Source organism: Rhinatrema bivittatum, chromosome 1 (assembly GCF_901001135.1).
Source record: "Rhinatrema bivittatum chromosome 1, aRhiBiv1.1, whole genome shotgun sequence".
Taxonomy (NCBI): domain Eukaryota; kingdom Metazoa; phylum Chordata; class Amphibia; order Gymnophiona; family Rhinatrematidae; genus Rhinatrema; species Rhinatrema bivittatum.
The window spans coordinates 101,431,293-101,575,471 of NC_042615.1; the positions used below are offsets into that span (position 1 = coordinate 101,431,293).

General features: G+C 43.1%; 1 long non-coding RNA gene across 1 annotated transcript; it reads right to left on the minus strand.

The window, feature by feature from the left end:
- Positions 1–21,320: 21,320 nt before the first annotated feature.
- LOC115080028 lies at positions 21,321–100,727 on the minus strand. Its single transcript, XR_003853491.1, has 3 exons — positions 100,624–100,727; positions 70,500–70,580; positions 21,321–21,614 (listed from the first exon to the last, which is right to left on the minus strand). It is a non-coding gene; the product is annotated as an uncharacterized LOC115080028 (long non-coding RNA).
- Between the last annotated feature and the right edge of the window lie 43,452 nt (positions 100,728–144,179).

Genomic DNA, 144,179 nt, shown 5'->3' on the forward strand with positions numbered 1-144,179 from the left:
GCAGGCTGCCGATTTTGCACAGTCTTGCGCACGCTGACCCTGAATTTTAAAAGATATGCACAGCTACGCACGTATCTATTAAAATCTGGCGTACTTTTGTTTGCGCCAGTCGCGCAAACAAAAGTACGCCAGATCTGATACTAAGATCTGCAATAGAGCTGACATGTCTGAAGGAGGAGAGAGAATGAAAAGAGATTTAAGAAAGCTGGGAGAGTGGTTGAAGATTTGACAGCTGGGATTCAATGCCAAGAAGTGCAGAATCATGCATCTGGAATGTGGTAATCCAAAAGAGCTCTATGTGATTGGGGGGGGTGGGGGGTGAAAGACTCATGTGCACAGACCAAGAGAGGATCTTGGAGTAATAGTGTCTGGAGATCTGAAGATGGTGCAGCAATGTGACAAGATGATAGCTAAAGCCAGAAGAATTCTGAGCTGCATAGAGAAGGGAATAACCAGTAAGAAATAGGAGGTGATAATGCCCTTGTACAGGTCCTTGATGAGACCTCACTTGGAGTACTGTGTTCAGTTCTGGAGTCCATACCTCAAAAGTGACAAAGACAAGATGGAAGCGGTCCAGAAAAGAGAGACCAAAATAGTGTGGGGTCTGTATGAGAAGACCTATGAGGAGAGGCTGCAGGATCTGAATATGTATACCCTGGAAGAGAGGAGGTGCAAGGGAGATATGATACAGACCTTCAGATACCTGAAAGGTTTTAATGATGCACATTCAACAAACCTTTTCCTTTGGAAAGAAATCAGTAGAACTAGGGGTCCCAAAATGAAACTCCAGGAAGGACAACTTAGAACCAACATAAGGACATATTTCTTCACGGAGAAGGTGGTGGATGCCTGGAATGCCCTTCTGGAGGAGATGTTGAAGACTAAAATAGTGAAAGAATTCAAAGGGTCATGGGATAAACACTGAGGATCCCTAAAGGTTAGAGGATGGACATGAAGAAAAGAATACATGGGGATAACTTGCTGTGTGGCTGTTATTATCCTTAACCAATAAGCTTTCATACTGTTGATGCAACTTCATCATAGCTCTCTGCTTCAACGGCAGGGGAGAAAGGGGAATTGGATTTGAACAGTAACCAATGAGGGCCCTGACTTTTACAGTCTGGGGAAACAGAAAAGCATGTGGGTAACTTGCTGATGCAGTGGTTACTACCCTTAAGCCTGATACTTTGATGGAACTCCAACATTGCTCTCTGCTTCAGCGCAGGGAATAATGGGAAACTGAATTCAAACAGCTACCATTGAGAGCCCTGACTTTTATGGTCTGGGAATCTGATAAGCATGGGGGTAATCCTCATGGTGCAGCAGATACTATCATAAGCTTGCTGGGAAGGCTGGATGGACTATTTGATCCTTTTCTGCCATTATTTCTCTGTTTCTATGTGTGTATGGACTTACTCACACCTACCTCACCAGGTGATTTACATATCTAAAAGGGGTCTGTGTCTGGTCTTCCATTTCTCTGCCTATCTGATGGCAAAACAACATAAGAACATAAAAAGTGTCATGTTGTAACAGACCAAAGCTCTGTCGAGCCCAGCATCTGTTCTTCAGCAGTGGTCAGTCTGGGTCACTACGAAGATCCCGGCAGATCCCAAAGAGTAGATCCATTTCTTTCTGCTCACTCCCATGATATGCAATGTCTTTCCCAAGTAGCTAATAATTGTTTATGGACTTTTCCTCTAGGAACTTATCCAAAGCCCTTTTAAACCCAGTTATACCTTGCCCATCCTCTGGCAATAAATTCCACAGCTTGATTGTACAATTAAGTGAAAAAAGCTTTTTCTGATTTGTTTTAAATCTGTTACTCGTTAGCCTTACGGAGTGTCCTCTCTTCTTAGTGCTATTTGAAAGGGTAAATAACAGTTCCCTATTTACCTGTTCTACTCTACTCATAATTTTATAAATCTCTATCATATCCCCATCTTGGTCATCTCTTCTCCAAGCTAAAGAGCCCTAACCTGTTTAGATTTTTTTTCATAAAGGAGCCCTTTTGTCCACTTTATCATTTTTGTTGCCCCTTTCTGTATTTTTTCTAGTTCCGCTACGACATTTTTTGAGATGGGGAAAAGAATTGCACTCAATGCTCAAGGTGCAGTTGCACCATGGATAGATACAGAGGCACTATAATATTGTCCATTCCTTTATGAATAATTTCTAACATTCTTTTTGCTTTCTTTGACCACCACCACACACCACTTTATATTTTCTTGTAATATATTTTGCTTATGCAAATTCTGACATGAAGAAAACAGTTCTAGCTCTTGAAAGCTAATCAAGAAATGTATTGTTAGTTAAATAAAAAGTTATCACCTGCTGCATATTTTTTTGTTTTTATTTGTTAACCTATATTTCTTTGTATTTATCCACATTAAATTTCATCTGCCTCTTAGATGCTCAGTTCCTTAGTTTGGCAAGGTCCTTCTGCAATTCCTAACATTTTAATAAATGTGAACAATTCACTTGTAGCTTCCTTTTCCAGATTATTTATGTATATGTTAAACACCAGTTCCAGTACAAACCCCTAGGGCACTCCACTATTCTCTCCCCATTGGGAAAATCGATCATGTAGTCCAACTCTTTGTACGTAAGAATTGCCATATTGGATCAGACCGAGGGTCCATCAAGCCCAGTATCCTGTTTCCAATCCAGGTCATAAGTATCTAGCAAGATCCCAAACAGTAGAAAGCTCCCATACTGCTAATGCCCAAGGATATGTAGTGGCTTTCCCCAAGTATATCTGGTTAATAATAGTTTATGGTCTTCTCCTCTAGGAACATGTTCAAACCTAATTTAACCCTAGGTATTCTAACTGCTCTTACCATATCCTTCAGAAATGTATTCTAGAGCTTAACTGTACTTGAGAGAAAAATAATTTTCTCTGATTTTTTTTTAAATATGCTACTTACTAACTTCATGCAGTGATCACTAGTCTTTGTATTTTTTTAAAAGAGTAAGTAACCAATTCATTACCCATTCTCAGCCACTCATGATTTTATAGACCTCTGCATATCCCCCCTTCTCCAAGCTGATCAGCCTTAATATCGTTAGCTTTTCTTCATAAGGGAGCCATTCCATCCTTTTTATTATTTTGGTTGCTCTTCTCTGTACCTTTTCCAGTTCAACTATATCTTTTTCTGATGTGAGGTGACCAGAATTGTACACAGTATTCAAGGTGCAGTCTCACCATGGAGCGATACAGATGCATTATGACATTTTCCGGTTTATTCACCATTCCCTTTCTAATAATTCCCAACATTCTGTTTGCTATTTTGACTGCTGTCACACACTGAGTTGAGGATTTCAAAGTATTGTCCATGATGCATAATCTTACCCAGCAGCCATGGAATTCCAGAGGTCACCATGAGCAATCCAGCTTCCAGAGGCCTCACACCCATTGCAACAGAAGAGGACTAGAAGTTCCTAACTAAAACTTTACTACAGATTTTAAAGAGAAGGAAATTAATTCAAAACAAGAATCAATAAGATGGGTAACTAGGTAGATATAACTAGATTAACTGTAGTGTTTTAAGGGTCATTGTCAGACAAATCTAAAATATACCAATAGATTAAAATTACTTTAGATTATCTTTATATCCCTACTCTCTCAGAAATTTAAAGTTGATAACAAATCAGCAAATTTAGAATGCAGAAGTTTGCCTGTTTAGAATGCAGATTTGCAAATTTAGAATGCAGAAATTAATATCCCTGCTGGTGAGAGGTTGTATGTGTGCACTAGCAGGCTGATGCAGTATGGATGCACTTAAAACAGGGTCCAAACTGGGTGCCTATCCACCTCTCCTGGGCATGCAATGTGATATACAAATGAACAGCCACATTAAAAAGGACGCACCAGGGGAAATTGTGCATCCCTATTGCGTCTGTGGCATTGGGCACCCAAGAGTCGTGGCTGTGTGCACAGCCACAGGTTAGAAAAATGGATGTTCAATTAACAAGCATCCAGTTTCTGAACCCACACACAGTCATGGATTAGGAAAATAGACACTGGTAAATTGAACATCCATTTTCCTAACCTGACCACCATCAAGACTTTTTTTGGTGATGCAGGAAGCAATCCTGTGGCTAAGAACTGCCCTCAAGATGATGCAGTGTTCTCTCGCACTGAGGATAGGTCCCCAGGAGGGACATGTTGAGATGGCTGTTGCAGTTGGTGATTTGATTATTAAGAAGGTTGATAGCTTGGTGGCTGGTGGATATGAGGATCACTTGGTAATTTGCCTGCCTGGTGCGAAGACCTTACGCATAACATAGATAGGATTTTAGATCCAGCGGACTTGGTACATGTGGGTATCAAAGATATAGGAAAGTGCAGGAGTGAGGTTCTGGAAACAAAATTTAGGGTTTTAGGAGAAAGTTGAAGTACAGAACCTCCAGATTAGTATTCTCAGAAGTACTCCCTGTTCCATGTGGAGGATCCAGAGGCAGGCAGAGCTCCAGAGACTCAATGCATGGATAAGGCAATGTGCAGTGATGAGGGTCTTAGGTTTGTTAGGAATTGGGCATCATGTGGGGGGAAGTGGGGGAAGGGGAGCTCTAGCTTAACCAGAGTGATACCAAGCTGCTGTCACTAACCTTTAAAAAGGAGATAGCACAGCTTTTAAACTAGATGATGAGGAAAAGTGAAAGTCGCTTACCATGCATAGTTCAAAATGATGTATCTTTGAAGGAAACAGGAAAATTAAGATATCCTAGTAGAGAGTATGCAATAAATTGTAAAGTGGACCAGGTGCCTTTAAGTAAAGAGCAGACAGAGCAGAAAGATTCCAAATTACTCCTGTTAAATGATATGCAGGCAGTTAATACAAACAGAAACCCCATACTTTGAAATGTTTGTATACAAATAATAGAAGTCTAAAAAACAAGATAGGAGAATTAAAGTGTATAACACTGGATGAAGAGGTGGATATAATTGGTATCTCAGAGAGTTGGTAGAAGACGGATAACCAATGGGGCACTGTGATACCAGGGTAAAAATTATATCAAAATGATAGGATGGTTCAAATTGGTGGAGGGGTGGCACTGTATGTTAAAGAGAGCATTGAGCCAAACAGGATAAAAGTTCTACAGGAAATAAAATGCGATATTGAATCTTCTCACCTGGAAATTCCATCTTTGGATAGAAATTCCAGGTGAAAAGGGGACTAAAATAGCCATGTAGTTGTATTCCTGTCCACCTGGCCAGAAAGAACAAACAGACAATGAAATGTTAAAAAGTTAGGGAAGATAAAAAGAATCAGCAGCACAGTAATAATGGGTGATTTCAATTACCCCAGTACTGACTGGGCGACTGCCTCATCAGGACATGCTAGAGAGGTAAAGTTCCTAGATGAAATCAGTGACTGTTTCATAGAGCAACTAGTAGAAGAATTAAGACAAAAAAACTATTTTAGACCTAGTCCTTAGTGGTACACAGGATTTGGTGTGAGAGATAACAGTGCTGGAGCCACTTGTCAATAGTGTTCAAAATATGATCAAATTTGACTTAATGACTAGAGGGAGGACTCTAAAGAAATCTACTGCAACAGCATTTAACTTTCAAAAAGGTGACTGATAAAATGAGGAACATGGTTAGGAAAAAACTGAAAGGAGCAGCTGCAAAGGTTAACAGGCGAATTTAAAAATGCTGTGTGCACCAAGTAACGCACATACATGTGTAAAATAGCTAATGCACAAGCACATGCTATTTTAAGACCTACTACTTACACGCATAAATGCATAAACATGATCAACTGAAAAAGGGATGGAGTTGGGGCAGGTCAGGGGCATTATGGGGCAGGGTTAACAGTTATGGACATAAATCACGATTTTAAAACTGGCGAATGCAGTGCGGGCTGATCCCTGCACATATATAATTCTGCTCTTTTTCAGGTGTAATTCAGAATAAAACTCATTATAGCCAAAAACTGATTGGGTGAGGGGTCTGGGTAAACTGGGTAGGGATGTGCAGAGGGACGCCATACGTTGCATTCGGGATTCAGATTCGTCGGGGGGCAGATACGTTGCATTTGGCCGTATGGCGCCCTGATATGTTGATAAGTTGAGTCCTATTCGTTTCCCTGCTAAAATTAAATTAACTACAACTCCCCACCCTCCTGACCCCCCCCCCCCAAGACTTACCAAAACTCCCTGGTCCAGCGAGGGGTCCGGGAGCCATCTCCTGCACTCACAGCCTCGGTACCAGTTTCAAAATGGTACTGATAGCCTTTGACCTACTATGTCACAGGTGCTACCAGTGCCATTGGTCAGCCCCTGTCACATGGTAGGAGCACAAGATGGCACCGATGGCCATGTGACAGGGCTGACCAATGGCACCTGTAGCCCCTGTGACATAGTAGGTCAAAGGCTATCGGCACCATTTTGAAACCGGCAGCCGAGGGTGTGAGTGCAGGGGATGGCTTCCAGACCCCCCGCTGGACCACCAGGGAGTTTTGGTAAGTCTTGGGGGGGTCAGGAGGGTGGGGGGTTTGTTTAAATTGGGTCTTTAGGCGGCCAAATTATTTGTCGAGATTCGTTGTATTCGTGGGGAATCACGATACGTTTCGCTTCCCCATGAATACAACAAATAAGGCCCTATATGTTGCGGATTCCCAATTCGTAGGGAACGAATGCACACCCCTAAAACTGGGTGTATTGCAAGCTGAAGAACCAGAGAGGTGTTGATGACCTAGAGATAGACTGGGCAAACTTGTGGACTAAGTGATGAAACAAGTTATTTCCTTCACGTGCACATGTTTTAAAATGTGCTCACATATGCCTGTAGAAGCCGACAATTCCTAAGGAAAGATATGTGAATAACATTTCTTTACAAAACTGCTTAAAATTAGGAGCACACTTACATGTGCTAAGCACATTTTAAATAATACATGCATAGTTGTGCACAAGATTTAAAATTCCAGTGCATCTTTTCGCACGCGCACATACATTCATATATGGGCAAACATGCACTCATTTTAAAATCTACCTTTAAGAGTTTAGATCAAGCATGAATGCTGTTTAAAAATACCATCTTGGAAGCCCAAACCAGATGTATTCCATGCAATAAAAAAGGTGGAAGGAAGGCTAAATGACTACCAGCATGGTTAAAAGGTGAGTTGAGAGAGGCTATAATAGCTAAAAGAATGCCTTTCAAGAAATGGAAAGGGTATCTGAATGAAGAAAACAGGAATCAGATAAGCACTGGCAAGTCAAATGCAAAGCATTGATAAGGAAGGCAAAGAGAGAATTTGAAAAGAAGCTTGCTGTTGCGTTCCCCGGCCTCAGCAGGTCTGTGGCCAGTTCCACTCACCCCCGATGCCCAGGTCCCGAACCTAGCCCTTTCTCCTTGGCAGCTGTAGGCAGTCGCCTACAAGTTCACGCTTCTGCTGCGCTCCCAGGCCCCTCCGGCAGCTCCACGGCCTCCTCCGGTCCCGGTCAGGTCTCCCCACGTGATTGAAGACAAGGTTAGGTTCAAGCCCTGACTTCAGCTTGAACCTGAGCTTGTCTTCAGCCGCCTGCCCTGACTTCAGCTTGTATCTGTTCTCGTCTCCAGCCAATTGCCTTGCCTTAGGACTTGGCCGTCTTTTAGGCTCTTGCCTACTCACAAGCCCGGACTTAACTTTGTTCCTAATTGCTTGCCTGCTTCAGTCTGTCCGGGCTTCTGGAACCTGGCCTTGTCTTTGACTTTGCTCCTTTGGACCCTGCATCTCCACTGCTCTCTGGCACCCTGCCTTGGATACTCTCTCCGGGATCAACCACGTGGTGGCCCACCTAAGACCAGCCAGCTCCGGTTCCCAAGGGCTCAAGCTGCGGGGAACGAGGGCTGGTATTGGCAAAGCTCCTGTCGGCCTCCGCTTCCCGTTCGGCCCCGCCTCCTGAAGTGGGGACCCGTGGGGGTTTCCCCTTCGGTGGCGCCAACACCACCTCGGGTCAAGGGTCCACCTCCGCAACACTTGCTATAGAAGCAAAAACTCATAATAAAGACTTTTACAGATACATTCAAAGTAAAAAACCTGTGAGGGAATCAGTTAGAACATTATATAATCAAGGGGTAAAAAGGGCATTTAGGTATGACAAAGCCATAGCAGAGAGACTAAATGAATTCTTTGCTTCAGTCTTCACTGAGGAATATTCAGCTTCACATTCTATAGTATTGACTAGGTTTGTGGAAATAGGGATGGGGGGATAGTTGGGAAGTAGTTTCATCTTATTTAAACATTGATTGTATTAGGTTCGAATGGGAGATTATGCTTCCGAGTGGACAGTTTTAAAGGGCGGGGTGCTTTAGAGATCTTATTGTTTAATATCCTTCTGCTTTCATTGGGTAAATTGTTAGATGGAATAAATGTTGCTTTCTATCTTTATGCAGATAATCTGCAATTATTGCAATGACTAATAGTGTATAGGACACAACTGCATATGTGAATTAGAGTATAGAAGAGATACTTTTTTGGATGAGGCAGTATGGTGTATTGGCAAATGTTAAGAAAACTGAAATTTTACCAATTACCCAAAAGACTGAGCTAGCTCCTTTAATCCATTGTCACGTTAGTGGGGTTGAGGTTCCTGCTCTTGTGGGGAGAGGTTATTTTTTAAGTTACAGAAGTTGCGGAGATTGAGGTTGATTTTGGATCACGATGATTTTAGGATGGTTATGCAGGCATTTGTTTTAACATGTCTGAATTATTGCAATGCCCTGTACATAGGCCTACCTAAGTGCTATGTGGGGACATTGCAAATATTGATGAAAGCCGTTGCCCAGGTTGTCATGGGCTGTCTGTTATCTGCTCATATTTCACCTATTTAACATGATTTATATTGGCTTCCTGTTGAGTTTTGGATAAGATTTAAGGTTTTAGCTTTAGTTCATTGGGTTGTTTATGGTACAAGCCCCAATTATTTGAAGCAGTTGCTATACATACATCATCCTCAAAGGTCTCTGCATTCTGAATCTCAACAGTTGTTGGTGATTCTGAATATTAAAGATACACGGTTGCAGGAAACTTCTAAATGAACCTTTTCTCATATAGCATGAAATTTATGGAATAGTATTCCTTTGGATATATGTTTGCTGAGTGATTATGAAAGTGCTAAAAACGTATTTGTTCAAGGAAGGTTTAAATTTTTTTTTTTTCCTGGATTGTCCAATTTTATGCTTTTTATTTTGCACTAGCTGCACCCGGCCACGCGTTGCTGTGGCTCAGTCTGGTTAAATGGAAAAGAAAGAAAAGAGAAAGCGCACGTTTCTAATATGTTTAATTTCACAATGCACATTTGCTCTGCTCCGGCCGTCCCAACTCCCTCCCCCCCTTCCCCGGCGGTGGACGGACTGGCTCGGCAACTCTTCTACCCTTTCCTCCTCCTGTGTGTAACTGTCCGGCAGTCCCTACTCCCTCCCCCCTTTCCCAGCGTTGGAGGAACGGGCTGAGCCATTTCTCGGAGCGGCGACTCGTCTGCCCTTTCCTCCTCCCCTCTGTGACACCCAGCACGTAGCGCAGAGCTCTATGGTCCGCACATGCATGGTAGAGCTGCTCTCTATTGCGCATTTGCGGTCCATCGGTCAGAGCCCATTTATATTGTAGATAGCGTGTGTTGCTTTTACGTCCAACAGATGGTGCTGTTTTTCCAAAAAAGCATGTTTTTACCATTCACAGGTGTGACATCTATATAATTATAGATATATAAAACATGCGCGTATTCGAATGCAACATTGTGTCAAAATTTCAAAGCAATCGGTGAAGAACTTTCGGAGATTTAAGATTTTGAACAAACAAACATTTACATTTTTATTTATATAGATTGTTTTGATTTCAATATGTGATTTGTTTGAAGTTTAGAATGTTCTAAACTATGGGCTGGATTTTAAGAATTACGCACGGGCATAGATTTGTGCGCGCAACCCGGTGCGCACAAATCTATGCCCGATTTTATAACATGCGCTCGCAGCCGCGCACATGTTATAAAATCCAGGGTCGGCGTGCGCAAGAGGATGCACACTTGTGCACCTTGTGCGTGCTGAGCCCTAGGGGAGCCCTGATGGCTTTTCCCATTCCCTCCCAGGCCGCTCCAAAATTGGAGCGGCCTCAGAGGGAACTTTCCTTCCACCCTCCCACCTTCCCCTCCCTTTCCCTATCTAATCTGCCCCCCAGCCCTACCTACATCCCTTTGTTTTTTTATTTATGCCTGCATCTGGGCAGGTGTAGACCACCTCGTCCCTGGACCACCCCTTTTTTCAAGCCCCGGGACATACGCACGTCCCGGGCTTGCGTGCGTCGCCGGGCCTATGCAAATTAGTTGTATTATTAATGTTGTATTTTTAAGGTTCATGAACTTGGCAATGCCTTCCACATTTCATTGTTGAAACCCTTGGTATTGTCCGACTTCTCTAAAAAACCGCCAGCCCCTCAACCACTGTCATCGGAGGCCAACATGATATACCAAGGTCAAGACGTCCTTGATGTGAGGAAACATGGAAAAGTTGGGAGTACCTCTTGTCTTGGGAGGGTTCCGGACCGGAAGAGAACAGCTGGGAACCTGCCACCAATATCCTTGATAAGGATCTCATCAGGCAGTTCCATGCCACACATCCTCAAAAGCCCAAATCCCCAGGGGGGGGATGGGTCTGGGGGCCGGGTACTGTTATGACTGCTGGCCGCAGCCGCCCATGGCTGATCCAACTCACGAATCCCAACAAAGAAGTTTCTCTGATTTGTCTTAAATGTGCTACTTGCTAACTTCATGGAGTGCCCCCTAATCCTTCTCTTATCTGAAAGAGTAAATATCTGATTCACATCCATCCATCTCACATCTCACATCAATTTTATCTCAAAGAGTAAATATCTAATTCATATCTATCCATCTATCTCATTATTTTAAAGACCTCTATTATATCCCCACTCAGCCGCCTTGTCTCCAAGCTGAACAGCCCTAACCTCTTTAGCCTTTCCTCATAGGGGAGCTGTTCCATCCCCTTTAACAGTTTGGTCGCCGTTCTCTGTATCTTCTCTAGTGCAACTACATCTTTTTTGAGATGCGGTGACCAGAATTGTACACAGTATTCAAGGTGTGGTCTCACCATGCTGCAATACAGAGGCATTATGATATTATCCATTTTATTCATCATTCTGTTCCTAATAATTCCTAACATTCCTCTTGCTTTTTTGACTGCAGCAGCACACTGATCTGACAGTTTCAATGTATTATCCACTATGATGCTTAGATCATTTTCCTGGGTGGTAACTCCTAATATGGAACCTAACATTGTGTAACTATAGCAAGGGTTATTTTTCCCTATATGCAACACCTTGCACTTGTCCACATTAAATTTCATCTGTAATTTGGATGCCCAATCTTCCAGACTTGCAAGGTCCTGCAATTTGTCACAATCCTCTTGTGATTTAACTACTCTGAATAATTTTGCATCATCTGCAAATTTGATTACCTCACTCATCATATTCCTTTCCAGATCATTTATAAATATATTGAAAAACACTGGTCCAAGTACAGATCCCTGAGGCACTCCACTGTTTACCCATTTCCATTGAGAACATTGATCATTTAATCCTACTCTGTTTCCTGTCTTTTAACCAGTTTGTAATCCACAAAAGGAAATCATCTCCTATCCCAGGACTTTTTAGTTTTCTTAGAAGCCTCTCATGAGGGACTTTGTCAAAACACATTCTGAAAATCCAAATACACTACATCTACCAGTTCACCTTTATCCATATGTTTATTAACCCCTTTAAAAAAAATGAAGCAGATTTGTTAGGCAAGACTTCCTTTGGGTAAATCCATGTTGACTGTGTTCCATTAAACCATGTCTTTATATTTGCTCCACAATTTTGCTCTTGAGAATAGTTTCCACTATTTTTCCTGGCACTGAAGTCAGGCTCCCTGGTCTATAGTTACCCGGATCGCCCCTGGAGCCTTTTTAAATATTAGGGTTACATTGGCCATCCTCAAGTCTTCAGGTACAATGAATGATTCTAATGATAGGTTATCCTTACTACCTGACCTGTTAAAAGTGGGCCAAATTGCCATAGAGCCAGTCAAATAGCCCCTTTCTCCAGAAGATTGACGGACTACTTGTTTTCCTCCTCTGACCACTAGCCCTGAGTGACTCATCTCAGGCAATGAGCTCCCCAGGTTGGCATCCATTGTCACCATCTTCCAGGCTGGGAGTTCAAGATCTACTCCCACCACCAAATGTTTTGATTCAGCCACCACCATAAACTTATCCTGACCTTCTCAGCATTGGCAGTCATAAGAAGTAATCCTGAGGCAGTGAGTCCCATCTGGAAAGCAATATTCTCTTTAGAGGCCTAAAGTTGACCAGATCGCCCCTGGAGCCCTTTTTAAATTATGGAGTTACAATGGCCACCCTCCAGTCTTCAGGTAAACATAGAAACATAGATATGACGGCAGAAAAAGACCAATCGGCCCATCCAGTCTGCCCAGAAAGCTTCCACACTTGTTTTCCCATACTTATCTGTATCATCAGCCACCAAGTTCAGGGCCCTTGTTAGTAACTGTTTGACTCAAATTTCCTGCCATCCCTTGTCATTGATGCAGAGAGCAATGTTGGCATTGCATCAAAGGTGAGCATAAGGCTTAATGGTTAAGGATAGCAACTGCCACATCAAGCAAGTTATTCTGATGCTTGCTTACCCAGACTGCACAGATCAATTCCTTGTTGGATGTTGTCTGAATGTAAATCCTATTTTCCACATTTCCCCCTGCTGTTGAAGCATAGAGCAATGTTGTATATGCATTCAAAGTGATGTATCAGGTTTAATTGGTTTAGGGTAGTAACCGCCGTAATAAGCAAGCTACCCCCTCGCTTGTTTACCCAGATTGTGAAGTTCTGTCCTTGTTGGTTGTTGTCTGAATCCAAATCTTCTTTTCCACATTTCTGCCTGCCGTTGAAGCAGAGAGCAATACTGAATATGCATTCAAAGTGATGTATCAGGCTTAATTGGTTTAAGGTAGTAACCGCCGTAATAAGCAAGCTATCCCTACGCTAATTTGTTTACCCAGATTGTGAAGTTCAGTCCTTGTTGGTTGTTATCTGAATGCAAATCCTCTTTTCCACATTCCCCCTTGATGTTTTTAATGATAGGTTACCAATTTTAATTAATAGATCTGAAATTTCATTTTTGAGTTCCTTCAGATCCCTGGGATGCATACCATCTGGTCCAGGTGATTTGCTACTCTAGTTTGTCCATCTGGCCTACTATATCTTCCAGGTTCACAGTGATTTGGGTCAGTTCATATGACTCATCACCCTTAAAAACCATCTCTGGAACTGGTTTCTCCCCAACATCCTCATCAGTAAACACAGAAGCAAAGAATTCATTTAGTCTTTCTGCAATGGCCTTATCTTCCCTAAGAGCCCCTTTATCCCCTCGGTCATCTAATGATCCAACTGACTCCCTCACAGGTTTCTTGCTTCAGATATATTTTTAAAAGTTTTTATTATGAGTTTTTGCCTCTATGGCAACTTCATTTCAAATTCTCTCTTAGCTTGCCTTATCAATGTTTTAAACTTGATAATGCTTATGGTTTTTCCTATTTTTCCCAGTTTGCTACTGTCAACATTAGTTGTAGATGCCTGTTTGTAGGTTTATTGGTGATTTTCTTAAATAGTTAATACAGGCAGTATTAATTATTTTAAAAAGTCCATGAAAACATATTAGATTATTAGAAATATTATTCAGTGCTGCATACAATGTAAGTTGAATCATTTCATTGTAGTAATGCAGTACTTCATTAAACTGAAGGGTACTAAAACATGAATAATTAGAAATTGAATGAGAAATTGAATGAACCCTCAATTAACTTAAAAAAATTATTTAAGGAATATAAAAAAGATCACAATTTGATACTGAGGGCTTTATAAAGCAGAAATTTGATTTTGGTTTAAATTAGGTGTTCCACAAGGTTACAAGTCAAAAGCAATTGGTACTATTATATGTGTTAGCTTCTTAGAGCATAACATTACTTGTGAATGGTGGGCTGTAAGTTAAAATAAATAAGTAAATAAAATAAATAAACAAAGAATATATATAATATAAGTAAAAGTACAATATAAAATATTTATTTTAGATACTTATTTTTCATTTATTTTTATAATTAATACTTCTTTTATTTTACATGCCATTACAATTTTATTATATAATAGGAATGTGCCTTTGACAATATTGCAAATTACAATACAAAGAAAAGGAAACTTACTCTGGATAATGCTATTGATATAAAATTTTCAAGTCTCTACTGTGAGCTTTCTTGACTAGGAAAGTTAAAATGTTACTTTGCTCGCTCTAATGATTTTTATGTATAAAGAAAAGAGCACAAGTCTGTTTCTGTAGTGTGTGTTGTTAAAATGTCAGAGTGACAATATGAAAATATTAGAGAAAGTCTGGTGAAAGAACATGGGAGTCAGTGCACTAACATTTCAGAAAAGTGATCATGACCAGTGTCTAGAATGCACCTATCTCTAATAGTTCTGAATGGTTGGCAAACTACTTCAGGATTTTAATGTCATGTGGTTTGCTCTCATAACATCTTTTTTTTATTATTTATAAATTTCACTTACAAATACAAATCTAGAATTGAGTGAAGGCAATTATATCAAGATAAATCAATTGGAAAATTAAATTTAATCAATTCTATTCTAGTCCTCAAATAAAAGGGGATTCAATACTACAACCCAAGGAAAATAAATGAAAAAAGGAAATTTAACAGCTGTTACCAGTGGCTTTACATGTTCAAATTAGAACAGTTATAGAAGAACCAGATTAACTCTAAAATGGAGCCAGTAATGTAAAGAAGGCTATGCAGATTTATCACTAAGAAACTGAATTACATGCCCAGGCTCAGAGAAAATATATGAAGTATCTATATTTTTCACAAAACGTTTGCAAGGAAAATTTAAGAAAAAAGAGCCACCTAATTGCATAATTCTAAATCACATAAAAATAAATTATTTCCGCTTTTTCTGAGTTTGGCAACATCAGGAAACACTTTAAGTTGCAAGAAGGATTCAGAAGGATGCCTAAAGAAGAGTTTCAAAAGCCAATCTCGATCAAGTTCCAGTGCTAAGGTCACAATTAAAGTAGCTGGGGTAACCAACTCAGTATCTGAAGTTTCAAGAAATGTGGACATATCCAGATTAATCAGTCTATTTAAAATTGGAGATAATTCCTGAAATCCAGTTTCTGTTGCCTCAACTCTTCTCCTAGAAGGAAGAACATAGCAAACCTTGGTTATAGGAAGAATAGATTGTTCCAGAATCTGTAGAACCTCAAGCAAATATCTCTTGAACATCTATCAAGGAAATACAAGTGGCAACTTAGGGAAGTTTACAAAATGAAGATTTCTGTTCCTAATTAAATTTTCAATATGTTCCATTTATGCTGACAGAATGCAATTTTTGTTTATAATAGTTTTTTTAACTGACCAAGTTCAGTTATAACAATACAAACTTGCTTTCTCATCTTAGAAGGAATATTCTCAAGGTATTGGATCCTTTTATCAAGTTCCACAGATTTCCCAACCAAAGGAATCAGCTGAAACATTATAGAATTCCTCAAGCCCTCAATAGCATCCCATGCTGAACCCACTCATAGCAGCCAGTGGAGATGAAACAGCAGGTCGTGAAGCAAGAGGAATCTCTGAAGTGGTCCTATCTTCTGTAGTTTCAGTTCGCCATTCCCCCTGATATCTGGTATTGTTCAGGCAGCTTGTTGCTGCAAGGCTATTCTCCCCCACATTTTCTGCTGTCTGGGGAGTCACTCCAGCATCATCAGCCTGCAAATTCCCACATCACACCGAGGAGGTTCATACTGCTGCAGGGTCCGGAGTTGCAGTTCTGCCCGCTGGGCTTAAAGATGCCAAGGAGCCTTGGGGGAGACGGGAGCACATCTTTCCCTCCCAAACTCTCCAGCTGCTCAGTCAGCGGTGGCGGGAATCCACGCACGCATGGTCATCCGTCGGACCAGATTGAGGAGGCATTGGCATGGCTGCAGGGTGAGACCAATGCTTGGCCTTCCTCTTCCACCCCATAGCGAAAAGAAGGAACAAATGTAAAGGAAAAAATGTTAAATTCTGTGACAGAGCTCACCATGCTGTGAACATCCTAGTGGCCATCCTGAATCCCCTCCTTGATTAACCTCACAACATTCTTATATAAAAAATCTTTTGACCCTACCATATAAAGTAGATGAAAAACATGCTGGATTTTAGGGATGTGCAGAGCAAAAGTTTAAGTTCATATGTCCATATGTCCAAAGGGGGTCCCATTTGCGGTCAATATGGACATAAACAGAATTCAATGAGTTGAGTATATGTCCATATGTGCAAATAAAAATTTAAACCCCTCACCCTCCTTAATCCCCCCCCCCCCAAGACTTACCACAACTCCCTGGTGGTCCAGCGGGGTCAGGACGCCATTTCTGACCAACTTTGCAAGGAGCACGTGACGTCGGCGTCACGTGATTCCCCGCGGGTTCGCGCCGGAACGCTTGTTCGGCCCAAAAGGAACTTTTGGCCAGCTTGGGGGGGCCTCCTGACACCCCCAAGCTGGCCAAAAGTTCCTTTTGGGCCAAACGAGGGTTGCCGGAGGGAACTCGCGGGGAATCACGTGACGCCGCGTCACTGCGACGTGGCGCCGACGTCACGTGATTCCCCGCGGGGTCGCTTCCGGGATCCTCGTTCGGCCCAAAAGGAACTTTTGGCCAGCTTGACACCCCCAAGCTGGCCAAAAGTTCCTTTTGGGCCGAACGAGGATCCCGGAAGCGACCCCGCGGGGAATCACGTGACATCGGCGTGACGCAGCGTCACGTGATTCCCCGCGAGTTCCCTCCGGCACCCTCGTTCGGCCCAAAAGGAACTTTTGGCCAGCTTGGGGGGGCCTCCTGACCCCCCCAAGCTGGCCAAAAGTTCCTTTTGGGCCGAACGAGCATTCCGGCGCGAACCCGCAGGGAATCACGTGACGCCGCGTCACTCCGACGTGGTGCCGACGTCACGTGCTCCTCGGAAAGGCTTTCAGAAATGGCGTCCTCACTCCTCGCTGGATCACCAGGGAGTTGTGGTAAGTCTTTGGGGGGGGATTAAGGAAGGTGAGGGGTTTAAATTTTTATTTTGGATCAACAATCGCGATTTCCAACTTATTCAACATAGCTATGTTGAATAAGTTGGAAATCCGATCGTTTATGTCTTATCACTTTTTTAAGTTAAAAAAAAAAAAAAAGTAGCGTTTTACATTTATGTTCAATACGAATGCACACCCCTACTGGATTTCCTAAGTGTGATATCTGAGAATCTAAAAACAATCATATCAAATTAAGAACAGTTATTTAATCTGTAAGTATTGGAGTTCCTACTTTTAATGAGAATCTATATGGCAGAGTATTTTTTCCCATCCTAATCTGTTATTGATATTTCACAGAACTTCCACATGATGGCACCAGAGGAACACTCCAATAATGGAATTTTTTCAAAGCATAAATTTGCAAGTATTTTCTTCTGAAATATGGACTCTGTGAAACAGTTCTTATAAAAATATTGAAGAAATGGGAAATTTTGAGCTGTTTAAACATATCATTTAAAGGTAGAATATAAGCTGCTGTTTATGAGGGGTGCTTCATATTGCCTTGAAGATTAATGATAAACAGACATAAGTGAAATACTTTTGCCAGATATTACTGGCAGAGGTCAGTCAAGTTCATGCTATTCATATTTAGCACTATGTTCCTCTTATAAATGTAAAACTGCATATGTAATTTTCAACATAGTATATAATTTATACTTAAATGACATTTTTTCTTTACTATGATTCTAAGATTACATAGAAAGAAAATTTTATATACAAAATCCCTGTTTTATTAAAATGATTGTAGTTCATAACATGTTTTTCACATAAAAATATAGTCAGCTTATATTTCTTTCATTCATTATAATTGCCTGAATGGTAAAAATCAGGGATGCATTTTGTAACTTACTTACAGTTTATATGTGCCAGTCATAACAAGCACGTGCAGGCATGATTAATCCAAATTTATGGCTTAGATACATTTCTTGGAAAGGGGATGCCCACGCAGCGTGATTAGAAGGGTTTATAAGAGAGCACGTTTTTGTGATCGTGACTGGTTACTAAATAGAAACCTGTGGTTTCTACAGACAGGGTAGATTGTGTTTTACCACACACTCCGATGAGGCATAATGTGGTGAGAATTATTAAATCTCATTGGTTCCTGTTGAGAGAATTCAGTGTGTTTGAGAAACCTCCGCTCTTTGCTTATAAATGGGAGGAAAATTTGAGGGATGAACTGGTTTCTTCTTTTCTATTTAATTTGGATGATATAAATGACGGAGGAAGTGGTTGACATAACCTATGTGGGGAGTGCAATGTGTGCACTCTTTCATTGTCTTTGTCCAAGTATGAACAACCGAAAACATTTTAGAAGTTTAGATTATGGTCATCTACCACATGTTTATTTAGTAATGACATTTATATTATTATATGTCCACGTGGCTTGATTTATATTGAGAAGACCAGTCACTTATTAAAAGCATGAGGTATTGAACATCGCAGTAATTTGAGGAATAATTGTGTTGAGGATCCTTTAGTACAACATTGAGTCTGGACATGATTACTCAGAGTTATATTTCTGTACTATACAGCACAGCAAGTGTAACTGCATCCACAGAGGTGTCATCTAACAAAGACTGAACTAAGATGGATTTTTCATCTGAATTCGGTGACTCCGAATGATTTAAATCAGATGATAGAATGGGAAGTATTCTTGTAATAGTAGGTGGGTTTATATGATTGTGTTTCTATTTTTAAAGTTTATGGATTTAGAGTCAGGATTGTGTTAGTGTTATTGGTATTTCCCTAAGAAAGGGAGAGAAAGCACTGATTGGTAGTTTCATAATGAGCTTCTGTGATTTTGATTTGTTCATTCAAATTATGACACACATTTTATATATGGATGAGAGGAGGGTAGTTTAAAAACCAATGTTGTGGACAGACTTATGATGGGCTGATAAGAAGTATTTGGAAGGTAATGGAGAGTGTTTTTTTTAGGTAAGGAAGTGTGTTTGGTTTGTATTGTTTTCAGATTGGGGGTTTGTATAAGTTTTTTATGAGCAGTGGCTATGTTTATTTTTCAGTCTGGTTGTTTTAGATTGTGCTGGTATGAGATAAGTGAATGATTTTTGGTAAATATTGGAGAGTTTCTCTTTCAGGTAAGAGTTTTCATACTAAATTATTTTGACATTGGGGGGTATGAGCTTTTCATGTGTAGTGCTTGTACTTTTCAACATGGCACTGTGTCACTTTGATTGTGCCTGTGCAGGCAGTAAAGGAAGGTGGTTCCAGATTCAGAATAAAAGTATGGTAAATTTGAATCCAGAATAAGGTTCTTGGTTATTAGATATCATTCCTTGACTTTGTTCTTGTATTTTGTTGATAGTTCCCCTGAAACAGCCTCTTGTCTGAAGTGAGACACAGGCCTTTGTTGGGAGTATATTCGAGGGACATTGGGAGAATACTTGAGGGACTGTGTAAAGTTAGAAGTCTGCTCTGAAGAAGTAAACCTACTTGGGTTGGAAGTCAGCTGGAAGACAACAAATATATGATTCATGAAGTTCTTGTTTGAATTATATTTTTCAATTGTATTAAGAATGTTAGGTTTTCAATGGCGATGTGTGTGGGGTTTATGTGGTTATATGTTTTATATATAGAGAAGTGCCTCAAGTATGAGTATATGATTGAGATCTATGAGTGTATGTGTAACCCTTAGTGGGGTGTTTTAAGTCCCAAAGGCACATAATCTAATTTATATCTTCTGGGGCTGCTCCAGCTAAACATTCACTCCCATGCTGACTCTTAATCATTGGGGAAAATCCTTTTCATGGGGGGAAGCTCTCACTTATGGCCCAGATGATGAAAGAACGTTACTAGTGTGGGTGCTGAAATTTAGTTGCTTCCCATGAGGTGAGAGACTATAAGAATTAGACAGGACCAAGTCTGGGTGTTAAAATAAAGTTTATTCAAAATATTAAGTAAAGTCCATTTGTTCAAAATGGTGAGTGTACATCTATAGTTACAGGGTTTTCTTTCTGCCTAGAAAGGTGTACTTATTACAGACCTCTGGTTAGAGCCCATGGTAATTTTAAATGCGCATAACTCTCCCAGTGGCTGTGTGGGAATCCTAGTGGAAGGATTCCTTTTGCTTTCCAAAAACCCTACCTTTAGATATCTTCTTTCCCTCAGACACCCAGCCTGTCTTGGTCTCTTGGCATGTGAAGATCCGGTTGGAGTTTCCTTTCTTTTGTTCGTCCTTCCTTTGGTTAAACTGTTTCTTTGTCCTTAGCTGTTAGTTCAGGTGATTTCTCTTGCAGAAAAATCTGTGGGATCAGGCTATTACTCCTGCACTGGAATCCCAGCGACAAAAGGGGATCCAAAAAACCTCCCCACTAACTCAGTCCAAAATTACTTCATGCATCTTCCTAAACTGGTGTTCATGCTCTCTCAAGTTCTTGCCACATTCAGGGTGTGAATGGGCTCACTGGTCTTCAGCTCCTGTCCCTTGAGTACAGCCAGCGAGGATGACTTTCCCCAAAGAAGCGGAGTGAACTCAGTTCCTTTCTCTGTGCAACTTAAAGTAAGAAGGATCCTCAGGCAGGGAGTGCATGGTGATATGACTGATGAATTTCTATCATTTGAATCAATGAAAGGTACCAAACAAGCTAGCTAGAGACTGCATTGTATAAATCATCTCCTCTTGTTGGTACCTTTCATTGATTCAAATGATAGAAATTTATCAGTCATATCAAATTTGCAGGTAATTCTCCCCAAACCCATCATACCCCCAAACCCACCCTGAGTTGAAAATGTCCCTTTTACAGTGATATATATATAGTTTAAACAACACCAGACAGTTCACATGTACTTACATAACAACCCTCCTGTCTAACATCAATAATGTTATGTTTATTTGCTTTATTTATGTGTTCTAAGTTGATCGTAGTTTGTATTCTACTTTATAATAGATTAACTGTTCGATATGTTCCATGTAAACCGCCATCCCGGCGATAGTTATCTCTGTTACCTGTGAACCGGAGTGATATGTATTTTATACAGGAACTTCCGGTATATAAAAACCAAAAATAAATAAATAAATAAATAAATAAAATCCTCCCAAGCATTAATATAAAAATCTAAATATGAGGATAATTAACCACAATTCTTTTTCATCCTACAAACATTTATTTTCCAGTTTTTACTTCATATCCACATTAGTAAAACCACATCACAATATTTTCCCACTAGAATATTTTCACATTCCAACCATCTTATAATTTAATCAGTGCAACATGCACTAATAGAATCCCCTTGATATTTTCTCATATCCCGATTTCTTTCACATTATCCAATATTTCTCAATCTTCAAGGCTCAAACCTTCCTGTTGCAAACAGTCCATGCTCTCACAGCTGTAACTGAAATCTTCATAGGCTAGCACACCCCAACACGGAGGCCTCAATGTTTCACCATTCACTTGGCTTCATCAGGGGGAATCTGGACTTATTCAATCTTAAAAATAAAAGCACATTATAACCTAAGTACTTTTATACATACCAACCCATAATCCCTATATCCACCCTTCAAAATAATCAAAGTATTTAAACTCACATCATCTTAAATTTTTGCAGGTACATGTTACTCACTATCACCTTTCCAAAAGTCCGTTTATACTTCTCCTCAAATCTTTACTCAGTAGTTCTCTACCTCAAATTGAAAAACATATTAAAGAAACTTCTAAAACCATTTTACATTACCTATTTAAAAGAGAAAGAAAACCCATTGTACACAGCTTACCAAAAAAGTGCTGTTTTACACCATCGCCTTCACCCTTAACACGGTGCTTTCCTGGCTGCTTCAAAACCTTCAGCTCAAGGTATAAAACGCCGCGGCTGCGCCATGGACTTTAGCCACCCCTAATCTCATCCGGGTCCTAAATCCATCAGTCATCCACATAGCCATGCCTCTCCCCATCAGGGAACTTCAAAACCCCTAAAACCTTCACTTGCTGTGAACTCTAAACCAAAATCTTTTTAAATACATCAGATTATCTCATGCTTGTCATGTATGTTTGTCTTGACTAGTCTGTAAGTTCCATGGAGTATGGACAGTCTCTTATTTGTACCTGTACAGCACTCCATATGTCTAGTTGCACTTTATAAATGATAAATAGTAGTAGTATTAGTACTAGTACTATTATCAAACTATTATTTGTATTAGTATTAGTACTATTATCAAAATAGTGCAAGGCTGCTAAAGTTGTTATACTGTTATCTGATATAGTAAAAAAAAAAGGATTTTTATATTTAGCTTTGCTGTTTTTCCATAAGAAATGTTTAAAACATGTAAAATCACTTTCTTGAGGAATAATCTACTAGTTTGTAGGCTCCATTAAGCAGGGACTGTCTCTTATGTGTCTGTATAGTATACATATATCTAATAGTGCTCTAAAAATGTTTGATAATAGTACTAATACTTCTACTGTTTATCATTTATAAAGTTTTACTAGACATATGCAGTGCTGTACAGGTACACATAAGAGACTATCCATACTCCATGGAACTTACAGACTAGTCAAGACAAACATACATGACAAGCATGAGATAATAGGAGAAATATTTATTGCATAGTATTAATTATTCTATAATAGTAATAGTAGTATTGGAAGCTGAATGACTATGATAGGAGTCTGGCTTGGATTTATGCCAGTCTCAAACAGGGATAAATTTGTTTGGGATTGAGGGTACCAGAGGCTAATAAAAAGTGTGTGTATTTGAATGATGGGTATTTGTAGGCATGTCTTCAGATAGTGCAGAAGGTATTAGCTGAGTGTCTGTGGAATTTCTGTATGCTCTCAATATCTTTTCAGGTCATAATGAATATCTTCTATTTTCCAAATATCTGTTTTTAATGGCAGTTGTTTTTTGCGATTTTTCTTCTATTCAGCCTGCAGAAGTCCAAATGCATCTGGGTGAACCATCCAGTAGATGATTATTAGATATATATTTGCCAGACAAAAATTGAATTCAATGCTAGAATTTACAATAATGTTTATTTTAGGTTTAGCTCAATAGAATAGCAGTTTGTTGCAGATAGGTTTTCGGTTAACAATCTAAAACATTGATAATTTTTATAAGAAACACATGTAGAAGCAAAATGCAACTCTGAGGTAAGGTTATTTGATATAATATTTAAATAAGAAATTCTAAGAAATAGACTGTCTTGATCTGTCTGGGTTCCTATAATGTTCAGTGTTAAAGTTCTTTTGTTTAACATTACTATTAAACAATTATTAATTTTAAATCATATAATCTACATATTTTCAAGTATTTGAGTAGCAAGTTTCAGACCTCAGTTGCTTAACAGAAAACAAAAGAAAATGCTTTTAAATCTAATTAAGAGAAACATGTTGACCTGCCTGCTCAGTATATTTATATCAATGCCAAACTTGCTTGAAGCAGTCTCGGAGTGTTGAGCTTATTTTTGCAGAAGATATTTTTTGCTTTCAATCAAATTTTCTGTTTTATTCTCTTCTCTCAGTTATTTGTATAAAAATTGCTTTTTCAATTTGAAAATTATAATAGAAGAAATTCTGTGACTCCATTACTACAAAGCAATGGGGGTCTTGATAGTAGATGTGGCAGGACCATATATTGTCTCACAAAATGGACTATGCTTGTAGGTTCTCAACATTTATAAAAACGTACAATACTAGCAAAGACATAGAGGCCGGTATTCAGTGCTACTTATCCTGATAGGTGGTGGCCATTGAGCTGTTACCACTTAGCCGAATAAGTCACTTTTCTGACAAAGTAGTTAGCTGGATAAGTCAGTGGTGGGCAATGGGCAAAATGGGGCAGCGCTACTTATTTGGTTAACTTAGCTGGATAAGTGCAGTTATTCAGAATTATCCAGCTAAACTAAGCGGATAAGTTAGACCTGCCATAGCGCTGGTGAGGTGAGGAAGTTGGGAGGTATTGTTAGCTGAGATTTTTAGTATGGATGCCCATATTTCTATGGTAGTCCAAAGGGTCTGTTTTAGACAGACAGTTGAGGAGGTTATGTTTGTTATTAGATATTTCAGCTGTTAGATTGGTGGTTCAGGCATTGATCTGCCCTTTGATTATTGCAACATTGGTGGGTCTTTCCAAGAAAAGTGTACAGCACCTGCGAGTGGTATAAAATATGGCAGCCCACTTAATCTTTGGCCTCCTAAGAAGGACGAGTGTCATTCTATTTTTAGATTGCTTTCACTGGCTGCCAGTTGAAAAGTGGGCACAATTCAAGCTAATGGTGATAATGTATAAGGCACTAGCTATTTGAAAGATAAAATCAGGAGCTATGTGCCTACCTAAAACTTACGATTAGTAACAGCAGCCTTGGCACTGGTTCTTACTAGGCAGGAAGATCATAAGGTGGTAAATAGGAAAAGAATGTTTTCCATAGATGAGGGGAGCAGAGGATAATTTTTATTCTTTATGGTTATACATGATTGTTACATTGATTGTAATTTTTATAACAGTATTTTGTATTTGTAAATCACTCTGGCCAGATCCCGAATCTGTTGTGTAGTATACAAGAAACAGAAAAATAAATAAATAAAGTACGTATCTGTCTGACTGGCAATTTATTCCTGGATAATTCATCAGCATAGCCGCCCTGCTGATGTATCCTTTAGAATAGAGCAAGAATATATGTAGATACGTTTTCAGCTTAGTGACACCATAAGTTACAGGATGCTGACTGAAGTGAACCACGGGATGCAGTTACCTCATCACGGCTAGGTTGTCACCAGGTAGTCAGGTGTCTGAGTTCGGCAGCAGAATTCATTGGGCTAGTAGCACTAGAAACGATGCGCAGAGGACTATTACGCAGATACATAAGAGCTAAAGATAAATTGTCTACCCAAGACATACGGTTATCAGCAAACAATTGGTGCAATTTATGTTTGAGGATACCATTGCAACGTTCCACCAATCCATTACTACTTGGTCTATATTCACTGACTCTGCGATGAGGGATAGTCAAAGCTAATGTAAGTGCTTTCAGAAGGTTGTTACGAAAGTGTGAACTATTATCTGTGACAATATGCTAGTAGTGACTTTTCTAGTAGATTCGGGTGCGTCTAAGTCAGTGTTGACCTCCCTTCCATGGGAACGATGAATAGATTGGCATGGGTGAACAGTTAAATTCTGTGATATCCGTTCCATATACTCCCATAAGGAAACACAATCTGATTCCTTATCGTTTCCGCTATCTTAACTTTGTATGCATGCATGAAATATACAATCCTGCCAGCTCTTATAGATCTCTAGGCTACTAAATAAATTTTATGTTTTGAAACTGAAAAGCAGTCCCATCTTTGGCTTTGTGCCCTGCCTGGGGAAGGGTCCAGACAGGGGTGTGTTTCAACATTCACAAGACTTGCCTTGGGTAAAGCCATGCTGACTTTGTTCCATTAAACCATGTCTTTCTATATGATCTGTGATTTTGATATTTAGAACACTTTCCACTATTTTTCCTGGCACTGAAGTCAGGCTAACTGGTCTGTAGGTTCCCGGATCGCCCCTGGAGCCCTTTTTAAATATTGGGGTTACATTAGCCACCCTCCAGTCTTCATGTACAATGGACTGGAGGGTGGCTTTATTTGCAAAAGGCACACCACAATTCTGAAATGAGGATATTTCCAGTCCAGTACTCAGAACAGGATCTAGTAGCACAGAAGACTTGTAAGTAACAGCAGAACTTAAAAAGACATACATTAGAAGAGTCCACCTGCAGACTTCCTGAGCTCTCAAACATGTGTCTGGCACCTGTTATATAAGATGAATCAGGTGAAACTACTGGACACCTAGCAGCTGAGCAGCTCTCACCAGCTCGCTGAACCAGAATTTTCTCTCCACTGTCTTTTTTTTTTTTTTATTTATCAAAAATGTTTAATTATGTCATTACAAGAATACATCTTGTTTAAGAAAAGTATCTAATACATAAGGAATAATTTGTATTAACAATATAACTACTTGTATCGATATACTCTAGTCCATAATCATAAGGAATCAGTAAAATATATTCCATACATATTTTCAGTCTACTGTTATAATTCTCAACGTACAATTATTCTTTGATTGGGCTCACTGTCTCAATGGTATCTAGTTGAAGTCTTTCACCAAGACTGGCCACATTTGTTTTATCACTCAAAAACTTTTCCAATTGAGAAGGGATATAAAAAATATAAGAATTACCTTTATATCCAACGCAACACTTGCATGGGTATTTAAGAAAAAAGGTACCTCCTATCTGGAGAACCTTCATTTTTAACGAAAGAAATTCTCTTCTCTTTTTTTGGGTACTTTTGGAATAGTCTGGATATACCCTTATATGTAGAGTCAAAAATTTCTCTAATCGATGCTTGAAAAAAAGTCGGAATACCCAGTCTCTGTCTGTCTCAAAAACAAATGTGACCAACATTGTATTGGGTTGCACCACTTCACTATCAGATGTTTCCAACAGTTTAGATACGTCTGAAATACCTTCTAATACATCCATTACCTGTACTTCATCTTGATTTAAATTCTGTTCTTTCTTTTTATACATTGGAATGTAGTAACTTTTAGCTACTGGTGGTATTGCATTCTCTGGTATTTTAAAAATTTCCAATAGATATCTTTTAAACATATCCTTAGATAAAACGTGAGGTACCATTGGAACGTTGACAAATCTCAAATTCCTTTTCCTATTCACATTTTCTAAATTTTCCAGTTTTATCTGTAATATTTGATTTTCTTTAATTACAGAATTTTGAACCACTTTAGAACTCTCCAAATCATTCTTAATCTTTTCTAACTCTTCTAATTCCTTAACCTTACACACTTCCAATTCAAATACTTTCTCTTGTATAATATTTACTTTATCTATAATAGGATTAACTTGAGCTAACATAGAATTTTGCAAGGACACTATTGCGTCCATTATTACTTCCAATGTAACCACATCTGGTCTATTTATTTGAGGTACAGATAATTTCTGTAAAAAATCAGAATCAGTCAATTTTGTTTTGGTTTGAGACTTCCCTTGTACCATTTCCAGTGAGGTGGTCTGTCCATCTAGGACTTCCATCTGGCTTATTCTCTCAGACAATTCCAGGGAATTGGGGCCTGCTTGGGATTCCTCTGAAACTGCAACTTTGGCAGACAGGTCATCCCCCTCCAATCCCTGGGCTCTGGATAGCCGGATTCACAGGTGGTTCCCTTTGGATCGGGGATAATGATAGTGAAAGGTCCACTGGGGAAACCCCTGGGATTACCCCTTGGGCTTTCTCCCCTTGCGCCTCATCCGATCTCATGGTACGTTGGACATGAGTATCCATAGGGCCCTTAATATAAGAACCAGGGGTAGATGCAGGTTCCACTCTTTCCTTGGCCCTTCTTTTCCTTACAGAATGAGGCATGATAAATTGATTTAAGAGCCAGTCCGGTTACTCAGTCAATAATAATGCCAAACATTGATTCCTTAGCGGGGGAGATAGGATATGTAGAGGTCTATTTACAGTTTGAAACTTTATGGCTCTCCAATCCTCCAATTCCGAACAAAGCCGCGCGCCCCTTTGGAGCGTGCGGCTTAGGAGACGCACCGGCGGCGACTAGCGCCGCTGGGAGGCCGATTTTATGGGCCTCGGCGTCTCTCAATGACGACACTGGTGGGCGTGTCCGGCAGCGTTGTCGGGGCCAGGGAACCTCACCACCGGAGCTTCGGGGCCGGGCTCACCGTCACCTCGAGCAGTAGTCCAGACCCGGTAAGGGCCTCTCACACCTTCTCCTCAGAAATTCCTGCTGGGAGGCCGATTTTATGGGCCTCGGCGTCTCTCAATGACGTCACTGGTGGGCGAGTCCGGCAGCGTCGTCGGGGCCAGGGAACCTCACCACCGGAGCTTCGGGGCCGGGCTCACCGTCACCTCGAGCAGTAGTCCAGACCCGGTAAGGGCCTCTCACACCTTCTCCTCAGAAATTCCTGCTGGGAGGCCAATTTTATGGGCCTCGGCGTCTCTCAATGACGTCACTGGTGGGCGTGTCCGGCAGCGTCGTCGGGGCCAGGGAACCTCACCACCGGAGCTTCGGGGCCGCGCTCACCGTCACCTCGAGCAGTAGTCCAGACCCGGTAAGGGCCTCTCACACCTTCTCCTCCTCCACTGTCTTTTCACAGATTCTCCTTTTGAGGCATCTTCTTTGCTCATGAGAGGTCTTATTTCCTCCACACAGGATATACAGCAGATGACAAAATTTAAAGGCACAATAGCATACTTTTAAACTATAGCTCTAAACTTATTTTTTTCTGTAAAAGGAAAATTGTGTTTTTAGTAAGATATAACTGTTAAAAATGCATTAGCTTTCACAAAGTAAATTAACACAAAACTCATATGTCATTAAAATTGGCTATTAACATAAAATCATGAATGCAAATTAATGGCAAATGTTAGTTTACTTTAGCACATTAACCACTTAATGATTGACAGCCATATGCAGATGAAATTTAATGTGGACAAGTGCAAGGTGTTGCATAGAGGGAAAAATTGTTGTGCTTCCTGGCCGCATTGGCTCCGCGGCCGGGCCTGCTTACTTGGCGTGACCCTCTACCAGCACGGCCTCAAGTTCCTCCTCTGTCCAACCCCAACCTCGTCCTCCATGGCTGTCCCCAGCTCCCTCACGGCCTTCGGCATTGCAGCTTTCCTCGCGCCTGGGCACGGCGTCCTCCTTGGCATCGGCCCCACCCCCTAGCGTGCGCGCACTGAGCTTAGTCTAATTTAAAGACCCAAGCGCGGGAAGACCTTGGGCGGTGCCCAAATCTGACGTCACTCATGCAAGGTATATATATACCACAGCCCGGTCCCTAGCTCAGGGCCTTGGCAATTGGGTTGTACACTTCGGTGTCTCTAGTTTGCCTTCCTGCGTTCCAGTGTCTTGCTCCTGTGTCTCTTGTTCCAGTCTCTCTGTTCCAGCGTCCCCTGTTCCAGCGTTGTTCCAGCGTCTCCCTTCCAGCGTCTCCTGTGTCTCCTGTTCCATTGTCTCCTGTTCCTTCGTCTCTCCATTCCTGGTAGTACCCTTCAGATTGATCTCACAGTACTGACCTTTGCCTGTTCTCTGACTTCTCCTGCTCGCTGCCTGACCTGACCTCTGCCTGGAACCCCGACTACTCTTGATTGCTGCCTGACCTGACCTCTGCCTGGAACTCCGACTACTGTTGATTACTGCCTGACCTGACCTCTGTAAGTTCTCCGACTATTCTTGACTGCCACCTGGAACTTGACCTTTGGCTTGACCTGACTACACCCGGATTGACCTCTGTTGCCGACCCTGCTTTGGATGACCTTTCTGGACTGATACTCTGGCCTTGATCCTCGCCATATATTCGGACACTCTCTTCTGGCCTCCTGTGACCTCTGGTCTTGCCTGTCTGGACACCGACCACGCACCCATGTGTTTGTGGTGGGCACTCCCTTGAACTATCTCTCTGGGAGACCCTGCGAGGCCCACCTAAGACCAGGCAGCCCGGGTAACCAAGGGCTCAACCTAAGGGAACCCCGGGTTGCTATTGGCGAAGCTCCAGCTAGCCTCTGTCTCCTCCTGTGCTCCGCCTCCTGGTGGCAGGCGCTCTGCGGGTCTGACCGGAGGGCCATACTGAACCTGCACCAGGCCAAGGGTCCACTCCCAGTGCAACAAAAATGACCCATGCTGTAGCCTCATGATATTAGGTTCCATTTTAGGATTTACCACTCAGGAAAATGAACTGGGTATTATAGTTGATACTACATGAAGTCATTGGCTCAGTGTGCTGTGATAGTCAGTAAAGCAAACAGAATGTTAGGAATTATTAGGAATGGAATGGTAAATAAAATGGAGGATGTCATAATACCTCTATATCACTCAATGGTTAGTCTGCACCTTGAACACTGCGTGCAATTCTGGTCACCATATCTCAAAAAAGATATAGTTGCACTGGCGCGCGTAAAGGTGGGTGGAATATTGCAAAATTCACATGGCGATGCAAGGCGGCCTTCCACAGAACTTCCCAACCCCCACTGCCCATACTCCCTCCTTCTTCCCCTCTTCCTCGACCCCTGAAAACCACCTACCTTTTTTTCTTTTTTTTATTTGTTTCAGAACTTATGCCAGCTCCTGAGCTGGGGTAAGTTGCGTGAGGTGGCAGGTTGCAGGCACTCTATCCTCCGCCACAGCAGCAAATGGCCACTGTACTGGTGCCTCAAGACTACCCCCTTTTCTTTGACCTGGCTCTTGTGTGTGTAACGAGGGTTGTGCGCATGGCTGGGCCCCTCCTAAAATGCACGTGGAAGGCCCGGCCTTGTGCGTTACCCCCATATTTTACACAAGTGGGCAATTTAAAATTCACCTGATAGCATTTAAGAGAGAGAGAGATAGAGAGACTCTGGGGTGGCCCCATAGTAAGCAGCTAAGTATGCTACTATAGGAAGCCCACCTAGTAACTCGAGGTGAGGTTTAGGTATTAGTGTAGGAGTTAGGGGCTACTTTTACATGCAGAGTGAGACATACGAACAGAACAGTGCATTTTGGGAAGATTTGATGTCCTTCGAAGTGAGGAAACTCACACAAAGATGAGATTTGTACAAAGTTCTCTCAACCTAGCTTGATGTTACCCAGGTAGAGAGTCCATCATTTTAACAAGTAGCTGATTTAAAACAAACTGGAGAAAATTCTTTTTCACTCATTGCATAATAAAGCTCTGGAATAGATTATCAGAGGATGTGGTTACAGCAGTTAGTGTAGCTGGATTTAAAAAAGGTTTGGATAAGTTCTTAGAGCAGAAGTCCATAAACTGCTGTTAATCAATAGGGTTTAGTAGCTTGGGATCTATTTATTTAGGGCTGGATTTTCAAAGGGTTACACTCGTAAATCCGGTCATACGTGCGCCAGGCCTATTTTCAAAAGACCTGGCAACGCGTATAAAGCCCTGGGACGCGTGTACGGCCCGGGGCTTGCAAAAAGGGGTGAGGAGGGGGTGAAGAGGCGGTGGGGCAGGGTGGTCCAGGGGCAGGGGCATGGCCAAAGGCCTCCGCATAGCCGCTGTGCCGGGGATCGTGTGCCGGTGCGCGCAAGGTGCATAATTGTTAATGTTTGTAAGGTTTTGGGTGGACCCTTGGACACTGTGGCAGATGACCATGCCCACGGGGGGAAGTCCCGTGAGGGGCCACAGGTCAGGCTCAGCTTTGGGACACACAACACAGAGTTATATCTTTTATTAGACAGATTTGAGAAGCCACCAGAGGTGGCAGTAGTGAGTAGAGATGAAGCCCGGCTGGGCTAGGGTTCCTCAGGATACTGGAACAGCAATTCCCTCTATGGCTGTGCTGTAGTGGAGAAAACTGAGATAGTGAGTACAGTGGAGCATACACAGAGTTCTGGTATAGAGCCTCGTTGGTAAAGCTACTCACACAGCGGTTTCTCCCGGAAGGTGACACAGAAGCTGGAATAGAGGCAGGCCCTCGAGGAGCGAGTACCTGGTTTCAGGGAACAGCTCTGAGGAAATAAAGTTGGTAACTCACTGATGATGTAGGCAGCAGTTTCTTCAAAGCAGAAGAGATAAGTTCAGGCAGCGAGTCAGGGAACTTGGGCCCTCGAGGAGCGAGTACCGGTTCCTGATAGCGACCTGAAAAAAATGAGAGAGGCCCCGAGGAGCGGGTACTCCATTAGGATAAAGTCCAAAAGTTGGAGTGGCAGAATAGCTAGGTACGGAGAGCGAATCCCATCCGTAAGGAGATCCCATTCCTTGCTAACTCGATTAGCTAGCAAAAAGTGTAGGCTTATGTATCTGGGATGCATGACGTCATCACAGGGGGACGCCCCTGAGGTTCGCACCAAAGAGAGAATAAGAAGAGGAGGGGCACGCGGCATGCACGCCCTATGGTACCTGGACAACATGGCGGGATGCTGCGCCCAAGCCAGACCGGGGACGCTGGAAACGACGGCAGGCAGACGCCGCGGCAGCTAGACATCCATCAACCGTGGGAAGAGTCACAAGATAGGTAAGGTGGGTGGAGTGGAGACGTTGGGCGGCGACAGTCGTAACAGTTGTGCATCCCCTTGCGTGCGCTGACCCCCGATTTTATAACATGCGTCGCCTGCGCACACGTTATAAAATCGGGCATACATGTGCGCGCGCCGGATAGCGCGTGCACATGTATGCCTGTGCGCAGGTTTGAAAATCTACCCCTTAATGTTTGAGTTCTTGCCAGGAACTTGTAAATTAGTTGGCCACTGTTGGACACAGATATTGGAAGGGCCGGAGGAGCGCAGTCTGGGAGGCCCACGGTAATGTGGGTGCCAGGCTGTCTCCTCCGACCGGCGTGCACGATCGGGCGTGGTGGGGGGTGGCCGAGGCAGGATGGTTGGCCTTGCCTCTGGCACCCCCCCTGCCTCCTCCCTCTTCGTGGGGGCCAGCTATTTGATTTGATTGGTGCCCGTGGCCGACCCTGCAAGATCCTCTGATCTGGTTAGCCGGTCCAGGTGCACCAGGGGAAGTTACATCAAAATAAGGGGCAGGAAATAAAAAGTGGTGGCGCCTTTGTCCCTGCCTCTTTCCTCGGTGCAGCTGTCAATAGGGTCGCCCCCCTTGCTGATCGGGTCCTCCTTCATTTCGGCGTGAGTGCTCTCTTCCTTGCTTATTTAGTTGGTTGTTTAAAAAAAAAAAATGTAGGAGAGCTTTTTCCTTTGCCTGCTGTGTTAGCATGCCTGCTCAGGGAAAAAGAGGGCAGGCTTCCAGCTTCCAGCCTTCTCGTGCTCCTCCCCTTTCTCAAAGTTTTGCTGGTGTTCCCAACCCCTCCGTTGTGAGAGCCTCTGCACTGACAGTTCCTGGGAGCTCTGGGAGCAATCGTGTTCCTGGCTCTATTTTGCCTGTGGACTCCCTGGTCGACAGGAGGGTCCGAGTTTCTTTGCCTCCTTCCTCCCTCCCTCCCTCCTCCCTCCTCCTTCCTCTTTTCATTCTGTTTCCATTTTCCTCCCCCCATCCCCCTCCCCCTGTGCCTGCATATGATGGTAGCTTAATCCTTTCATCTAATCCTAATTTTTTGTATTCTTCCATGCCACCTTCTGAGTTGGGCAGGGAGTGCAACGTGCGCAGCAGGTTAATGTCAGGGGTGCAGGTGCTTTCTAGTTGGTCTTCCCAGGCAGCTGACTCATTGCCTGTGTCTCAAGCACGTGTTAATTCTATTATTTCCCCTCTTCCTTCTGATGTTTTTCCTCAACCTGCTAATTTGTCACAGGTGTATTCTACTGATTCCAGTGTGGGGTCTGTGGCAATTGTTAATCCTGGATACCTGAGGCTGGGTTGGATCCATTCAGAAGTTTTGAGTGTTCCCGTAGTAGCTGCTGGCAATGTTCTTTCGTCCACCATGGCTGCAATTCTAGTTTCAACGGTGGCATCATGGAGTGCTGCTCAAGGGGCTCAGGCAGCAATTTTACCTGGTCTCGATGTTTTTGGGCAGGCTCAAGTTTTGGATGATACAAGTGGGCTGGTGGGGAGGCCTTCGGTGGGATTGTCTTCTTTTTTGAAGCCTGGAGCATTGAGCAGAGCAGGAGTGGACACCAGTGACATACCTGGCCCTTCCAGTCTTGAGAGTTGGAGGAATCAGCAAGCTTCTGCTAGCCTTGTCGCTAGATCCACCTATCCAGGCCACAGCGCAGGGACCGGCATTGTGAACCCTTCCATAGTGGTTCCGGTTCTTCACCCTGACCCTCCGCTTTTGCAGCCCGTGGCTGCCCCTGGTGAGTTGGTGAATAGACCTAATTCTATGTCTCATGCCGTGGAGGTTGGGGGTCTTGGGTCTGTTAATGCTCCTGTTATTGATTTGTCTCTGTCCGCTAACGAGTTTATATCTCCTGGAGTATCAGCAGGTGTGGTTGGGCAGATCAATAGTTTGGGGATGCCTTGTCAAACCCACCTGGGGTGAGTGCAATGGATTCTTTGGAAGTGGCAGTATTGGCAGTGCCTGGCGCAGTAAAGGATGGAGGTATTTCGGAGTCAGTTTCAGTGACTAAGGACAGTGGTAGTAAAGAGAGTGGTAAGCCAAAGAAACGCAAACGACATGGTTCAAGGAGGAGGTATAGCTCCTCTGCCTCCAGTTCCTCGTCCGGATCTTCCTCCTCCTCTTCGTCTGGTGATTCAGTGCGTGCAGGAGATCAGTCTTCCCGACAGGAGGACAGATGTGCAACAGCATTAATGGCTCTCACGGAACTGTGGGAGGAGGTTTCCCTCTCTAGGAGGAGGCAAATCAGGAAAAGGAAGTATATTGACATATTTAGTCTGTTGGAAGGTAGGCGGGGTAAGCAGTCAAAAGGTAAGAGTAAAAAATCTGATTCGGTTGGTGGGGAGCGGAAGATTCCAAAAAATATTCTCAATTGGGTGCGGGCGTTTCTCAGAATGGCCAGTATCATAGGGCATTTGATGCTTCCCAATACTGTCCATTGTTGACTTATGCTGACACTATCATTGATGCTCATCGTGATTATGAAGGTTGGGCGTGGCTTAATTATGATGAGCGCTTTCGGGATAGAATGGCAGGCAATAGGTCTATAGACTGGGGCACTCAGGATATGAGCCTCTGGCTTAAACAGATGACAAATAAGGCTGTGCCTGCCAGGTCTTTGGCTTCCAGTCTTCCCGGGTGGTCAGTCACAGGGACCTCTTCCCAGGGTAGCCGGCCCTTTCATGGGCAAGTTCCCGGTGTTGGGCAAGGTAAGTCAGCTCCCAGACTTGAAGTTTGTTGGTGTTTCAACCGATCGGGGTGTCTCTTCCCGGACTACAAATTCAAACATATTTGTTCCACATGTGCTGCCGGATACCCTGCTACAAAATGTCCCCGCAAGCCGAGTACGGGTGGACCCTCTGTTCCCAAGTAACCTTTCACTTGACAGGGCACCTACTCCTATTTCAGTGTTATGTTTGGTCCCTTGGTTAAAGTTGTACCCTGTGCGTCAGGCGGCAGTTACATTACGAGACGGCTTTACATATGGTTTTCGTATCACGTGTGTTGATACTGTGGAGGGTTCAAGTTCTAATTCTTCCTTGGTTAGATGGTTGGAGTCTGTTGTTTGCCAGAAGCTGGTGGATGAGTTGGAACTGGGAAGGATTGCCGGGCCTTTCCGGGAACCTCCTCTGACAAACTTGATTCTTTCCCCATTGGCGGTGGTCCCTAAGAAGGAGGCTGGAAAGTATTGCTTAATACACAACTTTTTTTCCAGCGGGCTCCTCAGTCAATGATTTCATTCCTCGGGAATATTGTTCAGTGCGGTATGCCTCTTTTGATTCGGCCGTGCAATTTTTGAAGTGGTGTGGGGCGGGGGCCTGGATGGCCAAGGTGGATATTGAATCCGCTTTTTGTCTGCTCCCAGTATATCCTGATAGTTTTCCGTTCTTGGGCTTTAAGTTCAGAGGTCAATATTTCTTTGACAAATGTACGCCCATGGGTTGTTCAGTCTCTTGTGCGTATTTTGAACTTTTTAGTTCCTTCATTCATTGGGTGACGGAGTGTTATGCAGGTGTGCGTGGAGTGGTGCATTATTTGGATGATTTCCTGTTTGTTGGTCCTTCAGACTCTAGTTCATGTTCCAGACTGTTGCACTCCTTTGCAATTGCTGGTCATTTTGGGATTCCGATTGTTGCAGGCAAGACTGAGGGTCCTGCCACTACTTTGGTATTTTTGGGGACAGAATTGGATTCTGTGGAGATGGTGTCTCGGTTAACTGTGGTGAAGGAGACAACAATTGTGTTTGCTCGTTTCTCAGGTGCTGCAGGCTAGGAAACTCACTCTGCAACAGATGCAGGTGCTGTTGGGTAGCTTAAATTTTGCTTGTCGGGTGATTCCTATTGGCAGAATTGTTTTGCAAAGATTATCTGTAGCGATGGCAGGGGTGAAGAAGCGTCATTATCGCATTCGGGTTACACGTCGTATTCGAGAGGATCTTAGAGTATGGAATACATTCTTCAACGGTTTTAATGGAATATCTGTTTGGCAAACTGAGTTGCTCTCGAATCACGAATTAGAATTATTTTCAGATGCGGCGGGGGGCTTCGGTTTTGGCTCTATTGCAAAGGTGCGTGGTGCGCAGCCTGTGGCCAGACTCCTGGGTAGCAGCTGGGTAACTAAGAACATTACATTTTTAGAGTTATTCCCCATTGTGGTCGCTTTGGTAATCTGGGGCGAGCAGCTGCGTAATAGGAAAGTGTTATTTTGGTGTGATAACTTGGGAGTGGTTCAGGTTATCAATAATTTGTCGGCTAAATGTGTGCTGGTTGCTGACCTGATGCGTGAATTTGTATTACGTTGCTTGCAGTTAAATTATTTAGTTTCTGCTAAACATGTTCCTGGAGTTGATAACAAAATTGCTGACTCTCTCTCTCTCATTTTAAGTGGGAGCAATTTCGGAATCTGGCCCCGAATGCGGACGAGAAGGGCATGGTCATCCCAGATTTCCTCTGGAGTTTTGGAGTCCCGAAGTGTGGCAGCTCTTGAAGTCATCTGTGGCTCCTTCAACTTGGAAAGCCTATTTGAGCGGGTGCTGCAAGGTGGTGCAATTCTTGGCTGAGCATGGTTGGTCTTGGGGACCAGTTTCTGATGACCTTCTTACTAGCTACATCGCGTACTCCAAGGAGGCAGGCTTATCCAAATCCTCTGTGGCCTCCCACATAGTGGGGTTAGCCTTCTTTTTTAAAGTTCATGGTAGGGGTAACCCGTCGGACAGTTTTCTTGTCAAGCATATGTTGACAGGATGGTCGCGGCACTTGCCGCACAGTACTGACAATAGGTTACCAATTACCCATGATATGCTGGTGGATTTGTGGGAATGTCTGCAGAAGGTATGCTTTTCTCCTTTCGAATTGCTTTTATTCAGAGCGGCCTTCACATTGGCCTTTTTCAGGGCATTTCGGGTGAGCGAGTTAGTGGATCGCTCAGGAACCTGTTGTGAACATGACGGTTTACAGTTTGGAAATGTTCACCTGGAAGGCGATAGGTTATGCCTAAAGATTCATCGATCTAAGACCAACCAGTCTGGGAGGGGAGCATGGCTTGTCTTGGCCAGTGTCCTGGGTCTTGTTACCTGTCCGGTGGCCAATGCGCAAGCTTATTTAAGGGTACGACCTGAAGGGGTACCCCATTCTTCATTCATGCCTGCAGATCCTCCCTTACTAAGTATCAATTCTCGATGGTTCTGCAGAAGGCATTAGCATCATTCGGCTTGGGGGAGGGGGCGTTTTGGGACTCATTCTTTTCGGATTGGGGCGGCGACTTCTGCGGCTGATTCAGGAGTGTCCAGTGGCGTGATTCGCCGCATAGGCCGCTGGACGTCAGGAGCGTTTGCCACGTATGTGAGACTTGGCAAATGTTAACTGTTATTTGGTTGGATGCTTGCTGCTTTAATCTCTTTCTCTTTCCAGATTCAAGGACACATGAACGATGGGTGTGACTTATCGGTCACTCTTACTTCGTTTGGGTACAGCAATGTGCTGAAAAGAGACTATATGGCCTGCACCTGAGTCTGGATCGACATGGGGTCAGGGTGCGATGGATCGGTGTCCATGGCGTGAGGTGGAATCAACTACTCCCACTGATACGGTCTTCGTTGTCCAAGTGGCAGCCTCCTGAAGTTCTGGTCATACATCTGGGGGGCAACGACTTGAGCGATTGGTCTTCCAGGGATCTGCTGGTTACAGTGAAAAAGGTCTTGGCTGTGCTGTTGCGGTGGCTGCCAGTTACTACCATTTTGTGGTCTGACTTCATTCCAAGGCCTAGCTGTTTGGATAACAGAAGATGGGGATGGAGTAGAATTAAATTAAACAAACAAGTTGGGTCGTGGTTAGAACGGTTTGGGGGGTGTCAGATTGCCCACATGTGGTCGTGGGAGCTCTGTCTGGGGTTTTACGGTGGGGATGGTGTTCATCTTTCGGATGTGGGCAAAGATTTGTTCCTGAACTCGATACAGGAGGCCTTGGAGGGTGTTTTGCAGCTTGGGTAGGCCGCAGCTTGATTGTAGGGGGTGAGCGGGCCGTGTGGAGGCGTCCTCATGGCCCTCTCCCTGTGGCGGTGTACCAGAGCCATGACTAATATAGGGGCTGGGTTTAGAGCAAGGAGCCGCTAGGTGGTGGGTCTCCTTGTCTCTGGCTTATGTAATGTGACTGAGGTCAGCCACATGGCAGGGACCCCTTGCTGGGGGCTGTGGTGGGGGTCCTGGTTAGCAGCGGGAGGCTGCTGGATATTGCAGGTCTAGTGGTCTGCGGAGGACTCATTGTGCTGGGGCGTGGCAGATAGGTCCTGAGGGGGGGGGGGAATAATTGTTATTATAAATTGGCTCTGGTGTTTGTTGATTGTTGAATATAATGAATAAAGCTGCGGCCTTTGTTTATAACCCAATCTGTCTGATGTGTGCTGTTATTGATAACACGAACCTGTGAGGAGCCGGGGGGGGGAGGGGTCATTGGTCCTGGCTGCACATATTATGGGCTTGATGGACCCTTGGTTTGACCCAGTATGGCATATCTTATGTTCTTATGTATCTTTTCCAATGCAACTATATCTTTTTTTAAATGCAGCAATCAGAACTGCACACAGTTCTCCAGCTCCTCACCATGGAACAGTATAGAGGCATTATGTCATTTACCATTTTATTCTCTATTCCTTTCCTAATAATTCCTAATGTTCTGTTTGCTTTTTTGATTGCTACTACACACTGAACCAAGAATTTCAAGGTATTGTCCACTATGATGCCCTGATCCTTTTCCTTGATTTTAACTCCTAATATGATCCCTAAAATAGTGTTACTAGAGTGTGGGTTACTTTTCCCCATGTGCATCCCTTTGCAGTTGTCCACATTAAATTTATTTGTCATCTGAATGCCCAGTCTTCCAGTCTCACAAAGTCTTCCTCCAATTTTTCATAATCTACTTGTGATTTAGCACCTCAGTGTAATTTAATGTCATCTACAAATTTGATCACTTCACTTGTTGTTCCCCTTTCTAATAAGGAGTTCTTGTTATTCACAGTCCATTTACAGCTTTAGTTCTTCTAACAACTCTGTGACTTAAGCTTCCAATTTAATTATGGTTGGACAGATATCAATTGATTCTCTTGATCCTGATCCTTTCCAATCAATTGGGTAAGTCTAAAGTTTCCTCCCAGAATATGGTAGATAAATTGATTACTCACAATATAGATATCATAAAGTATAGTTCCATATCTGATATCTTTAGTCCAATTGTTCAGAATAAATATTCTTATTCCTCTTCTTTTCTCCTTACTTCTCTGTTGATACCTGAAGGATACCCCCACACTCTTTTCTTTCATGTTTTTTATGTCCTAAACTATTCGGAGTATATGGGCTATAAATATTTTGAAATAAATAAAAATATCCTGGTGATATAGTTATGGCTAACACCGGATGCGTGCCACAAGCTTCCTCTGTACTCCTCATTTCTCCTTCTCCCCCAGGAATGAATGTAGATTCATCCCCCTGCAGGACTTCCAATAGTTTACTTGACATGTCTAACCAACTTCCTTCTATGGACAGTAACCCTCCTGCTGTTGGTGGTTAAGTGTATGTATATTGGGGTTTCTGATCTTTTAAATGTGGGCCACTGGATGTTATATACAGAAGGCTCCCATTAGGAAAACGGGCCCAGAACCCACTTGGGTCAGTCTCCCTTGGGGTTAAGAGGGAAGGCAGGGTTTAAATAATCAGATGAAATCAAAATAGATGATTAGTATTTCATAAGAACATAAGAACATGCCATACTGGGTCAGACCAAGGGTCCATCAAGCCCAGCATCCTGTTTCCAACAGTGGCCAATCCAGGCCATAAGAACCTGGCAAGTACCCAAAAACTAAGTCTATTCCATGTTACCTTTGCTAGTAATAGCAGTGGCTACTTTCTAAGTCAACTTAATTAATAGCAGGTAATGGACTTCTCCTCCAAGAACTTATCCAATCCTTTTTTAAACACAGCTATACTAACTGCACTAACCACATCCTCTGGCAACAAATTCCAGAGCTTAATTGTGCGTTGAGTAAAAAAGAACTGTCTCCGATTAGTTTTAAATGTGCCATATGCTAACTTCATGGAGTGCCCCCTAGTCTTTCTATTATCCGAAAGAGTAAATAACCAATTCACATCTACCCGTTCTAGACCTCTCATGATTTTAAACACCTCTACCATATCCTCCCTCAGCCGTCCTAACCTCTTTAGTCTTTCCTCATAGGGGACCTGTTCCATTCCCCTTATCATTTTGGTAGCCCTTCTCTGTACCTTCTCCATCGCAATTATATATTTTTTGAGATGCGGCGACCAGAATTGTACACAGTATTCAAGGTGCGGTCTCACCATGGAGCGATACAGAGGCATTATGACATTTTCTTTTTATTCACCATTCCCTTTCTAATAATTCCAAACATTCTGTTTGCTTTTTTGGCTGCCTCAGTACACTGAACCAACGATTTCAATGTGTTATCCACTATGACGCCTAGATCTCTTTCTTGGGTTGTAGCACCTAATATAGAATTTAACATTGTGTAACTGTAGCATGGGTTATTTTTCCCTATATGCATCACCTTGCACTTATCCACATTAAATTTCATCTGCCATTTTGATGCCCAATTTTCCAGTCTCACAAGGTCTTCCTGCAATTTATCACAATCTGCTTGTGATTTAACTACTCTGAACAATTTTGTGTCATCTGCAAATTTGATTATCTCACTCATATTTCTTTCCAGATCATTTATAAATATATTGAAAAGTAAGGGTCCCAATACAGATCTCTGAGGCACTCCACTGCCCACTCCCTTCCACTGAGAAAATTGTCCATTTAATCCTACTCTCTGTTTCCTGTCTTTTAGCCAGTTTGTAATCCAAGAAAGGACATCGTCACTTATCCCTTGACTTTTTACTTTTCCTAGAAGCCTCTCATGAGGAACTTTGTCAAACGCCTTCTGAAAATCCAAGTATACTACATCTACCGGTTCACCTTTATCCACATGTTTATTAACTCCTTCAAAAAAGTGAAGCAGATTTGTGAGGCAAGACTTGCCTTGGGTAAAGCCATGCTGACTGTGTTCCATTAAACCATGTCTTTCTATATGTTCTGTGATTTTGATGGTTCTGTGAGTTTAAATTGTTTTGATGGTTCTGTGAGTTTCAATTGCTTTCTAATTAAACTGTCGTAATTGGGCAACAATTATTTGTTAAAAAAATTAAATTAAAATGCAAGAAAACAATTTAAGTTAAAAAAGATCTTCTCTTTTCTTGTACAGATACTCAGAACCAATTCTGTAACCTGCAAGTTTCTATGCTAGATAAGTATTAGTGCACGTTTCTTTAATCAGTACTACAACAACGTTGTTATATTGCTGTAGAAATTGATTCTTTGTTGTGAATTTTCTTTCAGGTGTTCCTGTCTTTCACCAGATGAAGTTGTAGATGAGTATGTTATTATTTAGTTAGTGTCCAGTAGTTCTTTTGGTTTTTTTTCTATTTTTCTTTTTGTGTTTTATGTTTGTAGTTCTCCTTCCTCAGTGTTTTTTTCTCTCTCTTTCCTGCTCTCTGGTGGTTTGTTTTCTTTGTGTCTCTGTCCTTGTTCCTGACTTTGTCTCTGTCTAGCTAGACTCTTTTTATAACTTTGTGAGTACACACATATCTCTTGTGTTGAAAATTATGTAGCTTGAGTACATTGCGTGGGTTTGAGGCTGAGGTTCACTGATTCGTCTGCTGCTAATATGCATAACCAGGGTAGACTGTTAGGGTTGCATAGCTGGGCAGCGCTGTCTCTTCCCATCTGCTCCTTATGTGCATTGTCTGATATTGATCCTTTCTTCTCTTTTCTTTTTTATTTATTACTCTGTTCTTTAACAAAAAGGAAAAAATACTACCTTCCCTGGTACCAAGTACCAGGGAAGGTAGTGTTCTCTTTTGTGTATATCCAGAAGACTTGTTGAATTGGTTTGCTGCTACTGCTATGCTTGGCAGTCCGTGGGCTGTTCCCATGGACCGCTGCACTTACCCTCTGGGAGGGTTATCCCTGCTGGCTCCCGACATAGCCTGATGCCTCTGGGCCTCTTTGCAGTGGGATGCCAAGCTTCAATGCAGCAAAGTGCTGCCAGTGCTTCTTGTGGCAGAATGCTGCCAATGCCGCCAAGACACGCTGCTCCTTAAGCATGCACACTCTTGACCTCTCTATTTTTAAAGGGCCCATGGCGGGAAATCCCCATGGTTCCTCTAGATGACATCACATGCTCAGGCTGACAGAAGGCCCTTGATGTCTCTCCCTCACTGACTCAGCAACAGATCCAGCTACTTCATAGTGTGTGATGTTTCCCAGCATCTTGTCTTTCTTCCAGCCTTGTCCAGTTTGTTTTCAATTCCAGTCCAGTTCTTGTCCGTCTTGTCTTCAATCCAGCCTTGTCCAGCGTGTCTTCAGTTTCATTCTGGCTTGTCTTTATATCCTGTCCAGCTTGCTTCGATCCCAGTTCAGCCTGTCTTCAGTCCTGTTTCAGTCTGTCTTCTTGCCGGCCTGCCTTGCCTATCCATCCCTCCTGTCTCCTCTCAGACAGATACCTGGTTTGACCTTGACTTTGGACCTCTGATACACTTGATTGCTGCCTACTCCTGACCATTGCTTGGACCCTGGATATATTTGCTTGCCACCTTCTTATGACCCAGCCTACTATGGACTTCTCCTGCCATCAGCAGGGAACCCAGCTAAGTCCTGACAGCCCCGGCACTCAAAGGCTCAACCTGAAGGGAACAAGGCTGGTATAGGTGAAGGTCCTGATGGGTCTCTGCTTCACCTGGGTCCTCTTGCAGATGGTGGGAATCTGCGGAGTTCCTCTCTGCAGATTGAGCCAATCCTGCCTCAGCCCAAGGCTCCATAGACACAACAGATTGCTGAGGCCATAGACTTGACAGACTTGACATTACTGCAGGCCATCCCTGGTGTAGCCAACAGGTTGCAAGACCAACAAGGGGCCTTGGAAAATTGGCTGCTCTCAAGGACCAGCTCTCCAATTTTCTGGATGCACTGACCACTCCTGTGGTGCTACTCTCACCCACATCAGTACCACTGCCTCCCGTTGCATCCAGTTGGCCATCTCCTTAGCTGCCAACTCCAACTCAGTATGCTTGGAATTCCAAGCAGTATCAGGGATTCCTGAGCCATTAGAACATAAGAACATAAGAAAATGCCATACTGGGTCAGACCAAGGGTCCATCAAGCCCAGCATCCTGTTTCCAACAGTGGCCAATCCAGGCCACAAGAACCTGGCAAGTACCCAAAAACTAAGTCTATTCCATGTAACCATTGCTAATGGCAGTGGCTATTCTCTAAGTGAACTTAATAGCAGGTAATGGACTTCTCCTCCAAGAACTTATCCAATCCTTTTTTAAACACAGCTATACTAACTGCACGAACCACATTCTCTGGCAACAAATTCCAGAGTTTAATTGTGCATTGAATAAAAAAGAACTTTCTCCGATTAGTTTTAAATGTGCCCCATGCTAACTTCATGGAGAGCCCCCTAGTCTTTCTACTATCCGAAAGAGTAAATAACCGATTCACATCTACCCATTCTAGACCTCTCATGATTTTAAACACCTCTATCATATCCCCCCTCAGTCGTCTCTTCTCCAAGCTGAAAAGTCCTAACCTCTTTAGTCTTTCCTCATAGGGGAGTTGTTCCATTCCCCTTATCATTTTGGTAGCCCTTCTCTGTACCTTCTCCATCGCAATTATATCTTTTTTGAGATGCGGCGACCAGAATTGTACACAGTATTCAAGGTGCGGTCTCACCATGGAGCGATACAGAGGCATTATGACATTTTCTGTTTTATTCATCATTCCTTTTCTAATAATTCCCAACATTCTGTTTGCTTTTTTGACTGCCGCAGCACACTGCACCGACGATTTCAATGTGTTATCCACTATGACACCTAGATCTCTTTCTTGGGTTGTAGCACCTAATATGGAACCCAACATTGTGTAATTATAGCATGGGTTATTTTTCCCTATATGCATCACCTTGCACTTATCCACATTAAATTTCATCTGCCATTTGGATGCCCAATTTTCCAGTCTCACAAGGTCTTCCTGCAATTTATCACAATCTGCTTGTAATTTAACTACTCTGAACAATTTTGTGTCATCTGCAAATTTGATTATCTTACTCGTCGTATTTCTTTCCAGATCATTTATAAATATATTGAACAGTAAGGGTCCCAATACAGATCCCTGAGGCACTCCACTGTCCACTCCCTTCCACTGAGAAAATTGCCCATTTAATCCTACTCTCTGTTTCCTGTCTTTTAGCCAGTTTGCAATCCACGAAAGGACATCGCCACCTATCCCATGACTTTTTACTTTTCCTAGAAGCCTCTCATGAGGAACTTTGTCAAACGCCTTCTGAAAATCCAAGTATACTATATCTACCAGTTCACCTTTATCCACATGTTTATTAACTCCTTCAAAAAAGTGAAGCAGATTTGTGAGGCAAGACTTGCCCTGGGTAAAGCCATGCTGACTTTGTTCCATTAAACCATGTCTTGCCATATGCATATCCAGTTATAGGCTCCATTGTTCCCTTATGATCAGACTAAAACCATGAATATCCTCTCTCTGCTTGATGGAACAAAACTGGCATGGGTGTCTTCCCTCTGGGAGTGAGGGAATCCCCTTTTGCTAAACCTACATCAAGTCATAGAGCAGTTCTTTACTGTCTTTGAGGAACCAGGTTGTGCAGCAGTGATGGCCTTTGATCTGCTTCACCTCTGCCAGGGCACCCGAACTCTAGCAGAATATGTGGTGGAATATCTCTGGCATCTGAGCTCACCACCCTAGATGAGCTCTCCACCCTAGATCTTCCCACCTTGTTATAGGCCCTCATTGCCCTGATTGGCAAAATAGACCACCACTTGCAGTAAGGGCTTGAGAGACTCATGCTGCCTGAAAGAATGTCCTGGTGGATCCTTGATTCCAACATCCACTCTCATCCCCAGCTGCCACACCCTCAACCTCTCCACTTCTAGAAGAGCCAATGCAGTTGGGATACTGTGCATGGTCCCAGGTGAGAGGCTCCATCACAGTCAGGAGGGCCTCTGTCTGTACTGTGCTGCCTGAGGCCATCTTTTGGTCCAATGCCTAGGGACCTTTGGGGAGATGACCCTAGACCTTACTGTTCCAGCTCCCCAACTACCTCTACTGGTTATGTTTGAAATGGGCCCCACTTGTTTCTTTGCCCAGGCTTTTGTGGATTCCAGCTCCAGAGGAAATTTCATCTTAAAGGAACTATTGACTAACTCCAGATCCCCACTGTCCAAATGACTTCTTCTTTGGAAATTTCTTTCATGTACAGAGACCCACTGCCAGGCCAGGTCACCATGACCACAGTACCCTTGGCCTTACATATTGGTCTCCTGCACATGGAAAAAATCCACCTTCTCTTGATCTCCAGAGCCATCCTGGGCCTGCCTTTGCTCCAGCAGCATCAACCACTTTGACTGGTCTGCCTTCAAATTTGACCAATGGGAACAGGGGTGCATAAAGTCCTACTTGCTGCTGGTTGAACCCCCTCGTTCACTGACCATTGTGTCTCTTCTCCCATGGCTTCCTCCTCAGTATGCAGATTACAAGGATATCTTCTCAAAAAAGAGTGCTGAAGTTTTACCACCTCATCCCATGTACAACTGCAACATTGAACTCATCCCAGGGGCCATGCTTTCATGTGGATGAGTTTATTCTCTGTCTCTCCTGGAAACCCAGGCCATGTCCAGCTTGTTTTCAGTCCCAGTCCAGCCTGTCTTTAGTCCTGGTTCAGTCTTCTTCCACATTGCCCATTTATTTATTTATTTAATACATTTATATACCATTTCACCAAGTACAAGAGATGACCGAAGCAGTTTACAATATTTTCAAAAGAAAAATTAAAATAATGTAAATTGCCTGCCTGGCTTGCCTATCCATCCCTCCTGTCTCCCTTCCGATGGTTACCTGGTTTGGCCTCGGCTTTGGACCTCCAATACACTTGACTGCTGCCTGCCCCTGACCATTGCCTGAATCTCCAATATGCTTGACTGCTGACTACCAATGACAATTACCCCAGAAATGTGAGATTTTTCAGAACCTCCCAGCCTCTTATTTAAAAGACAAGCTGGTGTTCCAGCTGGCACTACCATTAGACCTTATCATAGAGTACACTTTCTGGGGAAAGACCTTGCAGCTGACGATTGGGTTTCTACTCATTTTTGGGAACCCATTTTCTAAAATAAATGATGTTGCTTTGATAGCAAAATGTTTGTAATCAAAGAAATGCTGAGGTAATTATGTGTGCCCAGCAATTTTAGCCCTATTAACCTTTCTTATAACTGGCTTTCAATCATATCCATTCTTCTAGGAAAAGCTGGAGAAAACAATAATTCCTGCAGTCCAGCTTTAATAATTACTATGGATTACTCTTGATTTTAACTTTTGTGTATTGATTCTCAGAATATTTTCTAATTTTAACTCTCATTCACACAAACCCATTTTGATTCTGTGCCCTCTGTTGTTCCTTCAATCTTTATGAGTGTTTTTACAATATTTCTGCTTTTGAAGCAGGGCCTGGTCTCAGTACTTCTGACTGATGCTGAATCAAATGTCTCTCTCTCTCTAAAGTTGTAAACTGTCACAAACTTCTTTTTCAGTAATATTCTTACTCTGGTGAGGTGTTCCATGTATGGCACTCTAGTCCCATGCCATAGGTGGTAACCATCTTTTTTAGTGTCCTTAGGTGTTTAAAATAGCCTCAGAAACTCCAGGGGAGCTGGTCACATAATTGGTGTTTTTACTTTGTTTTCCAAGCCTCTGCCATGAGGCTTGGAAACGGCTTCTGTTACACTTTTTAGCTGTGCTGAGACATGCTTCCAAGTGGTGACAATCTGGACCAGTCTTTCCTCAGTGCCATTAAGTGCTGTCCTGCTAAAACACGCGCTGACTGTCGGCCGGCATGTGCAACTTAATGCTGCTCCATTGAGCAGGTAAATTGAAAAAGAAAAAAAAGGTAGGTAAGTTTTAGAGGTCGGGGAGGATAGGGGAAAAGGGAGGCAGGTGAACTGGGGGGTTAGGAATTTCCCTCCCAGTCCGCTTCAATAAAGAAGCCCAACTGCGTCACCGCGTGGATGTTATAAAATCTCCCACCTTGCACGCACGAGTCAGCATTCATGCACGTGCCGATATAAAACCGGGTGCACATGTGTGCACGGGTAGCCAATTTTATAACATGTGCGCATCGAAGCATGCATGTTATAAAATCAGCACATCCATGTGCACGTGATGGGAACCACGTGCACATGGACGCCCACACGCATGTCATAAAACCTACCTTTTAGGGAATAGCCAGTGCTTATTACCAGCACTAGTAGCATGGGATCTATTTAATGTTTGGATATTTGCCAGGTACTTGCATCCCGGATTGGCCACTGTTGGAAACAGGATGCTGGGCTTGATGGACCCTCGACCTGACCCAGTATGGCAACTTGTTATGTTCTTAGGCAAGAGGGCTATAGGATATAGAACTTGGATTGAGGTGCTCTCAGTGAGAGATGTGGCTGAGGCAGGACTAACTCATTTTCTTTCTAGTGGAAACCCCACAACACCCAGACTAGGATTCCCCATAATACCAGGAGTAGAATTCCCCTCTTTATCCTCTGCTCCCTGGACGCTTATGAAGCAACTAGACAATAATTTCACATAATATTTTATGTTGTAATGAAATTCCTTTCAACAAAAAAAAAAAGGGGTGGGGGGGGGGGGGAGTCTTGCGCAATATAAATTACAACCAAGATCATCCTTTTGCCTAAATGGTATAAGTATTTACTTCCTTCCTTCTATCTCACTGTTAACAAACATTACAGTCAGTAAAGCAAAACAGCAGCTTTCTTTTTCTATGTTGAATATCTCCTTTCACAAGTAGGCAACTAAGAAATGCAGTATTAAACAAAAGAGAGGTGATTTTCAAAGGAGTTATGCATGTAAATATAAAATACTATCATAGCAATTTTCTAAAGCCATTTACTCAAGTAAAGTGCACTTATATGACTCAATCCCATCAACAATTCAATGGTATGTATTGTAGCTATTTTCAAAAGCCAAATTACTCGAGTAAAGTGTAGGGATGTGCATTCGTTTTTCACCAATTAGACAATGTCAACGATATTGTCTAGTTCGTCATGGTTTGGTAGCGCCGATATGCGAAGTGATTTTTGCTGAAATTTCAGCTAAATTCGTATTTTGTGTTAGTGCACACTAATGAAGTTACTGCACACTGGATATCTCTTAGTGCACAGTAATATCAATAAGTGTGCAGTTTTTCTAGCTAATGAAATCCTCTGAATTGTTACTTTTTCAACTTTTAAGTAGCATTTTTTAGTGTGCACTAACATTAGATACGGCGCTGTAACTTCTATTACGGCGCTGTAACTTCTATTAGGGCACACTAACTAACCTGTTAGTGTGCACTAACAGGCGTTAATGCGCATTAACATCTAGCTAGTGCGCACTATCTTGTTCGGTGTACTGCACATTAATGCTGAGATAGTGGGCACTAACTGGTTGTTAGTGCACACTAAGGCCCATTTGTGCGCACTAACGCACTTTGTCGAAAATTGCTGAAAAAAAAACAAACAAACCGTGGGAAAATGAAATTTTCCGCGGAGCTCCCAATTCGAAGTCTGAACCTATATCTTTAAATAAAGCACATCTCTAGGTGCATTTACTCGAGCAAAACCCAGTATTACGTGTATAAATGCTTTTTAAAATCAGACTCGTGGAGTCTTCTTTTTTAAAAAAAATCTTCCGCAGTACAGAGCAGAGGTGGAAACAGCCAGTTGTTAAGAAACTTATCCGGCTAACCTCCTAGCTTTAATTACAATTCCTAATAACATTTAGGGGCTAATTTTCAAAAAGATTTACAAGTATAACTGTAACTACTATTGTAGAACTTTTCAAAAACCTAGTTACAGGGGTGAAGTGCATTTACACTTATAAAACCCATTTTTAAGCATGTAAATGTTTTTGAAAATCAGGCCCTAATTTTGTAGTAGCACTTAATCCCAATAGTTGTCCTGTGAGTGTGACAACTACAATCATGTACAACCCACAATGACATTTTTATTAACGCTTGCACATATATTTTCAAGTTAAGAAAACCATTGACAAGTTGCTGCAGCTCTCAAATATCTCAAAGGTAATTAATAACTGCTGCCAAATGCTGCAGCTCCTAAATTCTATATTCATAGTTACATTGAAACAAAAGAAAATGAAGACATAGGCTGCTTCTGTATAAACTTACTAGCTGCTAATTTAACTATTTAGGCATAATTAACAACTCCCAATTCCAAAAATGCAAACTTCAATTTTTACACTTTCCTTAAATAGTAACTAATGGTACCAAGTTTCTAAACATTTTTCTCGTTTTCTTAACAGCTCTAATTATTTAGTTCCAATAACCACTTTTTTCATAATCTCCCTGCAGGTTGTTAGATGCGCCAGCCACGGACGGCCGCGGCCGGCCCCCCCTTACCACTTCCGCAGGCGTCAGGAGCACAAGCAGGGAGACAGCCCTGCCGCGCGCCGCCAGCTTCGGGCGCTCCCGCGGCTACTGCCGCTAAAGAAGCTGCCTCACACGGCAGTCCCTGGCTCCATCTTTGCGGCCCTTGCCGCTGGCAGCCCTTCCAAGTCAGACCCTCCCTAGGCACGCAGCCGCACCCCCTGTTAAAAGGACTAGCACGAATTAGAGCAGGCCAGCCTCTGGGATGACATCAGGAGCCTGGAACTATATATTGGAGCCTCCTCTTCATGTTCCTCGACTTGGCAATGAGTCTGCTTGACCTCGGTGAGGTCTTCTGTGCTTTGTTAGTGCTGTGGTTCCTCTTCCTGCCTTCCGAATCATGTTCCTGCCTTCCATCTCCTGTTCCTGCTCCGGTTCCTTCCTCTGTTCCCCCCGGACGGATCTTCTGGCTTCTGACCTCAGACTGTCTCTCGGTGACTCCTCTGGCTTCTGATCATGGACTGGCTCTCAGCGACTCTTCTGACTTCGGACCTCGGTCTGGCTTTCGGTGATTCTCCTGGCTCCTACTGTGGACTGGCTATCGGTGATCCTCTGGCTTCTGATCTTGGACTGACTTTGGACTATCCCTCCGGCTGCTGTTCTACTGTCTTCACAGGGGTCCACCTAAGACTAGCCGGACCCCACACCCAAGGGCTCAACCTGTGGGGAACAGGGTTGGTATTGGCGAAGCTCCAGCTGGCCCCTGCAAACAGCCCGGCCTCACCTTCCGATGGTGGGGACATGCGGGGGTTCGCCCTCTTGGGTAGCGCCATCTCCACCTCGGACAAGAGGTCCACATTCTCATCAGTAATACAACACAGGGTTCATAGCCAGGGTAAGGTATCCCAAAACTATCCTTTTAATATCTTAAGGATCTTAGCAACCTCCACAATTCCCTTTCAGATGTGACATTCATAAATGCATGGGTCCTCTCATTACCTCACAACAGGGCTACATGCTCTAAATAGGTAGCCTTGCTCTTTCTTTCATATACTACTATGCAAGGGATAACATAGAGAGGAAAATAAAAAATATTAAGGCTGATTTAGCTTTAGGCTACAGAGATGTTTAGGCACAGTTCTGCTTCTGCCTCAGCCTCTCCATCCTCCTCAGCTTCCATGAATCCTATAACTGGCTTGCCTGCTGCGTTTCTTTCAGTCTGTCTGTGTTTCTTTCAGTCTGTAGTGTCTGCCTGTGGAGTCCTCTTTGCTGAATCTCACCTGTCATAAACACCTGGCAACCACTTAGAGTGATTGCACTGAGTTATTATGAGTGAGCTCGTCCTTGCTCATGCTTTCTGGGAAACTAGGTGGAAATGTAGTTCTCATCAGTGACCATTATGGTTCTATTTCCTTTAGAAACTAGTTAAATGAACCTTGTGATTTCAAGAAAAAGGTGACTCCTACACAGGAACTAGTGCTGTTGTTTCTTAATACATCACACTGCCACTCAGTTTTCTGGATTTGCTGGGCAGTTGGGATTGCAAGGTGTACTTAGCCCAAAATGTGGAAACTGTAGCAAACTGTATTGCTTACCATACCCTGAATCTGGTTTTAGAATTGGCTTCAGTAGTTTTAGCAACTCTACTTCAGGCTTTTCTAGCCTCAGCTTCTCTTGATATCCTAACTCTATTCCTCGCTACTCTAGTTCCAGTCCCAGCTCCAAGAAGTCCAGTGCTAGTTGTTCATATAGCCCTGGATCCAATGAATCCAGCATCTGCTATCTGTGTAGCTCCAACTCCAAGGAATCCAGCATCAGCTATTCATGTGGCCCCCAGCTCTGAGAAATCCAACTCCAGTGGTCCGTGCAACCCTGGTTCTGAAGGATCCAGTGCCAATTGTCCATGCAGTCCCATTTCCAAAGGATCCAGCACCTGTTGTCTATGCAGCTCTGGCTACAGAGAATTTGTTTCCAGAAGTCTCAAGTCCGCTCTGGAGAATCTATTTCCAGCAACTGTTCCAGACTCCACTCTGGAGAATCCTATTTATATATTTATTTATTTATTTATTTAAACACTTTTCTATACCGTCGCTAAGTTATATACCATCGCAACGGTTTACAAATAGGCACATAGAGTAAGGTAAGTAAATGTAGGTTATCGTACATTCTAACAGGTGCCAATAAAGTTCGGTTACAATTTCATAAATAAATATCCAAGCAGCAGCTGCAAGCTCTACTCAGGAGAATCCAGCCCAAGAGATTTTAGATTCAGCCCTTCCAGAGAAGGATGCAGGTACCCTGGTAATAGCTTTTTCTGACCCCATTCTGAAATGGGATCCTGGGAGTCCCTGGGTGCATGAGGAATCTACCATTTTAGAGGGGCTTATGTGAGAATCTATGGCAGTTCTTGCCTCCCACTAGCAGGGGCCCTCAGTAGGCTATGTGTACTAGCTGCCTAGTCCTCTAGGCTCTATGACTTGGAGGTCCTGCTGGTGGCCATGTTGTTCTGGTGCTGTGTTTTTTATAAGTCAGCAGTACTAGTGCTTGATCCTTGTTATTATCCAAGCCTTGGTCTCATGTCTACCTTGAATTTTGTGCTCTCTGATTCTGATCCTCAGCCTTAATTTGTGACTTTATTTTGGCCCCACTATTGGATCACATATTCTGTGTCTTATTTTTCCTTAGTTTGTTTCTTGTATATTGTATGCCTTTCAGTTGTCCTAGTTTGCTTTTGTGTGTCTGTCTGGTTCTAGTTTGGTTCTTTGTTTCCTGATCTTGTTTTTGTAAAGCGTGCCTTCCTAATTTCTGTCCCTGCAGTGGTCCTGCCCTGCTCCTGTGGGTGCCTTCACATTCACTTTGTGTATCCCCATTTATCCATGCTGTCCAAGTCATAAGGAACAGGCAGAAGATATCCTACTCTTATCTTGCTCTAGTCCTACTTCTGGGGTCATACCACTGGCAGCATGCCATCACAGCAGGTACAGTAACTAGTGTATATTTTTTAGTATGTGATTTCAAAGTTATTTTGTTATTGTTTTAGTATTTTGAAAAGATTGTAGTTACTGCAGTGCACTATCATTATTGAAATTATTAAAAAATAGACTTCCACATTCTGTGCCTGTGGAAAAAATATTTTATTGCATGACTGTTTATGGTGCTGGTTGATCAAGATGATTACAATGAAAATCTGGTTGGAATGTTGAAGGCTTTAGGTTGGAATGTTGAAGGCTTTAGGTTAGGGCACTGATGCCAATATACTAATAAAACTGAAACTGTATCCACAAGCAGAAACAGCATCAGAGTTAGTAATGATTTTAAAACCATCTAAATTGATGTACAGAGCCCTAGAGAAAATGAATGTTCTGTAGGGCTACATTATTCTTGCCACTGGTGACACTGGGACAAAGGTTCTTCTTTTAATAAATCCTCAGTCATATTCTCTGAAAGTGAATCCTTATTGTCTGCATCAGCATTTTATCTGTGTAAAAGTTTTTTTTTTTCTGCTTCCTAGTTTTGAAGATCTACAATATCACTGTGCAATTATTGTCCTGGACAAGATGAAAGCAATAGTGCTGCATGTGGAATGAGCTTTGAAATGACCAGTTACGGGGATATATTCACCTCTGCTGCTTTCAGGCTCTCTTGGGCAATAGTGTCAGATATTTGTATTTTCCCATATAACAGCTGTCATAAAAGGGTCTATTTGGGAGGTATTCAGAGCTGACACTCATATTTTTATGATGGCTTTAAAATACATATTTGGGTACACAGGAGTCAGAGCCACCACAGCCACTCAATTATCCTCTACTCTGAACCAAACTGACTCACAAAGGGTTTTTACAGCAGATTTTCTGCAGCAGATTGCAGAACTGACTTAGCATCCCTGGTCTCCTATCCAGCCTAACAATCATTCTAACCTTACATGCTCTTCCCTTTTATTTATACCTCTTATCTACTTCTTTATTCACTGAAGAAAAGAAACAAAGTAGGGAATAAACTATATGAAGTGTGTATATATATATATATATATATATGTGTGTGTGTGTGTGTGTGTGTGTCAAAATCCTCCTTCTATACTGCTAATCAAACTCAGCTGGAGAGCATGAAATAATATTAGACATCAAACGCCATACAACAGAAAAGAGCCACTACCTGCCATTATAATCAGTCACTGGCAGTTACCTTGTATCAAATTTTATTTTTTTTTATTTTTTCTTTTGCAAGAAAATCTTCAAAGCTTGTCATTATATATATATAGTAGTCTGTTGTAGAGTGAATTCATTCCATACTTTGAATTGTACTCTGACAAAAAGTACATGATCCACATGTGAAATGTCCCTTTTCGTCCCATTTCTCAACTTTGTATAAAGGAAGCAACATGATGATCACATGCTGTTGCCTCTTTTGCACTAAGAAGAAAATTTGTCATTCACCGTTTTTGCTTAGTCTGGTCATTCTCATTTACAGGAATATAAAATGATGCTCTTGTTTTCGGCAGGTAATGCCAATTGGAGTAAAGCTGGAGCAGTGATAAATTACCCGTAAGGAGGAATGAGCTTTGAAACTTGATGTCTTTGTTGGGTTACCCTTCACTTGGACTGTTTTCTCACAGAAATTTAAGATGTGTGGTTTTATATATATAATTTCTTATATATATATATATATATATATAAATATTGAGTTAACGTATATTTTGAAACATCAATATACAAGCTTCATTTTTTATATGGCACATCGAAGCATGAATAAATCTTCATTCTTCTGAATTAATATATAGGTTCACATTCACATTCGGGAGAATTTACACATAAAACGTAGGAGCCATTGAGCCGGAGTGAATTGGATGTGTATTTTCCTGTATCCACTCCACTTAGAGTGCAGGTAGGAGTGGGAATCAGGGTAAGGTTTTTTGTAAATTTAAATGGAATAATTTATTTAATTAAGGTTTTATTATATATGGAAAGGTTGATAGGTTGGTTGGGAACTATTATTGGGATGCATGTGATAAATTATAAAAAATTAAGGTACTAGAGGGGAAGTCTAGTTTGACCTCATGTGAGTTTTGTGTTTTCAGATATAAGTGATGGAAGTTATTCGTTTCCATTGACGTTTGGTCATAATTAAAGTATTCCCCTGAAGAAGCCAATCTTGGCGAAACGAGGACCTTGTCGGGATGGGATGTAAAGACATCTAAAGGACATACACCACTAGTAGTTGATCAATGTGTGAATCAAGGAATGCGATTGAAGACACGAGATTTAAGATAGTTGAAGTACTAAGTGGTGTATTTCTTTAACATAGACCTGTTATAACGTCAATGAGAGGAGGGAATATTTAGTTAATCAGGGTCAGATTGAGGGTAATATTAGAAGAGGATGAAGGGTCAAAGTTAAGGTGTTTGGTGAGGATTTTAGTATGTATGTTATATTTCGTGGTTTGTAATATATTTATTCATACACATCATTGGTGATTTGGTCGAAGCCATTAATAAATTTTATATTTTCAAAAATAACCACATTTTTTGAAATGCTTTATTATATATTATAATAGTGCTTTTAACCCTGACAGAAATCTGTTGGGAAGTTTGTTGGTATATAAGCCTTAGCACTAGGGGAGATAGTATTGCCAAATTTTTGGTTAGTTATATATATATATATATATATATATATATATATATATGTAACCACACATCTTTTATCTCTCTCTCTCTATATATAAGTAGACAAGCAAAGGAAAAATCAAGAAAAAAAGAAAATTGATATGTTAAGTGCCAGAGACCAAGGAAAGATAGCGGCTGTTGTATAGAATTTGATGGTCTTTAGTATCATTTCATGCTCTCCAGCTGAGTTTGATCAGCAGTGTAGAAGGAGGATTTTGATATATATATATAACTCCTTTCTCATTTACATGCACTACCTTTACCCACACAGTATACTGTGTAGAAGGACAAGGTCACCTGGTGAGATATAGCCTCTTGCTGTCTCAGGGTGAGAGGATCAGTCCATCAGGACAATCTTTTGCTGTGTTGAGCAAGTGGGGTTTCAGGCTGCTGGGAGGTCCTATTGCTTCATGGGGTGAGAGATTTGGGCTGCTGGGGTGTAATGGGATTGCTTAGCCTAGGTCAGTAGGCAGGCTTTATTGGTCTCACCTTTCTCATCACTGACCCCTGCTTCCCATGACTGTACAAGAAGTGTGGGAAAAGAAAAAGTAAACAACAGATGTACAGACTTTGTTTTGAGGAAATTAGTTCTCTCCCTAGACTATGTATTGGGAAATCACATGTGTTTGTCAAAACATGCTTTCTGATGTGCAGACAAAAAGGGTATAAATAACAGAGGAATGGAAAGGAAAGGGAAGAGGAAAAGACAGAGAGAAGGAATCCCAAATCTTCAGCCCCCCTCCTAATAATTGTTAGAAAAGTATTTGTACTATTGCTAGTTATTTAAGCTATTGTCTTTGCTAATCTGTATATTTCCTTTGCCGCAGTGCTTTCTGGCGTGTAATTTAGCATTAGTAATAAAATACTGCTTATTATGGCATCTACAGTTGTGCTGATTCAAGATGTGAGTGTGTAAGTGGGTATGGCGTGAAATGGTTTCCCTAGCATATCTTATCAGGAAATGAGCCTGCTGGATATTGGCTTCATTTGTGTTTCAGGGCAGGAAATATAGTGAGAGAAGAGACAGAGATAGTAGATACAGAGAGAGAGAACAGGGGTCACAGAGACAGTCATATATAGAAAACTATAGATAGATATATGTAGAGAAAGAGAGTTTTAGGCAGTGGTTATGTGTCTTACCATACCCACAGACTGAATCTGCAACATGGGGGTGTCTTTTGCTATTTTGGGTAGAGTTGGGAGGAATGCACCATGAGAATGAGGGATCTTGCTGTTTGAGGATGGGAGAAGATCATGGGCAACTTTGAGCCTTGCATTATTGCAGCCCATACATTTTTCATATTATATCCGGTTTTAATGCCATAGATACTAAAGGCTTAATGACCTTTACTAAATTGGATATTAAAATAGAAAAGTGTCCACATTGAAATCATTCATTAGCATCTAAGTTTAACACATTTTAGTAAATATGCCCCTTAGTATTTTAGAGTATAACAAAGGGCAAAAGAGACAAAGGAAAACACAGAAGTCTGGGATTATGACATCAGAAAATAGTCAAGATGTAAAAACACTTGACTATAAGCCCGGTTTAATTTATCTCTGGTTGAATAAAGTGAAAGGGGAGAAACATGTTACAGTTCTTCTGGCAGCGATGAGGAACTGACAGGTGATTTTATAGAGAGGTCAGGGGTGGGGAGCGAGCAAGACTCAGGAACATGAGACCTTACAACATCATAGATTGGGAACCACCATGCATCCTATCCCAGTTTCCAACTTAAGACCATCTCAGGTGAGTGCACAGGTGGATGTTCAACAGCAATTATAAATATCTCAAGCCACATAAGAACAAAGGACTCAGTTTTGTTCTCACATATAAACAGAATCCTTTCCAATTTCACTGCAACTTTTACAAATTCATTAGACAATTACAACTTAAAGTCTATTTTGAAACATATGTCACAATTCCAAGTAAATTCTGTCTTGTTAAAAATAAATCTAAGTGGACTCCTCCTCTGGCAGATCCTTTCATTTCACCTTTCAACAATTGGTCATGTGAGAAGTCAAGGAAATTGAACCACATTGCAAACATAAATATTTTAATACCATGCATCAAGAAATTGATGCAGATAATTGGCTCCAATCTAGACAAGACATTGAAGCCGCTAACAAAAGTGGTCCAATAGTAGTAATAAGTCGTGATGTACTCTGCAATGTACAACACCAACTTAGAAATCAGAGACTTTATCAAGAATTGTCTGAAGATCCTACTCCAGAGATTCACCTCCCCTCCCTCCACCGACCCCATTCCCACTCCCTCCCTTCCCTTCCACATCCCCTGACACCCTATCTATTTCGTAACCAAGTCATATTGTATATATTGTATATAGGTTATATGCTACAAATTTATATTCACATTTATTTGTATTCAACTATTACAAAGTTTTTTATTTCAATTGTTTAATTAATTGTTATCTTGTTACAATGTAAAATAGGGCAGATCTCGCCCTATTCAACCTGTTACCTGGAAACCGATGTGATATCTTGATCGAATGTCGGTATACAAAATAAATAAATAAATAAATAAAATTGGGCCAGATTTTAAGATTTACACTCGGGTGTAGATTTGTGCGTGCCAGGTTGCATGCATGTTATAAAATGTGCACATGTTATAAAATCCAGGGTCGGCGCGAGCAAGGGGGTGCATACTTGTGCACCTTGTGTGCGCCGAGCCGTGTAGCCTTCTTCCGTTCCCTCCGAGCCGCTCCAAAATCGAAGCGGCATCAGAGGGAACTTTCCTTCCGCTCCCCCCACCTTCCCCTCCCTTCCCCTACTTAACCCGCCCCCCCAGCCCTACCTAACCCCTCCCTTTACCTTTATCTGATAAGTTGCGCCTGCCTTTGGGCAGGCGTAGGTTACGCGCGCCGGCTGATGGCCGGCCCGCGAGGCTCCAGCCCCGTCCCTGGACTGCCCTGCCCACGCCACACCCCCTTTGTCAAGCCCTGGGACATACACGTGCCATGGGGCTTGTGCGCGTTGCCGGGCCTATGCAACATTGCCAAGTTATGCATGTAACCCTTTGAAAATCTGCCCCATTGTGCAGAGGGGATATGATAGAGAATATTTGACCAACAAAGAAAAATCATTTTTGGTATTAGAACACCTGCAGATACCTGTTTTATTTCTTGTTCCAAAAATGTATAATTTCCTCTCAAATCCACCAGGCAGACTGATAGTGTCAGCCAAAGAATCAGTTTTGGAACCGATATTAGTCCTCTTAGATAAAATGTTATGACCTTATGTTCCTTTAATAGAGTCTTATGTTAAAGACAGTACCAGCATGCTAAACTTTTTCAAAATTTTATAATCGGCTCTGTCTGGCTACTAATCACCTTTGACAGTGAATCTTTCTATACAGTCATCCCCCAAGATCAGTCACTAATGTTCTAGCAGATATGGGCACCCAGGAAGGCCCTGAAAGAATGCCTACCTCATTGTTTCTCAAGCTAGCTTCTTTAGCTCTTAGTAAAAACTATTTTGCCTTTGAAGTTAAATATTTTTGCAGATCCTTGGCTTGGCAATGGATGTGGCAATGGCCCCTGATGTAGCCAAAAGTTTTGTGGCAGCATTTGAGAAGCAATACATATAGACTGTAAATGGAAATCTCAGCTTAAATATTGGAAGAGATATAGTGACGATGTGTTTGTGGTATGGCAGGAGATCAGTGTCATCACTTTTGGATTTTCATAACTGGTTGAATTCCTTAGGATCATGTCTTAAGTTTACCATCAACAGGAAATAGCTTACTAAGGCCTGGATTTATCAAAATGCACTAAATACCACATGCGATAGAAAAAGGGGAGTGTTTTATGGTAATAAGCAGTTTATCGTAATTTGCACTAATACCTATGCAAAGACCTAAGTTACAGCAAATTGCAATAACTTTTTTGCACTTTGAGATAAGTGCAGTATTTCCTACATACAACCATTGGGGGGACCATGTTTACTATGAGAGTAAGAGAGAGAGAGAGACCCTAGCCATAGCACCATCACCCTAGATAGGTATTTATATCTCTATGGGAGGCCCACCTAGTAACTCGAGGTGAGGTTTATGTATTAGTGTAGGTGTTAGGGGCCACTTTGACATTCAAAGTGAGACGTACGAACAGAACAGTGCTCTCTTGTGAAGATTTGATGAACCTCGGAGTGAGGAAACTCAAACAAAGATGATATTTGTGCAATGTTCTCTCAACCTAGCTTGATGTTACCCAGGTACAGAGTCCATCAAGCTAGGTTCAGAGAACATTGCACAAATATCATCTTTGAGTGAGTTTCCTCACTCTGAGGGTCATCAAATCTTCACAAGAGAGCACTGTTCTGTTCGTACGTCTCACTTTGAATGTCAAATTTATTCATCTACTATATCTGTGAAGCAGTTTGCAACTTGCATCATAAATTTTCAGGACGTTAGAGTGACTTAGGCCTATATTTTCTAAAACACCATGGCTCGTGAATCGTGCAGTGTAGGGGGGTGGGGGTGGGGGGAAAGCGGGGGCGGGCCTGCGAAAGCTGGCAGCGATTGCACCTCTGCGGTGCGATCGCTGCCGGCTTTCGCACCTAATAGCGCCATCATAAAAGGTTGTGCTAATGGGCAGCGAAAAGGGTTCTTACCTTTTCGCTGTCTGCGATGTCTTCGTGGCTTCCACCCTGACTTCTCCTCTTCCGGGCAGATGCCACCCTGACTCTGCCCCTTTTTTGCTATCGCATGCGAAAAGGGACTCAGTGGGTCATTTTCTAAAGCTAGCGCACACGAAAAGGGATGTTTCCATGCAATAGCTAAAAAGGGATGGAGTCACACAGAGTAATTGTCTGAAAGTAGCCCTCCCTCAATCAGGATAAAAGTAAGGTACTACACTGTATGTACTTTTAGCCAACTTGAGAGCATTCCTTGGGGGGCATGATTTGGGCAGGTTATGAAAGTAATCCATGTGCAAATATCCAACAATTTTCTTAGTGAAAGTATGCACATACTTTCTCTTTGAAATGTGGTGCAAAGTCTACAGCTAAAGGTACCCACAGACTTTGTACTAAGGTGGGCAATTTGAAAATTGTCCCATAAATGTGTTACATATATGTGTGATAGTAGCTAGAATTTATTGGATTTTCTAAGTTTTAGTTCACAATAATTGTATTTCTTAAAATTAATTTAATTTCCTGCATGGTCTGTTTGAATCTTGAAATTTTACCTTTCTTGATATTTTTTTTTCCTTGGGAAGAAATGGTCATTTGCCATAGAATAGCTCAATTTTTATCTTTGGGTGACAAGCTGATATATCTTTTCTATGAAGATCCTTCTAATATGATGGGTGAAATATCAACAGAAACGATGACATATATTGAACCACTCTGACCTTACTTCTCTTAAAAATAGTGTTTTAATGACAGTTTATTAAAAAAGTTGACTTTTTCTGACATCTGGATTGATTTTGATACATACAATAATATGGCATTATCTTAGTCTCAAAGGGATTCTGTGCTCTAGCTCATACTGATTGATATACATTTGAAGCGAATACTCTTTGGTAAGTTTTATAAGAATGTGACAAGCAGAAAAAGATGCAAACATGGCTTAATAACCATGGCAATTATATATGGAGATGGCGAGGCTAGAATAGTTTGCTGGGAATCAGGAGATCTTGTTTCTCCCATTGCCTCAGGTACCTATGTAGATGGTAAACTTTTTAGGGAAGGGATTTGTATTTGTAATACCTGTATGTAATTTGTTTTAGAGTTCCGTGGTATAGATCTCTGTATAAATGCCACGATAAATAAGTAAATAATGGCTAGGAATCCATAAAGTCTATGAATAGTGATGGAGGTCAATTTTAGAATCAGTGTCTTCCCGATATGCCAGAAAAATATGTACACACAGCCTTATTGCCTGTATTTTTCTTCACATACTGGAGAGGGGGCAGGGTTGGGAAGGAACTTCAGCTTACTCCTGATTAGGGTTGGCAACTGTCCAGATTTTCTCCAGACAGTACAGAAATTAGGGCTAGTGTCCAGAAGGCAGGAGGAGAATTAAAATTGTCCAGATTTTAGTCCTTCAAGTACAGCTGGATGGGGTCTACCCAGTGTCTCTGTCTCCTCCAGGCTGCGCCTTCTCCTTCCACCCAGTGCAGTGCCTATTTCTGCAGAGCTGTTTATACTGTGGGGCGCTCCATAGATATGGAGCCCCACGCAGTGCAAATAGCTAACATTTGCTCTGCACCACAGGAGAGACAAGAGGGGCTGGCACTGGCCGCAGGAGTAGCATCTCCTTCATCCTGCCGGTGCGGGCTCAGAAAAAGACGTGTGGGCCTGGGTTGGCCTGGGTTGGCCACGCAACTGAAGAGGAGCAGAGGCACAGACGGCTGTGCAGTGTCGGGCTCAGAGGTGCAGGAGGTTACAAGATATTGGGCCTGCAGGACGGAAAAAGTGGAGGAGCAGGAACTAGAGCAGCAGCCTCAGCCCCAGCCGCAGCCCATATGATTTGTCACCCTAGTTTGAAATACTTCGGATCTAGCTCGACTGAACGAAACTCTGCCTGATCCGATGGTACGATATCCTGCAGCCCTCCTCTCAATCCTCCCCCGGTCCGGCAGCAGGAGTAGCAGTTAATTGGGCCTCATCTTCTGCTGCCGTGCGACCAGTCTCACGGCATGAGCTGCGTGCGTGGCCCCGCAGCAGTAGGAGATGAGGAGCAATTGAACACACTGCTCCTGCTGTCGGCACAAGGGAGGATTGGGAGGAGGGCTGCCACAGAGGAAAAGTCACTGATGCTGCAAAAAAAGGGAGGGAGAAGGGAAATGAGCCTGAGGGGGGGGGTACGGTCTGAGGAGTAGAAAGCATATAGGGAGATGGGGGTGGAAGGGAAAAGCCTAAGGATGGGGGTGAGAATATCCGGAGGAAGGGAATCAGAAGAGAGGAAGAGAGTGAGTAGAGAAGAGGGAAGAGCCTTGGAAGAAAGTGTAAAAGCCTTTTAAGAGAGGGTTGAAAAGGAGGAAAAGCCATTGAAGTGAGGGAGTGAGTGAAATGGAAAGTTCTAAGGGGACTAGGAAGAGGTTGAAAGGCAGTGTAAAGAGACAGAGGGCCAGTGGAAGAAGTGTTACTCTTTTCATTTCATACTTATTACCAGCCTTTCATCTCCCACTGTCATCCCCTCTTCAGCCCCTTCATTTCCCCCTTTGTCTCTGACTTGTTTCTCAAGCTCCTGTTCCTCCCCTTTCACCCACTCCTTAGATCCCCATTTTCACCCTCTCTATTCATCCTCCCCCCCAGCACTCATCTACTTTCCTCTGACTCTTTCACCAGCCCCAGTTCCTTCCCTCATACCTTTCCTGGCATGGCCCAGCCCCTTTCTTTTGTCTCTTACCTCCTACCTAGATCCTCATTTGTCCTTCTTTTTACCTCCTCACTAGCCCAATTTCCAAATTCACCCTCTTCACAGACTCATCTCTTCTGTTTTTATATTTTGCAGAGTGCAGGAAGAAAAGCATGTCTGTTTCTCATCCTCCAGTATTGCACTGCTTATAGGATCTGACTTCATGGGGGTTTCCGTTTCAAGTTTTATCCACATGTTTCTGTTCCAATTTGTGGTGTCTTCCTCTGTATTAGGAGAGGGTCTGTCCATGTTCTGCATGTGTGACCGACGTGAGGAATTCTGTTCGGGTGTAGTTCTTGTGTGGGGATCTATAGCAAATCCAATTTGTTCATTTTCCCCTATAGGAGGTGCTTAAGTATTCTAGAGCCTGGTGTAATATTTGTAGAGCTGCCCTTTCATAGCTAGGGTTTTGCTGTTTGTGTCCTGGGAGTTTGTGCTGTTAAGATAAATAGTAGGTTTACTTTATAAATTCTGAGTGTATTTTTCATGGTTTTGTGTTACTTTACAAAGTGTCAGTGGAAGAGAGTGTATGTTGCTCTTCCTGGGGTGACATTACAATTTTAATACATATTTTGTTGCCTGATAAATTGTAATGGGAAATGCTCTACCTCCGTTGTTAAGGGAATTTCTTTGTGGATGTGGTGTGTGTTACAGAATTGGAGGTAAAGGGTTTATATTGAGATTCTGTCCTACTCTATATAGACTTCAGATTTCACTTCCATATAGAGCAGTTGGTTGAATGATGATATCAAATAATTACAATGATAGGTTTACTGGGGGACTGAAACTGACTGGGGGTTTCTTTATGCATAGAAAGCCCTTGGGACATTTTATTGAATTGTCTTTTATAGCTAATTTAGACCTAGATTCATCAAATCGCTATAAATATAGCGAAAATAGCAGCCACGATAAAAAAGGAGCGTGGTTAGGCAAATTAGCAGCTTGCCTGATCACATAGGTAAATAGCGCATGCGGCGTTGCGTCAGTGCATGCAGCATTGCATCAGCGCATTGTATGTTGCATCACCATGCGGTGCATCGTGTCAGCATGTGCTGCATCATTTTACATGGCTACCATAAATTAGTGCATGGTGCATTATTTTTTTCCATTTATATGTACATGCTTCCTGTAGCTGCCCTTCTGAGGATGTGTCGAGGCATGGATTAGAGGAAAGGAGGTGAGTAGTGGTTAGTGGATTAGGAGTTAGTTGTTATTGCAAATTCTGAGTGCATTGTCCTGTTTCCTGTTTTTCCTTGACCTATGTCTTTTGTCTATCTGTGTCTGTGAAAGTTTTTGTTTGTCATGTTTGTCAGTTTGTCTTTTTCTGTGGAGGAGGTGAATGGAGGAGTGAGGAGGTTTGTGGAGGAGTGGAGGATTGAGGAGGTGTTTGAAGGAGGTGAGTGGAAGAGTGAGGAGGTGTGTGGAGGAGTGGAGGATTGAGGAGGTGTTTGAAGGAGGTGAGTGGAAGAGTGAGGAGGTGTGTGGAGGATAAGTTCTTGGAGGAGAAGTCTATTACCTGCTATTAATCAAGTTGACTTAGAAAATAGCCCCTGCTATTACTAGCTTGAATAGCATGGGATAATCTTAGTTTTTGTAGCCTGGATTGACCACTGCTGGAAACAGGATGCTGGGTTTGATCTTGGTCTGAACCAGTATGTCAATTTATTGTGTTCTTATACTCTTATGTTCTTATGTTCCTAAGTGAGTGGAGGAGAGAGGAACTTATTGGAGGAGTGGAGATGGTGGAGAGGATAGCATGAGAGCATGGGGAGAGAGTAGAGGAGAGGCGAGAAGAGAGGAGGGGGAGGAAGGAGGGGAGGAGGCAGGAGGGTGAGGGCAGGGATGCTAGGGGAAGGAGGAGTAGAAGTAGGGACAAGGACAGGAGTAGAGAGAGGCAGGAGGGACGGATGGAAAGTGGCGGGAGGGGGAAGGGGAAAGGCAGGCAAGGATGGAGGGAGGAGGACGGCATTTGAAGAGCACACCAGTTGCAGGTTTGACAAGGGAGTGCGAAATCTACTGAAAGAGAAGATCCATTCATAGAAGACTGAATAACTTGGTCACAGATGTTTGAGCTTCAAGAATGTGCAAACCAGGGCAAGGATGCAAATGATGTATATGTCCTCTGCAAAATGTGCCAATGTTTGTGAATAGACTGAGCAATAGCAGCAAATGCTGAAGAATGTCTTAATACAAATGTTTGATGATCTGAAACTTCTTTTATCACTGGTTCTAAAAATTAATCTCTATTGCTCCAAGAAGTCTGCCCGGTCCCAAGCAGCAGCAGCAGCAGCCATCTAGGCCCTTTGCTCTTCACCAGTGGACATTCTGGGCAAGACACTCCTCCCTCACTCTTCCTCCCTAGTTGTCACACAGCAGCTGACACTCTGTTCCAACACTCAGCAAGTACACAGCGGTGTGGAAGGGAAAGGTAGCTTGGTGAACAAGTGAAGCGCGTAAAGTGCTAAGCAAATCCTGTCCCCTAGGTTCGACAGCACATATGGCTGCACAAATTATCTGAATGCAGAGGAAATCTATTGACCTACATATGCCAGAAAGAAGGTAGCCCTACCCTGCCAGCTTATACAGAGGACAGACTGAGGGGCAAATGATTCAGCCTGGGGTGACAGCCGGTATATCAAAATGATATGATCAACTGAGAGGAGGCTAAATAGACCAGTGACTGCAAAAAAGGACTCTCAAATCGGACTTTCGACAGGCCTCCGGCACCTGGCAAGGAAGTCAACCCCTCACAAACACACAGCCCTGCACTGGCTACCTCACTACATGCTGCCACTAAACCATCATCATGCAAACCATTCATGTGAATCAGCCATGATGTGGTCCTTGCCACTCCACTTTCCATCTATGACAGCATCCCCACATGCAGTGAACAGATTCTTAACACCCACTACCTCCCTCCCTAAAGTTGCAAGCCTCTGTGACAGCTTAAGCTCTGGGTAGCCTGCACAGCCCCATATAACTGGACTATTAGATGCACTCCAAGTATGAGATGGGAAAGCATTCGAGTTGGGGGGGAGGCAGGGGGACGGTGTGCATGACATTGAAACATCAAGTAATGCAAACACGTAAGACAGCATATTTGACATGTCACGCTGGCAACTTTCACACCTCTGCCCCTATCTCAACACTAGGTATTAACTATGAGCACACTTGGAGAAATCTTTGAGGACAAGGTGTGAGGCCATTCATACTCCGGGCCATATGCTCATCTGACAGGGGCACCCAATTTCAAGAGTGCAAGCACTCAATAACTGCTGTCCCAAACGTGTGTGTACAAAATGAATGCACACACACACACACACACTATCTGCTCTGGGATATGGATTGCTGTGGTAAGAGAGGGACCTCTGAGTACAACACCACCACCAGACACAGATATTGACAGAGACTAACACAGCATGTCACTTACCGCGTCGCACACTTACACACTTACCTTTTGCGTACGCACTACCTGCAGCACTTCCTGCACCTACACATGACCAATGCGTATGTTCCTGGAATGATTGTCGTCAAAGAACATTGATGTCTGTGGCTGCTTGTCTCTAACTGCTAATGAGGTAGACTGATTCCTTCTTTGGCACAGATTATCTATACCTGGCCACATTAAACACATCTGTCAAACATGGGCCCCTCAAGGGCTTAGATGGCATTAAATGGGTGTGGGGCATTAAATGGGTGTGTGGCAAGAGACTAACACAGAAAGGCCATCAGCCATTATGGCAACCACATGACACCTCTGGGAGCAGTAGGCCTATACATTCAGCACTGTGTCCCATATACTATGGAGGCAGTTTATAGGCTCATTAAATCATTATAGGCTCATTAAATCATAGAGTCATCTATAAAAATCTAACCTGGTCAAGCGTCACGCGCCTAGCGTCACGCGCCGAAGGAGCGCGACAAAGGGGCCTGCCCCTTTGAGCGCCCCTTCGGGCAGCCCCTTCGGACTGCCCTGAAGGACCCTGGAAGACCCTAAAGTACTACACGGACCTCCTTCTCACCCAGCAGTCCCTTTTGACCCTGAAGTATCGCCGCTCACTTGCCAGCCTCTCAGCCAAGACCCATCCAGCTCCAGGACCTCCGAGTGAGTGGGCACCTCCTCAAAGTGCCTATCCCACCTCTCACAGGTGCTCATGAGCCTGCCTCCCAGCCACTGGACTACTCCCCCTAACACCTTAAATTGCTCTATTCTGTTATTTGTGCATGTTATCTAAGCTGTATAACCTGCATTGTCTGACCTGCATTGTATAACCTGCATGATACACTATTTACACCTCTTACCCTACCTAATCAGCTTTGTGCCCTTTCCTCAGTGCCCTTCTCTCAGTTAACTCCTTGATACCTTAATCCCCGCCTTGTACTACCCTATATCCTCTCAGTTTCCTTTTTACCTACCCCCTCTCCCTCCCTCCTCCTTTGCCTACCCACCCACTATGACCACACAACACATCAACCGCATCCACCTCCCCCACAACAGACTCCCCCATTCCCATCCCCCCCCGTCCAACCCCCCCCTACAAATCCCTCCTCCCTATCCTCACTACCCCCCTCAACCAATTCCTTGGACTCACTACCCTCTCCATCATTCTGTTCAACGCCCAATCACTCTCCAAAAAAACCCCCATCCTAAATGACCTCCTCACTGACACCAAGCCAGACATCTGTGCCATCACGGAAACCTGGCTCAAAGAAACAGACATTGTCCTCCTGAACCAGCTACCTACACAATCCTACGAATTCCTATCCATTCCAAGACCCAAGAAAAGAGGAGGTGGCATCCTCCTAGCCTTCAAGAAACACCTTAATCTCAAACTCTCCCACACCACATCACCCTCCAAGCTAGAAATTGGCCTCTTCAAAGCCCCCCTCACTGCAAATCTGTCTCATTTATGCCCCTCCTGGATCCATCGAACGGGACCCCTCCCCCTTAATTGAATTCTTATCTGCCAACATAAACATTGAAATCCCTTCCATCATACTAGGAGACTTTAACCTCCATGTCGATGCCACCCCCCTTACCCCTTCTTGTGAGGCATTCCTTACTGCACTCCAAGCTCTAGGCCTTAGACAAATTGTTGCCTCCCCCACGCACCAAGCTGGTCACTCCCTTGACCTTATATTCATCAACCACTGCTTCCTACCATCCCACCCCCCCACCTGCTCCCCTGTACCTTGGTCAGACCACTTCCTCATAAAAGCCCTCCTCCCCCTTAACTTCCCTACTACCCCCACTCCCTAAAACAACACCACCTTCACCTTCAGGAAACCCTGCTCTGGAGATGAACTGGCTCTTGCCATTTCCAACACATCCACTAGCCTTGACTGCTCCAGTCCAGAGACTGCCATCAAATCCTGGCTCAGCATGACTCTTGAAATTGCTGACAAACTATGCCCCATCTCCAGACGTAACATTACCCAACCCACAAAAAATCATCAACCCTGGTACACGACTGAACTAAGATCCCTAAAAAATACCCTCAGGCAGCGTGAGAGAAACTGGCGTAAAGCCCCCTCACCCCAACTCACCTCAAGTTTCAAAACTACCCTTCACCAATATAGAATAACCACCCTCAAAACAAAAAGAGACTACTTTTCAGCTAAGATCCACCAATACATGTACAACCCGAAAGCCCTTTTCAATTATGTTGCCAACCTCACCAAATCCTCTCAGCCCACTATCCCTGAGAATGATGCCTCCACTAAGAGCGAAGAAATCGCCCAGTATTTCCTCACAAAAATCACCAACATCCTCCGCAGATTTCAACACCCTTCTCCATCCACCTCCCCTTCCCCCTCCCTCCAACCTTCCCCCACTTCACCCACCCTCCAAACCCTTGACCTGACTTCCGCTAAAGAAGTGGAATCTATTCTCAGAAAACTTAAACCAGCTTCCCACCCTTCAGACACCATTCCCACAAAATCCCTCCTCTCCATCCCGAACACTATATCCAAACCCATTGCAGACATCATAAACTCCTCCCTCTCTTCAGGCTCTGTCCCAGATGCTCTTAAACAAGCTATTGTCAAGCCCCTCCTAAAAAACCAACACTAGACCCTAAAGACCCCGCTAACTTCCGCCCTATCTCTAACCTGCCCTTCCTATCCAAAATTATGGAAAAGATTGTAAACATCCAACTTACAGAATATCTAGAAAGCAACAACATTCTGCATCCAGCCCAATACGGCTTCCGTAAATACCTCAATACAGAAACCCTCCTGCTCTCCCTCACGGACCACTTACTCATAGGCATGGACCGAGGCAACTGTTACCTCCTCGCCCTACTCGACATCTCAGCTGCCTTTGATACCATCAACCATAACCTCCTCATCAACCGGCTATCCGAAATAGGCATCTCAGGCCTAGCCCTACTATGGTTTAAATCCTACTTATCTAACAGAAAGTTCTCCGTCAAGATAGGAAACGCCAACTCCACACTCTATCCCTTGTCTCAAGGTGTCCCACAAGGCTCCTCCCTCTCCTCCACCCTTTTCAACATTTATCTCACACCTCTATGTCAGCTCCTCACAGACCTCGGCCTCAAATTCTACCTCTATGCAGATGACGTTCAAATCGTCATTCCCATTCACAACTCTCTCTCAGATGCCCTTGCCTTCTGGAACACATGTCTTGCCAACATCAATGACTTCCTCACCAACATCCACCTCGCTCTAAACTCCTCCAAAACAGAGCTGCTCCTTATCTCTCCTCACCTCCCTCCCAAACCACCGATCTCCAACGATCCAGCTTTCAACGTCATAACACCCCAACCCACAGTAAGAGACCTTGGGGTTATCATAGATCAACAACTCAATCTCAAAAAACAGATCAACTCCATCCTCAAAGAAGGTTTCTTCAAGCTTCACATCCTGAAGAAACTCAGACCCCTCCTCCACTATCATGACTTCCGCACCGTCGTCCAAGCCACCCTTTCCTCAAAGCTGGACTACTGTAATGCCCTCTTCCTTGGCCTACCCTCCTCCACCACCAAGCCCTTACAAATGCTCCAGAATGCCATCGCCAGGGTCATCACCAACTCAAGGAAAGCTGATCACATTACCCCCCAATACTCAAAGAACTCCACTGGCTCCCCATCGCATCCCGAATTCTCTTCAAAATTCTAACCATAGTGCACAAGTCCATCCACTCGCACAATTCCAATTGGCTGGATGAACCCTTTCGTCCTATACGCACTGAACGACCCACTCGCACTGTCAACAAAGGCACCCTCTCCATTCCCCCTTTGAAAAAAGCCCACCTCTCCTCTACTAGGGACCGTGCACTATCCATTGCAGGCCCTAAACAATGGAACACCCTCCCTACCACTCTCAGGCTAGAGCCATGTTACGCCAAGTTCAGAAAAAAACTTAAAACATGGCTCTTCCGACAAGCCTACCCTGATTAAGTACACCGACTTCCGCAAGTATCTTGCCTACGCCTTGTATATTCCTGTAAATAGTCCGTTGCAGTTTTTATTTATTGCTTTAATTCCTCCACCTCCTGCTCTTTGTATACTCCTCCTTGTTCGCCCTCCCTGTTCATTGTAATTTCTACCTTTAAAGTTACATTGTAAACCGGTATGATGTATGCATACTAATACCGGTATATAAAAGTTTTTAAATAAATAAATAAATTTTTAAATAAAATAAAATCAGCTGACAACAGTTTCTCGAGCAATAATGCTATACACAGAGCAGATCATTGACAGTGTAGGAGCACACCTGCCCTGCTCACCATTAACTGTAAAAGTGACTTACTCCACATGAGGCACAGCCTAGATGATAGCAGCTCTTCTTGATTCCTCACAAGTCGTGACAGGCATGTTGATCAGCAAGAGCCTGCAAGCATGAAAACACAGAAACATGTGGAGTGACGTTGGAAACAGAACTATCTGTAAACTGTTTGGTTAGGAGTGATCAGCCTATGTGGTTTAAGGGTGATCACAGATTACATCAGGACAATAAGAGATCCTAGCTATAGCAAAAAAGCAAAATACTCTGCACATGTTCTGGGTACATACATACATACATACAGCTGTACCACATGGCTATCATTGAGCCATAATGGCCAAGGGCGTTACAGCATCCTGACATCTCCATATCTGAGTAAGACTACCTGTGATAGCTGAGTTGAAGCCAGGAGGTTCAAAAACACTTTACCGTTGACTTCTATGATGTCAACCTTTGCTCAAGAGATATGTGGCTGCTCTAAGAGTGCTTAGAAACTATACTGTGACGATGACATCTCAGAGGTCATTGGATGATACACATGAAGGCAGGACACCTTCTGATTCCCAATCCTGCCTTCACAGAGCTAGACCTGCATCCTGGTATAGGCTTCCTGAGAAGGTAACGGAACCTACATGACATCACGATGAGCAAGGCCCTCACCTTTGGCACATTATCATTTATACATTGCATAGCGAAAAAGCCAGTATGGTGCATCTGTATCAGGGTGCATGGAACCACTAAGAGGAATGCTAGCTTGGAAGGACGTATGTGCATTGTGAGAATGGCAGAAGGTAGCACAAACGTTTTACCCAAGGCTGTAAGGGAAAGCATGTTACTAGAGCACTCTGAGGTCTGCAGTACATTTGGCAACTATCTCAAATTTTCAGGACAGGTAAATCCTGTCCTGGTTTGGAACCCATTACATGCTGGGATTCCATCTGATTTCCCTATAGCTTTACCAAGAAAAAACAACACTATCAATACCTGCATGCATGGGAGTAATACCAGGACTGTATCAACATGTCCTGTATATCTGGATCCAGTTGGAAAACCTAGTCTGCAGTGGTTCTGAAACTGGTGAGGCAGTGGGATCAGCTGTGTCTTGGCATGCCCATGTGACAGTAAGTCTACCCAGTACACATGCACATGTTTCTCAGCTACAGAATGAGGCAGTAAAATAGGAAATCTGCCAGTGAAACCTTAAACTGTCTAGCTGTACATTTAGGCTGTGCCTTTAAGCTCCACAGCTATTTGAGATGTACAGCATTTCTAGAGCAGTAGCTCTCCATGCTCAAGGCTCAGCTGGGGTGGCATCACACTAGTGGCACACATGTCATCCACATGTGTATACTAGGATGGGGTCCGCTAGGGAAAGCTGGCAAGCCACTCGGTGCTAGCCAGGCCACAAACTGGTGTGCCACACATACATCTTTTAGTGTCACAATCAGGCAGAACACATTATGGCAGCCACATGTCTTTGATGTAATCTTTACTTTCACAAATTTCTTTCAAGTACAGTCTACTGCTCTATTGACAAGACGAATCCTGAGTAGGCATACGTGTTTTCTGTTACACATTGACCTACACAGAGAAGAAGTGAGAGAAAGATGATAGTGAGGAGAACAGCAGCAGCTAACAGTCTACTAGCCTCCCTTCCCTAGAAGGGGATGTGATAGGTGAGGCCTATCAGGCAAAGTAGTGCTGTATACATTTTTGGTAAAGCTGGCTGCCACTCAGCGTACTGTCCTGGGCTGGTGCGGGGCACATGGGGGATCCGGGGGGAGATATAGATGTATTCCATTCGTAGTCCATGGCATAGATCCACATTATGGAAGACACAGCAAAGCAGTACTATATCTGGAACTTTGGGTGGGGCATACATTAAAGCTCCACCCATCTTTTCCAAACAGTGAAAGAGACTTTTGAGAACTCTGAAGGTGCGTTCAATGACACAGCGGGTAGCATATAAGGCCTTGTTGTACCTCACCTCTGCTGGCGTGTTGGGAATGGCAACAGGGGTGAGAAGCCAGGTCCTATAACTGTACCCAGAATCTCCTGTAGCAATGACAGATTAAAGCCATCAATCATAGTATTGTCACTTCCAGATCTGACTGCCAAACCACTGCATCCTATAAGACTGTATAAGGTAGCCTGTACTTTTCCCTGAGCCTTAAAGGGCGATTTGCCTAGCCTAAGTGCATGTCACATTGTTCTGGGCCAGTATAAGTGCAAGATACCAGTAACCCAAAGTAGGTCAGCTCTTCAGGACTACTAAATCGCATCTGGGTATTCAAACAGTTGCGTGCCAAGCATGTAGCAGGATGTCAACCTTGAGGCTATACACAAGAGCTGGCACACCTGTGTTAGCTGCAAAAATGGTACATCATGGTGTGAGTGGAATGTCCCTACCAGCTATGCAATATATCTTCCATAGAAACCAATTTTTATGCTCCATCACAGGGATTATGCCACACCACCAACATACATAGGACACTGCTTCTGTTTGAGGTGTGTAAGGGTCAAGACAAATTATGGGTGAAAATCTGGATGATGCCTCACTAACCGTCCACACATGATTGTACTGTACCAGCAGTGTGAATACTTCGTCATTAACCAGTGAGATTTTAATAGCTCCCAATGGGAAGATAAGAACAGGGCCATTTTGAAAAGGAACACGCGCCAGCTCACACATCAAGCTTTAGGGCTGATGCATTGTTTGCCATCATAAGATTTACAGGCCTCTGTAGCATGGGGAGAAAAATCCAGACCCTGGGCCAATGGCCTGCAGATGTACTTGTACAAGCCACCTGTCATGGCAACGGTGCTTTTCCTCCCCTCCAGCCACCCCCCATTTCCATCCTGTTTGCCAGAAAAGTACATAGCCAGAGATGGGAATATAGAAAGAAGAGTCCTTCTTACCTATGAGCCAACCATCACTGAACAGGTTGTCAAAATTTTCAAAGAGGCCCAATTGCCTAAGTATAAAGGAATCGTGCTCGGCTCCCGGGTACCTGGCCACCACATCGAACATATGCTTTCGAGCATCACAGACCACTTGCACATTGATGAAGTGGAAGAAATTTCTGTTGCAGTACATCTCCTCCCTGTCACCGGGTAGAATGATGGCCACGTGAGTGCAGTCGATAGCTCCCAACACATTGGGAAAGTTTGCGAAGGCATAAAAGCCTCTCTTCAAGTCCACCAAGTCTTCCCGGTCCCAAGGAAATGTTATGTAGCGATTAACGTGGTCAGAGACTGCTGTGATGACCTGGTTCAGACAGCGGGAGGACAAAGTGGGTTGGGGCATTCCTCCCACTACTCCTACTGTCATTTGGAAGGAGCCGCTTGCCATGAAATGCAGGGTGGCCAACAGTTTGGTGAGGCCAGGCACAGTGTGGGACCCTAACGCTCGCGATAAGGCTCTAACGTGAAATGATAAATGACCCAGTTAAAGAGGTGTGGGGTGGGCAGGTTGTGTGGAAATGTCACTTTGACTCGCTCCCTTACATACCTAGCTTGCCCCCCATTCCCTCTCGTTAATCCTCCATATCCTCATAGCATCTGGAAATAAATGTTCCCAGGTATAGAGATTTTTAAATTCCTATTTTAATGATTGGATATTGTTTGATGTATCTGCTGTTTTGAAAATTGTATTAGTTGTTGGAAAAGTTTAAAAAATTGTAAATGAGTTTTTAATCATTGGATGTTGTTCTGTTCATCAGCTGTTTTGAAATATTCATTATTTTTATTAGTATGATTATACTATTGATGTTTTATATTTCTTGATTTTATTTGATATATTATGAAGAATGATATTTCTGTTTTTCCATTGTTGCACTGCATGCAGAGTCCCTAGCTTGTTGTAGTTTCCAGTTCAGATTTTGTCTGCACTTTTCTATTTATGCTTTATTGTCTCTTTATTCTGTATTTGATGAAGGTCTCTCTGTTCTGTATGTGTGACTGAGATGAGGTATTTTGCTAGCATTTGGTTTCTATGTAGGGATTTATAGCACCCTGACTAGTTCTGTTTTCCTAATGGCAGGGTTATTGGTGTTCTGGGCCTGGTGTAATATTTGTAGTGTTGCTTTTTCATTCGTAGGGTTGTTACTATTTAAGTGCTGTTAGCATTGTTTTGGTGTGGGAGGTTTACTGTATTGCAATTTTTATTCCGTTTAATATAAGAACATAAGATATGTCATACTGGGTCAGACCAAAGGTCCATCAAGCCCAGTATCCTGTTTCCAAACAGTGGCCAATCCAAGTCACAAGTTCTCATGACTTTCTGAGGACACAACCCATACCCAATACATATTGTAATAGGCCTAATACCATATGAGTTCCAACTAGCTTTTAACTTTTTTGCATGGTTTTCTGGTCGGCACCACATCAGGGCAAGTAATATAACATGCATGCTATTGTTAGTGATATTTTTACCATGGACTGTACTTTGAATATCCTTTTTTATTTAAAATCAGTTATTGTAAATACAAAATGTTTAACTGTGTGTGTGTAGGACTGAGGTGGGGGTGATGAGGGGCACTAGGTTCACCTAGGGTGCCTAATACTCTTGCACCAGTCCTGGGAGAGCATTGAGCTCACCGGGCTTCCTCTGCTTGGCTTTGAGTGGCAGCAGTTTGATATGGTTACAAGATAATCACTGAGGATTTTACAAATCATTCAACTCCTGTCCCTGCCTCCCCTGAGTCCTGAATGTGATATCTCTAGATCTGCTTTTTGAGGAGAGGGGATGAGGGGGTATTTGTAGAGATTTTCTTCCATGTTTGTGCCCATCTTTTGCATCGAGTGTCACATGTATGATTTTTTACCCACTGGTGAGAAATTGTACATGTGCATGCGATGCAAAGAGCTCCTGGCTCTCAGAGAACAAGTCCGATCTCTGGAGGCTAGAGTGGCAGACCTGGAGGAGCTGAGGCAGACAGAGAGTTATATAGATAAGACCTTCAGGGACATAGTAGCCAAGTCCCAACTTCAGACTGGCAGCCCTGGTGCTGCCTTGGAGGAAGAAGGTCTCATGATTGGAGAGCATCAACCGGGTGCAGCAGGAAAGGATCCTGTAGCAAGGACCTGCTCTCCAGGTGATGCATTGTCCTTTCACACTGAGGATATCTCCCCAAGGCCTACTGCCCAGGAGGGAAGGGTTAGGTCAGCCGTCATAGTTGGTGATTCGATTATTAGGAATGTAGATAGCTGGGTGGCTGGTGGGCATGAGGATCGCCTGGTAACATGCCTACCTGGTGCGAAGGTGGCGGACCTCACGCGTCACCTAGATAGGATTTTAGATAGTGCTGGGGAGGAGCCTGCTGTCGTGGTACATGTGGGCACCAACGACATAGGAAAATGTGGGAGGGAGGTTCTGGAAGCCATTTTAGGCTCTTAGGTAGAAAGCTTAAATCCAGAACCTCCAGAGTAGCATTCTCTGAAATGCTCCCTGTTCCACACGCAGGTCACCAGAGGCAGGCAGAGCTCCGGTGTCTCAATGCGTGGATGAGACGATGGTGCAAGGAAGAGGGATTCAGTTTTGTTAGGAACTGGGGAACCTTTTGGGGAAGGGGGAGTCTCTTCTGAAGGGATGGGCTCCATCTTAACCAGGGTGGAACCAGACTGCTGGCGCTAACCTTTAAAAAGGAGATAGAGCAGCTTTTAAACTAGAACAAAGGAGAAAGCCAACAGTCGCTCAGCAGCGCATGGTTCAGAGAGAGGTATCTTCAAAGGATACCAATGATGCATTAGAATTAGGGCATCCCGACAGTGAGGTTCCAATAATAAGAAAAGTAGTCCAGGTGCCTGTAACTAAAAACTCACCTGAGCTAAAAAAAATTCTAACTTATCCCTATCAATTAAAAAGCAGAATGAAAATACAAACACAAAACAAACTTTGAAATGTTTGTATGCTAATGCCAGAAGTCTAAGAAGTAAGATGGGAGAATTAGAATGTATAGCAGTGAATGATGACATAGATTTAATTGGCATCTCAGAGTCATGGTGGAAGGAGGATAACCAATGGGACAATGCTATACCGGGTAGGGCGCGTAACAAATATATGGTATCTTGCATCTGTAAGGGAAGTTTTGCTTAGGTTATGCTTTCAGACATGTGGCTTTGCAGACAGGGTAAAAAGGGAACTAGGTTAAAGGTAAAAGGAGAAGAATATTCTGACTTTGCTTGGCCATGCAGATGATAAAATATTTCAAAGTTAAAAGAAATGATTATGCATGGAACAACAATAGATATACTGATGTATGAGCTATATTGCTGGAATAAAAAAAGCAGAAATGAAATTTCTACTGATCAAGCTGACCTACAAATGCTAAGATAAGTGAATCATGCTGGCTTTGTAAATGAATAAGAATCATGTGTTATCCTGATTAGAATCAGAACTGTCACAAGACCTTTCTATGACATGCTTCTTTGATGTGCACACATCAACAAAGATAATTACTTACTGTAGAAAACTTGGGTGTGACATTTATTCCATCTAAATAAGGTGAAGGACCAGAGGCCTATTTACATTTGAAGATTTCCACACATTTTTCATCAGTTTGTTAGAATTCTTTGAGATTAGGCACATGAATGCTAGTCAACCAGTCGACAAAGTATATTTAGACATTAAAAGGGCATTTAACAAAGTACTGCACTAGAGATTTCTCTGGAAACTGAAAGGCTATGGGATAAGGGATAAAATACATTCATGGATCAGTAACTGGTTAAAGAGAAGGAGGTAGCAAGTGAGTTTGAATGTCCAGTAGTCAAAATGGTGGGGAGGGGGGGTCATAGCATAGTGCCTCAAGAGCTGGTACTAGACCTGGTATTATTCAATTTATTTACAATGATTTAGAAGATGAAGTAACAAGTGAGGTTACAAAGTAGATGATACCAAACTATGGGGGTCATTTATCAAAGTGCTATATGGCGTTTTCACATGCATTAAGGTTAAGCACCTTTAACACATGTGAAAATGCCTTTAATGCATGGTGCGATGCAAATCAGAAAAAGGGGAGGAGTTTGGGATTCACAACTTTGCAAAGCCATATTGTAAGGCTTTAACTACACCATTTTCATTAAGCTGTGTGATATGGCTTTATTACACTTTGCAAATAGCATTTTAAGCTGCTGGAGAGCCAGCCTAGCTGGCTAGTTCATCAAGCTAGGTTGAGAGAACATTGCACAAATCTCATCTTTGTGTGAGTTTCCTCACTCCGAAGGTCATCAAATCTTCACAAGAGAGCACTGCTCTGTTCGTACATCTCACTTTGAATGTCAAAGTGGCCCCTAACCCCTACACTACTACCTAAACCTCACCTCGAGTGATTAGGTGGGCCTCATATAGAGGTATAAATACCTATCTAGTATGAGGGCAATACAGCTAGGTGCTCTCTCTCTCTCTCTCTTTCTCTCTCTCTCTCTCTCCCTCTCCCTCTCCTTCCTAGGCTGGCTCTTCAGCAGCTTAAAATACTAAATATGGTTCCCCCCAGCAGTTGTATGAAATACATCAATTCTGGCAATTATCACAAAATGTGAAACAAGTTATTGCAGTTTGCACTAATACTTATGCATAGAGAGATGGCAAGAAGACACCGCGGCAGCAACCGTCCATCAGACCCGGAGGGAGTCACCACAGAGGTAGAGAGGGCAGAGTCAGGGCGTTGAGCAGCGACGGACCCAACAATATCCCTAGCAGCAACTACTACGGTTTCAGTCAGGAAGACTGTTGTTCCTCGCCGACTCCAAGAAACTCTAGTGTCCAGGCCGTTCAGGACACTAGAGATGCTCCGCCAGCATTATTGGTGGCCCACCATGGTACAGGACTCACGAAGTTACGTTGACTCTTGCCCCATCTGTGCACAACAAAACTACCCCACAAGGAAGCCCTGGGGCTTGCTACAGCGACTCCCAGCGCCCACAGAGCCCTGGTCCAGTATTTCAACAGATTTCATCATGGATCTCCCTCCATGACATGGCAATACAGTGATTTGGGTTGTAATCGACCTCTTCTCAAAGATGGGACATTTCATTCCGTTACCGGGTCTCCCTTCAGCCCCGGAACTTGCAAAACTTTTCTTGAGGAATATCTTCCGACTTCATGGGCTCCCCAAGGAGATTGTCTCTGATCGGGGACCACAATTTGCTGCCAGGTATTGGCGCTCCCTTTGTCAGAAATTCAGTATTTCCTTGAGCTATATCTCGGCCTATCACCCTCAGGCCAATGGACAGGCCGAGAGAACGAATTGGACCTTGAAAGCATTCCTATGCTCATACATCAATGACCAACAGAATGATTGGTCAGACCTCCTCCCTTGGGCCGAGCTGTCACATATGCGCATCTTGCAGCAGCCATCAATGTGTCTCTCTTTTCAGTGGTCTTTGGAAGGCAGCCCCGTCTGCCTCTTCCTGTTCCTGTTTTGGTTCCATCTCCTGCAGCACAATCTATGGCTCAAACCATTCGCCAAGTGTGGACTCAAGTAAGAGAACATGTCTCTCAGGCCGCTGAACGCGCTAAACGCACTTCGGATCTCCATCGATGACCTGCTCCACTCTTCCAACCTGGCCAGAAAGTTTGGCTGAGTGCCCGCCATAGTCGTCTCCGACTTCCATCTCATTGGCTGGCCCCGAAGTACATCAGTCCATTTCCAATCCTCAGAAGAGTGGGGACTGTTTCCTATCAGCTCCAGTTTCCCCGGTACATGGGTATTCACAGCAAGTTTCACGTGTCCTTGCTGAAGCCTCTTGTTCTGTCCTGGCCCTCTTGCAAAGACCTTCCAGCTCCTTGTATCTTGGCAGAACCCGATACTTCTCTGCAGGTAAGAGAAGTTTTAGACATCCAACGACTTCAAGATAAATGAGAGTATCTCATCGCTTGGGAGGGCTATGGGGCCGAGGAGAATTCTTGGGAACCCTCTCAGAATATCCTTGACAAGGATCTGAAGACCTTCCATAGACAGAATCCTGAGAAACCCCAGCCACGTAGGGGAAGGCCTAGAAAGGGGGTTACTATTACGCACCCCACCCACGGTCGTCCCATGCATGGGACCGCTCACCTAAGGGGTCACACGGCAGGTCCTGGTCCTGTCTCCCTCGCGGTCCTTGCAAGTCCAGCTAGGCCCTGGCATCCCACAGCGGCGGTTGCCAGGCCTTCGGTCGCTCACCGGGCCTCATGCCAGGCCTCAGTGCCTCTGCAGCTAGCCACGCCCCTACGCACGCGCACGTGCACGGACCAGCTGCCCTGATGTAGGACCCAGGGCAGGGTCTAGTTCTGTGGCGCATCCTGATTGATCGCATGTTATATGGATTAGGGATGTGAATCGTGTGATCGATCGTCTTAACGATCAATTTTGGCTGGGGGGGTGGGGGGAATCTGATCGTCTTAGTGTTTTAGGTTAAAAAATCGTTTTATCGGGGGAGGGAGGAGGGTGGGAAAACCGGCACACCAAAACAACCCTAAAACCCACTCCGACCCTTTAAAAGAAATCCCCCACCCTCCCGAACCCCCCCAAAATGTTTTAAATTACCTGGGGTCCAGTGGGGGGGGGGGGTCCCGGCGCCATCTCCCACTCTCGTTAAGAGAAATGGCGCCGGTGGCCCTTCTCCCTTACCATATGTCAGGGCAAAGGTAGCGCCGGCGCCATTTTGGTTCCTGTGACATGACGTCACGAGTACAGGAGATCACTCCCGGACCCCCGCTGGACCCCCAGGGACTTTTGGCCAGCTTGGGGGGGGCCTCCTGACCCCCACAAGACTTGCCAAAAGTCCAGCGGGGGTCCAGGAGCGACCTTCTGCACTTGGGCCTATTTGCCAATATTCAAAATGGCGCCGGTGCTACCTTTGCCCTCACTATGTCGACATAGTGAGGGCAAAATGGCGCCGGTGCTATCTTTGCCCTCACTATGTCGACATAGTGAGGGAATTGTTATTGTATCGTGGCTCTAACGATTTTTGACTATTTAAAATATATCTGACGACTGTTTTAAATTGTCAAAAAACGATACACATCCCTAATAAAGATGTTCCTGGCCACTGTTGGAAACAGGCTGCTGGGCCTGATGGAACCTTGATCTGACCCAGTATTGCATGTTCTTATGTTCTTATGTTCCCTAGCCCTTCTATTATCTGAGAGAGTAAATAACTGATTTACATTAACTTGTTCAAGTCCTTTCATGATTTTATAGACTGCTATATATATTTGTTTTCATGCCCTCTACGTTTTCAACATTTTATTGAAGTCTCCAGGCCATTAAGGGTATATCTTGATATAAGAATATTCCATGCTGATACTGGGAGTAATTTTTGCTAAGCCACCATGGAGGAAGGTCCGCAGGTGCATGAGTCGAACAAAAGTATTTGCAGATTTTTTTTTTAACTCTTTATCATTTTAAATCAGTTAACAAGTTTGAAACAACTTGATAAGAAATGGTATACAGAGATTAAATAATATAAGAAAATAACATAATAAGAGATATAAGATCCCTGTAATACACTGTCAGGCCACAAAAACAGGGGAATTCCAATAGCAAATACAAGAGTAAATATTGTGAATTATACAAAGAAAATGGTCAAATTACACTAGGATCTAGAGTCTACAAATTTTATACATTGAGCTGAGATAGTTATGAGCTGGATATAGGAGCAGCAGTATCCTGTCTGATTTTATCATTAAGAAAAATATTAAACTGCGGGGGGATATAAAAAAAACATATTTAACCTCTTGATATTTAATAACACACTTACAGGGGAAATACAACCAGAAAAAAGCACCCAAACTAACAACAGCAGGACACATAAGCAAAAATCATTTCCTTTTAGGCTGTGTTACTTTAGATACATCTGGAAACATACGAATCTTTAATCTTAGGAATGAAATGTCTCTCTTACAAAAGAACATTTTCAATATAAAGTCCCATCAGAGTCCAAGGCAAAGGTGAAAGTAGAGATGTAATAACTTCTTCTATTGAATTCTCAAGGAAGGAAGATAAATGAGATGAATCAGTGGGACCAACATCTGCAGAAATAGTATTTGGATGGGAAACTTTCAAATTTGGCAGATAATAAGCTTTTGAAATGGGTGGAAGCAGATTGTCTTTAATAGATAAAACTTCTATAAAATATCTATGTAACATCTCAACCGGTGTAGTAAACTTTTTCTTTGGAAAGTTTAAAATCCTAAGGTTACAGCGATGTATATTATTTTCCAAGTTTTCCATTTTATTTTGCAGAATCAAATGTCCAGCCGAGATAGTGTCAACTGAATTTTGTATGGTTGCCCCCTTGGACTCCAGAGATTTTATTTCCAACAATTGAGACTGAGAAGCATTAAATGTATTAGAGAGTTCACAATGTTGAGAAACAAATTGTAAAACCTGGTTGGATAGGTTATTAATAGCTTCCCAGATTATGTCCAGAGTGATGTTAGGAGGTTTTGATAAAAAAGCAATTATTACCTCAGATGAAGCTACTCCACAAGACCCAGCCATTGTAAGAATAGGGGAAATGGCTGGCAAGGATTCAGCTCCTCCATTGAGCTGGCGATCGGCTCCTTTTGTTTTCTACTCTGTGCTGGCTCCACCCGACACTGAAACTGCCTGCTGACTGAGGACATTGAGGTGCAATGGGAGTGAATCGATTATGACAGCATCACCCAAGGGGGGCCAGGCTGAGGAGGAACCCGCCAAAGATGATTCAAGGTACGGGGTTGTCAATGAAGAACACTTCTTGAATGACCACTCAAGGATGCCTCCACGGAACCCACAGATAACTCCTGGCTCCGAACAACATGCTGGTCCATAGGTCCAAAAGAAGGCGAACCCCCCAAAGCATCAGGGAATGCTCTGGCTTTACCTTTCCTCTTACCCATTACAGCAGGTAATAAAAGTAATGTGTATCTAAAGGCAAAGAAATAAAGGGTAAGGGAAGGACCAGAGAACCACCCTTAGTGTGAAGCCATCTTGGATTCCCCTCTCTATAGGGCTGGACCAGTATCTGCAGATCTTCAAACTAGCCAGGCAAAGGAGATAGAGCAGCTTTTAAACTAGAACAAAGGGGAAAGCCGACAGTCGCTCAGCAGAGCATGGTTCGGAGAGAGGTATCTTCAAAGGATACTAATGATGCATTAGAATTAGGGCATCCCGACAGTGAGGTTCCAATAATAAGAAAAGTAGTCCAAGTGCCTGTAACTAAAAACTCACTTGAGCTAAAAAATTCTAACTTATCCCTATCAATTAAAAAGCAGAAAGAAAATACAAACGAAACACAAATTTTGAAATGTTTGTATGCTAATGCCAGAAGTCTAAGAAGTAAGATGGGAGAATTAGAATGTATAGCAGTGAATGATGACATAGATTTAATTGGCATCTCAGAGACATGGTGGAAGGAGGATAACCAATGGGACAGTGCTATACCGGGGTACAAATTATATTGCAATGACAGAGAAGAGCACCCGTGAGGCGGTATAGCACTTTATGTCTGGAATGGCATAGAGTCCAACAGGATAAACATCCTGCATGAGATTAAATGCACAATCAAATCTTTATGGGTAGACATCCCTTGTGTGTTGGGGAAGACTATAGTGATAGGGGTATACTACCATCCACTTGGTCAAGATGGTGAGACAGACAATGAAATGCTAAGAGAAATTAGGGAAGCTATCCAAATTGGTAGTGCAGTAATAATGGGAGATTTCAATTACCGTGTTGCAAAAACGTTGTACAGTAAATGCTTCCAATTTTAATGTGTGTATTTTTCTAAATATAATGCATTTCTCATAACTTGTTTAGGGACCGTCATAACACCCGTGGACTACACGCATTTAATGCCTGTATTCTCAGCCACTTTGGGTCATTTTTAATCATCGGTCCTGCAAACTTTAAAACATTTTTATCTTCTCTTTGGTTTTTGTTTTTTTGTTTTTTTGTTTTTTTACTTTTTCTAGTTAATAGTATGTGGAAAAGTACTTCCCTTTATGAAGCGAAGTCTCGCTGTCATGAGGCCAATGCCTTGGTTTAGTGCCTTGGTTTAGTGCGGCAAAGTATGAACGCTGAAGAAGCAGGCAATCTGTTCGCCAACACGCAGGGGTTGAAGGCATAGTCGTTGTAATTTAAGGATATTTTTGGTAGATTTCAATTACCCCAATATTGACTGGGTAAATGTATCATCGGGACATGCTAGAGAGATAAAGTTCCTGGATGGAATAAATGAAAGCTTTATGGAGCAATTGGTTCAGGAACTGATGAGAGAGGGAGAAATTTTAGATCTAATTCTCTGTGGAGCACAGGATTTGGTGAGAGAGGTACTGGGACCGCTTGTCAATAGTGATCATAATATGATCAAATTTGAATTAATGACTGAAAGGGGGACAGTAAGCAAATCCACGGCTCTCGTGCTAAACTTTCAAAAGGGAAACTTTGATAAAATGAGAAAAATAGTTAGAAAAAAACTGAAAGGAGCAGTAAGGAGTCGTTGTAATTTAAGGATATTTTTGGTAGATTTCAATTACCCCAATATTGACTGGGTAAATGTATCATCGGGACATGCTAGAGAGATAAAGTTCCTGGATGGAATAAATGAAAGCTTTATGGAGCAATTGGTTCAGGAACTGATGAGAGAGGGAGAAATTTTAGATCTAATTCTCTGTGGAGCACAGGATTTGGTGAGAGAGGTAGTGGGACCGCTTGTCAATAGTGATCATAATATGATCAAATTTGAATTAATGACTGAAAGGGGGACAGTAAGCAAATCCACGGCTCTCGTGCTAAACTTTCAAAAGGGAAACTTTGATAAAATGAGAAAAATAGTTAGAAAAAAACTGAAAGGAGCAGCTACAAAGGTGAAAAGTGTGCAAGAGGCATGGTCATTGTTAAAAAATAATATCCTAGAAGCACAGTCCAGATGTATTCCACACATTAAGAAAGGAGGAAAGAAGGCAAAATGATTACCGGCATGGTTAAAAGGGGAGGTGAAAGAATCTATTTTAGCCAAAAGATCTTCATTTAAAAATTGGAAGAAGGATCCAACAGAAGAAAATAGGATAATACATAAGCATTGGCAAGTTAAATGTAAAACATTGATAAGACAGGCTAAGAGAGAATTTGAAAAGAAGTTGGCCGTAGAGGCAAAAACACACAGTAAAAACTTTTTAAAATATATCCGAAGCAGAAAGCCTGTGAGGGAGTCAGTTGGACCATTAGATGATCGAGGGGTTAAAGGGGCATTTAGAGAAGATAAGGCCATCGCAGAAAGATTAAATGATTTCTTTGCTTCGGTGTTTACTGAAGTGGATTTTGGGGAGGTACCCGTACTGTAGAAGGTTTTCATGGGTAATGATTTAGATGGACTGAACCAAATCTCGGTGAATCTAGAAGATGTGGTAGGCCTGATTGACAAACTGAAGAGTAGTAAATCACCTGGACTGGATGGTATACACCCCAGGGTTCTGAAGAAACTAAAAAATGAAATTTCAGACCTATTAGTAAAAATTTGTAACCTATCATTAAAATCATCCATTGTACCTGAAGACTGGAGGGTGGATAATGTAACCCCAATATTTAAAAAGGTTCCAAGGGCACTCCGGGAAACTACAGACCAGTTAGCTTGACTTCAGTGCCAGGATAAATAGTGGAAAGTGTTCTAAATATCAAAATCACAGAACATATAGAAAGACATGGTTTAATGGAACAAAGTCAGCATGGCTTTACCCAAGGCAAGTCTTGTCTCACAAATCTGCTTCCCTTTTTTGAAGGAGTTAATAAACATGTAGATAAAGGTGAACCAGTATATGTAGTGTATTTGGATTTTCAGAAGGCATTTGACAAAGTTCCGCATGAGAGGCTTCTAGGAAAAGTAAAAAGTCTTGGGATAGGTGGCGATGTCCTTTCGTGGATTACAAACTGGCTAAAAGACAGGAAACAGAGTGTAGGATTAAATGGACGATTTTCTCAGTGGAAGGGAGTGGGCAGTGGAGTGCCTCAGGGATCTGTATTGGGGCCCATACTTTTCAATATATTTATAATTGTTCTGGAAAGAAATACAACGAGTGAGGTAATAAAATTTGCAGATGATAAAAAATTGTTCAGAGTAGTTAAATCACAAGCAAATTGTGATAAATTGCAGGAAGACCTTTTGAGACTGGAAAATTGGGCATCCAAATGTCAGATGAAATTTAATGTGGATAAGTGCAAGGTGATGCATATAGGGAAAAATAACCCATGCTATAGTTACACAATGTTAGGTTCCATATTAGGAGCTACCACCCAAGAAAGAGATCTAGGCGACATAGTGGATAACACATTAAAATTGTCGGTTCAGTGTGCTGTGGCAGTCAAAAAAGCAAACAGAATGTTGGGAATTATTAGAAAGGGAATGGTGAATAAAATGGAAAATGTCATAATGTATTGCTCCATGGTGAGACCGCACCTTGTCCACTGTGTACAATTTTGGTTGCCGTATCTCAAAAAAGATATAGTTGCGATGGAGAAGGTACAGAGAAGGGCGACCAAATTGATAAAGGGAATGGAACAGCTCCTGTATAACGAGAGACTAAAGAGGTTAGGACTTTTCAGCTTGAAGAAGAGGCGGCTGAGGGGGGATATGATAGAGGGGTTTAGTCATGAGAGGTCTAGAACAGGTAAATGTGAATCGGGTATTTACTCTTTCGGATAGTAGAAAGACTAGGGGTACGCCATGAAGTTAGCATGGGGCACATTTAAAAGTAATCAGAGAAAGTTCTTTTTCACTCAACGCACAATTAAACTCTGGAATTTGTTGCCAGAGAATGTGGTTAGTGCAGTTAGTATAGCTGTGTTTAAAAAAGAATTGGATAAGTTCTTGGAGGAGAAGTCCATTACCTGCTATTAATTAATTTGACTTAGAAAATAGCCACTGCTTTTACTAGCAACAGTAACATGGAATAGACTTAGTTTTTGGGTGCTTGCCAGGTTCTTATGACCTGGAATGGACACTTTTGGAAACAGGATGCTGGGCTTGATGGACCCTTGGTCTGACCCAGTATGGCATGTTCTTATGGTCATGTCATTAAACACTATCAGCTGAATTTTAAATCCCCTGCGTGTATAAAAAATGGGGGTTATGCACATGACCAGGCCTTGCACGTGCTGTGCACATTTTCAAAGGGCCTGGCCCAAGGAAAGGAGTGGTCTACAGGGGGGGAAAGGCCTGGCTCAAGGAAAGGGGAGGTCCAGGGGGTGGGGAAAGGCAGTGCTGGAGGCGGCCAGTATAGGGCCATTTGCCACTGTGCCAGGAAAGGGCGTGGCAGCAGTCGGCTGGTGGGCACAAGTTGCTTCTGCTCCAACAGAGTAGTAAGAAAAAAAGAAAAAAAAAGAAAAGGTAGGAGAAAGGGTTTAGAGCAGGGGTGGGCAAGTCCGGTCCTTGAGGGCTGCAAACCAGTCGGGTTTTCAGGATACCCCTAATGAATATGCATGAAATAGATTTGCATACAACTGAGGCAGTGTGTATGCAGGTCTCTCTCATGCATATTCATTAAGGATATCCTGAAAACCCGACTGGTTTGCAGCCCTCGAGGACCAGAATTGCCCACTCCTGGTTTAGAGGGTGGGGAGGAGAGGGGAAGGGGAAGGGAGATTAGATAGAGGTTAGGGAATTTCTCTCCAGTCCGCTCCTTAATTGGAGTGGACTGGGAGGAAACTGGGGAAGGCCGGGATGTGTTGCCGCACGAAAATTGCGGAAGTTTCCCCCCGTTGCCCGTGCCGCCCGCATATGCATGTGTGGATTATAAAATCCGGTGTGCATGTGTGTGTGGCCCATGGATTTTATAACATGTGCACGCCGGTGCAAGCATTTTATAAAATCAGTGCGTCCATGTGTGCGCGCCGGGAAGTGCGCGCACATGGACACATGCATACACCTTTAAAAATCTACCCCTATACTGACAGAATTTCTGTAAAAACTTGCATTAAGTTATTTAGATATTTTTCAGGAAACTTTGTAAAGTGTGTGTAATTTTCATAAATTTCTTTCAAGTCTCTTTTGCCCTATGTGTTTGTCTTCATTAGATTGTAGGCTCTACTGAGAAAGGATTGTCTCTTGTCTTTTGTAGAGCGCTGCAATAGTAATAGTAGTTTAAGCAGTAGTAGCTTTTGCTGTGGCCCATTTAGTAACAATGAAGAAAGAAAACATTGGAATTACCAGGTTGATTAGAGACCTGTCAGCTTTAACAGCATCAGACACAAAGAAAATTGTGAAAGAAGATTAGAGAGACAGTGACACGTAGGAAATTATTAGGATCATTCCAAATTCATTTTTAATGCAGTAGATTCATTTCATATAAAAGTTTTACATTTTTTACTATGGCAATTAGAGAAGTGCATTTGTTTGAAACATACACAAAAAACGCCAAATAGATAATAAAATAAAATAATAAATATTTAAAAATGTGTGGCAAAATATTACAACTTTATTATCAATAAAGCATATTTACAATAAAAGCAAACATAAAATGACCATATTGATGAAGCCAATACCATGATATGGCTATGTTTCAGGGGTGATTATATATTTGATTGTCCTTATTCCCTCCTAGCTAAGAGAAGAAGAGGCTGACCACTGACCATAAATGAGTTTAAACGTCACAAACCTAAAAACAGGTGAAAACATTCCTAAATTCATTCAATCTATCATAAGAAGCATCTATGTAGATGGTGCATCTTTGATAGTTAGATGTTATCTTCCTTCAACAGGTTGACAGCCTCAAAAGGCATGACAGAAATCTGAAAATAAATGCACTATAGTAATGTTCCCATATTGGGGTAGATTTTAAAAGGAGTGTGTGAGGTGTACATGTGAGCTCACTACCCGGCGAGCACACATGTATGCCCGATTTTATAACATACACGCGCAGGTGCGCACATGTTATAAAATCGGGGGTCGGTGCACGCAAGGGGGTGCACAATTCTGCACCTTGCATGCGCCGAGCCGCACTGCCTTCCCCCGTTCCCTCCCAGGTTGCGCCGAAATCGGAGCAGCCTGTGAGGGAACTTCCATTCCCACTAACCTAAGCTTCCCAGTCCTTCCCCTAACTCCCCCCCCCCCCACTAGCTCTACTCTAATCCCCCCAAGTCTTATCTTACCTTTTGCGCCCGCCTGGAGGCAGGCGCAGGTTGCGCACGCTGGCAGCCCATGATCCTCTGACACAGCAGCAATGGCCACTGTGTCGGAGGCCTCTGGCCCCACCCCAGCCCACCCATGCCCCGCCCCCGGCCAGCCCCTTTTTGCAAGCCCCCGGACGTACATGCATCCCGGGGCTTTACGCACGTCGCTGGGCCTTTTTAAAATAGGCCCAACGCGCGTAACCCCCCCTACGTGCTTTTAAAATCTGGCCCATTATCTTTTTTCCCTGTGCTTTCTCTGTCCATTGACCTTCCCTATGTGTGTTTGAATTGATTGGTCTCCACTTTGCTTTTCTGGTCTCCATATTCAGTATGTTTCTCTGGCTAAGTTTGACATTTAGCTGGACAAATACTACGATTTTAAAATCACACTTGTCTGACCATCCATGACATAACTGTGTAACCCACTGTACCCCAGGGGTCAGCTTCCCAGCCTCGGGGAGAATTGTAGTTACTGTCCTGAGGTGGGGGATTAGATCTCCAGGGGCGTGAGCTGGGGGCAGGATAACCTGCAGGGCCAGTGTCAGGCTAAGAACACTCCGCATAAATAAATCACTCTCCAGACACACGTTGTGCTCCAAATAACAGACAGTTTACTGCAGAATCTTCAGGATCAAACATAATAACAGTGACAGTTCAGGTAGATGCAGAAATCAAACAGAATCACAGTTCCAAAAATTTTAACTCCTCTCCTTAAGTAACAGCATCTTCTTACAGCAACACAGTAGCCTTGGGTATTTGTTTCTCTTCCCTTTAGTTTCTTTTTTGCAAAAGCTAGCCTGGTACACTCTTTAGCCTCCTTAGATTGGAAAATAGTTACTCAAAAAATGTCCTGCTTAGCTCAAGGAAAAATCCCTCTGGGACAGCCTCAGGATCCTTCAAGCCCCAAAACAAGTTCTCTCTTGCACAGTTTGGCTTCCTGGCACAGATGAGTTCCTGCTTTAGTTAAGTTCAACTTTTATATTTTATTCTTTTAACTTTCAGGCTGTATTGCTTTCTTTCCTTCTTCTCCTCTGCTCTTAAGACTTAAGATATTTAGGGGAAAATCCCTGCACTCCTGGCTGCTTCCTTCTGAGATCCTGGGTGAAGATCACAGCTCCAACCAACTCTTTCCTATGCACCTCTAGCAGATGTTGAAATACAGTTTACCACCATACAAGGCTTCCATAAAGAGGAAACCTGCATTTCCCCATTAAACCTCTCAGTTCTTTTAAAATCTATGCACATTCTGTGGCGTAGGTGCCACGTCTGGATATATTTTTAGCCAGCTGAAAACTTATCCAGCTCTATCAGGGGCAGTCTGGGGGCTTTCTGGAAAGATTGGCATTATTAGGCTAAGTTAGCTGGATAACAATTTTCAACATTATACGGCTAATGCAGCTGAAGAATAGTCCTAAAGATAGCTGGATATCCTTCTAACTTTAAGATCAACCATTCCACTGAATATCCCAGCCTATCATCTAAATTTTAAAAGCCCAGGGCATGCAAAAACCGGGAGATATGAATGTGGCTGGACCGTGCTCGTACTGAGGCATTTTAAAAATGGCCTGGCCACGAGCGTAACTCCTGGTAAGCTTGGAAGTGCTGGGCTCTGTCAAAGGGGTGGGCTGGGGCGGGGTCTGGATGGGACAGGGCGGGGCAGGGGCCAGCCAGGGCAGGGGCCAGTCGGGACAGGGGCCATTAGCACCCAAAGACCACTGGAGCCTGCCTCAGGGGGTTTTTGTCAAGTCTATCCAGTTCCCAGGAACAGCCCCGCAAGGAAATTTGGCCTAGGATTGTTTGGCCTTGTTCGTCTTCTCTTCTTTTCAATACAAACAGATATGTATGTGTGTTTGTCTTCTTTTTCTCAAACTTGTCTCTCTTTTCACTGTGCCCTTGAGCACGGCGAGCCATCTCTTTTCCTACTTTCTGCATACCTATAGTTCTTTGCCATGCAGACATCTTTGTTCTCCTTTGCAACACTGAGGAGTGTTTTCCTCCTGTTCTTCAGCATTTATCTGTTCCAATGTAACAGATTTTCTCTCCAGTCTCACCCACTGGGTGTTACATTTGACAGCTCATGGGACGTCCCCGCAACCCGTGTACTCATTCCTGAATACCGCTACAGCAGGCCTAATTTGTGTGGCACCACCATCCTTGTACTGGCCTCATTCTCCTTAGGTGAGCGCTAGCCGCCCAGACTTAAAGGGCCCACAGCAGGAAACAGGATGTGGCACCCTTGGATGACACCATAGGCTTCAGCCCTTAAAAGGGCCTTTCGGACATCCAGACCTTGCCACAGCAACAGGTCTCCTGTATTCCCTGCAGTGTGTGTTGCCAGTGGTCCTGTTCTTTGTTTCGTCTACCAGCCTTGCCTCATCTTCCAGCCTTGCCTCGTTTTCCAGCCTTGCCTTGCCTCGCCTTCAAGCCTTGCCTTGTCCAACCTTGCCTTACCTCATCCAGCTTTGCTTTGTCTTCAGCCCAGCCTCATCCAGCTTGTCTTCCTTGTTCCCATACTCAGTGTCTCCAGTGTGTCCATGTTTCCCTCAGCTTGCTGCTCTGGATCTGACCTCTAGCTTGGACCTGATTTCCCTTGCTCACTGCCTGCCCAGACTTGGCTCTCCTCTGACTTCCGTAAGCCTGCTGTCTATCTTGTCTTTGGTGTATCTCTGGACTCTAGCCACAACCGCTGCCCTAGGGACACACCTAAGTCCTGCTGGCCACCAGAATCCAAGAGTCCAACATGCGGAGCAGTTGTCTGGTAAAGGTGAAGCTCCAGACAGGGCACATTGTCCAGCTACCAGCATGGGCCTCAGGGGCTTACCCTCGACTGCATCAACTGTGCCACAGCACTAAGGGCTCACACACCCTGCATTTTACACTGGGCAAGTCCGCTCATATTCTCTGTGTTTCTGCTGTCAATGCCTGTGGCCCATGTCTATCCAGACATCAGCTTCACTTCCTTGTTGCACATTTCTCTGCTTCCCTGGCACAGTACCCCCACTTGGCAAACTCCAGAGCAATGGAGGAAAAGGATCCATGGATCAATGGGCTTTTAAAAATTTATAAACCAACTTGGCTTTTATGATCTATGGATCACAGCCTTTTGGAAGTGCCATCTGTAAAATAAGCTCCTTTGTATATTACGAGGGAGCAAACATTTTGGAACAATTGACCCAAGATATGCAATTAGAAAGTTGCCCTAAGATATTTAAGAGTCTGTTAAAAACTGTTTTATTTAGACAAGTTTTTAATTGAATCTTACTTTTATCATATATGACTTTCAGCTAGATAGTTGTTTTGTATTAACTTTTAATTTGCACAGTTCATTGTGAATTGAATGCAGTAGCACTAAGCCTTGAACATCAAACATACACAATTGTTAAAAAACAATAAGCAATAAACAGTGTTCTCAGCATAGAAACAATATGGCCAGTGATGATCTTATAAATAACTAGAACTAATATAAATGAATATAAATTAATTTATAAGCCTTGAACATTGAAGAAATTAATGAAATGAAAGAAGAATGTGAACTTTCACTTACTGTGCTAAATAGTAGATGTAAATTCTTGTTTACATGTAAGATGACCTAATACTAGGTGTTAATGCTACTACTTAAAATTTCTATAGCGTTACTAGGCATTACTAGGTAGTGCTGAACAGAAACATGAAATAGAGATTGTTCTTGCTCCATGGATATTACAATCTAGTTGAGATACACAGACAAAACAAATAGAGGTCAATATTCAGCCATGGATCAACTAGTTAAATTAGCCGGATATAGCTATTTGGCTAACTTTATGGGGATATTCAGTGGCGCCACTGCATCACTGAATATCCCTGGCTATCTTAAAGTTAGCCAGATAAGTATATCTGGCCAACTTTAGGACAACCCAATGGCACGACCAGAGTTAGCCACATATGTTAAGCATGCCTCCTACTTATCCCTGGAACGTCCCCGATTTATGCAGCTAAATTCTAGCCATATAAGTCATTATGCAGCTAGAATTTAGCTGCATATGGCTAAGCATTTAGATGGGTACCGTTTCAGTTATCTAAATAAATGGCTTTTGAATATTGACTCTAACAGGGGGGAACATAAAGTAATAGTAATGAAAACAAAATAGCCTAAATATTAAATAGCATATAGATCTCAAACTAAAAGATGTCAGCAAACCTGTCAGTGTATCTGCTGGCAAAGTGCTGATAACCTGGACTTTTCAATCATTCACCTTATCTAACAGAATTAATTTGAAAATTTTTTTATAAATTGCAAATAAAATATGGCAATGGACAACAGTCTCAGTCAATATTTTGGGCTTTCTTTAAAAGATTATTTAATATTTTGGCTATTTTGTTTTCATTACTATTGCTTTATGTTCCCCATTGTTTGATTCGAGATTTCAATAATGTGGGGCAACTTTTGACTCTTTGGTTTTGAATATTGACCTCATAATTTTTAATAATTACTTCAGTATTACAGTAAAAACATGTTTAAATTCAATAAATGATAATAGTTAGTATGAGAGGGTCAAGATGAGGATTTGTTTTAATTTAAAGCAATTTCAAAGAATTGGGTCTTTAAATGGGACTTGCACATGGACAGAGAAAGAGCAAGACACACCAACACAGGAAAGCCATTCCGGGTACATGGTAAAGCAAGAGAGAAAGTGAGGAGTCTGGTGTTAGCAATAGAGGAGAAGGGCACAGATAGGAGTAACTTGTCCAATGAATGGAGGTCATAAAGAGGGACATAGGGGAGATAAGAGAGGACTTTACAGAGTAAATGTACTTATAGGTGGGAAGAAGCAGATTGAGTTGAATGAAAAAGCAGATAGGGAGCCAATGTAGAGCAATGAAAAGAGGAGTAACATTGTCATAATGAGAAAATGAGAACGGAGGGAGTCCTCAGAGAGGGAATGAGACCCGCCCACAAAATGACATCATCATGCTAACGGCAGAGCCGGTAAAAGACGCCGTTCCATCGGCAATGAAGGTGAGGGGCAACCCACTAACATCAGGTACCATGAGAGACAATCCCGGGCTGAAGAAAACATAAAAAAAAATGAAAAAATCGCCATGAAACTGAAAATGAGAACGGAGGGAGTCCTCAGAGAGGGAATGAGACCCGCCCACAAAATGACATCATCATGCTAACGGCAGAGCCGGTAAAAGACGCCGTTACCGGGCGTCGCGCTCCGAAGGGGCGCGACAAAGGGGCTTTCCCCTTTGTGCTCCCCTTCATGCTAACTTTCGTGCTGTGTGTAAAATAAGTTTAGTTATGTTTGTTATTTAAATAACCTCTAATAAGCTGTTTAATAATTTTGCTTTTACATTCGTAAGTCTAGATGTTCTATGTATTCGACTAAGGAATTATATTTCCTGCTTGTTCAGTTTTCAGTGTAAACCAGCCTGATTTGCATTTTATGCAAGAAGGTTGGTATATAAAAATTAAAAATAAATAAATAAATAAATAATGAAGCTGGAGGAAACATTGTATAATTGAATTTCTAGTTAGACTGTAGTGAACAAAGACAATTCAGTACCTGATCTGTAAGGAGGAGATGGAAATGGTCCAAGTGAAAGGTGACAAGAGTTTGGATAAAGGTATTGGTAATGCGTTCAAAAGGAAATGGATTTGATGATACTACACAGAAAGAAATGACATATTTTAGGAAAAATTTTAATGTCAATAGAGAAAGGAAGAGAGAAGACAAAGACAACCGTAAAGTTACAGGCCAGGAGGATAAGAAGGTTGATAGTGTTAGCCACATAGAGAAAAATATGGAAGGGCAGAATTGAGTTTGGAAGGTCAGTCTTGCCTATGTTAATTTTATGTTGTTATATCACAGAAATAAGCCAAGATCTGAGATTGGATTCCAAGTGAAAATTCCAGCACAGAGAGATAGATTTGGGAGTTATTGGCATAAAGATGGTATTGAAAACCATGGGACCAAATGTAAAGAGAGAACCCAGAATAGCATGGATAGTGATGGAGGAGGATCCACCAGGAAATTAGGGGTGCACAGTGAACATATTTTAATTTTGTTCATTACTTGTTTGATTTTATTTCATCTATTTAAAATGAAACAACAAATGAAAACAAATGACTCCCCCCACCAAAATAAAAAGAAAAAAGAAAAATGTTGGGTCCATACTGCCCCATACCTTCTATTACCAGTGCTGGCTTTGAAACCCCCACAGCACCTTACATACTCTTCTGGACCCCCTTCCTCCACTTGCTCCATCAGCAGATCTAAGGAGTAGGAGAGGCCATTATCATCTTGAGACAGATACCCAATGGGGCTGGAGGAGCAGAGGATTGCTTCTACCCTTTAGACCTATGGATGGAGTAAGTAGTGGTTGTTGTTGTTGGTGGTGGTGGTGATGGTTGGGGTGTGTGTGTGTCATATTTTGAAAATGAAACAACAAGAATTTTGATGAGATAACCAGAGGGGTGACAGAGCTGAGGAATCTAGTGGGAATTAGGTCAGCAGGACAGTAGATGAGCAATTTCTCTGTGACTTTAGCAAAGGAACAAAAGGCATTATTTTATTTATTTTATTTTATTTTTTATTATATGTTTATTAGATTTTAACAATATTTATAAACAAATAAACTTTGCATGGTAATTCTGCATAAGATTACATATAAGAAATATATTTTCTCCTTACATCATTAAACAGGAAATATATATATATATTTTCTTTCCGCTTTTCCAAAGAAATATTGGAGAGGAGATAGAAACAACACACGGGAGAGAATTTAGGAAACTAATTAACAAAGTAATGCACTCCTGCACCTACCTATCTTTTAATGCACGGGTAACTTACGGCACGACCCTTTTGGCATCTAAGAATTCTCTCAAATGATCAGGATTATAAAATACATATACATTCCCAGGCATTATTTTATTTTAAAAGAACTTCCATACCATCATCTCTATGGAAAAGATTGTCCAAAGTGGTATACAATCAGGAGGATAGAAATATACACACAATAAAAATATGTACCCTCAAATTATTCAATAAAATTACAATATATCATATTCTTCATGCAAATATATATATATATATATTTGCAGCATATATATATATATGTATATATATATATATATATATACACACACATTCTCTCTCTCTCTCTCTCTCTCTCTCTCTAGCTCAAATACAACAGAGAATAAAGGGATGGGAAAAGAGCAAAGTTGAGGAGTGGAAGAGGCCCAGTGGAGAATTCAAAGACAGTAACTTTCAAAGCGGTGCACAGGCACATATTTTTGCATGTGTGTTGGCCTGCATCCAGGAAAGCAACAGTTTTATAACTGGGAAGGAAGACACAAAGGAAGCCGGAAGAAAGACACAAAGGAAGCCACAATTATCACTGCATCATTGATCGTTTATTCATTGACATGTGTAGAAGACTCCAACCACAACCATAAGCACAAGCATATGCTGCATTATCTAAACCAAGATAAGTACAATCTATTTAGGTATAGCCCTTGAAGGGGAATACAAGACTTTATAGAGCATAATAAGAAGTGACCAATGATTATAAAGCCCCAGCGCTTGTAAAGGCTTTTTCACATATAAGCCATCAGTTGCAAGGGCGCTGTATAACGGTCACTCTTTATCATTGATATGAACCATTTTCACATAGCAGAATATCTTGATTTTTGACAGTTTTACAACTTGCATGCACATATGAAGTAGCCTGAGTGCATGCACATGTAAGCCCAATTTTAAGTGGGCACGCACCTAGACACGTAAATCCCATGTCTACTGCTTGTCAGAGTATTTTAAAACCAGCACATGTCCATGCCATGACCAGTTTCATCAGTTCATCCAATAGTTCTCCCAATGTTGATCTAGGTCCTCCAAAACCCCTGGTTTAATAGCCTGCACTCCCCCCAGTTACCCCAGACCCTTTAAAGCCCTCCAAAATGGCTGTTTTTTGTTTGTTTGTTTTTTACAAATTACATCTCCTACATAGCAAAAGTAAACCTACATGCCAGTAGACCTGGGTGTGCACTAGGGTGCATAAGTATTTACACACATATCTCTTGGCTACACCCTGAAACAGTCACACCTACAACACCTTCAACATGCCCAGAGAATACCTACAACATGCCTCTTTTGAAATTGAATAAGATGTGTGCTCAGCGGGAGATACGCACACATCTGGACGGCTTTTAAAATTCGGTAGGCAAGCGCAAGTCTGACTTGTGTGCACATCTTCTGATTTTGGTGCTCATCAGGATTTTAAAATCCACCCTAAAATGTATTTTGTGAACCTTGTCATGAAAGAATTCAACCACTGAGTGAACAGAGAGTGAAGGGGGAACAAGTGGAGGTCCGAGGCAGCGGTTTGAAAAAAAGAGGAAATCATGGGGAAGAGACGACAAGAGTTGGAAGCAAAAGTATCAAACAAACTATGGGTCTCATTTTCTAAAGTATCGCAGGCCTGCGATACTTTAGAAAATTGCGCTAATGGGGGCAGGGGGTCGACTCGGGGGGGGGGGCAGTCCTGCGCTAGACGGCAGCGATCGCACCGCCGCGGTGCGATCGCTGCCAGTTTCGCACCCAATAGCGCCACCATAGAAGGTGTAGCAATTGGGCGCGAAATAGGACGCGAAAAGGCCCTTACTTTTTCGCTGGCGGCGCCGCTTCGCGGAGTCGGCCCCGGTGACGCCCCGACTCCTCCTCTTCCGGGGCCGACTCCGCCCCAATTTAGGTAGCGCAGGCGTGCGCTACCTTCGCAGGCTATCGCAGGCTTGCACTAACAGCGCAAGCCTGCGATAGCCTTGGTAAATAAGGCCCAATGCTGGTTTAGCAAGTATAATAAACTAGAAGGATACAAGCTTGAATTTCAAGTGCGGACCGTTGGCATAGAAATGGAAATTCAGTCAGAGATGCCCTATAGAACAAATGCAGGAATACAGGAGGCAGATGTTCGGGGTGAGCCAAGATTTATTTACATATTGAAAATGGCACATACATATACTTTTTCCATACACTGCTCCAAAATACTTCTTTAATGTGTGTATTAACCAGTGAATGGAAGTACTCAAACTTTTAATACAGTTTGAAAATCTGTAATAACTGGATTTCATATAAATATTTACCCTAAGCCCTAGTTTGTTAATGAGAAAGCTAATTTAGCCTTTGAAAATTGTTCCCATATCTTTAGTATTGTTTATCAAGTTGAAAGTGATAAAGATCTTATGCTGTGTATGTGTACATACTACGTACATTGATTAAATACTTCCAGCTAGAAGTGGCTAGATTTCAAATGCACACCCTGAATATGGAAAGTGTTCAAGTCTGAATCCAATTTGAAAGGGTTCATACATCTTTAATTGAAATCTTAAATGACTTATTCTCAATGTTCTAATAGTTCATTATCTTATGCTATGTATTCATAAAAAAGAGAAGACTGAAGAATTCTCCTTATCAGTAGGTATAGCTCATATTTTGCACAGTATTTCTTCTTATCTTGTTTCATAAATAAGATTTAATTATGCTCAATATCATTAAAATGATGAGAAAATCTTGTATGCATTCTACAAATATAGCAAACAAATGAGGGTGGGCTGACAAAGAAAAGGTAAAGAGAGTACCACTCCTCACGGCAAAAAAATGATGAGATGGATAAATCATTGATCCCACGGTTCTATCTATACTTCTGCCTTTGTCTCTATTGACTAACTTTAACTCACCATTGACTCTGATAAAAACATATGTTCTGTATATTACAATGAGCTGCCATCCAGGAGATCCATAATTACAAAAACTGCATGTAGGATTTTAATTTGTATATTCTATATATTCTATGGTGAGCTGGGTTATTACATGCAGAGTAAATGGCTTTTAATAAATTTCAGAAAATATCACCTTATGCTAAAAAGGCATGTTCTGCAGTTTTTTCAGCAATAATCATATAAAAAATATTCTGCTGTGAAGATATGGGTTTCATGGATAGAGCCCTTGGGTGCAGCAGAAAAATGAAATGTCATAATTTTCAAATCTTTGTACCCTGCACATGTCGAGAACAACAATTACTTGCAAACGTGAGCGCCTCTGAAACACTTAAGAATTTTGCATTAATCAATGCAGTTCAGAGTGATTTAATGTTTCTGAAGTGCATCAGTTTGAAAGCAAGGTAAACAATACTTTAAAATCTATATAATAAAGTGTACCTGCACAGTAAAATAACTGAAATTTTAAAAAAGGTAGAAAAAATAGTAGAAAAAAACTCACAGACTTTCGGTGATTGCATGAAACTTTACTTTTATAGAAAATAATGGGAAGGGTCTGCAGAATGTCACTTATGTGAGTGTGAAGAATGTTTTTCCAGACTTTTTATGTACTGTTTGATCACTTTTAAAAATATAATAATTTATTTTTACTGTGTAGTCTAATGAGTGGCCAAGTAATATAGACCTGTATTTGGTGTTCTGCAAATAATTGCAGAGAGGAGTAAATCTCCATGGGACAAAGCTGTTTGCCTTGAATAAGTCAAATATAGTTTTTTTTAGCATAAGGAAAAAATGCTGTGCGATGAATATCTCTGACTAATCAGTCATTTTCAGGACTGGAATTTTGCTGAATTGAGATCAATATGTATTGCTGTGACGATGTTCTGAATTAAATGAATAGGTCGTATTATCACTGTATAAATAAAAACTTGGAGATGTGATGAAGAGGTTTGTATCTCAGGGAATAGATGACAGGGCACACAACTCTAAGAAACTTTCTGGTCTCATTTGAGTTTAAAGATTCAACTCTCTTTTGCTCAATATCACCTAACAAAGGGCCAGGCTCAGTGACAGTTGCACTTTTGAAAGGGGTCCATCACTGCATTTGGAAGCAGAATAGATCTTCATATTTTGCAATATGATTTACAACTCATGGAACAGTAATTACAATCAAGGGTATGGATTCTGTTAACTGCACAGGGTTTTTCTTTATGAGCCTCTGCACTCCCTCCCTTTGACTACATACAACTCCATGATCTATCCATGAGCACTTGTAATTTTTCATTGCCTGACTGACCATGACTGTGAGAATAAGCAGGAGATAGCAACAGCTAGAGCAGTCTTTGGGCCTTACCAGCTTTGCCATCCGTTTCTGAGGTGGCACTGTTACCAAAAGATAATGTGTGTGTACCTTAGGAATAAAATCGATGTAACACTTAATATGTTTTCTCAGATTTCTGCAGCAGTTTGCCCCACTTTTTTCTCTCTTTATCAGCTAGATAAACAGGACCTTATGCTTGTTCATTTGCTGGTACTTGGTCATCTAGATTATTATAATGGTTTTTTCATGGGCATTACTAGTATATCTTTCTGCCTTAGGGTTGGATTTAATATTAAGGATCCCAAAGGCAAAGTACTGAGGGTGCTGGGTTTAACCCTGTAAATGAGAGAGCAGCAGGGGGAATCACAATTTTTGTGTGCTTTCAGAATTTGGCACATATCTGTTTTGCTTATGCCTAAATCCTGCCCTGCTTCGCCAGCTGCAACTGCGTCAGAACGCTGCTGCACGACTGTTGATAGAAGTGAGTAAACAGGAACTTATTATACCCATTCTGGCTGACTTTCACTGGTTCTCTCTGCAAATCTGAGTCCAATTTAAGCTTTTGACTATAGTTTATAGACTGTTATACTGGAGTTGTCCTATGTATTTAACTGAGGTTCTTTTAAAAGGAAATACCTAAAGTACCTGACTTATCTCTGCTTTGAAGTAGCTGACCAGTCACAGAATTTAATAGGATTATTAGAACAGCAAGTTCGACTACAATTAAAAGTATCAAAAAATAAATACATTAATAACCACAAATTTCCAAACAATGCAAAAAAGAAAATATCAAACACTGTATAAAGATTATATTAAACATTAATCCAAACTATTCTGCCTGGTAAGCCCAACTTATTCCCAGCAAGAGAAAATAATCAAAAAAAGATCAAGCTTCTTTCCCAAAAGCCATGCCTCTGCACTCTTTTTAAAGTGTAAATAATTTACCTCATCCTGGAGTTCTTGAGATGCTGAACTTCAGATGACTGAAGCAAAGTAAGTAAAAACCAGCAATCTGGTGGAATCCAAAGGAATGAAATACGTAAGACCTTGTGAAAATCTAAGACTTAAAGGAACATTTAAAAATCAGTCAGAGATATGGTCAAACTTTTTTTTTCCAGTTAAAAGTTCAGCTAATATATTCTGAAGCTCTTGTAACCTTTTAATACTGCATTTGGGAAATCCCATAAGAATATAAGATATTAGGGATGTGAATCGTTTTTCAACGATTAAAATTATCGTCCGATAATGTTAATATCGTCTTAAATCGTTATAGAACACAATACAATAGAAATTCTAACGATTTATCGTTAAAAAATCGTTAAATCGTGTTAGTGCGCACTAACGGGAGTTAGTGCGCACTAACTCCCCGTTAGTGCGCACTAACTCGATTTAGTGCGCACTAACTGAAAATGATACAAATAAACACTTTCCAGGTCACTGAAGGTCAGTTAGGAATGAATATGTGTTCCTATTGGCTGGCTGCCCTCTTATCTATTGATGTTACCACTGAGGTGATGGTTGGAGGGATGGGAAATGGAACTGGAAACTCATGAACACCAACAGAAAATGAAACAAAGTGTTCACACTTCCCAGGTCAGTAAAGGTCACTTAGGAATGAATATGTATTCCTATTGGCTGGCTGTGCTCTTATCTATTGATGTTACCAAGGTCACGTGACTAGAACTTGTTTGTTTATTATTTTTGTTAGCAGGCACGTGAAATTTGCCAATCACAGTGCATTTTAGAAAGGTGGTCCTGGCTGGAACTGTACACAGTTCAAATATATGTAATTGATTGTTGGTAACTTGGTAAGTGTATTTTTTAAGTAGCCACACTGGCACCAGTATGTTTACTTTTCCTCCTACTTAACTCACTAGCTCAGCTTTGTAAGAAGGGCTTCTCTGCTTGTGTGTTGCTTTTGTTTGGTGTGAGGAGAGCAGAAACATCAGATCTTTATTCAATCTACTACAGTCATCTCTTATATTAACCTACTCAATTTTTTTTAAATGATTTTAAAAATCAGGAGGGTGGGGGATTTATTTTAAAGGGTCATGGTGGGTTTTAGGGTTGCTTTAGTGTGCTGGTTTCCCTGCCCTCCCCCCCACTGGACCCCAGGTAATATAAGGCACTTTGGGGGGGTTCGGGAGGGTGGGGGATTTATTTTAAAGGGTCGGGGTGGGTTTTAGGGTTGCTTTAGTCTGCCGGTTTCCCTGCCCTCCCCCCCACTGGACCCCTGGTAATATAAGGCACTTTGGGGGGGTTCGGGAGGGTGGGGGATTTATTTTAAAGGGTCGGGGTGGGTTTTAGGGTTGCTTTAGTGTGCCGGTTTCCCTGCCCTCCCCCCCCACTGGACCCCAGGTAATATAAGGCACTTTGTGGGGGTTCGGGAGGGTGGGGGATTTATTTTAAAGGGTCGGGGTGGGTTTTAGGGTTGCTTTAGTCTGCCGGTTTCCCTGCCCTCCCCCCCACTGGACCCCTGGTAATATAAGGCACTTTGGGGGGGGTTCGGGAGGGTGGGGGATTTATTTTAAAGGGTCGGGGTGGGTTTTAGGGTTGCTTTAGTGTGCCGGTTTCCCTGCCCTCCCCCCCACTGGACCCCAGGTAATATAAGGCACTTTGGGGGGGGGTTCGGGAGGGTGGGGGATTTATTTTAAAGGGTCGGGGTGGGTTTTAGGGTTGCTTTAGTGTGCCGGTTTCCCTGCCCTCCCCCCCCACTGGACCCCAGGTAATATAAGGCACTTTGTGGGGGTTCGGGAGGGTGGGGGATTTATTTTAAAGGGTCGGGGTGGGTTTTAGGGTTGCTTTAGTCTGCCGGTTTCCCTGCCCTCCCCCCCACTGGACCCCTGGTAATATAAGGCACTTTGGGGGGGTTCGGGAGGGTGGGGGATTTATTTTAAAGGGTCGGGGTGGGTTTTAGGGTTGCTTTAGTGTGCCGGTTTCCCTGCCCTCCCCCCCACTGGACCCCAGGTAATATAAGGCACTTTGGGGGGGGGTTCGGGAGGGTGGGGGATTTATTTTAAAGGGTCGGGTGGGTTTTAGGGTTGCTTTAGTGTGCCGGTTTCCCTGCCCTCCCCCCCACTGGACCCCAGGTAATATAAGGCACTTTGGGGGGGTTCGGGAGGGTGGGGGATTTATTTTAAAGGGTCGGGGTGGGTTTTAGGGTTGCTTTAGTGTGCCGGTTTCCCTGCCCTCCCCCCCACTGGACCCCAGGTAATATAAGGCACTTTGGGGGGGGGTTCGGGAGGGTGGGGGATTTATTTTAAAGGGTCGGGTGGGTTTTAGGGTTGCTTTAGTGTGCCGGTTTCCCTGCCCTCCCCCCCACTGGACCCCAGGTAATATAAGGCACTTTGGGGGGGGTTCGGGAGGGTGGGGGATTTATTTTAAAGGGTCGGGGTGGGTTTTAGGGTTGCTTTAGTGTGCCGGTTTCCCTGCCCTCCCCCCCACTGGACCCCAGGTAATATAAGGCACTTTGGGGGGGTTCGGGAGGGTGGGGGATTTATTTTAAAGGGTCGGGGTGGGTTTTAGGGTTGCTTTAGTCTGCCGGTTTTCTCGCCCTCCCTTTCCCCTCCCCCTTCCCCCAATTTACTAGTAAACTAGTGTGTTGTCTTACACTAGCCAGCCACTACCCCTGTGTTGGTCCTGGACTTGCAAATGCACGTGAGCCTTAAATTTATAAATAAATTGTTTGTGTTAGTAGTGCAAGTATAAGTAAATATAATATTATGGGGTAGCCTAGTGTCAATGGCTAGTGGCTGGCTAGTGGCTACTAGCCACGCCAGTGAGCCACTAGTCAGATTACTAATCACACAGTGACCTGTCACTGACTGACGAAGTCACTCACTAACTGTATTTAACCCTTCTATATATTTTATCTATTAGGTGCTGCTCAGTACACTGCTGTGCCAGCTTACTTGTTGGTACTGGACTGGACTTGCAGCCATAACGTTTTAAAATGTTTGCTGGTAAGAAGAAGAGTGCTACTGGAAAGAAAATTCCAGTCAGTAGGAAAAAACTGCGATTTGATGATACCCCTTCTACTTCAGCGAATGTAAAGGAGCAAGGTAACTTGCAGGACAAGGAAGGAGCAAAATCTGGAAAGGTGAAAGTGAAATCTGTGCGGCAGCAGCAAAGTTTATTGATGGATGAAGTGCTACAGAAAGTGCTGAATAGAGAATCAGAGGACTCTGAGTCTGAGGAGGAGGATGACAATGATGATAATCAGGATGAGGAGAAAAACACCGCCAATGACAGTGATAGTAGTGATGATGAATCAGATGATGGTAGTCCGATTGTCAAAAAAACCACTGTCAGCGCCAGTAGTATCCTCTCTAGTCCTAAACCAGTTGAACTTTTGCAGGTTACTACAAGAACAACTTCTGCTACTTCTACTCCTAGTACTACTACTCCTACTCTGATGACAACACTGACAAGAAATGTCCAGCCTAGAGTAAGGGACAGTAGAAAAACATCTAAGGTTTGGAATCATTTTAATGTTACGGATGATTGGAGATGTGCTCAATGTATCCATTGTAAAAGGATGGTGAGCCGTGGAAGAACTATTGGACATCTTACTACCACCAACATGAAATATCACCTTGAAAGAGAACATAAAGCACTGTTGCTTGCAGAAGAAGCTGCAGGGAAGCCACAGAAGGAAATTACTTCAGAAGATTGTGTGTATGTGAAGCAGAAGCAGTCTTCTTCTTCTCTTCTTCCCCGGCAGCAGCGGCAAGCTACTGTTGAGCAGATGGGGTGGTGTCCTTCTTCAATTTCACAGACTAGGAAGCAAGTAGTATCCAAAGTGGTGACACGACAAATTGCTGTAATGATTGCTGAGGATGATCAGCCACTGCAGATTGTAGAGAATAGTGGATTTAAGAAGCTGATCCATCTTTTAGCCCCTGACTACAAAATTCCTTCAAGAACTACATTTACCCGTCAGGTGATTCCTTCCCTGTACTCACAATGTCGTGCTGAAATGCAGATTGTGATGGCAAGGGCAAAGGGAAGGAGCATACATCTCACCACTGATCTTTGGACTAGTAAGAATGCAACACATGCATATTTGTCTCTAACAGCACATTGGTGGCAGCTGGATGAGGCATTAACTGACAGCACAAGCACAAGCAGTGGCAGTAGCACCAGCAGCTCCAAAAAGCTTTCTCCAGGATACCGGTGGGCTTTACTGCATGCTCAAGTGCTAGACCAGAGACATACTTCTGCAAATATCTTACAGACAATTCAGGGGATGATGGAAGGATGGAAAGGGCTACTTAGAAGCAGTGATATGGAATGTTTAAATGGATATATCATTACTGACAATGCTGCCAATATGATTAAGGCTCTGGAGGATGGTGGATTCAAAGGCATCCGATGCTTTGCACATACACTGCACCTGGTAGTGAGGGATGCGTTGGGGCTAGGTGCCAAGGAAGTGCAAGGTACTAGTCGTCAAGCCCTGAAGCGGTTGATTGAAAAGTGCCGCAAAATAACTGGGCATTTCAATCGCAGTGTGAAAAGTGGGAAGGAACTCAGAGAAAAACAAAAAGCAGTTAGGGCACCATTGCATAACCTCGTACAGGATGTGCCTACCAGATGGAATTCCACCTATCTTATGTTGGAGAGGTTGTCTGAACAACAGACACCTCTGCATGATTTGGCAATGGAATCTGAAATTGGATTGGAAAATCCACTTGGATGTCAGGACTGGACAAACATTGCACAGATGGTGCATGTCCTCAAGCCTTTCAAAGTATATACTGATGCACTGAGTGCAGCTACAGCCACGTTAGGTGATATCATTCCTGTAATATATGATCTGGAGCAGGTATTACAGGAATATCTGCATCAGACAGATTTGTCGAAGGAAGTGTTGCAGCTTGTGAGATGCTTAAAAGAGCAAGTACAGAAAAGGTTGAAACCTCTAATGGAGAAGGATAGCTATATCTTAGCTACTATGTGTGACCCACGTGTGAAAGGCAATGTTGCTCTCAAGTGCAATACTCTTGCATCCTGGACAAATAAGTTGATTGAAATGGTTAAAAAGATTTCAACTCCTCCCACTCCATCCTGCTCAGCTGCTTCCAGTTCCACCAGCTGCTTCCCTCCCATGATGACAACCCATTCTCCTCCCAAATTTCATGAAACTGGTCCTATTTCAATAGCAAGAGCAAAATTTGTCACATTTCAGAGTGGTGGGGCTGCTAACCAGCAGCACCTGCAAGAGAAGGTTGCAGAAATTCATGTGAATAATTTTCTCTCTGAGCCAGTTGAGAGCATGGAGTCAGATCCCCTGAGATATTGGGCAGAAAAAGCTTCAATGTGGCCTTATCTTACCAGAGTAGCACAACACTTTCTTTCCTGCCCACCCACCAGTGTGCAAAGTGAACGAGTATTTTCATTGACAGGGAATATTGTGAGTCCACTCCGTGCACGTTTGAATCCAGACTTAGTAGAGGAATTGGTTTTCATCAAAATCAACCTTCCGCTGCTTCATAATGTGAAAATTCGCTGTGACTGGGAGGAGGAGTGAGTCTCTTGTCTAGGATGGGGATGCAAGGTCATTTGGGAACACAGCAGGATGGAGCATTCAGCAGAAGCACTGCCAGTGCCTCATGATAGAACTGCCCCTGCCTCTTCACCTCAGGTGTCTGCTGTGCTGTTATCATCTATCTTGTCAGCTTGATGAATAAGGACTTTGTATGTGCAAGAAAGAAACCTAAGTTTGTGTCTATCAACTGTGTGCGCTTATTTAGCAGCTGTTAGAAAACAGGCAGTTAAAGTACTTTTGAGTTTTGACCATAGTCTCTCTAAGCAGTTAATGTATATCATACTGTGATAGGGGCATGGTTTATTTTTCAGGCTGAGACAGTTTATAGCTCAGCTTACCAAACCGGTCCTGGGGATTCCACAGCCAGTTGGATTTTTAGAATATCCACAAAGAATTATGCATGAAATACATTTGCATATCATGGGGACTCAGTATATGCAAATTTACATCATGCATAAAATCCTGCTGAGTGAGTGGTTATTTATTTGGAAAACCCTGGTTTGTAGGGACCAATTTGTCTCACTCTCTAAATAAAGCCTGACCACGTAAGTTAGTGCCTAAATCAAAACCATCTCCAGTTGTGTCATGAGTTACCTAACCTCCCTGTGGTCAGTAAAAGGTTTCTCTGGCCGAGATTTAATTATTTCTCCCTGCGGAGCAGATACATGTTAAGTTGAATTTTCAAGTTGCATTAATAAAAAACAGCATTTACGTGTTTACATAAATAGCATATACTTCTTTATATAGTACAACATGAGTAAATCTACACGTGTGAAAAAAGGGATGGTCTAGGTGTTCCCAAGTGGAGGCCAACATTTATGTATGTTAGTCGCTATTTTATAAGAGATTTACTGTATGTGTAGATTTGGCAGCTTTATATTTACTCTCACTCTTTATCTGGAGTAAGTGATAGTATAAGAAGTCTTAACAGTCAAATCATGACTAGGTCGTGGTCTGGGAGAAATGGGGGAAGCTGAGGCTGATCTTGATGAGTTGCAGATGGACTGGATTGGAAACTGAAAGACTAATTGATAACACTGGTAATTTTATTGCTGTGTGCATGTTAGAAAATCTGTTGACTATAAATCCCAATTTATAATAATTTTAATAATTGAGTCCACTAATATTTCTCAAATTTAAAACATTTTATTAACTACAAAACTATAACGAAATTAAATAACACTGTTATAAAAATATAACTTTACAATGACAACATACCAAAAAAAAATTGTGTTTTAGCACCCAGTACTCAAGGATGTGGAGAGGAGAATGGCAACCCGAGAGGAGGATCCTGCTCTGGAGCAGAGGGCAGTGGCATCTCCTCCTCACGAGGCATCTCATGAGGAGGAGATACCTGTGCCCTCAGCTCCTGAAAGGCCTCCTCCATGGCTGACAGCCTCCTCTGCACATCCTTGACATCTGCCCTGATGCTGTTTACTCCCTGCAGGAGCTCCTTCAGCATGCCAAACTGCGCATGTGCAGTACATACGCAGCTTGGAGGAGATCCTGCAAGGAGTAAAGCAGCAGTGCTGGTGCTGGTGCTGCTGGGCCCGGCTGTGGCTGCCTCCATCCTTTGGGCACTGGCAGTGGCACTGGTGGCTGTGGCTGCCTCTTCTTGCCCTGTAAAGAAATGTAAAAAATTCTACATAAGATATAGAACAGGGGTGGGCAGTTATGGTCCTCGAGGGCCACAAACCAGTATTGTACGCACCAGCAAGTTTACAATATTAAAATACATTCAACCCCTTAGTTTACTAAATTGTAGGGTTTTGGAAAAATGAGTTTATAGTCTACAACCTCGGAGAGGGAGAGTGGAGGGATATCATTCTAGATAATTAGAGATAATATTATATAAATATATAACATAACATACATCTATCCCACCCTATATAACTGACTGATCACAAACAATAATTTTGATTTTCTGCCTCAGACAGATACTAGACAAACTACTACTACTAGTACTACAACATACATACTGGCCCTGTGGGCCAAAATACAAGCCATTAAGCCCGTACACACGTGCTACATTAAAAAAAAATGTTTTTCAGTTCATTTTTTAACATGGCACTCTTCTACAGTTCTTCTTCCTCACTCATCCTCTTTCTCCCACTGCCTCCCTCCCCTCTCACAGTGACTAATACCCCCTTCCCTCAGTCTCACATTTATCCCCCATTCACATTTGCAGCATGTTGGTCAATGGTCAGGGCTCAATTATCTAATAATATAATACCTGGCCCACCAGTGACGGTTTGCTCCGTCCTCCTCTGCTGACAGCTACTGGGCCCAGGAAGCCCTGCCTCGTCCCTGCTGGTGTGTGGTTCTGTACGAAGACACAGATCAAATTTCACAGAACAACAGTTAAAATTTAAAAAAAAGGAATTGGAACTGACACAAACAATATTAAACACAAATTCCATTACAATTAATTGAATAATATTTGTGTACTTGTGGAGTATTCTCAAACAGCCTACCAGGCGAAGGACGCGCTAAAGTCAGGCGGACCTCCTCAAGCCAATCACCCTCGTGAAGTCTCAGATGCCGACCTGAGAATTAGAGGTAGAAAGGAAATAGAATAACATTAATTGATTAATAAATTACTTACAAACACAACATGCCCTGCTAGGTTATTTTTTTATGCAATATATAACATTTAGTAATAAAAAAAAAAATTAGCTATCTTTTAATGTGGCATTCAAAATTCCCAAATACAAATCACATCATTTCAAAATGATAAATAAATATAAATAAATATAATACACCACTAACATTATCTCTCACCTTTCTTCTTGAGATCTTCGATCTCACGCGGGTAAGAGGCTCTCCGGCAGAACTCCTCCTGGAGAGCCACCCAGGCTGCAGACTCCCTTTGAAGGTTAGGCCTGCTGCCTGAGGGGGTGTAGAGATGCTCCTCATCCAGGAGGAGTAGCCGGGCTAGGAGGTCCACATCTGCCTGTGTGAACCGTGGCTTCCGGGACCTAGCATCACGATCGGCCTTTGAGGAGGACGGTTGGGCTGACTCCCTATCATGATCCATCTACAATGAGAAAATAAAAAAGAAGATGAAAAAAAGTAAGTTCAGAAGCTCAGACTGGAAAGGGCTGAAGTATCCCACCCTTCACATCCCCCACTGCTGGTATATGGGAGAGAGAAGGGGAAGGGGAGGGGGTGGGGGGAGGTGAAGGGGCAAGCAGCCCCACTCCCTGTGAGGGATGGGAAGGGAGAGCCAGCCCCACTCCCTGGGAGGGATAGGAAGGGAGAGACAGCCCCTGAATGCAGGGGCTGTCTCTCCCTTCCCATCCCTCCCCCCCCCCCCCCACCACTCACCCACACACTATTCACTGGCTGGGACATGGGGGAGGGGAGGAGTCAGGGTCAGGCACTGTGTGCAGGAAGATCACAACACCCCTGGTGCCAGGGTTAGGGCACTGTGTGTGCAGGAAGATCACAACACCCCTGGTGCCAGGGTTAGGGCACTGGGTGCAGGAAGATCACAACACCCCTGGTGCCAGGGTTAGGGCACTGTGTGCAGGAAGATCACAACACCCTGACCCTTGAAAATAAATCCCCCACCCTCCCGAACCCCCCCAAAGTGCCTTAAATTACCTGGGGTCCAATGGGGGGCAGGGCGGGGAAACCGGCACGCTAAAGCAACCCTAAAACCCACCCCGACCCTTGAAAATAAATCCCCCACCCTCCCGAACCCCCCCAAAGTGCCTTATATTACCTGGGGTCCAGTGGGGGGCAGGGCGGGGAAACCGGCACGCTAAAGCAAACCTAAAAACACACCCCGACCCTTAAAAATAAATCCCCCACCCTCCTGCCAGGGTTAGGGCACTGTGTGCAGGAAGATCACAACACCCCGACCCTTGAAAATAAATCCCCCACCCTCCTGCCAGGGTTAGGGCACTGTGTGCAGGAAGATCACAACACCCCGACCCTTGAAAATAAATCCCCCACCCTCCTGCCAGGGTTAGGGCACTGTGTGCAGGAAGATCACAACACCCCGACCCTTGAAAATAAATCCCCCACCCTCCTGCCAGGGTTAGGGCACTGTGTGCAGGAAGATCACAACACCCCGACCCTTGAAAATAAATCCCCCACCCTCCTGCCAGGGTTAGGGCACTGTGTGCAGGAAGATCACAACACCCTGACCCTTGAAAATAAATCCCCCACCCTCCCGAACCCCCCCAAAGTGCCTTATATTACCTGGGGTCCAGTGGGGGGCAGGGCGGGGAAACCGGCACGCTAAAGCAAACCTAAAACACACCCCGACCCTTTAAAATAAATCCCCCACCCTCCTGCCAGGGTTAGGGCACTGTGTGCAGGAAGATCACAACACCCCGACCCTTTAAAATAAATCCCCCACCCTCCTGCCAGGGTTAGGGCACTGTGTGCAGGAAGATCACAACACCCCGACCCTTGAAAATAAATCCCCCACACTCCTGCCAGGGTTAGGGCACTGTGTGCAGGAAGATCACAACACCCCCGACCCTTGAAAATAAATCCCCCACCCTCCTGCCAGGGTTAGGGCACTGTGTGCAGGAAGATCACAACACCCCGACCCTTGAAAATAAATCCCCCACCCTCCTGCCAGGGTTAGGGCACTGTGTGCAGGAAGATCACAACACCCCGACCCTTGAAAATAAATCCCCCACCCTCCTGCCAGGGTTAGGGCACTGTGTGCAGGAAGATCACAACACCCTGACCCTTGAAAATAAATCCCCCACCCTCCTGCCAGGGTTAGGGCACTGTGTGCAGGAAGATCACAACACCCTGACCCTTGAAAATAAATCCCCCACCCTCCCGAACCCCCCCAAAGTGCCTTATATTACCTGGGGTCCAGTGGGGGGCAGGGCGGGGAAACCGGTACGCTAAAGCAAACCTAAAACACACCCCGACCCTTTAAAATAAATCCCCCACCCTCCTGCCAGGGTTAGGGCACTGTGTGCAGGAAGATCACAACACCCCGACCCTTGAAAATAAATCCCCCACCCTCCTGCCAGGGTTAGGGCACTGTGTGCAGGAAGATCACAACACCCTGACCCTTGAAAATAAATCCCCCACCCTCCCGAACCCCCCCAAAGTGCCTTATATTACCTGGGGTCCAGTGGGGGGCAGGGCGGGGAAACTGGCACGCTAAAGCAAACCTAAAACACACCCCGACCCTTTAAAATAAATCCCCCACCCTCCTGCCAGGGTTAGGGAACTGTGTGCAGGAAGATCACAACACCCCGACCCTTGAAAATAAATCCCCCACCCTCCTGCCAGGGTTAGGGCACTGTGTGCAGGAAGATCACAACACCCTGACCCTTGAAAATAAATCCCCCACCCTCCCGAACCCCCCCAAAGGGCCTTATATTACCTGGGGTCCAGTGGGGGGGAGGGCGGGGAAACCGGCACGCTAAAGCAACCCTAAAACCCACCCTGCTATGGCCGGCGCCATTTTCCTTACGAAAAAACGATTTGCGACAGGAGATCGCTCCCAGACCCCCGCTGGACCCCCAGGGACTTTTGGCCACCTTGGGGGGGCCTCCTGACCCCCACAAGACTTGCCAAAAGCCCAGCGGGGGTCCAGACATTCACCACCACCTAATAATAATGAATTATTAATTCAGTGATATAACAAATCATTTAAAAAAATTGAGTAGGTTAATATAAGAGATGACTGTAGTAGATTGAATACAGATCTGATGTTTCTGCTCTCCTCACAGCAAAGAAAAGCAACACACAAGCAGAGAAGCCCTTCTTACAAAGCTGAGCTAGTGAGTTAAGTAAGAGGATAAGTAAACATACTGGTGCCAGTGTGGCTACTTAAAAAATACACTTACCAACAATCAATTACATATATTTGAACTGTGTACAGTTCCAGCCAGGACCACCTTTCTAAAATGCACAGTGATTGGCAAATTCAACATGCACTAGCATTTCAGGTGCCTGCTAACAAAAATAATAAACAAAGAAGTGCTGATCATCACATTACTTTTTTTGTCAAGCTTCCAACTGTTTCCATTTCACATCCCCCCAACCAATGCCATTACCTCAGTGGAACCTTGGTAACATCAATAGATAAGAGCACAGCCAGCCAATAGGAATACATATATTCATTGCTAAGTGACCTTTACTGACCTGGGAAGTGTGAACACTTTGTTTCATTTTCTGTTGCTGTTCGTGAGTTTCCAGTTCCATTTCCCATCCCCCCAACCATCACCTCAGTGGTAACATCAATAGATAAGAGGGCTGCCAGCCAATAGTAACACATATTCATTCCTAACTGACCTTCAGTGACCTGGAAAGTGTCTATTTGTATCATTTTGAGTTAGTGCGCACTAAATCGAGTTAGTGCGCACTAACGGGGAGTTAGTGCGCACTAACTCGATTTAGTGCGCACTAATCGGAAAAAACGATTTTTAACGATTTTTCAATGAAATAATCGTGCCTAAGACGATTTTCTTGCCCTGCCACACGATTTCTATCGTTAAGACGATATGGAAAACGATTCACATCCCTATAAGATATAGCATGCTGGTCCATTATACCATGCTGGTCTATTGAGCTCATACAATATAGAAAAACCTATGACTGTGAGAAAATCTCAATTACTAAAAATATAAACAAATTTCTCACTTAATCGTGGACTATGGAATATTTACTATGTTTGTCCAGCAACCATCATATGGCACAGGGTCCCTGGATATGAGCCTGGTAACCCGTTAGAGCTTAAAAGCTTCTTTGTGCTATGAGTTTAAGCCAAGATGCAAGTGGCCAATACAAGATACAAGTGCCTAGCAAATACCCAAACATGAAATAGATCTCATGCTACTAATGCTGGTAATAAGCAGTGGCTATTCCCTAAATCAACTTGACTAATAGCAAATTATGGACTTATCCTCCAGGAACTTTTCCTGGAGGAGAAGCTAACTGCCTTAACCACATCCTCTGGCAAAGAATTCCAGAGCTTAATTGTAGGGATGTGAATCGTTTTAGGACGATTAAAATTATCGTCCGATAATTTTAATATCGTCTTAAACCGTTATGGAACACAATACAATAGAGATTCTAACAATTTATCGTTATAAATCGTTAGAATCGTGAGCCGGCACACTAAAACCCCCTAAAACCCACCCCCGACCCTTTAAATTAAATCCCCCACCCTCCCGAACCCCCCCCAAATGAGTTAAATAACCTGCGGGTCCAGCGGCGGTCCGGAACGGCAGCGGTCCGGAACGGGCTCCTGCTCCTCAATCTTGTTGTCTTCAGCCGGCGCCATTTTCCAAAATGGCGGCGAAAAATGGCGGCGGCCATAGACGAACACGATTGGACGGCAGGAGGTCCTTCCGGACCCCCGCTGGACTTTTGGCAAGTCTCGTGGGGGTCAGGAGGCCCCCCACAAGCTGGCCAAAAGTTCCTGGAGGTCCAGCGGGGGTCAGGGAGCGATTTCCCGCCGCGAATCGTTTTCGTACGGAAAATGGCGCCGGCAGGAGATCGACTGCAGGAGGTCGTTCAGCGAGGGTTCCGGCGCCTCGCTGAACGACCTCCTGCAGTCGATCTCCTGCCGGCGCCATTTTCCGTACGAAAACGATTCGCGGCGGGAAATCGCTCCCTGACCCCCGCTGGACCTCCAGGAACTTTTGGCCAGCTTGTGGGGGGCCTCCTGACCCCCACGAGACTTGCCAAAAGTCCAGCGGGGGTCCGGAAGGACCTCCTGCCGTCCAATCGTGTTCGTCTATGGCCGCCGCCATTTTTCGCCGCCATTTTGGAAAATGGCGCCGGCTGAAGACAACAAGATTGAGGAGCAGGAGCCCGTTCCGGACCGCTGCCGTTCCGGACCGCCGCTGGACCCGCAGGTTATTTAAGTCATTTGGGGGGGGTTCGGGAGGGTGGGGGATTTAATTTAAAGGGTCGGGGGTGGGTTTTAGGGGGTTTTAATGTGCCGGTTTTGCGATTTTTCGATTTTTAGATTTTTCACGATTTTTCATGATATTTTACCCCCCCAAACGGCAACAATACGATTCCCTCCCCCTCCCAGCCGAAATCGATCGTTAAGACGATCGAGGACACGATTCACATCCCTACTTAATTGTGCATTGAGTGTAAAAGAATTATCTCTGATTTGTTTTAAATTTGCTACTTGCTAATTCATGTAGTGCCCCCTAGTCCTTCTATTATCTGAGAGTAAACAACCAATTCACATTTATCAGTTCTCATCCTATCATAATTTTGTAGACCATCATATCTCCCCTCAGCCGTCTGTTCTCCAAGCTGAATAGCCCTAACCTCTTTTGCCTTTCCTCAGAGGGGAGCTATTCCATTCCTTTTATCATTTTGGTCACCCTTCTCTGTACCTTCTCCAGTGCATCTATATCTTTTTTGAGATACAGCAATAAGGAGTGGGTCAGAGGTATTATAATATTCTTCATGTTATTCATCATTCCCTTCCTAATAATTCCTAACATTGTGTTTGCTTATTTGACTGCTGCAACACACCAAGCCGACAATTTCATTATATTGTCCTCTATGATGACTAGAACTTTTTCCTAGGTGGGTAATTCCTAACATGACACCTAAACTTCATCTGCCATTTGGATGCCCAGACGTCCAGCCTCACAAAGTCCTCCTGCAATTTATTACTATCCACTTGTGTTTTATCTACTCTAAATAATTTTGTGTCATCTGCAGATTTGATAACTTCGCTCATCGTTCCCCTTTCCAGATACCTGAGACATGCCACTGTTTATTTCTCTCCACTGAGAAAACTGATCATTTAATACTCTCTGGGACAGATTTTCCAAGGGTAACGCACATATCATACGCACATAACCCCCGAAAAGCTGCCCCTGCGCGCGCCGAGGCTATCTTGCATAGGCTCGGTGGTGTTCGCAAGCCCCGGGGCACGCGTATGTCCCAGGGCTTTAAAAAATGGACAGTCCGGGGGCAGGGCCGGGGGCATGGTGGCGGTTCGGGGGCGGTCCTTGGGCGTGGCTGAATCCTCTGGCACAGCGGCCTGTACTGGAGGATGGTGAGCCAGTGCGCGCAAGTTATGCCTGCCCAAGGCAGGCATAACTTTTTCAACAAACGTAGGGGGGATTTAGTTAGGGTTGAGGGGTGGGTTAGATAGGAGAAGGGAGGGGAAGGTGGGGGGGGGCAGAGAAAAAGTTCCCTCCAAGGCCGCTCCGATTTCGGAGCGGCCTTGGAGGGAACGGGGAAAGCCACCAGGGCTCCCCTCGGGCTCGGCGCGTGCAAGGTGCACATGTGTGCACCCCCTTGCGCGCGCCGACCCTGGATTTTATAGCAGAGGCCAAACCAGGCCACAAAAACCTGGCAATTACCCAAACACCAAGAAGATCCCATGCTACTGATGCAATTAATAGCAGTGGCTAATATGGCTATTCCCTAAGTAAACTTTTAATAGCAGTTAATAGACTTCTCCTCCAAGAACTTATCCATACCTTTTTTGAACCCAGCTACACTAAATGCACTAACCACATCCTCTGGCAACAAATTCCAGAGCTTAATTGGGCGTTGAATGAAAAATAATTTTCTCCAATTAGTCTTAAATGTGCTATTTGCTAACTTCATGGAATGCCCCCTAGTCCTTCTATTATCTGAAAGTGTAAATAACTGATTCACTTCTACTTGTTCAATACCACTCATGATCTTAAAGACCTCTATCATATCCCCCCTCAGCCATCTCTTCTCCAAGCTGAATAGCCCTAACCTCTTCAGCCTTACCTGATAGGGGAGCTGTTCCATCCCCTTTATCATTTTGGTTGCCCTTCTCTGTACTTTCTCCATCGCAACTTTATCTTTTTTGAGATGCGGTGACCAGAATTGTACACAGTACAGTCATTTAGCCTTCCTTCCACCTTTTTTTAATGCATGGAATATATTTGGACTGCACTTCTAAGATGGTATTTTTAAACAATGTCCACATGCTTAACCTTTGTAGCTGCTTTCAGTAGCTGCATTCAGTTTTTTTTCTATTATCCTTATTTTATCAGTCTCCCTTTTGAAAATTTAGTGCTAGAGCTGTAGATTTTCTTATTGTCCTCCTACCAGTCCTTAATTGAGGAGTTGCCTAGTGGTTAAAGCAGTGGGTTATGAACCAGCAGACCAGTGTTTGAGTCCCTCTGTTGCTCCTTGTGACATTGGGCAAGTCACTTTACCCTCCATTGTGTCTGGTATAAACTTACTGTAAGCTCTCTGGAGATAGGGACATACCTACAGTACCTGAATGTAATCCACTTTAAAGCACTGAAAAATGTGGAATATAAATTAAATAATTCAAATTTGATCATGTTATGATCACTTTTGCCAAGTAGCTCCACCCCTATTACCTCTCTCACCAAATCCTGTGTTCCACTAAGAATTAGATCTAAAACAGTTCCCTTTCTCATCAGTTCCTGAACCAATTACTCCATGAAGCATTCATTTATTCCATCCAGGAACTTTACCTCTCTAGCATGTTCTGATGTTATATTTACCCTTTCAATATTGGGGTAATTTAAATCTGATATCATACAGAAGCAAACCTTGCACATAAGCAAGTACTCAGTTAGACTGGTGCAGGAAAGAACATATAGTCCCACTGAAGATTCAAAAAAGTGATTTATTTAAATTCAGAGGATCACAGTTCATCTAAATGATCAGGCAACTCCATTCAAAATGCAATCGGGAAAGTTTAAAGTCCCCCGACACGGTCCGTGTTTCGCGAAAGCTGCATCGGGAGGGACCACAGCATATTATGATCTACAATAAAATAGCATTTATGAGCAATAGGACATACAGGGCTGCGAATATAAAGTGTACAAAGGATGTTATTATAACAAAAGAGTTTCAAACATACCTTCAAGTGTTTCTTTAAAGTTCACCATAGGAGCGCGAGTGTCCTTTGACAGTGACAGCCATTTAAAGACAGAAAAGGCGCGAAAGGAAAGACTCTCGCGAGAAGCTGTGACGGGCCCAATGACACACATGTAGATTAATTAATAGAACAAGTGCCCCCAACGAGGGGGAGACTACGCCGGGATTCTCGGTCGGAAAGAGCAACGTTGGATTTTCACTCTGAACACAGTATCTCCCAGTGGTCTCAATAAAGAGATAGAATGGCACTTGTTCTATTAATTAATCTACATGTGTGTCATTGGGCCCGTCACAGCGTCTCGCGAGAGTCTTTCCTTTCGCGCCTTTTCTGTCTTTAAATGGCTGTCACTGTCAAAGGACGCTCGCGCTCCTATGGTGAACTTTAAAGAAACACTTGAAGGTATGTTTGAAACTCTTTTGTTATAATAACATCCTTTGTACACTTTATATTTGCAGCCCTGTATGTCCTATTGCTCATAAATGCTATTTTATTGTAGATCATAATATGCTGTGGTCCCTCCCGATGCAGCTTTCGCGAAACACGGACCGTGTCGGGGGACTTTAAACTTTCCCGATTGCATTTTGAATGGAGTTACCTGATCATTTAGATGAACTGTGATCCTCTGAATTTAAATAAATCACTTTTTTGAATCTTCAATGGGACTATATGTTCTTTCCTGCACCAGTCTAACTGGGTAATTTAAATCTCCCATTATTACTGCATTGACAGATTGGTTAGCTTCCTATATTTCTCTTACATTTCATCTGCAGAATAGGAGGTTGATTTTTCTGAGAAAATCATAATGCCAAGGACTTGTCAGGATTAAGTTTAAGCCATTGCTGAAAGAGCTACTGTGATACAGTATCTAGACATTAAATTACATTTCTGTACCTATAATAGAAGGCCTATTTGGACCTATATAGTTCACAAGTTGTATATTGTCTGCATAAAAATGAAATCCAACCCCATATTCCTCAATAACAATTGCCAAAGATTCTTGATAAACTTTACATAGGGATGGGGACAAGATAAATGAAGGGGGTCAGAACAAAATTTCTCCCAATTGATAGACTGTGTTCTGTTAATCAAAAAAGAAGTGAGCCATGGCATCCCTGACACATCTAGATCTGTTAGATACCTCAACAAGTTGTGCTGCAAGGTATCAAATGGCATGGACATGTCTAACTAAATCAAAAGGGCAGCTATGCCTCATTAACCCTAATGTCAACCCTTTTAATCAGTGCCAAAAGTACAGACTCTGTACTATGGTCTGTGTGAAAACCCAATTGCATCAAGCAAAGGGCAGTATGCATGTCAGAAACTCTGAAAATTGCTAATAGAAACTTTTTAAAATACCTTTTGTCGACTGAGTTAAATTAGATATAGGACAATAAATTCAAAGATGTTACGATGAGCTTCCGTACATCGAGTCTGGGGAACCCCCCCCCCCGACCTTGCACGGCTTCCTCCTGTTGTCAGCATGGCCGCACGCTGCAATGCACCACCCAAAATAACTCAGCCAGGCTCCGCCCCCCACACTGGCGTTCCTAACGGGCCAGTGCGGATCGTGGGAAAAATGTGTATTTAATCCAGCTGCTCGGCACAGCAAGCGCCTTGGCTACAGGCTTGCTTGTGCAGGTGCGTTTCGTTGGTTGCTGTTTCTCCTTGACTTGGATTGCTCTTGGATTTGCTGTCTCACTGCCTGCCCTGAACCTGGCCTGTTATTGGATTTGCTGTCTTGCTGCCTGCCTTGAACCTGGCCTGTTATTGGATTTGCTGTCTCGCTGCCTGCCCTAAACCTGGCCTGTTATTGGATTTGCTGTCTCGCTGCCTGTCCTGAACCTGGCCTGTTATTGGATTTGCTGTCTCGCTGCCTGCCCTGAACCTGTCCTGTTATTGGATTTGCTGTCTCGCTGCCTGCCCTGAACCTGGACTGTTATTGGATTTGCTGTCTCACTGCCTGCCCTGAACCTGGACTGTTATTGGATTTGCTGTCTCACTGCCTGCCTTGAACATGGACTGTATTTGGATTTGCTGTCTCGCTGCCTGCCCTGAACCTGGCCTGTTATTGGATTTGCTGTTTCGCTGCCTGCCCTGAACCTGTCCTGTTATTGGATTTGCTGTCTCGCTGCCTGCCCTGAACCTGTCCTGTTATTGGATTTGCTGTCTCGCTGCCTGCCCTGAACCTGGACTGTTATTGGATTTGCTGTCTCACTGCCTGCCTTGAACATGGACTGTATTTGGATTTGCTGTCTCGCTGCCTGCCCTGAACCTGGCCTGTTATTGGATTTGTTGTCTCGCTGCCTGCCCTGAACCTGGACTGTTATTGGATTTGCTGTCTCGCTGCCTGCCCTGAACCTGGCCTGTTATTGGATTTGCTGTCTCGCTGCCTGCCTTGAACGTGGACTGCCTCTTGGGTTCGTCTCTCACTGCTTGTCCTGGACCTGGCCATCCCTCGCAGCGACTCTGCTCAAGTTAGGCCATTACTTTATCACTGGGGTCCACATCATTGCCAGGAGGTAACAAAAGGTTTCCAAGACCATCTGACCCCTTTTTCAGGATGGTTCAAACCAGTACAGGAGCTCAACACCTTTTAATGAAGAGTTAATAATATGGGTCAGAAAAGGTAATACATCTTGAAGAGACATTTTAACTATACTAACAAGGATCAGATTAAGTTTATGTTTTAATCTTGACATTTAAATTTGTTTTGTTTTGTACAATGAAATACAACTAAAGCACTGAACCTTCAATTTCAGACTTGGAAGAAAGCAGGCCCATTTCATCAGCTGATTCATCTGGAAAGTTTTACGCTTCTAACTCAGTATCAAATGATACCAAATTCTTTGCTGTAACATCTGTGGTATCAGGTAAAGCAGAGAGTTTAGAACAAGAGTCATAAAACAAAAGAGAAAAAGGTACCTTTTTCGCCAGGAAGTAGGAAGGCCATTTGACCATCTGATATAGTTTCCCTGACTGATTCTTTGGCATGGACAGCTTTTTAATAAATTACTCTTATTTTTTTTCCTTACCCCCGCCCCCCCCCCCACCCTTCACCCATTACCTATCATACATGCATGCACACCATATCTTTCAAACCAAGCTCTATCCATCCTTCTTTAAACTTATTTTAATGAGTTAAAACAAAAATTATGGGGTTTTGAAAATTGGTGTTTGTAAGTAAGGACCTAGCATGGATGATGTGAGCATAAATTAATTAAGTTGTAATGATTATCAGAGAAAATGAGTGAGTGTCAAAATGGTAGGAATGGAAGAAGATGAGCATTTAATATTTGTGTATGTATATGAGCTGTTTTAGGGCAAACAAAATACTTGGGCCACAACAATGGTCAAAAGTCTTCATTTCTGCAGGCCTTCTAGGCACCTTATTGTTGCTGGGCTTTGGGGGAGCTGTTGTAATTAGATCTCTCTCAGACGTCCTGCATGTATATCTAAGAGTGAGGGGTGGTGAATAAAGGGAGCAAAGGATGATGTGTCAGAGATATATGGAAGGAGGAAAAAGAAAATTGTAATTAGGAGAGGACGGACTTTAAGGAAGGACATGAGTTAAAGTATGAGGGGAGTAGAGGTAGGGTAGAAAGGGAGGCACATTGACAAGAAAGGAGCAGTAGTGGGTCAACAAAGTGGAAGAAGTGAGACGAGAAAAGGTAATATAAAGGCAGCAGAAGGAAAGATGCTTTTGTATGGGAAAGTGTAAGAATAGAAAAGACAGGAAGGGACAAAGTAAGTGAGATCTTGGAGACAAGGACAAAAATGGCAAAGGAAGAGAAGGGGGTTGAGTGATGCCAAAGAGAACAAAAGTATGAGTTGACCTAAATAATAAAGGAAAAAAAGAGAAGACCAGATAGTGGGGAGAGAGATGAGACAAGAAGGACCTCAAAAGAAACAGGGAAGGGAGAAAATAGCAGGAGTAAATGGAGACAGACTTAAAAGTGGGGAGTGTCTGGGAAAAGAACGCTATAAAAGGAAAAGGAGGGAAAGATAAGAGGGCAAAGGGTGGTAAAGCACAAAGTGGATGGAAAGGGAGGTTAAAAGAAGAAAAAAAAGAAGTCTGCTAAGAAGCATGGAAAGCAAAGAATGACATGGGGAGGAGGGCAGAGCATGAATTTGAAGGGCTAGGAAAACTCAAAACACAATGGGGTAGATTTTAGAACATGCACGTATGGCCTACATGTGTGCACGCTACCCAGTGTGCGCACATGTATGCCTGATTTTATAACATCTGTGCACAGGCACATGCATGTTATAAAATCCGGGGTCGGCGTGCACAAGGGGGTGCACAATTGTGCACCTTGGGCACGCCGAGCCGTGCTGCCTTCCTCAGTTCCCCCTAGGCTGACCTTCCCACCCCTTCCCCTAACCTTCCCCCCCTTAGCCCTACTCTACCCTCCAAAAAAAGTTTTATTCTACCTTTTGCGCCTGCCTCCAGGCAGCGCAAGATGCGCGCACCGGCAGGCTGCCGGCTCGCGATCCCTCGACACAGCGGCAATGGCCGCTTTGTTGCAGGCCTCTGGCCCCGCCCCCACCCTTGGACTGCCCTGCCCTGCCCATGCCCCACCCCTTTTATAAAGCCCCGGCACGCATAATCTTTTGAAAATCTGGCCCAATGATTTGTGGAATGGGCAGGGAAGAAGGAGGTTTGAACAAAAAAAAAAAACAAAAAACTAACTAGTCACCAGAAAAAAAGCTCCCATAAGAATGAATGGAGTTGGAGAGCAGCAACAGCAAGCTGAAGAAGATATACATTTGCCTAAACCAGCGGTACATATTATCCAACCCAGAGACAGCTTGGAATTTGGCAGAATCAATCAAACATCCCATCTGGGACGTGGCAGTGAGTGCATATATGGAGGGTCCTATGTGTTCTCAGTATCTTCCACTGCACTCATAAAATACCTTGAACTTTCAGGCAATTTTCTTCTTTTGCAAAAAAGATGTTCACTAGGGAACAAACCTAATGCATGCACCTTTCAGGACAAAATTAATTTAGCCGAGCTGAATTGTTCTTCACAATGCATATACAGGTCCATGCTAGTGAGAAGAGGTTTGGTCTAGGTCCAGGATTATTTTGGTGGCAATGAAGACCATAAATTAAAATTAGAGAGTAATATAAAACCTGTTGTTCTGATGCATATTATTCAAGGTTAGAGGTAGTGGGCCAAAAGAGTTGCCAACCTAACTTTCCTCAGCTCAATTATTTCTTCTTTCCTCTCCCTTATCTCTTAGTCACTACTTGTATGATGCATTGGGATAATTTAGTAATTATGTCTGACAAGAGCTGTTCTTTTGTATTGTTAATCATATCTTTCTTTAATTAAAAAACTTATCTACTTTTGCCTTATTACTACTTCATCTTGACAGGTAAAGAAAACTTGGAAGCACTTGTGTTAATGAATGCACATTTCCTTGACATCTGTATGACTGCAATTTAGAAATATGGAAATAAAGAACATAATGGGAGATAAAGACAATACGGCCCATCCAGTCTGCCCATCTTGCTTTACAATCCCTTTCTCTCCCTTAGAGATCCTTTGTGCTTGTCCCATACTTTCTTGAATTCCAACACTATTCTTTTCTCTATCACCTCCATTGGGAAGCTATTCCATGCATCCACCATGCTTTCCATAAAGACATATTTCCATAGATTACCCCTGATTTTATCCCCATCCCATGACCCTTTGTTCTAGAGCCTCCTTTCTGTTGAAAGAGACCTGGTTCCTGTGCATGCAATCCTTGGAGGTACTTAAATTAATGAATGAAGTGGAAAAATATCTTAGACTTTTGATACTAATCCAAAATATTTAATACATGTGGAGCATTAGATAAAAAAGCAATCTAATCAGGGAAGGTAGGAAAAGCTGTCCAAGTTACAGAAGTTAACATTTGATACTGGAATAGGCAGCTCGGGTTAAAATCCCATGCCCATGCAGACTTCATACATTTCAAATTCATGCTGACATCCTTGCAGTCTGTTATTGCACTTGCCAAGCAAGATTACTATGTGCATCTGACAAATTATCCTGCATCCAACCCACACCGTATCTTTGCCACACTCAATTCACACCTCAAACATCCTTCGCCTCCCTCCTCCCCTCTACTCTCTGCCCAGATTATGGTTGACTACTTCCATGACAAGATTCCCAAAAATATTCTTGAGTTCTCAAGCAGATCACCTCTACCTATCTTTCCCCTATTTCATTCCTCTACCCTTTTCCTAGTCTACACCACTCTCTCCTCCTTTTCTGAGGAAACTGCCCATTTTTCTCCTCCTCCAAACTTACTCTGTTCCTCTGACCCCATTGTCACCCAGGTCCTGTGCAGTCATCCCTTCCATCTGTCACATCTTCACTTTCCACTGCTACTGTTCCTGCTACCTTCAAACATGCTGTGGTCATACCACTCCCCAAAAATACCTCACTGGACCCTGCCAACTATTGTCCAATCTCCCTCTTCCGCTTCCAATCTACTCGAACATGCTATTCACTGCTGATGTCTTGACTTTGTTTCATCTCGAGCAAATCTTGATCCCCTCCAATCTGGGTTTTGCCCTCTCCAGAGAAACAGTCCTTGTCAAAGTCTCCAATGATCTGTTATGGGTTAAAACTAAACGTCTTTATCCTTCTTCACCTATCTGCTGCTTTTGACATTCTGTGATTACTTGGAATTCAGAACTCTTTCCTCTTTTGGTTTTCTTCTCACCCTCTGATGGATCCTCCTCTACTGCCATCCCACTATCAACTGGTGTGCTTCAGGGTTTTGTCCTAGGTCCCCTTGTGTTCTCTCTGTACACCAATTCCCTTGGTGATCTGATTTCCTCTCATGGCTTTCAGTACCATCTTTATGCTTATGATTCCCAGATTTACCTCTCTACGCCAGAAATGTAATCAAGAATCTGGTTCCAGTTCTCAGCCTGATTGCCTGACATTGCTGCCTGGATGTCCCATTGTCAACCTAAACTCAACATGGCCCAAGACAAAGCTCCTTATCTTCCCCCCGCCCAAGCCCACTTCTCCTCTTTCTCTTTTCTCTGTTTCTGTTTGTAACCCCACCCCGATGTGCCTATCCTGCACGGGTGAGGCCATAAACCTATTTATAATCTCATTGAGGCAGGGATCCTGGCTAACAATAGACATTGTCTCTTTTATTCCACAGGGCATGGCTCCTTTGTTGGATGGGGTGAAAGTAATCTTTCCAGGCCCAGAGTGCTAAGTGTCTCTGGATGGTCTGCGCACCCCTGGGAGAGAAGTATCACACTTGAAAGTTCACACTGTGAACTCATTGTATGAAAACCACTCCAGAGGCCAAGGTAGTGTCCAAAATTAAAGTTTACTTGCTGATAAGCAGTGGTGTATGGCTCAATTTATCCAGTTCTCAGCCCCACAATTAACTGTTCTCTTTACAGCTCTTTCTTTCAATCTCTGTCCCCACTTCCAAGACGTAAAAGGAGTGGAGGTCTTGGGTGGTAAGAGGTACCCTCTTTTGTTGTGTGGCAGGGATTCCCTTCCAACTCTGGATAAAAATAGGCAAAATGGTCTTGGAACAGAGAACTGCAAAATCCTCTCTCTCTATCCCCAAGGGCAAAGACTCCTGTGTGTGGTGTCCTCAGTGTTCACAATTGTTTTTTTACTCACTGTTCATAGATCTCCTATAATCTCTTGGTGTTTAGATCCCTTTGGGAAGAATCCTGCTGGAATAGCAGCTCCAGATGTTCCCTCCAGGTAGGAAGGGGCAGTCAAATGCTTTCTCCCTACTCTTAAAACAAATATCTTCCCTCAAAAAGCAATTTAACACTGGAGGGTTCTGGCAGTGGATTCCCCACCTCCTCCATCCTTGTTGAAATGTGGAGAGGCAGGTTTTCCCTAATCTGGGCAGCCCCAAAACAGGGTTCCCCAATCCCTGAGTCCAGGTGGTGCACAGGGTTTTCACCAGGCCTCCTACCAAGAAACTAGAAAACCCCTGAAAATATACCCGGGGGCATATCCTAACCTGCTAGTAAGAAGACTGGATGGAAACCCTCCCAACCCTGGTCACTTCCACAGGCTGGGTTAGCCTGCTTTTCCTAATCGGGCCTGAAAAATAACAAAGGCTAAGCTCCTTATTTCCTCCTAGCTCTTAAGCAAACCATAAGAAACTGCCCACAGATTCCCTCTAAGGAGCTGCTTATAAACCCTCCCAGGAGGACAGTCATTCCACACCCCTCAAAGAGAGAGGTTACATCTGAATGGTATCCTCCCCATTACAGATCTACACTGTTCTAGCTGGAAAACAAGACTCACCTAGGGCTTACTGGTGACCGAAATTGGCTATTGGTCACATTTGGATAACTCTAAAATCCTCCCAGTCCCATCAGCCTGTTATCTTGGAGTCATCTTCAACTCCTCTCTCTCTCTCTCATTCTGTGCACATATCCAAAACACTGCTAAAATGTGCCATTTCTTTCTCTATAGTATCATCAAAATCCATCCCTTCCTTTCTTAGCCCACTATCAGAACTCTTATCCATTCTCTCATCATCTCCCACTTATACTATTGCAATCTGTTCCTCACAGGTCCCCAGTGAGCCTTCTTTCTCCTCTACAATCTATCCAAAATTTAGCTGTGCAACTTATCTTTTGCCAACATCGCAATACCCATACAACCCCTTTTCTCAAGTCATTGGTCCCTATCTGTGCATACAATTCAAGCTCCATTTATTCATCTATAAAAGCCTTCACTTGGCAACTCCTCAGTACCTCTCCTTTCTTATCTCTCTCTGCACCACTAATCATGCACTCCGCTCATCAAGCAAGTCTCTCCCATCTATGCCCTTCTTCTCACCCATCAATTCCTGACTTTGTACTTTCCACTTGGCTGCACCATATACTTGGAATAGTTGCTCATTTTTTGATGTAATTATGAAGATACTTTTTGTTTATACAAATGAAGCCACCGTACAAAAAAACTGCAATAAATAAATACATAAATGAATAAATAAATAATCATGGACTCAGTGCATACACAATAGTAAGTGAAAAAAGCAGGGTCATACATAGGTCAACCTTTCATAGGGGCAGATTTTAAAAGGGTTATGTGCGTAAATCCTCAGGATTTACGAGCGTAATCGCTCCTGCGTGCGCCGAGCCTATTTTGCATTGGCCCGGTGACGCACACAAAGCCCCGGGACACGCGTATGTCCCGGGATTTGTGAAAGGGGCGGGACTGAGGCTTCCGGCACAGCGGCCCGGCAGCTGGCCGGCACACCAAGTTACATCTGCCAGAGGCAGGCTAATTTACAAAATAAAGGTGGGGGGAGGGATTTAGGTAGGGCTGGGGGGGGGGGCGGGGAAGATAGGGGAAGGAAAGGAAGGTAGGGGGGGGGGGAATGAAGGAAAGTTCCCTCCGAGGCCGCTCCGATTTCAGAGCAGCCTCGGAGGGAACGGGGAAAGCCATTGGGGCTCCCCTAGGGCTCAGCGCGTGCAAGGTGCACTAGTGTGCACCTTGCGCGCGCTGACCCCGGATTTTATAACATGCGCGTGGCTGCGCACGCATTTTATTAAATCGGGCGTACATTTGTGCATGCTGTGTAGCGTGCACAAATGTAGGCCACGCACGTAGGTTTAAAAATCCGGCCCATAGATTTTAAAAGAGGCTTTGGGTTATATTATTTAATCATTACTTGTTCAAAAAAACTTGTAGAAACTTCAAATCCACAATTTTCTTAATTGATGCAAAAATAGGTCCTTCTTCAAATTCCTTTGTGCTACGGACAATACATTAAAGATATTCCCCATCCAAAATGTTTTTTCATAAATATTTTTTTCTCTGTGTAAATGTTCCAACTAAACCTTCAAATCCCACTCAGAAAACATACCTCCTCCAGACCTCGTGCCAAAACCTCTCAACTAGATATGTGAATCGGACCCAGAATCTGTTCGGATTCCGGTTCAGATTGACATGTGGGTTTTTTCCCATCGGGCCCGATCGCGTTTTGTTTATCGGCTGCCCAGCCGATAAACAAAAAACCCATCCCGACTCTTTAAAAGTAACCCCTTAGCTTCCCCCACCTTCCCGACCCCCCCAAAACCTTTTTACAGGTACCTGGTGGTCCAGTGGGGGTCCCGGGAGCGATCTCTCACGATCTCCCGCTCTGGGCCTTCCTCCGGCTACCGGGCCGTCCTTTGCCCTTAACTTGTGACAGGGTATCCATGCCATTGGCCAGCGCTTGAGGGCAAAGGAAGCGCCGGCGCCATTTTGAATACTGGCAATAAGGCCCGAGTGCAGGAGGTCACTCCCGGACCCCCGCTGGACTTTTGGCAAGTCTTGTGGGGGTCAGGAGGCCCCCCCCAAGCTGGCCAAAAGTCCCTGGGGGTCCAGCAGGGGTCCAGGCACCCGACGGCACTCGTGCCGTCGGGTGCCAGGAACCAAAACGGCGTTGATAGCCTTGCCCTTACTATGTCACAGGGGCTACCGGTGCCATTGGTCAGCCCCTGTCACATGGCAGGAGCACAAGATGGCGCCGGTCATCCAGTGCTCCTACCATGTGACAGGATCCGGCCAATGGCACGGATACCCTGTCACAAGGTAAGGGCAAAAGACGGCCCGGTAGCCGGAGGACGGCCCGGAGCGGGAGATTGCGGGAGATCTCTCCCGGGACCCCCACTGGACCACCAGGTATCTGTAAAAAGGTTTTGGGGGGGTCAGGAGGGTGGGGGAAGCTAAGGGGTTACTTTTAAAGGGTCGGGGTGGGTTTAGGGGTTATTTTTGTGTGCCATTCTTCCTGCCCTCCCCCAAAATGATAAGGGAAGCCCCACGATCAATATCGTGGAGTTTTCCTATTGTTTTGGGAGAGCCCCCGATTTCTGACGATTTTGAAAATATCGACGATATTTTCAATTGTCCGAAGCCCGATTCACATCCCTACTCTCAACATATAACATTTAGAGACCGGGCTTTCTCTACAGCAGGACCATCACTATGGAACTCCATTCTACCGGAACTTCGACAAGAACCGTGTCTTCGAACATTCAGAAAAAGGCTTAAGACGTGGTTGTTTAAATAAGCCTTTCCAGGCCCTAATTAAATCTCATTTTAATGACAACCACAGTCAGACATTTTTAGAACATTGTAAATAATTGATCTTAATGTTAAATTTCCTTTAGACTTTCCTCCACCCAGTTTAAACATCCTTGTTTTATTGTAACTTCAGATTTCTCTTTTCACTTGTTCACAGTTTTTCAGTTTTAATTTTACTTTACACCCCCCTGTTAAATGTAAACCAGCATGATGTGATTCTTATCTCGAATGCCGGTATAGAAAAACGCTAAATAAAAATAAAATAAATAAACAATAGCACTTTGTCTACTCTCAAAACGTTCATCATATGTTATATTTTAATCATATGTATTAATATTTGTTCTTATTACTGATACGTAGGCTTGTAATTGATCTGAATAAATATTTTTGTCTGCTTCAGAAATTTAAAAAAACCCTTCTTTTGAATTTCCTTTTCTCTATAGGCTATAAAACAACATAGTTCTTCCTTTTTGCACTATAAGCTTTCACTGAAATCAAGTATCTGGTAGCTGAAGTTGATTGTTTGAAATGGTTATCTTTTACACAGAGAGTTTGTTTGTCTTTTCAGTAGAGTATAATGGGAAAAAGCATGAAGAGGATTTGAAGAGTTGTTCCTGCTTTCAATTTAAACTCAGCTCCTGTAGCAGACACTTTCTCCCAGAACCTCAGAAATTACTCATCTCTTACTTAAGTCATCTTGCAGATATCTGGAAACATATAGACCTGAACCTAGTAAATAAAGATTCTCTGTTCATGAAATAACAAGTATATTTCGTCAGTCGATGTGGTAAAATTTCTAAAAAGAGAGGTTTTATTGACCAACTCCTGATGTTAGATAGTTAGACCGTTTGAAAATCAACTCTTTCGTGTCTTAAGAACATAAGAACATAAGAAATTGCCATACTGGGTCAGTCCAAAGGTCCATCAAGCCCAGCATTAGGGATGTGAATCATTTTTTGACGATTTAAAAAAACCGTCCGATATTTTTTAAATCGTCAAAAATCGGTACAGTGCGTGATACAATAGACATTTTCACGGGTTATTTGGGGGAGGGCGGGAAAACCGGCACACCAAAACATCCCCTAAACCCACCCCGACCCTATAAAACTAATCCCTTACCTTCCCCCACCCCCAACCCCCCCAAAAACATTTTACGAGTACCTGGTGGTCCAGTGGGGGCGCGGAACCGATCTCCTGCTCTCGGGCCATCGGTGCCATTTTGGCTGCCACTCAAAAATGGCATCGATGGCCCGATTAAAAAAAAACCCATCCGACCCTTTAAAGATGACCCCTTAGCTTCTTCCACCCTCCCGATCCCCCCAAAACATTTTTAAATTACCTGGTGCTCTAGTGGTGGTCCCAGGAGCGATCTCCCGTTCTCGGGCCGTTGGCTGCCAATCATAAAGATGGCAACGATGGCCCTTTGCCCTTACCATGTGACAGGGTATCCATGCCATTGGCCGGCCCCTGTCACATGGTAGGAGCACTGGCTGGCCGGCGCCATCTTTAAAGATGCGTTAAACACATTTTCGCATGTGGTAAGGGCCTATCACATGCGTTAACGGGGCTTTTCACATGTGCTAATCCCTTAACGCATGCGAAAAAGCCTTAGTGCATTTTGATAAATGACCCCCTTAGATTGTAAGCTCTCTGGAGATAGGGAAATACCTATAGTACCTAAATGTAATCCACTTTGAAGCGCTGGAAAAAAGTGTGAATAGCAGAGTATAAATCTAAACAAATAAATGTTTATTAATCCTTTCAAGAAAGTGAAACAGATTTGTGAGGCAAGACTTGCCTTGGGTAAAGCCACGCTGACTTTGTTCCATTAAATCATGTCTTTCTATATGTTCTGTGATTTTGATCTTTAGAACACATTCCACTATTTTTCCTGGCACTGAAGTCAGGCTAGTCTGTAGTTTCTCAGATCGCCCCTGGGGTTACATTAGCCACCCTCCAGTCTTCAGGTACAATGGATGATGTTAATGATATGTTACACATTTTAACTAATTGATCTGAAATTTCATTTTTGAGTTCCTTCAGAACCCTGGGGTGTATGCCATCTGATCCAGGTGATTTACTACTCTTCAGTTTGTCAATCAGGCCTACCACATCTTCTAGTTTCACTGTGATTTGGTTCAGTTCATCTGAATCATTACCCATGAAAACATTCTCCGGAATGTGTACCTCCCTTTCCACAATGGCCTTATCTTCTCTAAGTGTCCCTTTAACCCCTCAATCATCTAAGGGTCCAACTGACTCCCTCACAGGCTTTCTGCTTCAGATATATTTTAAACAGTTTTTACTGTGAGTTTTTGCCTCTACGGCAAACTTCTTTTCAAATTCTCTCTTAGCCTGTCTTATCAATGTCTTACATTTAACTTGCCAGTGCTTATGTTTTATCCTATTTTCTTCTATTGGATCCTTCTTCCAATTTTGGAATGAAGATCTTTTGGCTAAAATAGCCTCTTTCATCTCACCTTTTAACCATGCTGGTAATCGTTTTGCCTTCCTTCCACCTTTCTTAATGTGTGGAATACATCTGAACTGTGCTTCTATGATGGTATTTTTTAGCAATGTCCACACCTCTTGCACACTTTTTACCTTTGTAGCTGCTCCTTTCATTTTTTTTCTTACTATTTTTCACATTTTATCAGAGTTTCCCTTTTGAATGTTTAGCACTAGAGCCATAGATTTACTTACTGTCTCCCTTCCTGTCATTAATTCAAATGTGATCATATTATGATCACTATTGCCAAGTGGCCCCTCCACCATTACCTGTCTTACTAAATCCTGTGCTCCACTAAGAATTAGATCTAAAATTGTTCCCTCTCTTGTCGGTTTCAGAACCAATTGTTCCGTAAAGTTGTCATTTATTCCATCTAGGAACTTTATCTCTGTAGCATATCCTGATGTTACATTTACTCGGTCAATATTGGGGTAATTGAAATATCAATATCAAGAAGAGTCCTAATGTTACCCAAGCAAGCGAGCAACTGTCTTGGATTCAAAGCCAATGGGAACTACAAATTTATAACTTAATAAAGTCTAAATGAAGGTGTCAGCAAGCCAGACATTGTACATTTCAAATGAAACCAACCGGTCTTCTCAATCATTCACCTTCATAAAAAATCACTTTATTATATCATTCAAAAAATCATCAAAATATAGTTTTTTTCAAAATATATTTTTAATTTTTATCCCCAGTCCATAGAGTATGTTCAACAACAATCCCTTTAGTAAATACTGTGGAAAACAGCCCAACATGGCTGATGTTTCACAACAGCAGTGCTTCTTCTGGGGCATATAAAAATTCATTATAGAAGAAGGAGTATGTGCCTGAAAACATGATATCAAAAAACCTTTTAAAATGGTGCAATACTAACAATAAAAAGCTACGGAACTAATCTTTTTAAATGGCTACCGTTTCGAGTTCCAGTTTTTTACTTCTTACTAAAAATCCATAAAAATCTACAACATCCACCAGGCCGTCCAATTGTCTCTAGTTGTGGATCATTGTTAGAACCACTTTCATGGTTCATTGATCAATTTTTGGCACCTTTTGTTCCACAAATGTCCTCCTTTATTAGAGATTCCTCTGACATGGTAGCTTTTTGGAACAATTAAGAGTAGATACCACTGACTTGAAGCTAGCTACTTTGGATGTTGAAGCACTTTATACATCAATCCCTCAGGATGAAGCTATTGAAGTAGCTAGTACTTATTTTGACAAAATACCTTGGTCACATCGAATTCCCAGCAATTTTTTATTACAACTTTTAAAGATTACTTTGAAAAATAATTTTTTTGCCTTCAATTTCAAATTTTTCCAACAGATTTGTGGGACTGCTATGGGGGCTACCATGACCCCAGATTTAGCCAATTTGTATATGAGTGCTTTTGAGGATGAATGACTTACTCATCATTCTTTTCATGGTCAATTGGTTACCCAATGTTACATCGATGATGTTTTTGTTCTATGGCGAGGTACAGTTGATGCATTTGGGGACTTTCTAAATTGGTTAAATACTTGCAAACCTAATCTGCAATTTATAGCAAATATCCAATACAAGTCAATTTCTTTTTCAGTTATTAAAATAGAAATGACCAGTTATGGATTCACCTATTTACCGAAAACCTGTGTGTTCTAACACTTATTTACATTTTGAAAGCGCTCATCCACGTGCACTAAAGGCAAGTCTCCCAGTCAGTCAATTCATTCGTTTGAGACAACTTTGTACTACTACTGCGGATTTTAAGATACAATCAAAAGCATTGTTAGAACAATTTTTACAGCGAGGATATTCGCGTTCTTGTATTCATAAAGCTTACTTGCAAGCTAAGTTTGCTCACCGTGAATGGCTTTTTCTTCCTCGATCTATTGAAGATTCATCGCATTATACAGGTATTCTTCCTTTTAATTCAGAAGCCAAATTAATTCAAAAATCAATTTTGAAAAATTGGCACATTTTGCAAATGCATGATATTTTTTAATCTCTTCCACATATCATGTTCTTTGGTGCTACAAACCTGTGAGACATTCTGGTACACTTTGATTTTTTTAGTTTACCTCATTCCAAAGAAGTGACCACAGGTTCGCACCAGCCTTGTCAGATGTGCTCTGATGTTCGGTTTCCATGTCGGTCAAAAGACATTAGGGTGGCGGGGCCAAAGTTATGCAGTGCCCTCACTTTATATCGACAAGTAGAAGAGAATTATATGACATTTCAAAAGAAAGGTGAAAACATTCTATTTTTCACAGGCTCTGTGTGGGGTTAGATTTGGAGGGGTGTTTTAGAACAGGTTAGTTAGGTATGCTGAGAGGGCTTGGGTTACTATTTCATTTTCTTGACATTACTATTTCATTTTTTTGTGTTATTAAAGGATCCCTTTGACTAAAGGAAATTGTGGAGGTTCTCTGCTTTGCTCTGCCCTGAAACTAAAGAAATTCTGTTTTAATTAAGGATCCATGTTGTGGAGGACTTAGAGTTCTTTGAATTGCCAGAGACTGAGGGTTCCCTTGGCTGGAGGCTGCTGTAATGAGGGATCAGCCATTAGTAACAGAAGAAATGCTGAAGCCATCTCCCACCCTGCAGCATTCAAACTGCTCCACACAGTAGGACACAAGCTGAGACTTTGTTATCAGTGCAAAGACTGCGTAAAGATTGGAGTTAGATACTGATTTAATACCAGTTTGAAACCTTTGAGCAGGATTGCATGTCTAAGCCTCTACAGTATTCTTGCAATTGTGGAGTGAGCAGATTGATCAAGCTTGCTAATTGAAGAGATTGAAGCTTGTTAATTGAGAGATTAAAGAATCTAAATATGTACACCCTGGAGGAAAGGAGGAGTAGGGGTGATATGATACAGACTTTCAGATACTTGAAAGGTTTTAATGATCCAAAGACAACGTCAAACCTTTTCCACTGCAAAAAAATCAGAAGAACCAGGGGTCACGATTTAAAACTCCAGGGAGGAAGACTCAGAACCAATGTCAGGAAGTATTTCTTCACGGAGAGGGTGGTGGATGCCTGGAATGCCCTTCCAGAGAAAGTGGTGAAGACCAAAACTGTGAAGGATTTCAAAGGGTCATGGGATAAATACTGTGGATCCATAAAGTCTAGAGGATGTGAATGAAGAGAAGAGGCATGGGGGTGGCTTGAGGGAATGATGGCTACCACCTGGAGATGAATATCCTTATTCAATAATGTGACTCCAACATTGCTCTATGCTTCAACGGTAAGAGGAAATGTGGAAAAAAGGATTTGCAACCACATAAAAGCAGGGGAGTAGCTGGCTTGTTACGGCGGTTACTACCCCAAACGGAAAAATACCTGATACTTCACTTTCAATGCAAATTCAGCATAACTCTCTGCTTCAACGGCAGGGGAGGAAGTTTAACACTTCACACATATCCAGCATAGCTCTCTGCTTCAACGGCAGGGGAGGAAATTTTGACAATTCACACATATCCAGCATAGCCCTCTGCTTCAACTGCAGGGGAGCAAATCTGATATTTCACTTCAATGCAAAGCCAGCATAGCTCTCTGCTTCAACGACAGGGGACAATGAAGAATGGTTGATCTATATTCAGGCAACAATCAACAAGGACTGAATTACACAGTCTGAATAAACAGATAAGCATGGTTGTAGCTTGCTTATTGCGGTGGTTAATACCCCTAACTAAATTAAGCTATTTCACTTAGATGCAGTTCCAACACTGCTCTCTACATTAATGGTGGGGGTGGAAGGGAAATAGAATTAAAAAAAGGTTACTAAGAGCCAAGAGAAACAGATAAGTATGTGAGAGAAAAAAAAAGGTGCAAAAGCTTGCTGGATGGGCCATTTGGTCTTCTTCTGCCATCATTTCTATGTTTCTATGTTTCTATAATGATTCAGTAAAGTTTAATGCTGTTACATGCTAATAAGGTGTGTAGTTTCATTATTGGTGCTGGGCTATCAATTGAACTGCAGGTCTCTACAGTCTTAGCCTTGCATAGTCTGAGGTTGGTTAACCTTGAAATAATAACCTACAGCAAGAAACCCATGGCACATATATATTGCAAAGTTATAAATAAAATTGGTGCTTCAATGTGGGGCTATAGCCATTTTTGACCTGTGACTGAGTATCTCAGCATCATTAGTGAAGTGAATACAGAATTGTTTTATGCAATAGTGAAAATGGAGTATTGTACATATTATGGATGCATTTCTGATCTGTCATTTTGGGTTCTATAAGCCCTGCAGTGTCTATGGCAAGTGTTCAAAATATTTTAAGCTCAGCAGGTACAGTTACAAAACTACAATATTTTAAGGTTTTGTGAGAAGACCCCCTTTGTGTACTCATTTTAGAAGGGCTGTACTTTGGTGGGGAATTGGACAGACAGTGGACAGTTAAATCTGTTCTGAATGAGACACTATCAGAACAGAATACTGAGTCTAAGGCTCTAAGTCATGCACTGACTCACTAATGAGTAGGGATGTGAATCGTTTTTTGACGATTTAAAATATCGTCCGATATATTTTAAATCGTCAAAAAATCGTTAGGGCCACGATACAATACCAATTCCCCCGATTTATCGTTAAAAAATCGTAAATCGGGGGAAGGGGGAGGGCAGGAAAAACCGGCACACTAAAACCCCCTAAAACCCACCCCCGACCCTTTAAATTAAATCCCCCACCCTCCCGAACCCCCCCCAATGCTTTAAATTACCTGGGGATCCGGCGGTGGTCCAGAACGGCGGCGGTCCGGAACGGCCCCCTCAATAGAATCGTGTTGTCTTCAGCCGGCGCCATTTTTCAAAATGGCCACCGCAAAATGGCGGCGGCCATAGACAAAAACGATTCGATGGAGGAGGTCGTTCCGGACCCCCGCTGGACTTTTGGCAAGTCTTGTGGGGGTCAGGAGGCCCCCCAAGCTGGCCAAAAGTTTCCTGGGAGTCCAGCGGGGTTCCGGGAGCGATTTCTTGCCGCGAATCGTTTTCGTACGGAAAATGGCGCCGGCAGGAGATCGAGTGCAGGAGGTCGTTCAGCGGCGGTCCGGAACCCCCGCTGAACGACCTCCTGCAGTCGATCTCCTGCCGGCGCCATTTTCCGTACGAAAACGATTCGCGGCAAGAAATCGCTCCCGGAACCCCGCTGGACTCCCAGGAAACTTTTGGCCAGCTTGGGGGGGCCTCCTGACCCCCACAAGACTTGCCAAAAGTCCAGCGGGGGTCCGGAACGACCTCCTCCGTCGAATCGTTTTTGTCTATGGCCGCCGCCATTTTGCGGCGGCCATTTTGAAAAATGGCACCGGCTGAAGACAACACGATTCTATTGAGGGGACCGTTCCGGACCGCCGCCGTTCTGGACCACCGCCGGATCCCCAGGTAATTTAAAGCATTTGGGGGGGGGGGGTTCGGGAGGGTGGGGGATTTAATTTAAAGGGTCGGGGTGGGTTTTAGGGGGGTTTAGTGTGCCGGCTCATGATTTTAACGATTTTTCACGATAGTTTACACACCCAAACGGCAACAATACGATTCCCTCCCCCTCCCAGCCGAAATCGATCGTTAAGACGATCGAGGACACGATTCACATCTCTACTAATGAGTGACATACTCCTAGACATAGCAAATCAATTTCAAGAAGAGTTAGTTCATATAGCTGACAGCCATAAAATTGATATTAAAGATCTGAGAAAGAGAACTTCTTCTCTTATGACTGAGGGTTTGGAGTCACAAGTGGAAGGAGCAATTGATGTGAATCTGTTACCTCAGGGTGTGCTGTGGACTTCAGCTAAAGGTCAGCAGGAAGTTCTCAGATGGCAGGATACTATACTAACTCAACATTCTGTGCCAGCCAGTTTTCCTCAATATTCTACTCCATCAATTTCCAGTCCTGCAGATGTTTCAAAGATTATAGTGCAGCATGTGATCAAGACTCCCAAGGAAGGGGCAGAGTTGAATCATACTTACCCCAAAATTAAGATTTTCTCTGGGAATGTCCCTAAACCTAATAATGAAGGAGACTGTGAAACCTGGCGTATTCAGATTAAGCAATTATTACAGGATCCAGGCCTCACTGCAGATGCTAAAAGAAGAAAATTATTTGAAAGTCTCCTTCCCCCAGCTTTAAACTTTGCCTCTTATATGGGTAAAAATGCCACAGCAGAAAAGTGTTTAGAGGAGCTGGATAAGGGAGGAACTGTTCTTCCAATTCATAGAAACTCACCAGAATGCCTAAGAAAAATCTTCAGATTATTTGAGAAGGCTTCAGATTCTGTTGCAGATGGTTTTGGAGTGGGGAATTTTCTTTGGACTTGCCCCTGATAGGCAATTACTTGTTTGATGCATTCTCTACCTAGCTGCAATCACACTAGGTAGAAAGAACATGGAACAAATCTACTCTTCTTTCACCTTTCATCACTCCAAATCACATTAAATCTTCACTGATGGTAACTGTGCTGTTTGTACGTATGACAGTGCATGTAAAACTTCCCCCCAAAACCCAACTAAACCCCCAAACCTCACCCCGAGTTACTAGTGCCCCCTCTTACAGAAGAATAAATAGCTACATTTTTGGTGAGTCTCTATAGAGGTTCTCTCTCTCTTTCCTTCTCTTATTCTCTCAAAGCATGCAATATGAAAATTACACAGGTGTGATAAATTTAATACATGTTGCAGTAAAATGCCTTTGCAAAGAAGTACCAGGAAAATTATTTTAACCATGCCCTTTTTTTTTTATCATGGGTGCTATTTATTTTTACTATATTTATCACAAAATGATGAATATAGGCCTACGTTTGGTAGCTAGACTGTGTCTGAATATGGGCCTCCTCATTTAAAATTTTTCTTGGCATACAAAGAGCACAAGTCAATAGAAAAAGAACCAAAATGCAACCTCATCATTCATGTGACAACATAACATATGTAGCTCCAATTAAGTACATAAACATTTCAACACTTAAGTATAGGGTACCACAGAAGCAAGTCGCCCAAAGGCAAAACTAGCTTTCTTTAACCCTGAGTTCTGATGGTTCCAATAATAAAAATCCCAGACTGCAATAATGACACTTCTCACACCAGAATGTAGTACCAATGGAATGGCCCCCAAATTTTATTGTATTTAAATTTCTTATTCTTTAATACATATCAAAGACACTCAATATATTTTCATGTATTTGGACTCACCAGTAATCAAGACTGGGGTTCTGTTTCTAGAAGGTAGCAATCTTCATATGAGCAAAAATTACCCCATTCACCTTCTATAATTACAAGGAGCCAGGGTGTCATCCCACTGGCCCAACAAGCCAGTAAAAGATGCAATGTAAATAGGTATCCACAAAATGTCTGCAATTTCCTGGGTAACCTTTCTCCAAAAGTATCTCACCCCTGGGCAGCGCCACCACATATGAATATTTGTACCCATCTCTCTCTGTACCTTCTCCAAAACGTAGTATCTGACCCAGGGTATGGTTTATAATAAAGAATTAGAGTACAGTAAGTTCTATGAAGCAGCCGTGTCATCAGTTCAGTTTGTTGCATGCCCAGGGAGCTACAATTGGCCACAGTTCAAATATAATTCCACATTTTTGCATCAAGTTCTATGTCCAAGTTTACATTCCACTTATCAATCACCGATGCTACTGTCTCAATACCATATTTCCCCAACAGAATCCCCAGTAAATGATGACAGTACCCTTAGCTGACACTTCTGGATCCTCCAGAAAATTCTCCATACCATTTAGCAGCCTCAGGGGTGTCGCTAAATTCAAAATACCAGACAATGCCTGTCACAGTTGCAAAAGCATGCATTTCCACTACTATCTCAAATTCTCCAACCAGTGATTCAAAAGTACGAAACACCCTATCTTCCCATAGTTGTACCAAGCAGTAAAGACCACAATCCCTCCATGCTCAAAAGGCAAGGAAAAATGTACACCCCGACAAATTTGAGTTGCTGTAAATAGGAGCTAATGGTTGTAAAGTTTCCTCATCCCTTCCCAGGAATGCAAACACTCAGGCCCATGCCCTCAATATGTGTGCCAAATCTGGATTATCCCTACTAACCCATCTTCTACCCCGAGCTGTGAGGGATAGGAATAGAAGCATTTCCAGGTCAAAATAAATTCAGCCTGCTGCTTTTCCAGTTGTAACCAAGACACATCCCAATGCCCAAACCACATTTTAAGGCACAAAATGTGGGCTGCCCAATAGTAAATCTGTATATTTAGAATGGTTAATCCACCATATTTCTTAGGGAGCCAGAGTTGATTAAGACCTATGCGAACAGGTCTATTCTACCAAATAAACCTGGATATCAATCTATGTAGGTCTTCAAAATCATGGTCAGGAATATTACATGGGACATGCTGGAACAGGTACAGTAATTTAAGTAGCACATTCATCTTCAGCAAATTAATCTGGCCAGCCCAGGATAGTGGCAAGTCCTCCCAGGCCAGCAAACCATGCCTGAAGTTTCTAGAATAAAGAGACTTGAATTTTTTAGTAATATTTATTGATCCCCAAACATTTAATCCAGTCCTGGACTATTTTAAAAACTGACATATAATCCAGTATACAAATGTTTGGGTCAATCGAAATATTTCAGATTTATTGTAATTCGCTTTATAACTAGAAAGCTCACCATAGCTTTCCAGCTCCTCTAAGAAAGCTAGGCCCGAGACACATAGGGTAGTTAAGTAAATAAGCATATTGTCCGCATATAACGAAATAGTATGCATCTGTCTGCCCACTTGAATTCCAGAAATCACAAAGTTGCTTCGAATCACTACAGCCAGTAGCTCTGTAGCCAAATCGAAAAGCAAAGGAGAAAGGGACAGACCTGTTGCATACTATGAGCGATGGGGAAAAAAAGATGATAAAGAACCATGAATTAATAAATGCACACAGAGCATCACATACATATCTTTTATCCTGTCTGAAAAACAATCTGGAATTCCTGAATGTTGGAGTACATAAAAAGAAAAGGCCAAGCAGCCAAGGATATGACAAGACTGGGAAGGGCACAGTTTGGCCAAGTATAGTATATTAAATAGTAGGGATGTGCATTTGTTTTCAACAAATGTGCAAACAGTAACACATAAGTCCCTGTTCACATATCATATTAGTTTCATTCTTTTGGTTCGCAGTGATTTCTTAGCGGCCATTTGAAATAGGAGAAGGCCATGTGGGAGAATCCATAGCAAAACCCAGCCATTTCCTGTGAGTCATAAGTGACCTCACAGCACTGTCATAGAGTGGGTCAGACAGGTTGGCAAGGAGACCAGAATTCCAACATATCACAGTGAAGTATTTTTCTAATGCAGCCAATCATTGCTCTCAGTTCTCTGTGATGCTGTTCCTGTTCTACTATTTATACCTTAAGCACGCGGCGTGCCACACACTTTTTTCCTGGCATTTCACTGAGAAGTTCATTGCTTTTGAGCTCTCTCTGAGTGTCTCAAATCTGTATTCAATTGCTATTGCTGCTTGTTACTTTGATAGAATTTTCCATTGAAAAAGATAATTGTTTATTTTTGCTGCTGTGCCAGCCAGGCTTCTTTTTACTGCACTTTTTCTTTTTTATTGAACTCAGACTGTCTCTCTGTCTCTCCCACTGAGATAAGCTGCCAGCAGTGGCATTTTGCTGCTTATCTTACCCCCCTGGGGTAGGTAGGTGCAGGCACAGGCAGGATTTGGGTGGTATGGGTGGGTGATAGTGTGAGTTAGTATTTTCAAACAAGAAGCAGCATCACTAGGTATTGTGCTTGCTCAGGCTTCCAGTCTTTTCTCTGCAGTTTCATTTTTTTGTACACACAGAGCAGTCTCATTTGTAGTGTACATCAAGGCACTGCACTGTGTCTGTGTGTAGTTTTCCAGACACACATATATTGGTACAGCAGTGTTCTTTTAATCCAAATCCCTAGTAGGCATCTTCTGGAGTTAAAATTTTGTTGTGTGCACATACAGCAGTCTCAGTTGTAGTGTACATCAAGGCACTGCACTTTGCATCTGTGGGTAGTTTTCCAGACTCACATATATTGGTACAGCAGTGTTATTTTACTCCAAAAACCCAGTAGGCATCTTCTGGAGTTAAATTTTTGTTGTATACACATACAGCAGTCTCAATTATAGTGTATATCAAGGCACTGCACTGTGCATGTATGGGTAGTTTTCCAGACTCACATATATTGGTACAGAGGTGTTCATTCACCAATAAAGACATTAATCTTTTAATTGAAATCCTTAGTAGGCAGTGACATTAAATTCATGTTGTCAGGGAAAGGTAGATGAGTGATTGGGAATGACAGAGGAGGCACTTCAAAAGGCAGTGTCAGTCCCCCAATAAAGTTAAAAATGGAGCTGTTCCAATCTAAAATCTCTGGAGGGGCAGGCAGTTCCATCCAGAAAAAAAATGAAATTTAAAGATGATGCACTTCCACCCCTTGTTTCTGACCCTGTTGTTTTGGAGGTGAGGGAAGGGGAGGCTGAGTCATGCAAGACAAAAGGGCGAGACCCAAAAGCAGCAGTGCGACAGAGGATTCTATTTAGCACTGAAAATGTAGCGTAGACACTGTTTGCTTCTGATTCCGATGAAGAATAATCTTGTGTGGGATTCTCATCATCAGAAATGGAAGAAGTAATAGCTGAAGAAGATTTAGGAGGATTAGTTAGTTCTGTCATAGCCTCCATTTCAGTGCTTCAGGGGAGAGATGAAACTGATGATGAGGAGGAGGAAGAACAGTCAGCGCAGGCACAGAGTGTGACTGATGCCCCTGGCATTGCTTCTCAGGGTGCACCCACTACTTCAACTCCAGTGCCAGTATCCACCCCAAAAACTATAGAGAAGGGATCACAAAAGAAATCTGTGATCTGGAGCTACTTTAAAGTGACAGAGGACCCACATTTTGCTCAGTGTAATTACTGTGCCAGGGCTATTAGCAGAGGCAAGCAAATGGGACATCTAACTAATTTTGACATGATGCATCATATGCAGAAGCAACACCCAACAGTACTGCCATCTGGAGATGGTGGCAGTACCAGTCAGGGGACCCCTTTTTCCAGGCAGCTTAAAGTGGTTGAAAAGGAGCAAAGTCATCTCACACCCCAGCCCATTCTAGCAGTCAGGTGGCAGGCCAGCAGCCCCCTGCCATGTGGCAGAAGCAACAACCCACCATGGAGGAAATGGGGTGGTGTTCGGTAACACTATCCCGGGGAAGGAGGCAGGCAGCCTCAAAAGTTGTAACCAGGAGCATCGGGGAAATGATTGCCTTTGATGACCAGCCCTTGCAGGTAGTGGAGAATGTGGGTTTCAAGCATTTGCTGAAGGTCTTAGTTCCAAATTACAAGGTCCCCTCCAGACCCACATTTAGCAGAAAGGTCATCCCCAGCCTATACAACCAGTGTCGCAATCACATCCAAGCACTGTTAGCTAAGGCAGAGGGGAGTGTATATTTTACCTGTGATTTCTGGACCACCATGAATGCTTCACACTCTTACCTCTCCCTGACAGCACACTGGTGAGAGCTGGCTGAGGCGGGGTAGGCAGCAGCTCTATTAGTGAACAAGTATCAGGGTGGAGGTGGGCTTTACTGCATACCCACCTGATGGACGAGGCCCATACCTCAGCCAATATTCTAGCCTGCATCAGACAGATGCTGGCGGGCTGGCAGCTACACCAGCAAGACAGAATCTTCAGGCAGGGTTCTTTGTCACAGACAATGGTGCAAACATGGTAAAGGTAATATGCGACGGGTGCTTTCAGAACATCCGATGTTTTGCACACACGCTGCACCTGGTAGTGAAGTCAGCTCTGAGGTTGGAGTCCAATCACCAAGAGAATGAATACCTGCATACGTTAATACACAAGTGCAGGAACATAGCAGCACACTTCCACAGAAGTATGAAGGCGGGGCAGGTTCTCCGACAAAAGCAAACTAATTTGGAGATGCCTCACAAGCGTCTCATTCAAGACATTGGCACCCGGTGGAATTCCACCTATATGATGCTGCAGAGGTTAGTGGAGCAGCAGACACCCCTTCATGAACTTTCTGTGGAAATGGACATATTTGTGCAGAGCCCCTAGGGCATCATGATTGGTTAGTCATGAGTCAGCTGGTAAAAATCCTGCAGCCCTTCAAGGATGCCACGGAGGAGCTGAGTTCCAGAAGTGCCACCTTGGCTGACATCTTCCCTATATTTAATTTTCTGGAGGAAAATTTGGAGGGCTTTAAACAGGAAGAGGGAATGATAGCAGAGGTGCTGCATTGTCTGGACTTTTTGCAGAAGCAGGTGCAAGAGAGATTAAGACCTTTAACAAAAGACCACACATACATGCTCGCCACAGTCTGTGATCCCCGTATGAAAGGGAAACTCAGCCTACAGTTCGATAGTCTCACATTTGTGAAGGACCTGCTATTAGTAAAAGTCCTTGAACAGGAGTGCCATAGGCAGAGACAGATTAGGCATGAAGCAGAGGAGGAAACTGCGGGCACTTCGAGAGTAGTGCAAGCCCAAGCAGGAGCAACACTGTCAACAACAGCTAGTACTTCCTCCTCCAATTCAGTACATCAAAGCCATGTTGCCCCTAAAAAAGCATCTGTTCTGGAATGGGCTAGAGTGAAAGCAGCTGGCAAGAAGACTCTCAGCCCACCCAAGCAAAGGAGACAACAGCACAAATGTCAGTGACATGGTATCCCACAAAACCCATAGAGGAAATGCAGACAGATCCGCTGGCATATTGGGAAAACAAGTCCACTATCTGGCCACACCTAGCCAAAGTAACTCAGCGATATCTGTCATGTCCACCAACCAGTGTGCCCAGTGAATGTGTATTTTCAATGACAGGGGATATCATGAGCCCTCATTGATCAAGGCTGGCACCAGAGTTGATGGAAATGCTAGTGTTTTTGAAAATAAACATGCCTTTGCTTGGGTTTCCAAATTTTCCCCGTGAATGGCAAGATGAATAAAAGCAATTTAAAGCCTTGCAGCAGCTCTAACTGCCTCATATGCTCCAGATAATATCAGCACATGTACCTGACCTCAACTGCTGTGCCTTCCCGTCTACTGTACAGCCCTTATGTCACTACAAGGGCCTGACCTCAAATGTTGTGCCTGCCCATCCAACCCTTATGTCACTACAAAGGCCTGACCTCAAACACTGTGCCTGTCTGTCCAGCCCTTATGTCACTACAAGGGCCTGACCTCAAACACTGTGCCTGCCTGTCCAGCCCTTACGTCAATATAAGGGCCTGACCTCAAACGCTGTGCCTGTCTGTCCAGCCCTTACGTCATTACAAGGGCCTGACCTCAAACGCTGTGCCTGCCCATCCAGCCCTTACGTCACTACAATGGCCTGACCTCAAACGCTGTGCCTGTCCGTCCAGCCCTTACGTCACTACAAGGGCCTGACCTCAAATGCTGTGCCTGCCCATCCAGCTCTTACGTCACTACAAGGGCCTGACCTCAAACGCTGTGCCTGCCCATCCAGCCCTTACATCACTACAAGGGCCTGACTTCAAATGCTGTGC